Raw genomic sequence first — 142,192 nt, 5'->3', positions numbered from 1 at the left:
GTTCAGAAAGGAGGCACATGATTAAAATAAAGCCTAATTTGTTAAAGATGGACAAATGCCAAGATATAGCAAAAGAAGTAAAACAGGAATTAAAATGACTAAGGTTATGTAAAAAAGACTTTATAAGTCTAACAATAGCTGCAAAACTGTTTCTCATAGGACCCAGTGCACTAATCTTGGAAGACAATTATGGACTAGCAGTAACACTTCGTATTCGCTTTGCTCTTCTGTTCTCACAAAAGGATATGACTAAAGCTATTATGGAAATGTGAGAAGAAGTCAGAAGAACCCCTTATGCTCATTTGTGCATTAAAAACAAACTATTTAAAGATTTAATATGATTTCAAGTCGATAACCTATATTTTCCAACCAGTTTCATCTAAAATTGGCCAGGTGGTCTTGACCATAGAGCATCTAATATCAGTTTCATTCACCAGTATGACAATTTCATTTTTTGAAGTAAGGACTTCAATTTCCTGAAGTTCAAACCAGGATATTACTGATAAAACAACTTTCGTCAATCAGGCTTCTAAGACCTAAGCTGCTGCCAGAATTGTTTTTAAGCAAGCAGTTTGAAGAATACAAGGAAAACTACAACTTCTCCATTTGTTCTTATTCTTGTTTTTATTTTCTCGTTCCTGCATGTAGCTCATCTTTTCAGGCACATCTGTGCAATTGTTTGAGGGGTGTAAATTTTGTTCTCTACTTAAAACAACACAATAAGCTTCAATATGTGAACTATGTACATATTTTTTGAAGGAGGAAGAAGAATAACAAAGGAAGAATACAAGTGTCCACTTTAGGACTTCAGGCACTTTACTTAGCCTTGCCAGAACTCTTCAAAGATAAACATTATCTGTTAAACAACCAGTGCCTGTGAAGACTGCAGTTCAGAAACAAGGCTGCAACTTTTTCATTGCTATCGTGAGGCAAATTGGAAGAACGACATTGAATTTTCCAATTTCAGTTAGCATCATACTTGAACCTGGATAATCTGCAGACCCTTCAAAATATAGGCCAGTTACGTACCATGTTCTGTGCTACATTATTTTGTGCTGCAAAGATATATCAAAGCAGCCACTGGATTAAGAGATTACCAAATTTGAAGAGATAGAATCTAATACCAGCTTCAGGATCCATTGACAAGTTGTCATGCAAGAGACCTTCTCTCAGATTAATAACATGCTCACCTCATTAACAGTTGTGCCTATGTTTTACAAATATGTCTTTAATTATTTTATACAAGAAAAATCTGCATTTATAATGATCCATTAATATAGAAGAACATTCCCAAGATAATTTCCACGGTCACAAATGAAAAAAAAGATATAATTCAATATGGGGGGGCGGGGGGTGAAGAGGGTGTAATCTCAGTAAAAGCATGCATTTTTTTAATGGTCTTAGAAGGAGACGTGACAGAGTTTCGTGAGGGAATGAAGGTATAGTTTTCGATCATACAATTAAAGGTGAATAAAACATTGGTTAGGCCAAGGCTAGAGTACTATAACAGTTCTGGTCACCACACTACAGGAAGGACTGGTGAGGTTGCAGAGGAGATTCACCAGGATATTGCTGGGGATGATGTGTTTCCATTATGGAGAGAGACCTGGACAGACTGGATTTGTTTTTCTTGGAGCAGAAGAGGCTGAGGGGGGCCTGATAGAAGCATACAAAATTATGAGGAGATAGATCAGGAAGACTGTAGGAAATTTTTCCCCCTGGCAGAGGTGTCTAAAACTAGAGGGCACCTCTGTGAAATAATTCCCCCTCAGCTACTCTCTAAACCTCCTCCCTCTCACCTTAAACCTACGCCCTCTTGTCTTTGACACCCTATCATCATAAAAAAATTTTTTTTACCAGCCATTAATGATTTACCTGTCTATCTCCCTAATAATTTCATATTCCTGTCAAGCAACATTAAGACAAATTAACTGCAGCAGACTGTGGAGAAAACATATTCTTTTGTTCATTAACACGGAGCTGGAACTAATACACAATAGAGTTAACGTACCCCAGCCAGAGGAGGTTGTAGTTTTGTTAGTTTTCTGAGTTGGTCTCTAGAGTTGAATATCACTGTCACTCATTCACTCTCTTAGATGTGAAGCTTCAAATGCCCTGATAAATTATACTCCTTCATAACTTTATCTTAAGAATATCTTCAAATCCTACTTTGTTTCCCTATCCTTTGCTTTGGATAAACCTATGATGTGCAAAAAGTGAACGTCCATGGACTGTTACCTCCATGTCAATTCCTCTATGCCACCATCGCACCCTAACTCCTTTACATTAAGTCTGTCTCTATGTTGATTCTGCAGCCATTTCATTCTCAAATTCATCACACTGAGATCCAATGCCAACATCCTCTGTACCTCCATCCTGCACCAGGATGGTCTGAAGATTGTCTGCTTCTTCCTTGAATGGAGGCCCAACCAATTCCCTTCCACCACAACACTCAATCGCCTTGTCATGAACCAGCAACAAAAGAAACACACTGAGCATGATTCAGTGTTAAAAACTATTTTATTAATCACTACTTATGATAATACGTAAAATAAAAGTAAAAATGTTAGTAGGTTAGAATTCAAAAATGTTAACCTTGAACGTTAACCCCTAAAACTAAACTCTTCGTGTGTGTGTGTGTGTGTGGCAAAGTCCAAACTCCCAGTTCAGGAATGGTTCTTGAAGTTCAGTTCCGCAAGCCATAAGGTGAAACATGAGCAAGGGCTTCTTCAACAACCACCGTTGTCTGAAGATAAGACAGTAGACATAGAGAAAACATAGAGAGAGTAAAAACGAAATCCAAATGTTCCACGATGGAACCCCACGACACTTCAGTGTTTACTCGGTAGTGACTTCCTCACCCCGAAAAGCATCGAATCGTGGTTGTCCACACACACAAGTACCTGTTTCCTGCTACAGGTCAGCAACAAAGTGAACTCCACATGGATTACTTCCCATTTCCATACATGGATTTCCTGTGGCAGACACAGTTATAGTTTCTCATCCAGCGATAGAGAAAACTAGCAGGCTGGTGTCTCTCTCCTTCTCTCTCTCTTCTCTTCTTCTTCTGACGTCTCAACAAACATCATTACGTCCTTTATCTTCTATTGACGTAAGTGCACACCTACACAGCTACAAATACACACACACTCTCTATCTTTAAAGGGACTTCACTGAGTCCGTAACAGCCTGGTTGATTTTGTTCTCACAATGAACATCTTCTTCAGCTCCACTAACTTTCTCTAGATTAAAGGTATAGGAACTGGCATTAGCCCAGCCTATTGCCTGCCTCTTCGTGGGATGCATGGAACAGTCCTCTCAACTCTTTTTCCGGTACATCGATCACTTCATTGTTGCTGGATACTGCTCTCATACAAAACTCGAAAATGTCATTACCTTGGTTGGCAGTTTCCACCCTGTTCTCACTTTCACATGGTCCAACTCTGATTCCTTCTCCCTTTTTCTGGATATCTCTGTCTCCATCTCAGGGAAAAGTTAGCAGCCAAAATTTGTTACAAGCCCACGGACTTCCAAAGCTATCTTGGCTAAACTTTCTACCATTCTGTTCCATTCTATTTTCCTAGTTGCTCCATTTCTGTTGTATCTGCTCTGATGATAGGACTTTCCAGATAGGTGCCTCTGTGTTGTCTGTTTTTCCCTTAACAGTGGCTACTCTTCTATCATAATTGACAAAGCCCTTGACTATGTCTCATCTATTTCCCAAAGTCCTGCTCTAACCACCTCTCCTCCCAGCCAGAGCAAGGATAGGATTCCCTTGGTCTTCACCTTCTATCCCAACAGTCTCCACATTCAATGGATCACCCTTTGGAGTGTCTTCCAACTTATAAGCATTTCCACAAATGGACTCATCTTCCCCCCCATAACCCATTCAGCATTCTGAAGAGACCCGCTCTTCCATCTCCACCAACCATTCCATTTTTCATGGCAACTTTCTTCATATAGCGACATCTGCTGTGTGTATTATATTCAGTTTCACAAGGTCGTCTCCTCTACACTGGAGAAATCATCTGCAGGTTGGCTGACTGCTTTGCAGAACCTCTCTGTGCAATACACAAGTGTGACGTTGAGCTTTCAGTTGCTTTTCACTTTAATTTGCCATTCCATTCCCATTTTGTCCTATCTGTCTGACTTCTCCTGCTGTGTTCCCACAAAGCCCAAAGCAAAGCCCAGTGAGGAACAGCACCTGTTATTCTGGCTGGAGGTCCGTGACCAGTGGTGTTCCGCAAGGATCAGTGCTGGGATCTCTGATTGTGATATATATCAATGACTTGGATGAAAATATAGATGGATGGATTAGCAAGTTTGCAGATGACACCATGATTGGTGGAGTTGTGGACAATGTAAAGGGCTATCAAAGAATACAGCGGGATATGGATCAGTTTCAGATATGGGCAGAGAAGTGACAGATGGAGTTTAATCTGGGCAAGTATGAGGTATTGCACTTTGTGAGATCAAATGAAAGCAGAAAGCATACAGTTAATGGTAGGCCCCTTAATAGCATTGAAATACAGAGGGATCTTGGGGTCCAAGTCCATAGTTCACTGAAAGTGGCTACGCAAGTGGATAAGGTGGTAAAGAAGGCGTATGGCAGGCTTGCCTTCCTTGGTAGGGGTGTTGAGTATAAGAGTAAGGAAGTCACGCTGCAGCTGTATAAAACATTTGTTAGACCTCACTTACTGTGTGCAATTCTGGTCACCTCATTATAGGAAGAATGTGGAGACTGTGGAAAGGGTGCAGAAGAGGTTTTCCAGGATGCTTCCTGGATCAGAGAGTGTGAGCTGTAAGGAAAGGTTGGATAAACTTGTGTTGTTCTCCCTAGAGCGTCAGAGGCTGAGAGGAGACCTGATAGAGGTTTTTTAAATTATGAGAGGCATAGATAGGGTAGACAGTCAGAATCCTTTCCCCAGGATAGAAATGTCAAATAAAAGAGGATATGCTTTCAAGGTGAAAGTGGTGAAGTTTAAAAGCAACGTGAGGGGCAGGTTTTTTTATGCAGACAGTGGTAGGTGCCTGGAATGGGTTACCAGGTATCGTAGTGGAAGCAGACAGTTTGGTGGAGTTTAAGAGGCTTTTAGATAGACACATGATTATGAAGGGAATGGAGGGATATGGATGATACACAGGAAGAGGATTAGTATAAATTGGCATCAAGATCAGCACAACATCATGGGTCAAATGGTCTGTCCAGTGCTATACTGTTCTATGTTCAATGTTCTAATTTCAGATAACTTATTTTTCCTGTTTGTATCAGAACTGGCCAGTTATCAAATATAATATTAAGTCAATTTTTTCCTTTGCTACAGATACTGCTTAATCTGTTGAACAGAGCCAACAATCTCCTTTTGGTTTCAGGTTTCAGCAATAACCCTGAAATGTATTTCATAACTTATATTTAATTGTTTATTTTGATCTATAGTTGTAAAATGAATTTAATTGATAGAAATAGTTGTTATATCAAGCTTTAGAAACAGGGTTGTAATGATTGAAGTCCAGAAAGGCTGAAATAATTAAGCAGTCAGCAAGAACCTAAATACTGAGCATGATTGTGATGAAGAGAATTAAAACTGCTGTTTAGTAATCCTGTTAGTTGACAGGAGACCAACTATTTGGTTTATTTCACTCCAAAGACAGCTTTTGTTAATTAAATGACAAATCAGTGCTCTAGAAATATTTAGACATGATTATTACTGTGGGAAGAAAGAGCAAAAGTTCACTTCTGTGCCAAATGGGTATCAAACCTACCACATGGAGCAATCCCTTAGTAAAAAATGCTTCCTTTCCAAAGCCAGTTAAATGTGAAGTTCAAGTACAACTACTTTTGTGCCTGAGCTAAAGTCAGACAAGACCTAGACGCCTAGACATGATCAATCAAAAATGTACTTCAAGAGTGTGGGAAAACAGTCCACAGTTAGGCTTGCCTCCAATTGGATTGAACCAACAACAAAAGAAAAAAATACTTGAAGAGCAGACAATTTCACCCATCTACCTCATTATTCTTTCTGGAAACTGGTAGGAGAAAAACTGGCAGTATACATTGGGAACGAGGAGCAAATACACAGAGATCTGGCAGTAACATTTGGCCATAACTATTGGTTGGAACCCTTTACAAGACCATTTAAAACAATAAAGCTTTTCAAATATCAAATGGCAGGGTTTAAAATTCTAAATTCATGTTAGAACATCTGAAATGCTCAGCATATTTGCAAATAATTTGTACTTGAGAGTTTTTTTTTGGTTTTTCTCAGTGATAATTTTATGATTAATCTTTAATCAAACACAAAGAGCAGCAAACATTAATTTTATTTTTGCAAGGGCTTTACAAATATCGTTTGGAAAGAATACTTGTGCCTTTGAGCAAATATACCATCTAATTGTGCCACAGAACATTTAGGGATTCAATTCCTCAAAATTAGTTGAAGAAGATGATCAGTCAGCGTTTTTCACTTTTGAATTGGCTACTGCTGCTTGTTAGATCATTATTTTACAGATTGGAGAAATTGGATTCACATATAGGCAGTCCCCAGGTTACAACAGGCTTCCATTCCTGAGAATCGATTGTAACCCGAACTGTTCATAAATCGGAAATGAACAAAAACAGTGTGTGGGAGAGGATCACAGAAACAGTTGTGACAGGACAGTGAGCAGGTATGGGAAGAGTGGCTGCCAGCAGGCCTTACTGACTTAGTGAGTGAGTGAGTCTGCTCAGTGCTCCCAGCTCTGCCTGGCTTGACCCAAACCCTGATTGTTCCTGTTGAGGTGGGGAGAGGGGCGAGGGAGAGAAGGCACGCAGAAATGTGCTGTTCCCACCTGACAGAAAATGCCTGCCGTCCCACAGCAGCCAGCAAATCTATCTCCATCCATCCCACTGGTTTCCCAAATGTTCATTCATATGTACAGGGTGTCCATTAGTCAGGCATTCATAATCCAGGGAGGACCTCATGTTTCACAAGGTTATTGGGTCCTGAAGCATTTTACAATTAAATACTTTTTTCAACTGAATAAACTGTAGTGTCCCGATGGTAATTGATGATTTTGAATGGGATTGTACAAAGAATGATCCATCAGTAACTGCCTGTACCTTTTCTTTTGCCCTTCCTAAATATAGGCATCTCAGATCTAATGAGGATAATGGGAAAGTAAAAAATACTCAGCAGGTCGGGCAGCATCTGTGTTAACATTTCAGGTCAATGACCCTTTGTCAAACACATGGAGGTAAAGGGAGATGTCTCTTTAACTCCAGTTAAGCAGCAGTGGATGCTCACAATCTACTTTGGAAGGAGCTGGTGAGGGGATGTTACTGAATTGCCAAACAATAAATAAGACTTGCCAATTTGGAGAAATCGTGCAAAACGGGGTTGCAGAGGAGTTTTTTGAAAGACATATGAATGAGCTTAAGTCTCCATTTACTGCTTGGCATTTCAGTGGCATTTTCTTATCAGCTCCCTTCAAAAAAGACTGTACAGCATCCAAACAGCTGTTTTGGGTGCTGCTGCTAACCCAGACCTGGCACAGTAACACAAACTAATTCACAGCAAAAAGAGACTGAGAAACTTGTCTGTACAACTCCAAAAAAAAGTTGAACATTCACTGAACCCATAGCAGAGCAACTTTGCATTCTTTTTGGGACATCTTAAACTTGTAAAGAAATATGGCCCTTGGCTTTTCAATGGGGTTTTGTGTGGCCAAACACCTACTTTTCCAGTATAAAACTTACACTAACCTCCCCCCCCCCGACCCCAATTACGTTGTGAGTAGTGCAACACGTGAAATTATTCTGCAGTGAGATTTTCAACCCCACCTGTTTGAAAAGTGACTCCAAGATCTGCCAGATTTTACTAACCCTCTTATCCTGAAACTACTATTTTGAAGGGTGAACATACAAATTGCAATGTTCATTCTCCCTGAGTTCTGTGACCATCTGCAGCATCATGCCAGTCTCATGAGAGCCTGGACTGCTCTGCCCATGGAGGTCAAAGTCACAGTAACTCAGCTTCTTAGCTTCAGGATAATTCCAGGCTGCTGCTGATGATCTCTGCCAAATTTCCATTTGTTGCTCACAGTTGCACTTAGGATGTCACTCAAATGCCATACTGAAGGAGAGGAGATTCATCTACTTTCCTGTCAGTTCAAGAGCAGGCACAGGGATTTGTCTGCACTGCAGCCTTCCTCAAAGTACAGGGACTTATAGACTGCGCTCATTCTTACAATGATCTCCCTGCTAACCTCCTGCCAGGGGCACCTTATTGTAGCCCTGGAGTATCTCGATGGTCCTTTTGCTCAAAACTATACATCCTATGGACATTAGCCCATCCCTTGGGATCACTCTTCCAACTCCTCCCACAAGGCGGTTTCCTCAGCCCCCTACTCTACTCCCTATACATTCACGACTGTGTGGCCAGATACTGCTGTAACTCCATCTACAAGTTTGCAGATGATACCACTGTAGTGGGCTGTATCTCAAATAACGATGAGTCAGAGTACAGGAAGGAGATAGACAGCATTTCATGACAACAGCCTTTTCCTCAATATCAGCAAAACAAAAGAGCTGGTCATTGACTTCGGAGGGGGGGGGGCGGGGGGCAATGCACACGCTCCTGTTTACATCAACTGTGCTGAGGTCGAGAAGGTTGAAAGCTTCAAGTTCCTAGGACTGAACATCACCAATAGCCTGTCCTGGTCCAACCTCATAGACACCGCGGCCAAGAAAGCTCACCAGCGCCTTTACTTCCTCAGGAGGCTAAAGAAATTTGGCATGTAATCATTGACCCTCACCAATTTTACTAGATGTGCCATAGAAAGCATCCTATCCGGATGCATCACAGCCTAGCGTGACAACTGCTCTGCCCATGACCATAAGAAACTGCATAGTGCTATGGACACAGCTCAGCACATCATGAAAACCAGCCTCCCCTCCATGGACTCTGTCTACACTACTTGCTGCCTTGGTAAAGCAGCCAATATAATCAAAGACCCCACCCACCCGGGACATTCTCTCTTCTCCCCCTCCCATTGGGGAGAGGATAGTAAAACCTGAAAGCACGTACCATCAGGCTCAAGGACAGCTTCTTTTTCACTGTTAAAAGACTATTGAATGGTCCCATAGTACGATAAGATGGACTCTTGACCTCACAATCTACCTTGTTATAGCCTTGCACCTTATTATCTACCTGATCTGCACTTTCTCTGTAACTGTAACACTTTATTCTGCATTCTGTTATTGTTTTCCCTTGTACTACCTCAATGCACTGTTGTAATGAAATGATCTGTATGGACGACATGCAAAACAAGGTTTTCACTGCACATGTGACAATAATAAACCAATTTACCCACAGTACATTCTGTGCCCTTGCTTCTTTTAATGTTTTTTCAATTGTTGTTGATTACAGAGAAGCACCGATTATTCAGCTGAGGGATGACAGATGATGATAATCAGGAGATTTCCTTGCCCATATTTGATCTGATGCCATGAGACCATGTGTTTTGGAGTAAATGTTGATAACTCCTAAGAGCATTCCCTTCGGCCTGCATACCAGTGTGCTGCCACACTATGGGTCAGGACATATTCAGGGATTGTGATGGAGGAGTCTGGCACATTGTCTGCAAGGTGTGATTCTATGAGTACGACAACGTCAGGCCATTGTTTGACTAGTCTGTGGGACAGCAGGACCAATTTAGACACCAGTCCCCAGTTGTTAGTGAGGTGAACTTTGCAAGTTCAACTAGGTTGTGAGTGACTTTGCCATGTTAGAATTTGGTCACTTGGTTGATGGTAGGTGGTCGAGTAGGTTTTATTCTTTCTATATTTGAATATGGTGGTTATGATACAACTGAATAATTTGCTTAGACCACTTCAGAGGACATTTAAGAATCAACCACACAGTGTGCGTCTGAAGTTGCTTGTAGACCAGAACAGCTAAGGATGGCCCATATGTGATTATTAAATCCCGTGATGTGAACTCAGATCGTTGGGTTGTTAGTCCAGATCTCTGGATTACTACTCTGCGCTAGCACCATACCCATTCTTTTGTTTCCTATGACTGGGATATCTAGAACCAATCTCAAAATCAAAGGTTGGCCATTCAGCAGAGAGATGTGAAAAAGTCTCTTCGCTCAGTGGATGGTAAATCTTTGAAATTCTCTGCATAAGATCACCATGGAGGCTCAGTTGCTGATTATATTTCAGACAGAGATTGATAGGTTTTTAGAAATTAAGGAAATCAAAAGATATGAAGCTAGTGTAGCAAAGTGTTGCTGAAGTAAAAGATCAGCCTTGGTGGACCAGGCAGAAGCCTACTCCTGCTTCTATTTACAGTCATCGATGTCATACAACATGGAAGCAGGCCCTTCAGCCCACCAAATCAATGCTGACAATCAAGCACCCATTTACAATATTCCCATTTTATTCTCCCCACATTCCCAGCAACATGTCCCAGATTCTCACCCACACACAAGGGCAATTTACAGTGGTCAATTAACCCACCATTCTGCATGTCCTTGGAATTTGGGAGGAAACCAGAGCACTGGGGGAAATCCACGCAGTCACATGGAGAACGTGCAAGCTCCACGCGCCAACAGCACTGGAGATGGGGATCGCATCTGGGTCATTCATATCTTCTTAATGTCTAGATCTTTTTTTCTGACTGATCTAGTATGCTGTAAGGAGCGGTGAATGTGTTGGCCAGATGGTAATGGAGCTCTAGAACTATAATCAATGATAATAAGAGAATCAGTGAATGTATTCCCATTCTTGTGCTGCCTGCACTGCCTGCTCCAAATAATGCCAGGAGAGCAGTCTGTCACAATTTAATAGATTTTAATAAAAAACAAAGCAGAGGATACATGAAACTTGAACCAAAATATACTTTAAAGGAAATGGAAAATTATAAATCTGCTTTAAGTGCTGTTATATTATGCTCAGCAAGTTAATTCTTGAGGTGCATTAATTTCTTATATAATTATTACTTTTGGAAGTTTATTTCACATTTGACAAACTTGTACGTTATGGTGTTTCCTGGATACACACCATGCTCATTTACTTCTCTGCTTATGTGTTTGTGGTATGCAATTTAATTAAGATCATTCAGACAGTTTTGGCAGGCCAAGAGTGTCAGCTGATGTGGACTACTCTATGCATTTTATCACAGAAAGATTGTACTCCATTTGTGTGTCTTTGTTAATTAATAGATTGGGTCAATTCTTTAAATCTAGGAATATCATTAAATGGTATTTTTGCAATAGAACACAGAGATTAGTTCAGTTGACAGAATATAAATAACTATTTGATTGAGAATTTTGTTCTAATTTTAGTTTCCAAATATTTTATTTCTGCATTTGAACAATACAGTATCATTAGGACTTGATTTTTTGGTTATTATCTTTACAAAATAATTTTTTTGAGTTTGAAAAAATGTCTACCAAATGGATCAACTTTCAATTTTCTATAATAAATCACAACTAACATGGCCAAGCCAATAAGTGACAATGGCACATTCAAATCATCTATTGCCACTGCATTTTTACAAAACTGGGTTGTCTAGTCATGTCACTAACCAGTATATTTGGTCAATAGCCCATGCCCAATGTCTGCTCCTTGCAAGTCACATTAACCATTGGTAACATTACAAAATATAAAGCATAAAAGCCTTACTTGGTGTGCTAAATGGGCACTGAATTTTTGCTAATGCCCAACAGGAAGATTCCCAAAAATTTATAAAATAGGGAAAATTCATAAAATAGGGAAAAATTTGTTGTTTGGTGACTTTTAGCTCGTTGCTCTTTTAAAACACCATCCTGCATGATTTCCAAAGACAGCAGTCTGCAGAGTAGCATTGTCACTTGGGATCATGATAAGTGGGTCAGAGCTCCATGAGAGCCAGAGTATCCTGGAGAAGAGGCTACCATGGAGATGAGACAAAGAACAGGGAGAGATGGGCATTTTAAATGTCTGTACCTACATTCCCCCATCTGTGTAATGGTTTGCACAGATTGACCCCAATGTTGCAAGGGACCCCAAGCTACTGCAAAGCCTTGGCTCATCACTTTTAAATCCCACAATCATCTGTAGTAACAGAAATGGTTGGAATTCTCTTTCACTGCAGCATTAGCAGTCCAACATCCCATTGACTCTGGATAATTTGAGTAACGGGATTATCTGTGATCCAGGACCATTCTCTGGCACTAGCTTTTCATATCCCTTATTCTGAAGTCTAAATGGTATCCTGCTTAATGGCTGAACTACTGTTGTAACACAGGTGTTAATATCTGGCTTTATTTTGAAGTCTTTAGACTTTCTAGTTTCAGAGAATGTCCCACAGATTTTTACCTATAGTATTTTTGGTGTCCGTATTACTGACTTCTAGAGGTTCATATAGTAATGCACATGGTAATGTCAGCCTGGCTCAGCTGGTAGTGGCTGCGCTTTTGAATTGATAGATTCCATATTCAAGTTCCATTCCAGAGACTTATGTGCAAAAATCTAGATTGAGGTTTGCATGTAGTGTGGTCAGAATGCTGCCCTGTTGGAGGCGACATCTTTCAGATGAGATATTGAACCAAAGGTCCACTTTCATTCTCACATGGATGTCAAAGATCCTTTGGGATGTCTGGAAAGAGTCATGAAAGTCAGAATAAAAATGGAAGTCTTTATCTCTGCTCCATTGATGACGAGGCCGAAAGAGCATGCATTTGCTATCAGTTACGATAGGCTTACCCTCATACTCTGCTTCACAAAAGCACACCATTTTCAATCTGTGGAAAGGAAATTACCTTACTGTTGAATATGGCCTAAACCCATTGTGACATTGTTTAATATCAACAGATATGAGAAAGAGATAGTTTCGTTGTCATGGTTCCTACTGAATGTGCCATAACTGACGTAGGCAGATATTTTTTATGTAACCATCACAGATCAGACCACAAACAAATGTAAAGAATAAATCTTTTACAATTACTATTCTCATGATCATTGTAATAGTTAAAGCAGAAATGTCATCATCACTAATTGTGTAGCCATCTAGTCATTTGCTAAATGAAAAACTAACACCAACAATCTGTTCAATTATGTTTTTGTGAGCAGCATATCTGTCATTATAGATAAACTCTACACTTATGCATGGGTTTCTGACAGAGAACACCAACTACCACCTTGTAAGGACTCCATTCCATTTTCCCAGTTTCTCCATCTCCATCACATCTGCTCTGATGACAAGATATTACACACCTCTAAGGTGTCTTCCTCTATTTACAGTCCTCCAGATATATTACCTCTGATTAACCACTGTTCATGCCTTTCTCTTCAACCTTGATCTCATCCTATCACTGATATTGTGTTCTCTCCACTGCTCACCCCTCTGCAACTTTAATACATTTGTCTTTTCACTTTAGCAATTCTGACGAAGGATCATTGACCTGAAACGTTAAATCTTCTTCTCCCTCCACTGCTTGACCTACTGAGTATTCTCAACCAACACATACAAAATGCTGGAGGAACTCAGCAAGGTCAGGCAGCATCTATGGAGGGAAAGAAACTGTCGCTGTTTCAGGTCGAGACCCTTCATTAGGACTGAAAAGGATGAGGGCAGAAGCCAGAATAAGCAGGTCGGGGGAGGGGGAGGAGCACAGGCTGGCAGGTGATAGGTGAGTTCAGGTGAGAGGGGGAAAGTAGGTGGGTGGGGGAGGGGGATGAAAGGGAGTGACTAAGAAGCTGAGAGCAGATAGGTAGAAGAGGCAAAGGGCTGGAGGAGGAGGAATCTGGTAAGAGAGGGCAGTAGACTATGGAGAAAAGGAAAGGATGTGGGGAATAGATGGGCAGGTCATGAGGGTGGGGGAGGGGAAAGAGAAGGGGTCACAGGAATGAGGGAAGACAAGGGAGGGAGTGGAAAGGGGTGGGGGGGAGTGGGGTGGGGTTACCAGAACTCAGAGACTCGATTATTTCAGATTTCCAGTTTCTGTGGCTTTTTGGTAGTCACATGGTTTTGGAGATTTGTTTGCAAATTCAGCTTGAATATTATTAACATTGAGAATGTGAATTGGAGTTCCATTCTAGCCCTGGCCTATAGAATCTGTTGGAACTTGCTTCACCTGGAGGCCTTAAGTTTCTTGAAAAGTACTGGAAACAATACAGATGAAAAAAATCCATAGACCCATCTAGAAAAGATTTTACTTCAGTGGTGCAGCCCACATATTTCTGTTTCACATTGCTTGCAAAATCTGTAAAACAGTTCAAATGCTTGAAATTAATGCTAATAAAGTGCAATTAAGAGGCATCTACAAACGAGGACATTCCACTTATTACTAGTCAAGTTAAAGCTACTCAAACAGTTTTTGGGAAAATCAAGGGTGCATCATGAATACAGTGTGAACGATTTGCTTAAATATGTCAGCATAGTTTGGATCAGTTCTTCTCAGCGGTAATACCTGATGCTATGAAGATTCTCAAATATGCACATCACACCATAACTGTTTATCCTGCTAGTAGTGAACATGTTGAACTGGGAAAAATATGGGTTCAAAAACTGAGTATGCTACTGAGTGGGACTTACATTATCAAAGACTTTTCCTTTATAAACTCTGCTATTAAGGAAATCAGGTTAGACTGGATCTAAGATGCAGGAGTGGGCAGGGTTAGATGTCTGTGAGGGAACAGGGTCGTGTGGGTGAGAGGGGTGGGGAATTAGTTGGGAGGTGGATGGGGCAATTATCAGGCAATAGTTGCAGCCAAGGGAAGTGGTGAGCCAAAGAGAGAGCCAATGCAGTGAGAAGCTACATAAATAGAACTTATGATAACAGCAATACTCAATTGATTTCTAGTCGAGTTTATTGCCATGTGCACAAGTACCGTGAGATACAGATCAAACAGCATCACAGGAATGTAGGTTCAGACAATACACAGAACATAAATTATACAAGACAGTGAAGGAGAAAAGATTGTGCACACAAGACATTAGTGCAAAAAAAACACAGTAAGAGACAAGTCCATGGTAGTTCAAGAGGTGGTGGGTAGTGTTCCATTGCTGAGATAGGATTAGGGTCGTGGAGGTTGGTTCAAGAACCTGATGGTTGTAGGAAAATAGCTGTTCCTGAACCTGGTGGTGTGGGACTTCATGTTTCTGTACCTCCTGCAAATACATGTAGAAACAGCACAAAATCCAGATTTATCATGAAGTGGTCCAATGTTTGTAAGTTATGTAAGTTACCATTATTTATTAGTAGCATTGAGTGGCCCTTTGTACAGTAGAAGAAAAGAAGTAGATGGTACTATTCTTAATACAATTTGGTATTAATTAAATTTTATACACAGGGTCCTTGTGCCTTGAAGTTACCACAGGACACAGATGAAGCAACTTGCCAGCACCGGACTCTGCAGTTTGCACCTGCTTCCCCTTTAAGTATATTGAAATAAGTTTCACAAGCACAATGAAGGTCTTCTTGTACTTGGTTGACTGTAATGTTCAGAGTCTGTCCTAGCAGGCATGGATGAAACTCCAAGAAGTGGTGTTCTGGCACATCCTTTTGTCTGGGTTCCTCTAGGCAATATCACATCAAATTGTTGCAGACACAAGATAGATTGTTGGACGAGCTGTAAAGAAATCTGTGGACTGAGTAACCTGCATTAAGTCCAAAATGTTCCTTTGCAATTAATTTTTTATTGAAATTGAATTGCTTAATGCACAATGTACAATCCAATTTCTAAACAAACAAAAATACTAAAGTAAGAAAATTGCCACTGTCGATCAAATGATATGGTTGGGTAGACAGTGTGTTTGTGGTTTCAAAGTATCATTTACATTCAAGTTTAAGTATCTTGGGAAGTTTTCCAATTTTAGTGTTTTGAGATATAAAGTCATAAGGCTGAAAGAGCAAGCTAATTTTAAAACTGAGTCAAATTTTTTGATATTTCATTTGTGATTACTACCTGAGTTTTTTCCCTCCTTATTTATGGATGTGATGTGGCAGCATTTGAAAATAGGAAAACTGCCACCAAACTCTGCTGCGCAAAATAAAAGGATATTATCTGTTCTTACAGTACCCAATCTATCACTGTGATCAATCATGGTGATGTCAGAAACAAAACTTGAAGTAGTTTACAAAATAATTCGAGTTCTCCCAGTAGTAACAAGCCAATGATCAACATGTCTATGATCGTCACAGTTCTATAGGTAATTCTACTGGATGGACTTTCAAACATCGTGTGCATCAAATGAATGACCTTGAACATAGTTACCTTGTCCCCTGAATTAGCCCCCTTTTATGATGTGCACAAACATCATAATAGGGGCTTAGAAAGCATTTAGCCCACTCTATTGGCAACTATATCATAGATGTGAACTCATTGCTTATCGGGTATGGGGATAGTTTACCCAGAAGAAGGGAATAAATTGCTTTAGTCAAAAAGGACCTTTCTTCTCAAAATAGTTATGGCAGATAGAGCACATCCTCAAATTTTGAACATGCGAGGACATTATTAATATTAGAGTATTCACTGTGAAATCTGAAGAGGTGGAAAATAGAAAGTACACTTCGTCAGTCCTGTCTTATTAACAATGCATTTGCAGAAGCATTCCACACCTTCCAGAGGGCATCTTTGATGTTTACATTAAGCACATAGGTAGACAAATAACAGCTCCATAATGCTGGTGGATGCTGAAATGAATTCCAGTTTTACAATGGTCACATGTGCATATACTGTAGTGTGAGCACTGTGGACTGCCATAATGAGAGTGACTGATGCTGATTGCTGGTTAGTTGCTGATACTACAATTGCAACTGTTCCAGCTCACTGCACCTTGGCTTTAAGATGTACAGGCTGTCTTTAAGTAGTTCAGTCCCTTGCTGAAGCGAAACAGCATTGAATATACACTTGCTACTGTAATCATTATAATGAATAGACAGCTTGGATTTGGTGTGTTACATTCATTGGGTCAAACGGGCATGAGCTGACTGCATCAAAATCCTTGTTCTTGCTTTTGAAGTTTATGTAATCTAGACCTCTGACAGAGAGGCTAGCAGCTCGAATTTTCTCGATTTTGTTTCATGGATGGAAAGGACCTTTGACTCTTTAATATAAAAATAAGAGAGGAGGATAAATTAGTTTTGCTAATCCTATAGTCATGCAATAAATTGTTCAGTTTGTTTCTGAAGAAGTATTTAAGTTACTGGTTAATTCTGCAGAATGATTTACTTTCCAAATATCTGTGTATACAGTGATTAGGATTCCTGCTGACATATTAGGGGTGATTATGTCAGTCTGCATTGTACTGTGCAAATAATGTGCACAGAGAGCTGATCTCCTTTAATTTGCAAGGTCATTTCATTTAAACACCTTCAATATGCTGCTTGGAAAAACTTACCCAAGCACATGATACATGTACACGTGGAACTGCCAGTGAGAAAGACTCTTAAAGAGCTGGCTGTTCACATTTAAAGGAGAAAAGAACAGAAAATCAATATCATTTGGCACACAAAGGTGGACAGAAGATGCAGAAGCAGAACTAGCCAATATATATTATGCCTGAGCTGCTTCCCTTTTAAACAGAAGGGCACCTTCCAATGTTTTATGTTTCTAAAATGCCAGAAGGATTGTGGCAAAGGTTCTAAATGAACTCTCCTACATCTATGAGGGAAAAAAAGAGCATTTTACGGTTAAGCTATGCAGAATGTGCTTACTATCATGGAACACAAGGTAATAAAGACAAATTTTCCCAGCCCAGACAATCGTGGGCTCTGACTGGCAGCACACCTTTCAATAATGTGGGTAAATGCCATGGGTCGGGCTGGGCTTCCTTGGAAGCCTTTGAAAAGTAGCAAAGTCACATGCTCAGCTTTGCCATTTGTCATTGCTTTTGAATTTTTGACATTCAGGAACAATCAAAAATTATTAAAAATTGTTGTAGGCAATTGAAATATTTTAACATCATCCCAGGTTATTGAAAGAGGCAAAAGAGGAGATTTCTGGGGCCTTGACAAAGATTTTTGTGTCCTCACAAGGAACAGACAAGGTCCCAGAGGAATGGAAAGTAGCCAGTGTTGTTCCTTTGCTCAGGAAGGGAAATAGGGATAATCCACGAAATTATAGGTCAATGAGCCTCACATCAATGGTAGGGAACCTGTTGGAAAGGATTCTTAGGGATAGAATTTATGCGTATTTGGAAAAAACATGGCCTGGTTAGGGACAGTGAGCATGGTTTTGTGCAGGGCAGGTCATATCTTACAAATTTGGTCGGGTTTTTTGAGGAAATAATGAAGGTGGTTGATGAGGGCAGGGCAGTGGATGTTGTCTACATCAATTTTAGTAAGGTACTTGACAAGGTCCCTCGTGGTAGACTGATCCAGAAGGTTAAGATATTGGATCCAAGGTGACTTGATAGTTTGGATTCAGAATTGGTTTGCCCATAGAAGACAGAGGATAGAGGTGGAAGTGTGTTATCCTGGCTGTAGGGCCGTGACCAGTGGTATTCCACAGGGATCAGTGCTGGGGCCTCGGTTGATTGTGATACACATAAATGACTCAGATGAAAATATAGATGGGTGAGTTAGTAAGTTTGCAGATGACACCAAGATTGGTGGAGTTGTGGACAGTGTGGTGGGCTGTCAAAGAATACAACAGAATATAGATATGGGGAGAGAAATGGTAATCCGAGCAAGTGTGTGGTGTTTCACTTTGGGAGGTCTAATGTAAGGGGAAAGTATATAGTTAATGGCAGGACCCTTAACAGCACTGATGTGCAGAGGGATATCTGGGGTCCATCCATAATGCACTGAAAGTGGCCACGCAAGTAGACAGGGTGGTAAAGAAGGTGTATGGCATGCTTGCCTTCATTGGTCAGGACATTGAGTATAGGACTCAGGAAGTCATGTTGCAGCTATATTACAGTAAGGATGTGGAGGTTTTGCAAAAGGTGCAGAAGAGGTTTACCAGGATGCTGCCTGGATTAGAGGGTCTGAGCTATAAGGAGAGGTTGGACAAACTTGGGTTGTTTTCTCTGGAGCGTTGGAAGCTGAGGGGAGACTTGATAGAAGTTTATAAGATTATGAGAGGCATAGATAGGGTAGACAGTCAGAATCATTTTCCCAGGGTAGAAATGTTAAGTACTACAGGACATGCATTTAAGGTGGGGGGGGGGGGGGGAGTGTAAAGGAGATGTGCAGGGCAAGTTTTTTTTACACAGAGAGCAGTAGGTGCCTGGACCAGGCTGCTTGGGGAGTGGTGGAAGCAGATACGATAGTGGTGTTTAAGAGGCTGTCAGATAGACACATGAGTATGCGGGTAATGGAGGGATATGGATCATGTACAGGTAGAAGAGAATTAGTTTAATTCACATCATGTTTGGTGCAGACATTGTGGGCTGAAGGGCCTGTTCCTGTGCTGTACTGTTCTAACATTAAATTAACAGTTCAAACTAATTAAAGGGAATTTATCTTGCCTTTTCCCCATGGCTTTACAAACCTTATTCAAATAACTTTATTCGAATAACCTTATTCAAATTTTGTGTCAGGATCCTAGGGCAGATTTCCCAGCAGTAATACTGGCAAATATCAGCAGGTTTCCATTGATAGACCATGCAGAGTCCAATGGCAGAGCGCTACTGCAAAGTAACCATTGGACAGTAAATATGGGATTTCCACAACCTGAACTGGCTTCACCATGTCCCCTTACTGCACTCAATGTCTCTCGGTCCATTAATGTCAAGAACCAGTTTAGCTCCATTCAATTCAGAGGATTTAGGTACTGAGGAGCAGCACGGGCACCATACTGACTGTCTCCATAACTTTGAATGGCAACAGTAATACTCAACAGGCTACTGTATTGCTTAAAATCTTGAGACAGCTCTACCGTGACTACCCACCTTGCCAGTTTCTGTATTATAGCCTAGAAATCCCAGTGCACCCTAAAAGCTACAATCAAATGGGTAGGTGCAGTGGGACAAAAACCACTTGGGTCATCTCACAACATAAGCATTCAGTCAGAATGATTACTCTGATTACCCTGAGGTCTCAGTTGCAAACAGCCGGAATTCAAAAATGTTTGCGCAATAGTCCCCTCCTAAAGCCAGTTTTAAGAGATTAGTTGCAGGTCCAGTTAACACAATGATTTAGAAGGAAAATTAGGAACAAAAGCAGGCAAGAAGATATGCGGTGTTGGGCCAGGCAGGTCAGTACCAGCAGCAAAATAAAAGGGATTGCGACAATTGGGTGGGCAGCAAATCAGCAGGGTGGGACGGGAGTAGGAGCGGACAAGAGGTCAGAGTCATTGGGCTAGTTAATTGCTGAAGGTGTGCCCTAAGGCGTGGGTAAGTATTTCACTTACCTGCATCCTCCCTGTTCAGCAGCATTGGAGTAAGACCCAATTATGCAGAATGTGCTCAGTGACAGGAATGCCAAAGACAACATGGTCAAAGTTCTCCTACAATGCCCCAAGAAAAGATTTTGCACATGGAATGATATCATCTCATGTAGACATGACACGAAAGGTACTTGGTCAAATTTCCTGATTGGCTTTATTCAAATCACAAATAAGATTTACTCCAGCTTAAAGTGATTATCATTTGCAGAGTGCTGAAAGAAACAGAGTTATGCAGTCTAATTTCCAGCCAATAATGCTTTTATTACAGTACTGTAATCCCACTGGTCGCATGTGCCTTGTATATGTTACCCTTCATCTAATTTATGAAACCTCTCTATTGGAACTAAATTGCTAATCCCCAAGGAGCAATTATCCACTGTGACAATAATGAATGGTTTGTGGCTGACATATCCTTTTGGTATTTCTGAGTTTAAAGATACAGTAAAGTACCACACATTTTCTGGATAGTGAGCATTATTTAAATTAAACTCAATTTACCTGTAGAAACCTTTAAATTTTTCTAAAGGTTCTTCTTTTCCTGTTCCAGTTACAAAATTCATAGTGTCACTTCTTCATTGAAAAATTCCTGTCAACCATCTGCATGGTTGGTTGGAAACATTTTCTCACAAACCAGACCTTTGAAATGTACTGTGACTGCAGCTTTATTTGCCTGTAAAATGTATGTTTTAATGTTCTTTGTTCTGGGAAAAGGGATTAACTGACAGTCCAGACAAAGCAAAAGAAGTGAAATTTTCAGCTTCAGTCCATGCCACGATCGTATTTCAGGAAAATATGCCCATAATTTTCAGGTCATTAAAATCAAAGTTTGGAAAATCAAGGCCAGGGCTGCTGAATTTCTTGCCACACATTCCTGGCAAGTGTCAGAGTCTGCTACAAATAGGAATATGTTCCTTTTTTTTTAAACACCATTTACATTTTAAACCATAGATACAGTACAACATTTTAAAGAGTAGGTGTCCTTTGACTCTGAAACACATAGCCCTCATAAATCAATAAATATACACATGCTTCAAAAACCACTGTTTATTTTCAGGAGTAGCCAATATGTTCAGATTAGATGATATGTATTTCAAATGAAGTAAACTGTGTTTCAAAAGAGGAATGGGGCACTATTATCAAGAGATAATAGAGCCTCTTTCAACATTTATTAAATAAGCAAAAAGAAATAAAAGAATGGTTTTATTTTTCACTGATGAAGTTAATAATTTGCAAAGCTTGAGAAATAGTTCAGGTTGTTTAAATTTATAGCTTCAGATTTCTTTGTTTGGATTTATGAATAGCTTACTGAACATTATAAAGATTTTAAAACAAATCAGCAGTGGAAAACTCAGCATTTATTTACTTTTCGAAGTCTGCCTTTAGTAGTGACTAATAACAGTGTAAAAAGAGTATGGTGCTTGGATATTAATTCTATAATGGCAGGGGACTAGTAGAAGCATTTAGTAGAAGTACTAGTACTAGTAGAAGTACCTCACAAAAGGTACCATATGTCTTCCTGAGGAAAGGAAATAGGGGAAAATAGGATTAGACAGTGTATAGGCCTATCAAAATCTTTTGGTTCATTAGCTAATTTAGGTTGAGGGATCACCATCATGAGAGACAGTAAAGAAACAAACACCTTGTGTCCTCACCTTTAAGATCTTTAATAATCATTCCATTCCATATTTTACTCTCCATATTTGAGAATATCGTTCATTTGTAAGGACTATTGCAATGGATTTTGCTGATCCACTGATGTAAATGAACGGAAGGGATTTGCATAGTGTTGAAAGTTTTGATAGGGTTAATCTCTTGAGAGAATATTCTCATTAGGGGGATATGATCAACAGTGTGGTTTGCCGCTGTAATCAGATTTAAATATTAAAGATGTTCTTATTCAAAGGTAAAATTTGTGTATTGAATGTAAGGTTAACATTTTATGCAACAATAACTTACACTCATATGACAACTTCAATGAAGGATGAATTTCCAAATGGCTTCACAGCTTTTCAACACCAACATAATGCTAAGCCTGTTAGAAAGGATGGACAAAAGCTTGCCAGGGAAGGTTATTTTAAGAGACATAGAAAAGGTTTGGTTGGGAATTCCAATCATGAGTCTTATGAGTAGCTGAAAACTTATCCATCTATGGACATGTAAAAATAATGTAGTAAGGACTAAAGTTAAAGTAGATAGCTTGAGAAGATGTCAAGGTGTTACAGGTCTTGCAGCAGTTACATTAATAAAAGGAATGAAGCTATGAGGTGATTTAAATATGATGATGAGGATTTTTAATTTGAGGTTTTGGTAGCTGGACTAATGTGAGTCAGTGAGGACTGGAGTAAGGGAAAGCAGAATTTGGGTATTGAATGCTATGTAGGCAGCAGAGGTTATATGGGGCTGGTATTTGTATTTAGTAGATGTAAGAGCTGCTGGGTGATCATTGGAAAATTGCATGTGAATTTGATAAAGAGATGGGCTGAGATAGCCACAGAGGTAGGTAATGTTTTACAGGTAGAGCGAAGAATCTGTGTAGTGAACAATATTTCAGATCAAAATCTTTTCTCTGGGTTTCAAATGATCGCATTATCTGAGATTGTTGCCTGTGATGGTGATGGAGTTAATAATAAGAGTTTATTGTGGGAATCAAAGATGGGGGTTTTGATCTTTTTAATCCTTAGCTAGAGAAGATAATCCCTCCAGAAACTTGGATACCAGGCAAGACAGACAACAACCTAAAAAAAAAGATGTAATATGCACTGTGGTTTTATTTAGCAGGTAAATTAAGCTAAACGGATCACTAATTCACATCAAGACTATGTCAGTTGATCTCATCAGGGACTGAAAATTATCTTTAATGCCTGGCTCTCAGAGAACTAGAGGGCATAGGATTAAGGTGAGAGGGGAGAGATTTAATAGGAACCTGAAGGGCAGCTTTTTCACCCAGACAGTGGTCCATATAGAACCATAGAGCAATACAGCACAATACCGGCCCTTCGGCCCACCATGTTGTGCTGACCTTTAAACCACACCTAAGACTATCTAAACCCCTTCCTCCCACATATCCCCCTATTTTAAGTTCCTCCATATGCTTATCTAACAATCTCTTGAATTTGACCAACGTATCTGCCTCCACCACTACTCCAGGCGGCACATTCCATGCACCAACCACTCTCTGGGTAAAAAACCTCTCTCTGATATCTCCCTTGAACTTCCCACCCATTACTTTAAAGCCATACCCTCTCGTTTTGAGCATTGGTGCCCTGGAAAAGAGGCGCTGGCTGTCTACTCTATCTATTCCCCTTAATATTTTGGATACCTCTATAATGTCTCCCCTCATCCTCCTCTCCAATGAGTAAAGCCCTAGCTCCCTTAGTCTCTCCTCATAATCCATACTCTCTAAACCAGGCAGCATCCTGGTAAATCTCCTCTGCACCCTTTCCAACGCTTCCACATCCTTCCTATAATGATGTGATCAGAACTGGACACAGTACTCTAAGTGTGGTCTAACCAGAGTTTTGTACAGCTGCATCATTACCTCGCGGCTCTTAAACTTGATCCCACGACTAATGAAAGCTAACATCCCATAAGCTTTCTTAACTACCCTATCCACCTGTGAGGCAACTTTCAGTGATCTGTGGCTATGAACCCCCAGATCCCTCTGCTCCTCCACACTACCCAGGATCCTGCCATTAACCTTGTACTCCGCCTTGGAGTTTGTCCTTCCAAAGTGTACCACCTCACACTTCTCCGGATTGAACTCCATCTGCCACTTCTCAGCCCAGCTCTGCATCCTATCAATATCCCTCTGCAATCTTCGACAGTCCTCCACACTATCCACAACACCACCGACCTTTGTGTCGTCTGCAAACTTGCTAACCCACCCTTCTACCCCCTCACCCAAGTCATTAATAAATATCACAAAAAGTAGAGGTCCCAGAACAGATACTTGTGGGACACCACTAGTCATAGCCCTCCAATCTAAGTGCACTCCCTCTACCACAACCCTCTGCTTTCTACAGGCAAGCCAATTCTGAATCCACACAGCCAAGCCTCCTTGGATCCCTTGGCCTCTGACCTTCTGAAGAAGCCTACCATGTGGAACTGTCAAATGCCTTACTAAAATCCATGTAGACCACATCTACTGCACTACCCTCATCAATCTGCCTGGTCACCTCCTCAGAGAACCCTATCAGGCTTTTGAGACATGATCTTCCCTTCACAAAGCCACGCTGGCTGTCCCTTATCAGTCCATGATTCTCTAAATGCTCATAGATCCTATCTCTAAGAATCCTTTCTAACAGCTTGCCCACCACAGACGTAAGGGTCACTGGTCTGTAATTCCCTGGACTATCCCTACTACCCTTTTTGAATAAGGGGACAACATTTGCCACCCTCCAATCCTCTGGTACCATTCCTGTGGACAATGAGGACTCAAAGATCCTAGCCAATGGTTCAGCAATCTCCTCCCTTGCCTCGCGGAGCAGCCTGAGGAATATTCCATCAGGCCCCGGGGACTAATATGTCCTAATATTGTCTAACAGCTCCAACACATCCTCTCTCTTGATATCTATATGGTCCAGAACATTAACCTTACCAACACCGTCCTCAGTGTCATCAAGGCCCCTCTCTTTGGTGAATACTGAAGAGAAGTATTCATTGAGAACCTCACCCACTTCCACAGCTTCCAGGCACATCTTCCCATCTTTGTCTCTAATCGGTCCTACCTTTACTCTCGTCATCCTTCGGTTCTTCACGTACGTGAAAAAAGCCTGGGGATTCTCCTTAACTCTACTCACCAAAGCCTTTTCATGTCCCCTTCTTGCTCTCCTCAGCCCCTTCTTAAGTTCCTTCCTTGCTACCCTATATTCCTCATGAGCCCTGTCTGATCCTTGCTGCCTACACCCTATGTATGCTGCCTTCTTCCTCCTAACTAGTTGTTCCACCTCTCTCATCACCCACAGTTCCTTCACCCTGCCATTCCTTCTCTGCCTCACTGGGACAATTTTATCCCCAACATCCTGCAAGAGATCCCTGAACAACGACCACATTTCCATAGTACATTTCCCTTCAAAAATGTCATCCCAATTTACACTCTCAAGTTCTAGCCTGATAGCCTCATAATTTACCCTTTCTCAATTAAATATCTTCCTGTCCTCTTTGCTTCTATCCTTGTCCATGACAATGCTAAAGGTTAGGGAGCGGTGGTCACTGTCCCCCAAATGCTCACCAACCGAGAGATCTATCACCTGACCCGGTTCATTACCTAATACTAGATCTAATATGGCATTCCCTCTAGTCGGCCTGTCAACATACTGTGACAGGAATCCGTCCTGGACACACTTAACAAACTCTGCCCCGTCTAAACCTTTGGCACTAAGCAGGTGCCAATCAATATTTGGGAAGTTGAAGTCTCCCATGATAACAACCCTGTTATTCTTGCACCTTTCCAAAATCTGCCTCCCAATCTGCTCCTCAGTATCCCTGCTGCTACTGGGGGACCTATAGAATACTCCCAGTAGAGTAACTGCTCCTTTCTTGTTCCTAACTTCACCCATACTGACTCTAGAGAGGATCTTCTACATTATCCACCCTTTCTGCAGCTGTAATAGTATCCCTGACCAGTAACACCACCCCTCCTCCTCTTCTCCCTCCCTCCCTATCCCTTATAAAACACTGAAATCCAGGAATATTCAATATCCATTCCTGCCCTGGTGACAGCCAAGTCTCTGCAAGAGCCACAATATCACAGTTCCATGTACTTAACCAAGCTCTCAGTTCATCACCCTTATTCCTGATGCTTCTTGCATTTAAGTAAATGCACTTTAGCCCATCAACCTTTCTACTTTTATACCCTGTACTCTGCTTCTCCTTCCTCAAAGCCTCTCTACATGTTAGATCTGACTTTTCCACATCCCCTTCTTCCTCTGACCTACCCCTCTGGTTCCCATCCCCCTTGCAAACTAGTTTAAACCCTCCCAAACCACCCTAGCAAACCTGACTGCAAGGATATTGGCCCCCCTCGGGTTCGGGTGTAACTCGTCATCTCTGTACAGGTCCCACCTTCCCCAGAAGAGATCCCAATGATCCAAAAATCTAAAACCTTCCCTCCTGCACCAACTCCTCAGCCACGCATATATGGAATGAGCTGCCAGAGGAAGTGGTTGAGGTGGGTACATTAACAACATTTAAAAGATGCTTGGACAGGTACATGGACAGGAAAGATTCAGAGGGATGTGGGCCAAATGCAGGCAAATGGGACTAGCTTAGATGGGCATCTTGGTTGGCATGGATCAGTTTGGCCGAAGGGCCTGTTTCCATGCTGTATGACTCCATGACTGCCCTGACTTTGAGAAAAGAAAATTTGTGCTGATGCTCACAGCTGATTGCTATCTGGTAATTGCTCTACACTGTATGGTGATGAGCTACAAACAGGATCAGAGTTGGCTGGGCTATATGCTCCACCTCCCCCAGCCCAAACACTGAAATAATGAACCAGCCAGAACTCACCGACAATGCTGATGTATACATAATAGCTACTTGTGTAAAACACTAAAGGATGCCTAGTCCTCATGGAACTGTATCCCAGCAAAGAGTTGGTATAATCAGGGAGAGTGACACTATTCACTGAAATAAATCCATAATGCATATCGTGCATTCAAAGGAAAGTTTTTTTTGCGCTGATTTGTAAGATTTTATAAAAGCTCCATTCATTGTGTTGTTTGTGGGCAGCATAGAAGTGTGACAAGATTCTGAGAAAAAAACTTTTCTCCTTGAAAACAGCAGATTTGAACAGTTCATTTTCATTGATTTCAACAAGTTTGTGATACAACTTATCCTTTAGATAGCAAAGGGAAAAGTGACATTTGGCTTGTAAACAAATGAAGGCTAGCAAGATAAAGTAAAAAGGAAAGTCAGCAAATGATCCAAGTATGCAATAAAAAACAAGAAATGCTAAAGGTACACACCAGGTCAATAAACATCAAAAAAGAGAAAAGATGTGACATGTAATTTTGGTTGCATGGCTCTTGGGAGAATGGCAGACATTGGGTTGAATTGAGTTAAGTGTCCAGGACCAAGATCCAATGGGGAAATGCGCTACTGCATTTGGAAGGATGCAATTTAATTTGTTGTGAGTATCAGAACCATAGAACCATACAGCACAAAACAGGCCCTTCGGCCCACCATGTTGTGCCGTCCATCAAACCACCCTCACACTACCTAACCCCTTCCTCCCGCATATCCCCCCATCCCACACTCCTCCATATGCCTATCCAACAAGCTCTTGAACCTGTTCAATGTATCTGCCTCCACCACCACCCCAGGCAGTGCATTCCATGCACCAACCACTCTCTGGGTGAAAAACCTCCCCCTGACATCTCCCCTGAACCTCCCACCCATAACCTTAAAGCCATGCCCTCTCGTCTTGAGCATTGGTGCCCTGGGAAGGAGGCGCTGACTGTGAGAGACAAAATTGAAGGGGAAATTTGGGAAACAGGGAGTAGGAAGGCAGAGAAAACGAAGGATGGAAGAAAGAAAGGAAAGATCTTTAACAGTAAGATCTTTTTACTGGTACATTAACACAAGGAGTCTAGGAAATAAAGCAGATCAGCTAAGGAAACAGATAGGTAAGAGTATGATATAGTGGCCACTAATGAAACATGGTTTGAGAAAGGCAGAAGGAAATGGCAGAAGGATAGGAATGGCAATTCAATGTTTGTGGTTACAGGATTTTCAGACACAATGGAGAAATGGAGGTGGGATCTGAAATAGAATGTGTACCAATATTAGTTAAGGAAATAATTATCTTTCATGGGAATTGAGACATTTAAAACCAAGCAAAGTCTAACATTTAGAGGGAGATAAAAAAGCAAATATGTGAGCAAGTTTCTGGGTAGTGAAATCATACTAGTGGAGCAATCTTAACGGATTTCAGCTATCTAACTGAGGCAGAAATTGTGCTAACAGTATGGAGAAATGCAGAATTCTTAAAATGCATTCAAAACTATTTATAATTAGTATATCACAAGCCCAAAGGAAAAGGTTTTGATCTTTATTAATTTTGGGGAATTAATGTGGTTGTGTGAAAGGGGTAGCAAAAGATAAGCATTTTAGATTAAAAGATCATAATTAAGTTAATTTTGCATTATCATAGAAAAGGATAAGTAGAGGAGGAAATATTATAAATATGGGAATGCAAAATTTACTAGACTGAGGTATGAGAAAAAGTAAACTGGAAACTGGTATTTATAACACAGGAGCCATTCAGCCCATCGGATATATGCTGTCTTCCAGGGGAGCAGTCCCTTTAAATCCATTCTCCCTCTCTGTATTTCCCTGTACCTATGTAATTTGTTCTCTCTCACATGCCCATCAACTCTCCTTTGATTTTTTTTTCTGACACTCTGCTATACTAGGGGGTAATTTACAGGAGCCACTTAACCTACCATCAGATTTTTGGAAAGTTAACTAAGTGTCAGAGAGTTTGGAGGGGCAAGTGATGGAGAAACATTCAAGGAGGTGATAGTGGCCTCCAACCAAATATGTTCTTAATAAGAAAATGAGGGTATTTCCAAATCTGGACATACAGGATAGGATACAGTATAAAGAGTGACAGAAACAGAGAGGTCAGCATTACAGATGGCCAAGAAAAGTATAAGTGCGGGGAATGAAATGAAAGAGAAAATTAATCTGGCAAAAAGAGGGTACATGAAAATATATTGGCAAGTAAAATCTAGGATGTTTATATGAAAGATAGTGGATTACAAAGGTGAGGGGAAGGCCCACTAGAAAATAAGAAGTGTTGGGGTTGAAGACATGGGTGAGGTTCTGGATGAATACTTTACCTCTGCCTTGACAAAATAGGGGTAAAATATTGGCATTGACACACAACACAGAAATACTGGATATAATAAATATTGAGAAGGAGGAAACATTAAGAGGTCTACCATTTTTAACAAGGATAAGTCAGCAGACATTTTATGTATAAAATGTATCCCAGGTTCTTTTAAAAAAAGGCAAAAATGGAGGCTATAGCCACAGTTTTCCAAACCATGTTGCCTATGGTCTTGTGCTAGAGTATTAGAAAACCACTATTATGACATTGTTGAAAGGGAGAAGGGGACAGATCACATCTGAAATCAATGATGGGCAAATTATTTAAAAAAATTATAAATCATGAAAGATTAATAAGGGGCAGTTAACATGGATCTGTTAAGAGAAGATGGTGTCTTACTAACTTGATTTTTTGTTTTGAAGAGATAGCAAGGAGGGTTAATGAGAGCAGAATAATTGATGTTGTCATGGATTTTAGTAGGCTGATCAGAAAAGTAGGAGCCCATGAGATCCAAGAGACAGTGGCAGATTGAATCCAAAATTGGGTCAGGGACAGAAAGCAAATGGTAATAGTTGAAATATGTTGGGTTTCCATAGGGCACAGAGCATTTTGTGGCACATATCCATGAGATGGACTTAAATATGGGGGCTGTGATTAAGAAATTTGCAGATAAAATGAAAACATAGTGTGATTCATAGTTAACTGGAAAGTTGTAGACTGCAAGACTGCAATGGCCTAGTCAAGTTGGCAGAATAGAGGCAAATGGAATGCAGTTCAAAGGCAATGCTTTAGGGAAAAGCAAACATAACAATACAGAATACATTGTAGGATACTGAACAGAATTGAGGAACAGAGAGAACTTGGAGCACCTATCTGTAGATTCATGAAAATAGCAGAATGGGTAAAATAATTAAGAAGGTATGTAATGGTCAAGGCACAAGATATAATAATGTGGAGATTATGCTGGAACTCTATAAAATATTAGATGTGCTACAGCTGAGTACTGGCTGTAGTTCTGGTCACCACACCAGTACAAGTATGTAACAGTAACAGAAGATGTACAAAGGCTTTTCAGGAGTACGTTACAAGTGCTAGAGAATGTTAGCTATGTGGAAGGATTGACTTGGGTTGTTTTCTTTGGAACAATAATGGGTAAGAGGAGCTTTCCTGAGGTTGTGTTACATTTTGTGAGACTTAGTTGGATGAAAAGCAGGGATTTATTTCTCCTCACAAAGAAGTCAAAAACAAGGGTACAAAGGAGAAGAATTAGAGAGAAGTTGAGAAAAATTTCTTTCACCCTAAGAAAAATAATCGCCAGAAATATTGCGTGGGAAGAAACACTCCACACACTTTAAAGTACCTGGATGACATCTGAAAAGTGCTGCAGTCTTCTAGGGTATGGATGGAGAGCTGGGATTCTGAATAGAATAATTGTTTTTTTTCAGCCTGGAATATGGTGACCTAAATGGCCTCGATGTGTGTCATAAATTTCTATGCTTTTAAGTAAATTTGATTCAAGGCATCTGGATGACAGAATACTTCAAGCTGAATACTCGAAGGATGCAGTTGCAACATTCAATGTCCAGAATTGTCAGTTTACTCATTTTTACTGTCATTGTTGAAATACAGATTTAAGGAAGAATATTGCCTGGGCTCACTAGATTGATTGCTGGGATGAAGGGGTTGACTGCGAGAAAAGATTATCCAGTTTAGAAGAATGAGAAGCAACATGGGTTGTCCACAAAATGTTGGAATCCCTTGTTAAGGATATGGTAAAGATCAGATAGTCAACATGATTTTGTGAAGAGGAAATCGTGTTTGGCAAATTTAGTAGTTTTGTGGCTGTAGCTAGCAGGACGGATAAGGGCAAAACTGAGTGTAGTATATCTCAACTTTAAAAAGGCATTTAATGAGGTACCACATGAAAAGTTGTGGCCTAAAGTAATCATGCATTGGGGGGCATACTTGCATAGATAGAGATTAATGACTTAGATGAAAAGACAGTGCAAGATATCCAGGTGGGAGAAAAAAGGAGTCTCGTTGCGATTGTCTAAGGATTTGGTGAGACCTCATTTTGAGCACGAAGAACATAGGAAGAAATAAGATTGGGAGTAGGCCCTCTAGCATTTCAGGCCTGCTCTGCTATTCAACAAGACCATCTCATAATGGCATAGATGAAAGGTGTCCACATGGCCCATTGAATCCATGTTGGCTCCAAGATCATTCCCATAGGTCACATTCCTCCACTTACTTTCCTGCATCCTACTGTCTCTCACATACTCATTAATTCTCCTGCCCCCCAACTTTATGGAGATAATTTAAAGGAGCCAATTAACCCAACAACCAGCATGTTTCTGGGCTGCAGGAAGAAACATGGAAAACATGCAAACTCTATACAGATGTCACCTAATGCTGAAACCATTTCTTTAGTTATCATTTTACCAGGTTATCAGTGGTGTGCTATTGAGTTGCCTGAATTGTCTGGAATTACACAAAGGTGACCAGCAAAGGTGAAACATCCTGAACAAATGCTTAATTGAAGAAATTATCTGGCTTCAACTTGAAAAGGGTGCAGTGGTGTGCCTGATTACGTTTATCCAACATGCAAAGCTGTGGCTATCTCCTTCACAAATGAAAAATGGAGATAATCCTATTTCTACTGATTTCACACATGGTGAAGTACAATCAGTTTCATATATAACTAATTCCTGTCCACTATCTGCATACACAGGATGTTCTAATGCTAGTCCTGATAGCATTTTCTGACATTTCTCAGGTACATTTCAAAAGCTATATGAATAAAAACATAAGGACAGATTTTCTGCCTGTAATTTTTCAACTTAGGCTGGGCGAGAGCAAGAATGCAGCAAATCCAGCCAGTGGTAGTTTCTTTATTTAATGAAGATAATTAACTGAAAATTGTTTCATATTAGACATATTTATATAACAATTCTCTGAGCCAGCATGGTAATCATTGGCATGTGTAAAACATGTGTTTTTTGCTGAAATGGATGAGCAATATTGGTTAAGCAGCAGACCCAGAAATAGTTATCAATGAACAATAAATGGCAGCTGTTTTGGAACTGGCACTGATCTTTAAGTGAAAAGCAGCCAGGGACTGGTATAGATGACATGGTGGTTTGTGCCGAATCCCTTGCCTTGTCACTTCCAGAATCTGATAGATGTCACTAGGTCAGTATTTTGCTAATCAGCGTGGCACACAGCTCCAGGGTTCAGTGGAATGGCATAAATAAAGTTCCCATCTGTTGGGGCAGCAGAACATACTAGAAATGCACAGGCAAAATAGATGCACACTATCATTTTTTTCCTTTAACTTGAAGATACAGTAGAATTGGGATAAAACAAACATAAATGATTCTCCCCCCTTACTTCTGACCAAGAACTTGCATTGTCACCAGCACTCACAATTGTTAGTGGACGACTCAGTTGCCTCCTTTGTGACAATGTGAGCTCCACCAGCCCATTACCCATCAAAGGAAACGTACAAGAGGTAAGAGGATATATTTTGTTCAACTTTTACTATAAAATCAAGCCAAGTTTAAACAAATAATATTATGTTAAAAAGGTATAAAGTGAAAATGAGTAACTTTATTCAATGAATGATAATCTGTTGTTTCTATATTAAATATACAAGTGGGCATGGAGGATCAAGATCTAAACTAATTTTGTGCAATATGCGTGAAGCAGAGCTGGCAGAATCTACATGGGATGCAGCAGTTACACCTCGGTATAAGTTACCAAGAGTGTGTTAGAGCTGCAGGATCCTGCAGTGTGATGGAACATTACTTTTGACAAGTAGAATTGAGATCAATTGGAATCTGTGGGCATCACCCAAAAGAAGTGCATTGATAGTGCAAATCGGGTAGAATGATTTTTCACCCAACTTTTTCTCTCAAGAACGTTTTACTGCAACATTGAGATTTCACCAAAGCACAAAACCAACAAAATTTGCTCATCCACTACCAGTAATTACCATTTTAAGAATTTCCTGATTTATTCAAAACTGGATAGCTGTTGATCTGAACCTATCCTAAATCCTTGTTATGTTCAAATCTAATCACGTTGAATCCAATATTTAGTGATTAATCACAAAATTCTAATCTCTACATCACCTTTTCAGTCTTGGCTGTTTTCTCATATGTCCTTATTGTCTTAGTTTCATTTGCCATTTAAGTTGGTGATTGAAAACAAATTCAATCACATGATCTTGGTCGGTTGGGAATTATGGGATGGTTGAAGTTTGCTTTTGTTCAATAGAACAATAGTGTTTATATTCATATTTAAATTTTCAAGTTACAATGAAACAACCATTACTGGCAGCAGTAACCTGACCCGCCAGTCTGAGTTCTGATTGTTCTGTGTCTACACAAAAATGTCAACTTGCCTGATTGATATAATTCGTAAGAATACTACCAAAGATCTACTTCATCCAGTTCAGGAGGATATAAAAGATTCCCTGCTATTATTAAAAGAAATGCAAAGAATTTTTTCCAGCTGCACTGACTAATATTTATTGAAATGCAGCAGGAGAGATTATTTTGTTACTTCCTCTGCTTCTGTTTATGAAACCTTAGTCCATGTAAAATGGTCGTATGTTAGTCAATGTACCAATATTAAGTACACTCTTAAAAAGTCACTATTTGGCTTTTTTTGGGACATCCCCTATTATTTAATTTATTAGCAAAGATGTTTTAAAGATATCATTCTGATTTAATAAAAGCAATAAACTAAATATGAATTTGTTTTTGAACACAATCTAAGCAACATCAATGAAAATCACAAACTAAAGATGCCAAAAATCTGGAATTAAAACAGAAAATGCTGGAAACATTCAACAGGTCAGGCAACATCTGTGGAAAGAGAAACTGAGTTAATGCTTCAGGTTGAAGGCCCTTCATCAGAACTGCAAAAAAAAGAAAAAAGGGTAGTTTTAAATTGCAGAGAGTGGGAGAGGAATAGTTAGGTGAAAGGGCCTATCTCTGATAGAGTAGGGCCAGGATTGACATGGTGATTAACTTATCCAAAAAATGGCTTTATATAGTTTATGAGGGCAGTTAGAGACATTGAAAAGCTCTTATATGCAAATGAGAACTCTCAGAAATGTTCAACAGATCGGGCAGCGACTGCACCGTGACTCCTGCCCCATCCAATCAAAAGTTTGGACTTTGACTCTGCCTTCACCCAGAAGTTTAGACCTTGACATGCTAGACACAAAGGTATACAGAAACATGCTGTTTATTTTCCAGGGGAGGCTACAACAATGAATTGTACATTTTCTAAACAAGTTTATTTGGATATGTTTTTAACATCTGCAGTGCTGTGTTGATCTGAAACAAAGGTTGAGAATACATGTGGTATAATTAATTCCCAGATACCTCTGCCTTTTACTGGGAGTTAGCATTTTCTTTGTTTAATACTCTAATAGTAAAGATCAGCAGAGAGAAAAAAAACGAGGAGATTATGGTCAGAAAAAAGCCCACAGTATTTGTACCAATGTTGAGAAATTCTTCAAATCCAACAGAACAAAAATAGGAACAGGATTATCTCCCTCATTTCCTTGAGCCTCCTCTGCCATTCAGCAAGATCACAGTTGATTTTCTACCTCAATCACCATATGTCCTCATATCCTTTGCTTCCTTTAGAATCCAGAAATCTATCCATCTATCTTTTGAACATAATCAGTGACAGAGTCTCCACAGCTTACATAAGGTTGTTTTGATATTTTTACTTTTTAAATGGAAATTGGGAATGAAATGGTTACTCAACTCCAGTCATTTCTTGATAGAGGAAAAGACAAATCTAAAAGACATAACTTGAACAATTTTGCGTACATTTCAAGCATTGAAGTCACACATAAATGAATATTAAACAGTGTTTTATCTTGACAGACACCCAAAACACACATGGAGTGACGCACAGAAATATTTTCGCTTCACACTGTCTCAATGGGCCAAATTTTCTCACATGTTCAAAACTGATGCACTTTCACTTCTGTACAAAGCGTTATTCTTTTGCACTTTTCCCTTCCTGCAAAACGATCAGTGACATTGTGATGGGGAGCTGCCAGAATTGTTTCAGTGTTAATCCACAGAAAACAAGAATTTATATTCGTTTGAACACAATGTCTCAAAGTCAGGAGATGATGAGTATATCTCTATGCAGATTGAAAAGCAATGTCATTTTGCAGGTACATTTCCCCCCACCTGCCCCCATACTCGGTAAAATCTGTCTTTCCTTTGAAATCACTCCCTTCCCGTGGTGTTTGGACACTTTAAGTAGCATTTGAAAAAAATAAATTATCTCCATGAACTAAAACATACAGTGGTTAAATTAAATTTGTATGTCAATAATAAAAATCTTTTTTGCCCCCAGATGTACTACAATATAAATGGAGACTTCTACTAACTGAAATGTAGAAGACTCAACTTCATTAACGACAAACTAAATCGACAATTTCTTAAATTCTCAACCATCTTTAAATATTGTGCATTTACATGTGTGTTTACATATTACTTTCAATACAGGAAACATCATTTCTATTTATTATAAGAGAACAAAAACAATTTAACCATTCAAAGATCGTTTTGTGTACCTCACAAGTTGACAAAGAGATCTAACATAGGAAAGTGAGCGATTCACTCAAGTAACGAGCAAAATCTGATTCTGGATTTTTGTGAATCTAGTGAATGGTTGTTTTCTTAAATTGTACCCATTTATAATTTACTATGCCAAATGAATAGCTCATTCAAGCATCATCTTGTAGGCAAAGAGGCCTTGCAGTTTTCCACACAACAGCAATAAGAAACACAAACAAATTTTAGATTGCTACGTTACAATAGAGCATGAAATACAAGAAATAATCACAAGATTCTTCTCAGGTCAAGTTGCAGCACTTCTCCCCAATAGAGTTGGGTCATCTAAATAATATCCATAACACATTTTCTTTACCATATTGAGAAAGCTCTAGACTTAAGACCAACATCACCAATCAAAACTAGTCTTAAGTGCAGGAATTAGATTTGCAGCCAGAATAACTTATTAAGCATTATAGTTAACTAGATGCATGCAGTTTTCATTGTAGTATTTCCTTATACTTGTTTAACAGATCTGCATGGTTAAATTCCTCATCACACAGAAACCCAATGCAAAACAAAATAAGCAATTACTGTAGGAACCAAATCTGCAATTTGACCTGATTATTGTTCCATAGACATTTACATACTAAAAACTGTGGAAGATGGTGATGAATTGTATGTGAACGAAAGTAACTCTGGTTTACTGCTATGATATTTAACTTGTTTATGTCTGAAACATTTCACATAAGTTAGAAATAAGAAGAAAATCTAACTCTAATGAAAAATATTCTCACTCGACACTGCTGAAAAATTCATAAAGACTTTGTCATCTTATCTTCAAAAATATTGTTGAGGATGTTCAAATAACAGTAACAACAATGATTTAAGGACAAAGGCTGTCATGGGGGAGAATTCCTCTTTAAGAATTATGTCATTTAACAAATCAATGATGCAATTCTTATAAATAATAGGTGCTTGTTTATATACAGCTCTTTCAGCAGGTATTGAAGATATGCAAAAGTTAATTTTATTAAATAAGTTAAATACTAAACAGTTCCTTTAAAACTGATGGATCCTAACTCATTGCATTTAGATTTATTTTTCTTCTAGGGTTAAAATCAGACAAAGATTCTGATGGAGTCATTTGTATGGAGTAGAGGAAAAAAATACTGGACATAAAACGTGACCTTGCTTTCCCCACCAAAAAACCCAAAACGCGGCTCAAAACTCCCACCCATTCCCCCCAAAATCTCAATCCATGCTACTCCAGAACACTATTGTCTGGCTGCCATAGGCCTAGGCTGGTGGGCAATGCCCACTCTACTTATCTCTCTCCCTTGTGTTACAGACTAGGTTACTTATGGTGAATGTCCCTTTAAGATAGAGCATTGTGTGTGCGTGTGGCGTGGTTACGACAACAGAAGATAAAGGACGTAATGACATTTTTGAAGCAGTCAGTCAGAATCAGTCAGAGGAGAGGGAGACAGAGAGAGACCAGCCTGCTAGTCTCTATCGATGGATGAAAAACAGTAACTGTGTCTGTCACTACAGTCCACGTATGGATTTTTGGAGTAATCCGGTGGAGTCCACTTTGTCATTAACCTGTAGAGGGAAACAGGTATTTGTGTGGACGGCCACATCTCAGATGCCTTTCGGTGTGGCAGATACTTCGGAACAAAGCAGTGGAGTTCACTTTGTTGTTGACCTGTAGAAGGAAACAGGTATTTGTGTGGACGGCCACAATTTGAGAGCCTTTTGGGGTGAGGCAGATGCGGTGGAGTGGTCACTGCTGAGTAAACACTGAGGTGTCATTTGGGTTCCAAAGTGCAACATTTGGATTTCGTAATTACTCTCTATTTTCTCTCTACATCTACATTTCGTCTTCAGTCAACGGTGGTTGTTGAAGAAGCCTTTGCTCACGTTTCACCTTACGGCTTACTGAACTGAACTTTGAGAACTATTCCTGGACTTGGGAGTTTGGGAATTTGCCACACACACACTACGAGTTTAGTTTTTGGGGTTAATGTTTAAGATCTAACATTTTTACTTCTAACATTCTAACATTTTTACTTTTATTTTTCTTATTATCAGAAGTAGTTATTAATGAAGTAGTTTTAAACATTGATACATGATACGGTGTGTTTCTTTTGTTGCTGGTTCGTAACAAAACTGGGGGCTCATCTGGGATAAATTTTTCACACAGAGAAGTCGGTATCTGGAATAAGCTGCCAGAGGAGGTGGTGCAAGCAAGAACAGTAAGAGGCATCTTAAAAAGGTATTCCCAAACTCAAGTCCAGGAATAGTTCTCAAAGTTCAGTTCAGTAAGTTGTAAGGTGAAACGTGAGCAAAGGCTTCTTCAACAACTACTGTTGACTGAAGACAAAATGTAGATGTAGAGAGAAAATAGAGAGTAATTACAAAATCCAAAAGTTCCACTTTGGAACCCAAACGACACCTCAGTGTTTACTCAGCAGTGACCACTCCACCGCATCTTCCTCACCCCAAAAGGCTCTCAAATCGAGGCCGTCCACACAAAAACCAGCTTCCTTCTACAGGTCAACAACAAAGTGAACTCCACTGCTTTGTTCCGAAGTATCTGCCACCCCGAAAGGCATCCGAGATGTGACCGTCTACACAAATACCTGTTTCCCTCTACAGGTTAACGACAAAGTGGACTCCACCGGATTACTCCAAAAATCCATACGTGGACTGTAGTGACAGACACAGTTACTGTTTCTCATCCATCGATAGAGACTAGCAGGCTGGTCTCTCTCTGTCTCCCTCCCCTCTGACTGACTGCTTCAAAAATGTCATTACGTCCTTTATCTTCTGTTGTCTTAACCACGCCACACACAATGCTCTATCTTAAAGGGACATTCACCAATAGTAATCTAGTCCATAACACTTGCCCCAAAAAACAAAATGAACCTATTTTACCAGAAGTATATTTTCTAAACATTGCAAAGATTGTCTTATATAGGGTAGAACATGCAACCACTCCTCAGAGATAAATAACACCCAGGTAGCAGTTAGAGATAGATTCCATAAGTTTAGGTCCTGGTTTCCATACTTCATTTACAGAGGCTCCATTTATTAAAAAGAAATGGGAACTTGTGTCTGTTTTCTCATTGCCATTAAAATGGTCTCCACTATTTTTTGTGGGATAATATTAAGTATTTCAGAGGTGAGTACATAATACAGGACATTCTTTCATACTGGGATGTGGATCCACAAACTATGGATACCCTCCAGTATTGATGAATGAGTCATGATTGAAAGTGGCAGCAAGCTATTTAATTGTGGAAGAGTCAAAGCCAAGCACTAAACAGCAAGCAGCTAAAATTTAGTCCCACCCCAACTTCAGTAGAAAGTGAAAAAGCATCTTAACCAATCTTTCCTTCCAAAGCTTGGGATGTTGAGGGAAACTGTATCACTGTTCCATACTGACAACAGCTGACAGTGTGGATAAAATGCCCCTGTAATACAGCATTCAATCAGTTATTGGATAAACCAGCTGCTTGTTGTTGACCAGAGTATATGCACATTTACTCATTAAACATGTTCAACCAAAATGAATTACAAAAGACAGGAACCCACAAGGAGTTCAAAATGCAGTTTTGACTTTAAAGAACCAAACATGTAAGGTTATAAAATGTTTCTTCTCTGAAGCACTCCATGTAGAAGAATGCTTGGAGGCCCAATTTAAAAGTCAATCTTTCCCATACAATTTTAAGAATTTCGTCCTATTTACATCCAGGACTGTATAGCAGGCACAAGGGTTTCAGAAGTGTGTTCAATAACAAATTTAAGAAAAAGTAACAGAGCAACAAGAACTATCATTGACCTAACATGAATACATATAAACATTAAAAGCACATTACATGATCTTCACCCAGGTGTGGTATTAGACATCCGAGTCCTCTTCTAATAAAAGGATCGCACAATAATTTCTCAACAGATTTTGAGATGAGTGAAAAATCTTCACTTTGAAGACAAACAGAAATAATTCCAAGAAACAAAAAGTTGACTTTGGAGCATTTAACATTGCCTCTTTTCCTTGACTATTTGTGCGTTTTTCTTAAGGAGCTTAATTTTCTTATTGTGAAGTTTGAGGTACCACCACCAAAACCTTTTGACTGAAAACAGTAACAGAATCTGCAAGAAAGATGAAAATCCTGTTATTGATAAATTAACAATATGCTAGTGATAAGCATGCTTTCAGCCATTAAAGTTAATCAGATAGTAACACCCTCAAAGGGGTATTGAAGGACAAGGGTCCAACAGTCACCAACCCTCTGGTTCCTGCCATTTTTATAGGAGCTGATTGCAAGCTTGCTGAAGGACCTGCCCGTTTCACTCTTTTAATGTAGAAGCTGGTAAATGAAATGATGACTGCCATTTTAGGAGAGATTGGTTCATCTGGTGATATACATTTGCTGACTAGTTTTATTGCCAATACAGCTGAAGAGGCATCAAAAAGGAAACAAAGTAATTTTTCATGGGCCGAGAGTAGATGGAGAGTTTCTTCTGCTGCATTCTTGTAAATTCTTAAACACAGCTGCCCTGGACTTTACCCTTCATTCTAAACACTATCCCAATTTCCATCTAACCCCACCCCCACTCCCGATCATTCTCCTTGGCAGGAGTTACTGCTGACCAGATCGCTGACGTTACTCCAAGCTAAATTAGGTAAACTGTCTCAGAAATCTCCTTTTGCTGCAGCAGCCCCCAGTCTGAAAATGGCTACGAACTCTTCATTGCCGAAATATACTGGTCACTGCCCAAAGATCAAAATGATCTCCAAGAGGATGTCTTAGATGGGACAATCTTCACTCATCAAAACACACTCTGACCAATAAAATTTAGAAAGCGAGAACAGTTATCGCTATTGACAATATAATCTTAAAAATACTATGAAGGGCATTTATTTTTCCCCACTGGATGCAGTATCGATAACACAATTGGGTAGCACATTGTCTCAGGATTGGCCAGTCTGCCAGTCATAACTTTGACTTTTTTTTGTACTGTCTGACCTGCTGGACATGTCCCATAGCCTTACTGTTAGCAACACAATACACAGGCAAAAAGGCTTAATTTAGTCTTAACTACTATTTAATTGTCACATTAAGTCACCTGGACTAACCCCACCAGATATATTCCCTTTGTTCTACTCATTCCTCTCTTTCCCGGTTCTGATGAAGGGTTCCAGACCTGAAACATTAACTGCCTTTTTCTACAGATCTTGCCTGATGTGCTGAGCATTTCCATCATTTTTCTTTTTTATTTTAGAACCTAGTATTCTGTATGCAAGATTAAAATACAACATGCTAACATTACAAAAATATATGCTTAGCAGTACTATTAGCGAAAAAGGTCTAGGTGATGGTGTATAAACCATAGAACCATACAGCACAAAACAGGCCCTTCGGCCCACCATGTTGTGCCGATAAAGGATCAGCTTAGTTGACACACATGAACCCAAAAACTAAAATGTACAATTAATCGTACTAATTACAAATTTTTTTTTATCATAAATATGCATACCGATTGCATTCAAAAGCCACTTGGGTTTGTTTTTCCAGTGAACTCCTATAAAATAGACTGGAATTCCGGAGAGGATTATGACAAAACCAATGACGCATTCCACGGGTGTCATCCATATGGATACAACAATCAAAAAAACACAGGCGAGCACAAAAATGATCGGGAGGAGGATATTAAACTGTAAGAGATAAGAAAGAAAAAACAAATTGCTTTTAAACTTCATTACTATTAAACTTTTATTTGTACTGAATTGCTGCTTCATGCTCATTTATCTTCTAGGATACTCAAATCTGGGAGAAGGCCAACTCTTTCTGTCAGTGAATCACTGAATTTACCCCATTCTTGGCATAAATCTAATTTTGCAGCTTTAACACAAAAGAGTTGGTGAAGGATTGTTAAATCCAACTTATGCAAGGAAGTTGATATTCAAAAACATAGCTATATAGTTTCCACTAGGTTTCCATCAAACTTGATAATCTTGTTCCATGGAATAAACAAAGTAAGTTACAACATTTCTTAAAAAATGTCACTGAGCCAAATAACTAGCCTCAGGACTGAACAGAGATGGCCTGGATTCTCAGGTGTGCTGTTGCTTACTTCACCATTGCATTGCATTGGTCCCTGGCTGGTGACTAAATGATCTACTCCCAAGTCTCTTTCAAAGCAGCTCAAGAACTAATTATCAAGGGCAGGGCCAAGATTGTGACACAGAAATTAGCTGATTTAAGACTTTGTTCCTTTTCCTGTTATATGAAATACTTTGCTTTTATACAGTACATCTGCCGAAACAGCTGAATAAATTTAACTGTTGTAGTAACAATTGCCAAGCACAGGTAATTGGGAAGCTAATGTTTTGATAATTATTTTAAAAAGTAGTCATTCAAATTGATGAATTACCCTCACAGGATAAAAGACATTGCTGTATTTGTACTTGGGCAAAGTGAATCAGGATTACAGCTGGCCATTTACCTTTATTGGCCGTTCTATTTCTGGTTTCTTGTAACGCAGCCACATCATTCCAACAATAGCTAATGCAATGCACAGCCAGTTGAAAAAACTGAAGAAGTTAATGACAGAGTATATGTCGACAGAAAATGCATACATCAAAGTCATCCAACACTGTAAAAACAGAAATAAAGAGCATTATCAGCAAAGAAGGATGTATTTTTAAAGGTTTACATATTTAATCAAATGCTTCTGTTAACAATTTAAAGTAAGTAGTAATGGTAAAATGGGCAGCCTACCTGAAAATGAGGTTATGAAATATAAATAAAAACAGAGAATGTTGGAAATACTCAGCAAATCAGGCAGCTTGTGTGGAGGGAGAAATAGAACTAACATTTTAGATCAATGATCTTTCAACTATATTGAGGAAAGTTCGAAACCAAACAGGTTTTTCGTTGCAGGGAAAAGAACAAAAGGAATGTCTGTGATAGAAGTGACTGAACAATGTTACAGACATTCCCTTCATTCTTTCTGCCCTTTCCCCTTGTTTACAATTTAAAATTTGTTTGACCTATATCTTTTCTCATTCTGATGAAAGGTCATTAACCTGAAATGTTGAATCTGTTTCTCTTTCTGCAGATGCTTCCTGACCTGCTGATTAATTCCAACATTCTCTGCTTTCGTTTCAGATTTCTGGCATCTTCTGTGTTTTGCTGAATGAAATGTCATATTTCACTGCAGCAGCAAATCTAAATTGAATGAGACATTTTTCTTGAGCATTCTCTGGAAGAGCACCAGTAAAATTAGACAATACTGTGCAAATAAGAAATATTGATCAAGTTAGATAGTGCAGACCAGGGCTAAGTTACTCATACACTGGAATTACATGAGTGGCCTGCCATATTTTGTTCAATGTGGCATGACACTGCCAAACGTCTGAACACCTGAGGGCTTAGAAATAACTTGGCATTCTGAGACCAATGTGGTAATTACACAGTCACATTCAGCTTTTGAATCTTGGATTAAATTGTATAGCACAATGTAATGAAATGTTTTGCTATACAAAAGAATTTTTAGGCCATTATGTAAATCTATATAACTCTTTGGTTGTTATGTACATTATTGACTGCAGCCGCAATTCTGCACCTCTATAGTGCTAGAGTTTGTGAAAATAAAATGGAAAGGACAAGCCCTGGGTTTTATGGCAAGACAATGTCCATTTAAACATATATTTAATCATCAGATTCAAACGTGTGTATATTCAGAAGATTCTTTTGATATTTTTCACAATTTGGCGCAAGAACGTGAATTGGAAACATCACAGCACTTAACCCACAACTCTGCTCTATACAGTGGACAAAAATGATACCAGACACCATTTGGGAGAAGAGCTGGAGAGCTTTCCCCTCTGATGTGGCCAAAACTTATCCCTCATTCATCATTACCAAAATGAAGTATCTGGTCAATATTATATTACTGGCTGTGGAAGCTTGCTGTGCACAAATTGCCTGGCATATTTACTGTATTACTGCACTTCAAGGAAGTATTCCTCTGGTTGTAAAGCACTGTGGGGCATTTTGCAGAAGACTCAAAGACACTGTAGAAATGCAAGGCTTTTTCTTTCTTAAATTCACCTTCTTGCATAATCTCAAGTTTTTCTCTACATGCATGTCATAATGTAATTAATCAATAAATGCTCCTATTTCTATGAAGTGAAATCTGCAAGTAGGATTCTGACAGGCACAAGTGTAACCTTACTGCAGATTGAATCAAGAATAGAAGACACAGTAATAAAATCACAAACCGATGCTCCGGCATTTGTATATACTGTTATTTTGTATTTGTAACTTTTATTTACAGGCATACAAACTAATGCACAGCTTTTTGAATAACCACCTAAACCTCATTAAAGTACTTTGAAAGCATATTAAAAACGGTACTTCGGCAGTGATTTGCCTTCCTGCCTGTATTGTAAAATATCAACTTCAAGATACTCACAGTAAATATTAATGATGGTAAAGGAGTGAAGTGTTTTGGATGGATCATTGATAGGAGGTTGGGCAAGTGACCCTCTCGTGCTCCCACAAAGAATAACCTGTAACAAAAGGAGCTATTGAAGATTTAAAAAGTAAAAATATAGTGGGAAGGCAAGCACTTACTATTACCAACAGTTGAGTTCAGGTTCCTGCATCATATCAATGAATCTTCAGGATGTTAGTTATGGTGGTGGTACAGCTGTTAAATTACAAGACTAGCAATCCAGCAGATCCAAGTTCAAATCCTACTAAAGCTGTGAAATTTAAATTCAATTAATAATCTGGAATTTGGGGTGAATAAACAACTAGTAATGATGATCATAAAACTACATCTTTATAAGAAAAATCCACCTGCTTCACTCGTGCCCTTCAGGAAGGAAATCTGTCATCCACACCAGATTTGGCCCAAATGTGATCTACGACGTCAGCCCCAACCATGATGCCAATTGAAGAAGGAATCTCCGCAAATTATAAGATTGGGAACGTTTGTAATATAGTCAACTTAAGTGTCTTCAAATTAGAAAGGGATGATGGGAAAATAGGCCAATAGAGGGGATGGCTTAAAGGTCACTTAGAAGAAACATGATAGTGGCAACCCCTGCAGAGGTAAAACAAAGACCAAATACAACAAAAAAAAGTGGGTTACTGATGAAATTGTGAAATCCGTATATAACTATTGTAATGCGAATAGTATAAATTGCTGGAAGTTTTTTGGGTCAGTGAAGTATCTCACTCGAAGTGCTTCCCAGTGGACACTGGAACAGGGCCTGAATAAACCAGCTTGTTCGAGAAACTCACCACCACTGTATGAGAGATTTTTTCATGTGCTATCCTGATCTGAGCTGTAATTAAGAGGGTGACTGGGCCACAAGTGAAAGCCAGATTCAGTGTGCAGACAAATTCCTCCAACATCAATCTGTACTAATCCTATCTGCCCACACAAGGTACACATCCCTCTCTTCCCTGCCTGTGCATGTACCTGTTTAAATGCTTCTTTAACGTTGCTATCGTATCTGCTTCCACCACTTCCCCTGGCAGCAGTTCCCCTCTACTGACACCCTCCTCCACCTGGCTATACTTGTTCTCACCCTGAACAACTCCCCCTTTGATTCCTCTTACTTTGCACAAATCAAAAGTATTGCCATGGTCACCCACATGGGCCCTAGCTATACCTGCCTTTTTCTTGGCTACATGGAGCAGTTCTTGTTCCAAACCTTCTCTGGCACCACTCCACAACTCTTTCTCTACTTCATTGATGACTGCACCTCTGTGGAACTCATCAATTTTATCAACTGCGCTACGAACTTCCACCCCGCAATCAAATTCCCTCACGCAGCCCCCTGTTACCCAGCAAATCCCCTCCCTCTCCTGGTTCCACTGTTTATCACCACACACTCTCCTCATTCGATCTCCTCCCCTCCCCACAAGGTCTCCATCTGACCAGCATTCCCCCCCATCTGGTTTCACCATCACTTTTTGCGCTTATCAGATTCCATATCTGCAGCCCTTTGTTGTCTCCAATAGTTATCTCCCAGCCTCTGTCACTATCTCCACCTCTCCCTCTGCCACCTGGCTCCATCTGTCCATCAATCTCTCCTCACCTAGATCCACCCATCACCTGCCAGCTCCTGCCTCAGCCCTCCCTCTCACCTCCATATACTGGCCATCTCCCCTTCACACTCTCAGTCCTGATGCAGTGACTATCCCTTTGCATCCACAAATGCTGCGTGATCTGCTGAGTTCCTCCAGCAGCTTGCCTTTTGCTCAGTGATGGTTCTCTTTGGCCAATATTTCTGTATTTACAGTTTGGTATCATAATATTAAAACTCCAGTGTACAAGACATTACAAGTTGATATTAAATTAGACTTTGAAAAACCACAGTGAGGTAGAAATTCATTTTTGGTCACAACACCAAAAGGGAAAACACACCTTAAGCTACGTAATGCAGCAGTGGTGTACAAAGTGCCCTAGATAATATATAGCATGAATTGGTCTGGAGACTTGATAATTTTCTATATATTTTCTTTAAAACAGCTGCAACAGTGAAGCATTGGTTTTGTGATCTACATGCAACAATTTTACGAGAAGTTTATCAGAAAAGATGTTTAATAATATTAAATATAAAATTATAACATTTTTATCAATTTACCTAGATGAAGTGAAGAGCGATCCATTGACAGAACCAAAACAAGAAAGCCCTACAAACACAGGGACAATCCAGGACATTACACCCAAGTGGATATTCCCAAAGTCCTAAAGAAACACAGATAAAGAGAAATTAATTATTACAACCTAAAACACAAATTTTATAAAAATTGCTTCTATTCAACTGGTTACTTCAAAGATGGTCTTACTTGATCCAAAAAATTTTAAACCATCCTTTAAATTTTAAAATCACTTTATTATATTAACAGACCTCTATGTTTAGTGTGGAAAATCAAAAAAGCTTGTTACTAAGGATGTTCTATGTTGGATCATTTCCATGGCTGACAAGAGAAATCAAAGGATGAGATTTATAGAGTTGCCAGAAATAGCAGTAGACTTAAGGATTGGGAATATATTAAAACTCAGCAAAGGAGGACCAAGAAATTGATAAAGAAAAGAAAGACATAATATGAAAGTAAACTACTAAGCACAAAACTGAATTGTATGAACTTCTGTAGATACATTAAAAGGAAGAGACCAGTGAGGTAAAATGGCAAATTCATAATGGGGAATAAGGAAAAGGCAGAGAGATTATACAAATATTTTTTTTTACAGAAGAAACAAAAAAAACTGCTAGAAATACAAAAGAACCAAGTCTACCAAGTCTTAATATTGGGGAAAAAAAAAGTACCACATGAGTTGGTGAGAATGAAAGCTGATAAATCCCAAGAACCCAATGATCTACATCCCAGAAATTTGAGGGAGGTGGCTATGGAGATGGTGGATGTTCTGGTTATCATCTTCCAAAATTTTAAACAATCTGGAATGGTTCCTGCAAATTGGAGGTAGCAAATATGACCGCACTATTTAAGAAAGCAGCGACAGAGAGAGAGGGAGAGAGAGGGAGAGAGAGGGAGAGAGAGGGAGAGAGAGGGAGAGAGAGGGAGAGAGAGGGAGAGAGAGGGAGAGAGAGGGAGAGAGAGGGAGAGAGAGGGAGAGAGAGGGAGAGAGAGGGAGAGAGAGGGAGAGAGAGGGAGAGAGAGGGAGAGAGAGGGAGAGAGAGGGAGAGAGAGGGAGAGAGAGGGAGAGAGAGGGAGAGAGAGGGAGAGAGAGGGAGAGAGAGGGAGAGAGAGGGAGAGAGAGGGAGAGAGAGGGAGAGAGAGGGAGAGAGAGGGAGAGAGAGGGAGAGAGAGGGAGAGAGAGGGAGAGAAAAAAAAACAGGGAACTACAGACTTGTTAGCCTAACATCAGTAGTAGGGAAATGCTGGAACCTGTAATGAAGGAATAATAACACAATACCTAGAACTAAAGACGATTTAGCACGGTCAACATTGATTTATGAAAGAGAAATCATGCTTGTCTAATCTACTGAAATTTCTTGAGGATATCATTATTAAAATAGATAAAGCAGAACCAAAGGGGCGCCACAGTGACACAGCTGTAGAGCTGCTGCCTCTCAGCTCCAGAGACCTAGGTTCAACCCAAACCTCAAGCGCTGTCTGTGTGGAGTTTGCATGTTCTTCCCGTGATCACATGGGTTTCTTCTGGGTTCTCCAAGTTCCTCCCACATCCCAAAGATGTGCGGGTTTATTGGTTAATTGGCCACTGTAATTTATCTCTAGGTCGCAGGTGAGTGGTAGAATCTGGGGGGGGGGGGGGGGGGGGGGGGTTGTGATGGGAATGTGGGAAGAATAGAAAGTGGGATTAGTGTAAGTGAATGGTTTGTGGTTTGTGCAGACTTGGTGGGCTGAAGGGCCAACTCTATGCTGCATGTCTCTGTGATTATTGGATATGGGTTATTTAGATTTTCAGAAGGCTTTCAATAAAGTCTCATACAGGAGATTGGTCAACAAGATTAGAGCAAATACAATAGGGGCCAATCTACTCACACGAACTGAGAACGGATTAACATACTGAAATAAATAGGAACAAACGGTTCTTCCTCAGGCTGGCAGGCTGTGACTGGTAGGCTACCACAGGGATGCTTGGGGCCTAACCATTCACAATCTGTTTCAATCTGAGGCAATCAAACGTCATATTTCCAAATTTGCAAATTAATGTAGGTAGGGAGGAGGATGTAAACAGGTTGAAGAGGATATAAACGGGCCTGGTGAGTGGGCAAGATCCTAGTAAGGTCATCTACTTTTGCAGAAAACAGGAAGTAGAGTATTTTTTCAATGGCGACAGACTGGGAAACATTGATATTCAAAGTACACAAGTTTCTGAAACTAACATGCATGTGCAGCAAGCAGTCGAGAAAGCAAATGGTGCATTGGCCTTTATTATGGAAGAATTTGAATATGTTGTTGCTAAATTAGAAGGTCAGCCATGATTCTGATGAATTGCACAATGTTTGAAGGGCCAGACAAACTACACTTTCTTCAAGTTTTGCTGCTCTTATCACACTTCATGATGGAACAACATTGATAAATGTAGCTGACAATAGATATATTTCCCAGCCAATTAACAGAAACCGGACTATTCACTGATTTTGTTTGTAAACAGTATCATCATGCAAAGTATATATGCCAGTAAAATTATGTTTAAGAAGTAATGGAATGATTTTTGACCACTAACCACAGCCACAGCTTCTGATTGCAGCATTAACTCAGGAGACAGGGTTGTAAAATATGCCAGGTTGGTCAACACATACACTACTGTCACAATTGGCATGGAGATGATAATAGCACGAGGCAGATTCCTGGAAAGCAATTAAAGGCTGTTGAAGGTAAAAGTCCTCATACAAATTACTCCACAGTTTCATGAACATTGTATTGTATTTAAGAACCACAGTTAAAATTCACTAGTTACAGTTTTCAGATTAGCAGTAGCGATTCCAAAACTTTAAATATCAGGAATTAACATTACAAACAGTGGGCCTACATTCAATGCTTTGTTGATTTCTTTAAAAGAAACAAGAATGTTGAGCCAATGATGTTATTTCATTTGAGATTCCAAGTATAGCAAAGTTGGCCACTTTTACTCAATGGATTTACAGCCATTTTTGGAAGCTATCCTTTTGTTTTCCAGTTTTGTAAAACTGAAAAGGCAGCAGTCGAACATGAATTAGGAAGGGAACCAGAGGAATTTATTAGATCATCTGGAAACATCACTGACTTAAGTACAATTATACCAAAGCTTTGTATATAAAGCCATCTAACAGGCTAAACCTTTACAAATCTCAGGGGAAGCCTCAGTTGGACTACTGTATATCTTCCTGGGAACAACATTTTCAGAACGTGTAGATGAAGTTTGCCAGGATGATATCAAGAGTGATGGGCTGAAATTTTCTGGAGAGAATGATAAAGCTGGGATTATTTGTTTTAGAGCAGATGAGCAGAGATGTAATACAGCTACTCAAAATTATTTGAGGTTTTGATACAGCAAGTCAGCAATCATTGATTTAAATCAGCTATTTTTTTTCCCATAGAGCTGTTGTTAAGATCTGGAACACATTATCTGATGGCATTAGAATCTAGAGAAACTACAAAAAAAGGCAACAGAGCACCAGAAAAGGACATATTTGCAATTATAGGCAAAAGGCTGGGATATGGGAATTGTCCAGCTTTCAATGAGCTAGAATGGGCAAAATGACTCCTTGCTAATAATAACTGTAACAAGATGTGTTCCCTTGTTTATGCAAGGAAATGTGTCAATATGCCTTGAATTAAGAAGATGGGAGACAATATTAGATTTAGCACAGAGCAGTAAGCCAGAATGCATCAACAGCCTCACACTGCATGAACATGATTATTGTATAACTCAATTCAATTTTATATTGAGGCAAGGCTGTTTTCTATATCAAGGAGGCTATCCAAGATAACCTGTGCTAATCTGTTAATGAATAAAAAATGACATAAATTAGTTTTTGAATACTTTTACTTAATATGAAAAGTATGGGCAAGAGCTCAACTTGCCAAAAAAGCTGTTGATATCCAAAAATGCATGGGACAACATAAAATCAGTGGAAAATGCATATACAAATAGTGCTCCACAAACCAGACAAATGATCTACCCATTTTACTTCTAAGGCAGAACCAGCAGAGGAAAGGCCTTTGAGCTCGCCCCTCAAAACTAAAAACAGTGGTGTTTCAAGTAAAGAGGAGGAAATGATTGCCATTTTAAATAATTACTTTATATTAGCGCATATACCAGAAGAAAAAATAGCTCATAAGAAAACTAATACCAACTCCTGCATATGGACTCACCAAAATTAACATAAAGGTACGATGCATGTACATTGAAACCCACAGTGAAATGCATCATTTGCATAGAGTGTTCTGGGGGCAGCCTGTGAGTGTCGCCACGCTTCCGGCGCCAACATAGCATGCCCACAACTTCCTAACCTGTACATCTTTGGAATGTGAGAGGAAACCAGAGCACCCGGACGAAACCCATGCGGACACGGGAAGAACGTACAAACTCCTTACAGACAGTGGCCGGAATTGAACCCGGGTCGCTGTAATAGTGTTACACTAACTGCTACACTACCGCGCCCGCTTAAAAGAAATTTTAAAAATACCACAAACAAATTGACACATCCCAAGCACCAGAAAGCTTTCAATGAAAGTAGGTGAGAATATCACAGATGGCTTAATGATGACCTTCTAAAATTCCCTTGATTCCTGAATCATTCTTCTAGATTGGAAAACTGTGTTTGTAGTTCCACAAGTTAGGAAAGGTGATAGAAGATAACCATACAATGATATAACAGCTAGTCTTACACTTGTTTCCAGAATTATTGATAAAACTATCCATGATAATGTTAATTGTGAACACACTTAAAATTTTCAGCTGGTTAGAAAGCCAGCAGGATTTGTCAAGGCAAATACACACCTTCCTTAATTTTTGAAGAGTTAAAGAATTATGGACTGGTGAGTGCCCATAGATGGCATTGTACATTGACATCCAGACAACATTTAATAAAGTTCTTCACAATAAACATCTGGCTAAAGTTTGAGGGCTTAGAAATTCTTTGGTTCCTGGAGAGCTGTCTGAACATGCACTGACAGACAGCCCAATGAATATTTGTAGTCAAGGATTAGCTGTTGCAAAATATGATTATGTGCAAGATTCAAGATACCATGCAGGTTCAAAGACCTTTCCTTTGCTGTTTTCGCTACCATAGAGTGAGTCGTGGAAAATAGGTAGTCACACATCTGGTCTGTGAGCCTGGGGAAGGTGGCAAATCACAGGACATCAATCAGAGATGGGGCTGGGACTGGTAGAATTGGGAGCTCTGTGCACTGTGGGTGATGGAGTGGGCTGAGATTGGCTGCTGGAGGGGAGAGGGTTCAGAGGTAGGTGGAGGTTATGATCAGGCCAAAGACATGGGTTTGAGGGGCTACTGTGGTGGCGAGTTCTCTGCATGAACCAGGTTCCCAACATTGGACTGCCTGGGCCTACTCAGGCAGGCCTCCTTTAAGTAAGGACAAAGTAGGTCTCACATGTCTTTTGAAGGCCAATGTTAAGCATGAATCACCCATACCATTTGCAGGTCACACTTGTGCTGAAATTTATGGAAGTAGAAATGTGGAAAAATAGAAGCTGGACTAGGCTATTTGATTCTTTGATCCTGCTCTGTCAGTTGATACAATCATGGCTAATATTCCATCTCAATAACATATACCTGCTCTCTTCCTGTATCTCTTGATGCTTTTTGTATCTAGAAATGCATCTATCTCCTTAAATATATTCAGTGACTTGATTGCCACTGCACTCTGTGGTAAAGAATTCCACCAGTTCACCAATTCTGGGTGAAGAAATTTCTCATCTCATTTCTAAATGTCTTATCCAATATCCTGAGACTGTGGACTCTGGCTCCAAAACCCCTAGCCAGGGGAAACATCCTGTCAAGCCCTGTCAGATGTTTGTATGTTTCAACCTTTCTACACTCTACAAGTCTGGCTGATCCAATCACTCCCCATACGATAGTTCTGCCATCCCAGGAATCTGTTTGGTGAACCTTCTTTGCTCTACCTCCATGGTAAGTACATCTTCTATTGGATAAGGAACCCAAAACTACACATCTATTCCAGGTGTGATCTCATGAAGGTCCTATATAATCATGGTGAGACATCCTGATTCCTGTACTCGAAACCTCTTGCAACAAAGGTCTTCTTAACTGTTTGCTGCACCATTATGTTTGCTTATAGTGACTGGTGTAGAAGAACACACAGATCCCTTTGGACATCACAATTTCCCAATTTATCAGTATTTAGATGTGTGCTGCATGCCACTGGTCACCCATGTGCATATCTGGGTGCCTCTATGAATGACTGCATCATGTATTCGGGGTATTTGGAGAGAAAATCACAAATGACAATGGCAGAGTAAACAGATGACCTGATTCTGCAGACATTCTGTCATACTGTACACACAAATATTTCTATATGTGCTTAAAAGGAACATGGTTAGTCAAGTCTGACCAGAATCAGTGCCAATGTTGGAGTTACTCCTCGTAGTTATATTCATGATGTGACGGAGAAGCAGATATTCAAAACTAAAATACAAAATGCAGCTCAGATAATATGTGGTCAGAAGAAAGAAATTATCATTCCATGTTGATGATCTTTAATGCACCATTTTGCCACCTTGGCAATGGATCAAAAATAGGCAACGTCATATTCAGTGTGGCTCGAAGGATTCACTTCTTAAAACAAAACGATGGGTAAAACCATGGCAAATGGATTTAATGTAACATAAAGCTATATTTATGTCAAACCTTTAAATTAGATTTAAAAAAAGATCCAAATGACTTCACACGAGCATTAAAAGATAATATTTGATAGTTAACTACATTAAGGAATATTAGGGCAGATGACAAAAAGATTGATTACAGAAGTAGATTTTAGAAGAATGTTGTTAAGCAGGAAAGAGAAGTGCAGATGCAAAGAGGTTTAGGAAAGGAATTTCAGAATTTGGGCATTAGAAATTGAAGGCAATGTTGTGGACATTCAAGAGCAAGAATTAAAGGAGCAAAGATATCTGAGAGGGTTAAATAATGGAAAAAGGATTTTAAAATTCAGATGCTGATTAACTGGGAATCAAAAGACACAAACTGGGAGATTTAGAGCTAGTTGGAGTTGGTACAAGTTATCACATGAGTACTAGTGTTTTGCATGACCTCATGCATATGGAAACCAGAAAGAATGCACTGGAAAAGTCAAATCTAGGTTGTAACAAAGGTAAGGACAAGCATTGTATTTACTGATAAAATGAGGGAAGTGTGGCGTTGACTGATGTTTTGGAAGAAAAATATGATCATAAAAAAGGAGCAAATATGGAGTTCAGATATTATCTCATGTGAACAAAACCTGTCTGTTTTAGAAATGGCCCAGTTATTAGCAGATATGAGGTCATCTATTCTGGAACTAAGTAAATAGAATGGATTTTCATCAGTACAAAAATAAACACAGATCACATCCAAAAGATGCTGATATCCTCCAAATCCTCTTCCTATATTAATTAATTACTTCATATTTCCTTGCAACATAAATGGTTGATTAGACTGTTATTCTGGTGCTGACTTTCAGAGCATTCCCATCAGTTTCATTCTCTGTAATGGTATGAACTTAATTTCCAATAACCTATTCTCTGTGACATGCACATCAATTCCCCACGGATTCTCTGGCCACCCATCTGAATTAGGGTTAAATTAAGCTGCCAATAAGCCTACCAGCATGTCTTTGGGATATGACAGGAAACCCACACAGTCACAAAGAAAGACAGCACCCGAGGTCAGGATCGAACCTGGTTGCTTGAGATATGCAGAAGTAGCACTAACTGCTGCACCACCATGCCGAACACTTTAAAAACTGAAGATATTGGGGTTTAAATATGATTTTCCAATCCAGTAACTAAAAGTTGCATTATACCACCACAAGAATTGTTTTACAGCTTCAAAATGCTTTACATTACCAATATGAACCACAGTGTAAAGCTAAGATCAGTTGTGTAACTTCAGGACAGGACTAATTATCTTGTCTCCCAACTGAAGATTTTACTCTGCCCTTCTGCTTTTAATTGGACTGAAAAGCAAGGCTCAGACACAGATAAGACCATAGAGAGAGGAACAGATTTAGGCCATTCGGCCCATCGAGTCTGCTCTGTCATTCGATCATGGCTGATTTATTTTTCCCTCTCAACCCCATTCTCCTGCCTTCTCCCAGTAACCTTTGATGCCCTTGCTAATAGAGTCTATCAACCTTCACTTCGAATATACCCATGACTTGACCTCCACAGCCGTATGTGGCAATGAATTCCACAGATTCACCACCCTCTGGCTAAAGAAATTCCTCCTCATCTCTGTTCTAAAGGGACTTCCTTCTATTCTGAGGCTGTGCCCTCTGGTCCTAGACTATCTCACTACTGGAAGCATCCTCTCCTTGTCCACTCGATCCAGGCCTTCCAATATTCGGTAGGTTTCAATGAGAATCCCCCCTCATCCTTCTAAACTTCAGTGAGTACAGGCCCAGAGCCATCAAACGCACCTCATACATTAACCCTTTCATTCCCGGGATCATTCTTGTAAACCTCCTCAGGACCCTCTCCCATGCCAGCACATCCTTCCTTAGATACGAGGCCCAAAGCTGTTCACAATACTCCAAGTGTGGTCTCATCAACACCTTATAAAGCCTCAGCATTACATCCTTGCTTTTATATTCTAGTCCTCTCGAAATGAGTGCCAACATTGCATTTGCCTTCCTTACTACTGACTCAACCTGCAAGTTAACCTTTAGGGAATCCTGCACTAGGACTCCCAAGTCCCTTTGCATCTCTGATTTCTGAATTTTCTCCCTGTTTAGAAAATAGTTTATGCCTTTATTCCTTCTACCAAAGTGCATGACCATACACTTCCCTCCGCTGTATTCCATCTGCCACTTCTTTGCCCATTCTCCCAACCTGTCCAAGTCCTTCTGCAGACTCCCTGCTTCCTCAACACTACCTGCCCCTTCACCTATCTTTGTATCATCTGCAAAATTGGCCACCAAGTCATCAATTCCGTCATCCAGATCATTAACATATAATGTGAAAAGTAGCGGACCCAACTAGTCACTGGCAGCCAACCAGAAAAGGCCCCCTTTATTCCCATTCTTTGCCTTCTGCCAGTCAGCCAATCTTCTATCCATGCTAGTACATTTCCTGTAATACCACGGGCTCCTATCTTGTTTAGCAGTCTCATGTACGGCACCTTGTCAAAGGCATCATTCCACTTTGGCTGTCTAATATATTGTACACTTAGCATGGGATGGTGATCAAAAGCATAGCCGACGGCTTAATCCAACTGAAGTAAGCATGATTTTTAGAACAAACATATGTCTGTACTCACTTGAATGGCTCAATCATTTCTTCTGTAACAAAATTCAAGTAATTCCTACAATCAATAGAGAAGTTTCATTAAAATATATCAAATAATATTTGTAAAAATAAGAACAAAATTAAGACCACAATGGGGTAGACCTAATAAATTTGTACTTCCAAGGTTTCTTCAATACCTCACTGTGACATCTATAAGGGTAGCAATGTTGTGAGAAACACCTTCACTCCAAAAATTAAAATAGAGAATACTCAATATGTCAGGCAGCGTCTGGAGAGTGAATTGGACTTAATGAGCAAAATTTTATCCTGGCCTAAAGCATGTGCTTGATGACTTGGCGGGAGTGAGGTAAAGGAGAGTTTAAATTCAGCAAAAATAAGGGTGCATTGTGAAGTCAGCAGCAACATTATGATTTCCAAGTTTAACTTAAGCCCATTGTGAGGTTGTGAACAAGCCTTGAGAAGAGGCGTTGTTTTTACCATGAACTATACTTAGAAACATTTATCAATTTTATCTAGATAGCATATTCAAAACTGCTCAGAAAGTTAGTGGGCATGGCATTTTTGTAGGTCTGCCATGATGATTTCTACCTGCAGCATAGGGATTGCAACGGAGGAAATACAGCAACAGGTGTTCACACTGCTACCCACCCATACCCTTCATAATGCAAAGTGCACAGTAGATTACACCAATGGGCCACTGTCAGAACCTCATGGAACATGTCCACTTTCCTTAACCATTCCCCCACCCCAAAACCATTACCTGTGTACCACAGGAATCAGTGCTGGGACCCTTGCTGTTTGTTACATACATTAAAATTTTAAATATTAATGTAGGAGGTATCATTAATAAGTTTGCAAATGATATGAAAGTTTATAGTGTTGCTGATAGTAAGAAGGATAGCTGTAGGCTACAGGATGATATTGATCAATTGGTAAATGGGCAGAGTAATGGCAGATAGAACGTAATACTGACTCATGCAAAGTAATGCACTTTGGGAAGACTAGTAAGGGTAGGACATAACAATAAATGGCAGGGCCTTAGGAACTGTTGAGGAACAGAGGGACCTTGGTGTACAAGTCTAAGAATCCCTGAAAGTGGCAGCACAGGTAGATATGGCAGTGAAGGCGGCAAATGGGTACTTGCCTTCATTAGCCAAGACAGAAGAGCTGTGAGGTTATTGTACAACTTTATAAAACAATGGTTAGATCACAGCTGGTGTATTATGTAACCAGATGATAGGAAGGACATGTTTGCATTGGAGAGGTTGCAGAGGAGATTCTTCAGGATATTGACTGGGGTGGAGTGTCTCAGTTATAAGGAGAGACTAGATAGGCTGGGTTTGCTTTCTTTGGAGCAGGAATGCAAATTTATGAGAGGCAGACAGGGTAGATAGATAGTAGGAAGTTTTTCTCTCGTATCAGAAGTATCTAAAACTAGAGGGCACAGATTTAAGGCAGGGGGCAGAAGGCTTAGGGGGGACCCAAGGAAGAATTTTTTCACACAGATAGTGGCTACAATCTGGAAAACACTGCCCGTGTGGATGCTGGAGGCAGATAAGCTTACAACGTTTAGGAAGCATTTAGACGAGTACTTGAATCACTGACACATAGAAGGCTATGGACTAAGTGCTGGTAAATGGGATTAGTATAGATAGGTACTTGATGATTGTTGTATTTGATCTAACTTTAAGAATGCATAGTGAATCTAATAAAAGAATTTTTACCCAGGCAGAGATCAAGAGACCAAAACATCTTAATCTTTTTGCCTTCACTCTCGAGAAACTCGCTAACTTTCTTTCAAATGCATTTATACTAACTGTTTCAATTAACTTCCAACTTATTTTATTATATGATATAATAGGTGGAATTGGTTAAATTCTCTAGCTCCCAGATTTCTGACTGATTTGATGCTTTGCTGCAACTTTTCTAAATGATTTTTTTCAATAATTTTTGTCAGTATGAACCATATTTCCATCTTAAAAATCAATCTAAAAGACGAGCAATTTAAAATCATTTTCAACACATCATCCTTTTACAAAGAGAGCAATAAGCCATAAAAGTTCATTTTTCTGTACTTTGATGAAAGATGCATTGAATATTTTTGAGACTGGAAATTCACATGCATTTATTAAACCGGCTTACGAGACAAAATGATTAGCAGAATATTTTGAAATTTTACATGTAATCTCAGTGCAGCAAATTTACTATTGACAAAATTAGCTTGCCATAGAATCAAAATGGCATTGTGTTTAACCGTTACGTTAATTAACAATGGGTAATTTTTATAAATGATACAAAACAGTGGTTCGCCTCACCAGCCACCAAAGGCAAAGAGGCCACTGTACACTGCCAGTACTGCTTTTCCCACATCCGTTGTTGTCCCCTCAAAGGCTCGTTTAGGTTCCAAATAAGGAGTATCACCTGTACAGAAAAAACAAACCCAAATTTACTTTTGAACAGTAAATAAAACTACTTAAGAAATAATGGTCAAATTCATATAAAATTCCTTTAATTTGGGAATTCATGAGAGAAATTATCTCTACTAAAATAGCAGAGAGGATGCTGAAATATCATATTAAGAATTTATCCACCACTGTGCCACAGACATTATTCACAGACTGTATGACAATATTTAAAACATGCAAAAAAGACTTGAACAATATTTCTTCATCAAAGATAATTGCCACAATTCTGCAAATGTTAACTGCTAACTGTTGTACTGTTCACTTCACTTTGCCATTATAGCTGCACCCACAATTGCTCTCCTTATGTCACCTGTTACTTATCAGTGTGCATTCCAATGCAGCAGTGCAAAAATTGCACAACAATGCAGTCAGCCTGTTATCCTTATATCTTAGATTTATACTTACACCTCCCAGTACATTTACGACTCAGTGAGTAAGGAAAACAACAAGAGGGTATGCTCTTCTCAACCTGGCATTGCAAGTTGTCCATATAATGTACAGAAAATGGATGTCATGGTTTGACAGTCCCCATAGAATAATGGTGTTACAACTGATGAATCTTTCCTCTTGCTGCTAAGCTATACATCCTCCCTCCTGATGGTGTGCATTATCATACTACTGACACTTTGCATCTGTTAAATGATTATGCTGGGGCAACCAAACCAATCTCCAGGCTTAGAAGCAGGTATACCTGAAGTATGGTTGAGGTAAGTCCATGCCCCAGGCTGTTCCCAAGCAACACCCCTGACCCATAAAATTGGATTTTAAATTCTTACTTTCTGGGCTCCTCTAAACCTCCTCAGGTAAAAATGCAAAGTGTGCATAAATGGTAGATCAATTCACTGATGGCTTAAATAGATAACAGGAGTCCTATAAACTCCATCTGAAATGAGCCTGCAATCTGACATCCTTGGATATTGGTCATGTTACTTCTACATCATTTCCTTTCATCCATTTTCTGCTCAGCTGGTGCTTCAACTCATTTTTTCATGAAATGTGAAGGTAATCGACCTCATACTGCTAAAGAGTATGCCAGCTGCCATGCTGAGAAAGTTCAGTAATTCTACCATCAAGGTCCAAGCACAACATTGACAAATTCCAAGTATCCCCAATCTTTTGCAACCCCTTGAATGGTGCCATCAGCTTCCACCTCCATATGGCCCTGAACTTCAGAAACTAATCTTTGACCTGTACCATTTTGGCATCTATGTCATTAAGGATTTTGTATTTTTAAATAGAGTGATAAGAATTAAATGTATAAATAACAGAATCAACACAATGTCCAATTCACCATCAGAGATGGCTCAGGCAGCAAACAAGATAATTCATTTGACATTTTGTAATGTGGACATCTGGTACACTGATAAGCTCCTGGGGAAATTTCAGGAGTAACTGGATCATTTCAAATGACATTCAACAAATAATAAAAACACTGTTTAACATAAGCTAATCAATTTAAAATACTGTTTAACAAATGGAAAAGTTTCCATTTCCATTTACTTGTGTAAGTAACAAGATGGTCTTGATACAGCACTACTTTTGATAAAGTTATAGGCCAGATCATGGTGGCCTTGGCCTGCTGCCAGGACTCACTACCCGCAGTGCTTGCCTGTTTGAACTAACCTTTACCAGATGGAGACTACTGGATGAGCTGATCCCCCTACCCAAGAGGTATGGTATGTAGATCTCAGGCTATGTATTCTGAGGCCTCATCCCCAAATGCCCTGATGGCCTTTGATCCATTTAAAGTTATCTGATAGAGACATGCTAAAGACTCTTCAGATTTATACAATGAAAATAAAAATTATTTCAAAACATTTAAAGAAAGGAAATATATTTGATTGATAATACCTCAACATACTAACAAATAACTGAAACATTAAAATAACTAAAATACTTGCTTGCAATTTTTCCATCCTGGAAAATGGATAATCTCAGTGAAGGTAACTTGCCTTTTTTCCCCTCTTTATTTTAATTAATATTGTTATTTTAATTAATTCTTGTCATCCAGCCAAGTAGAAATCATTCTTTTGCTACCTAACTCGTGGCATAGAAGTGGTGGAAATTCTTTTCAGAAATAAGGAGTTGGGTCTGTTATTGCACAATCAGCAGCCTCCATGTTGTCTCTGTGGCCACGTTAACTAAGTGTCTGGTAACAGTCAGTTTCAGAGGGTGATCCACAAGATATAGATGGCGGGGGATTCAACAAGAGCAATGCAGTTGAATCACAATGGAAAAATGGTTAAACTTCCTCTCAGGAATTGTCAACGCTTGCTACTGAAATGCTGCACATCCACCTTGCCACTTATCAGCCAATGCTAGCACGTTGTCCAGGCTTTATTGTATGCAAGTAGTGTCTTGGTCTTTGAGCTGTGATCCTCAATTGAAATTAGGCAATCACAGAGAATTTCCTATCACTGTTTCCTACCTTCCTTTCCCTCTCAGTAATACTCCCCCCTCCTTCCTGCTGTGTTACTATAGTCAAAGGCAGAGTCAGCATAATGTCCTGATTATGCAGGCTACAGCAAGTGATGATGAAGCAAGAGACCCTCCCTGGAATGTACATGCCCCCAGACATGTGAACTTTTATTTAAGGACACTGAGTACTGCCTCCACAATGTCCCTGTTTTCTCGTGGCTCTCATTAAAGGAGTGCCCAGCTTTGTTGGCTGCAGCCAAGACTGGTGTGAAGACCAGGGCTTCAAAGAGTAGCCTTCCCCAAGAGCCCAAAGTGGTAGCTGAATTATGGCAGGCACTATGAACTCACTATGAATAAACAACCCATGCAGGCCCCCGGACAATGCAGTCACCATTAGTATGTTGTGCTGGAATATCTGACCATTTGTTACCACTGGATTAGTTGCATATTCAGAGAGTGAAAGCCCTTTCAATTATTAAAAAGGTCAGGAGACATGAGAGGCCTTGAAACCCTTTTTTGTGTATTCTATCATTCCCTGTCATCATAGGTTCTGTTGTGTTACCGTAGGCAAAGGCAGAGTTGGCATAATGATCTGATTATGCAGGATACAGCAAGCGATGAAGCCAGAGACCCTCCCTGGAGCCTACTGTGCAGGCCCATTGTAACCAGATTGAGGCTTACTGTAACCAGCACCAGCTGACCAGTCCAGGCATTATTTATCACTGGAGCTCTGCCTGGAGCTCCAGTTACTACTGTGGGCAATCTTAACCTCCAGACAAATTGGAGGACATCTGATCAATGTTCCCTATAGACTTCTGGCACTCCTAGCTCTTCTCCTTCAGCTTCTTTCTGCCAGGAGGCATGGATTCCTCCTTCCCGGTTAATGTTGGAAGCCCAGAAAGCATTACAACAAAAGCTCCCAGAATTCCCATGCTGTATGACTCTATGACTGTAGTTAGGACCAAAAAGAGAAACTTCACTGCATATTTCCTACCTTTTACAGCATAAATCATGCAGGTGGGCCTGGGGTTTGGCTTCCTACTGTTAAGAACAGGTTTCCTATGAGTGGTTCACACTGTGTGTTGGCTAAGTGGATACAGGTCATCGGGCTGGACAAGTATCAAATCAGTAACACACAAGAATAGTTACCACGATCTGCCTGCACTACACACTTCCAAATGCATATTGAAATTCAGAATTCAATTTGACAAGTAGGGCATGGTAAACTACAATTATCAACAAATGCTATCAAAATGGCACAATGCTATCCAACTTTTAGCCACAATTTCTGATTATTTGTTCATAATCCGCTAATAGGAACTAAATGAAAATGTATGAGGGAGAAACCAGGTGCCAATTGATAATGCCAATTCCTTTATACAATGAGATGGACTATGACCTCATGATCTACCTTGTTGGGACCTTGCACCTTATTACACTGCACTTTCTCTGTAGCTGTGACACTTTACTCTATACTATTATTGTTTTTACCTGTACTACATCAATGCACTTTGTACTAACTCAATGTAACTGCACTGTGTAATGAATTGACCTGTACGATGGGTTTGTAAGACAAGCTTTTCACTGTACCTCGGTACAAGTGACAATAATAAACCAATACCAATAATGTATTCTCTGACTGTATTCAGTTGACATTTCTTTAATTAATAATGCTGCATTTCTTCCACAGCCAATACACTGTTTTTTTTCTTAATTTTAAAACAATAATTTGAATATGTGATATTTGGGCCTACACCATAAAAACTATTTTATATTGTTCTCCAGATCAGAAACCAAAACTGGATAGTACATTAGAGCACGGAGTTAAGCACTCTGAGACTGGAATTTTAGAATTCATACTGCCCCTCAGATTTATTATCCATCAGTAGAGCTGGCATTTAGACCAATGCTGATAGCACACCCAACCACCTGCCCATCACTTCATTTGACCCATGTCTCCATACTGCTAGTGGTTTGTGTATCATTGTCAGTTTACAAATTTCCATCAACATAACACTGAAGCCTCTTTTATAAACTTTACACTCTTGTCAGTGCCTCATCTTCACACCTGATTACTTTCCATGAAGAATGAAATTTGTACTTTGATTGACCTCAGAAAGGGTTTATTTCACACATCCTATTTAGAATCAAGATTGCTTACTTTCAAAGCTGAAATATTTTCCATCTCTTCCTCGCTCTCGGTCTGTTCTTTGCCAGTGAACTTCTGAATTGCATCTGTCACTTCTTGATTCAACTGCATTAATCTTTGTTCAACAGTCTCCCTTTACTTCATGAGCTCTAGCTTATCGAATTTGTCCCATTCTACGCTAAATCTCACTTATCTCTCATCTAAAGATGCACTAAGCTGTTCCTCAACAAATCAGACTAGAACCTTAATCTTTGTCCATATATCACTGAATGGCCTTGCCTTACCCCAGCCACCTAACTCTGCAAGTTCCTCCAGCCCTTTGGTTCCTCCTGACCTTTAAACTTTTCTGCCTCAGTCTTGAATTTATCTGCCACCCCTCACTCCACTGGCAGTAGAGCCTTTTGTCATTGGTTCCACTCTACTCAGTTCTTTCTCTCAACCTCTCCTTCCTTTAAAAATCATCAGGCAATCTTTCTATTGACACAGCTTTCTCTACCATTTCCACACCTTTCAGCACAGTATAGATTTGCAATTGTAATCACTGATGCACCTTGAGATGTGTTTTACATTATTGTTTAATGTAAAGATGTCATCTGAGGTCTTACACGTAGGAAAAAATGAATCAATTGATTCCTCAAGTTTCAAATACAGTTGTTATTTGACATTTACTAACTCAGATACTGTATATGCCAAACAGCCTATCAAACTAAATTAAGGAATTTACTGTAGATCAAGCCGAATGAATGGATCGATCCTAACTTCTCTGTTCAAGTACAATCATCCATTATTACTTTGTTGCTGCCGAAAGTTTCCACTGTAAAAAGTGGGTCATTTAACACTGGGTCCTTCAGCGTTGCACTTCTTGCAGTTACACAGGCATAATTGCAGTAAACACATTTAAAAGAATTCATTAAAGCCTAGTTTGTATTTTCTTTTAAAAGCACAAGCTATTTGCAAGTACAACACAACAAACAGAAGATTTTGCCCGCCGCCCCCCCCCCCAACAATAAAGTTCATGATAGAGGTTATGAGAAAACTTTGCTAGAACAATACCTGTACTGTATTTTAATGGAGGCAGCACTTCTCACTTTTCTTTTGCATTACAAACACTTTGTGATGGTTTTATAATTAAAGAATGAAATGAACAGCTGGCAACCTGCTTCACTGGGACACTACTACTCTGAGATCCATACAGTGTCTATTAAACAACTAGAAATTGACTATAAATCTCGCCCTTCAGATTCTGACATTATTTTTACCTTTTCTGATTTCAAAGAATCATAGAACCATACAGCACAGTAACAGGCCCTTCAGTCCAACCCATCCATGCCAACCTAGTTGCCTACTTGAGCTATTCCTATTTGCCTGTGTGTGGCCCATATTCCTCTAAATCTTTCAACTAAAAGAAAGATTTTTTTTAAAACAGAACCTCTCAGTAAATTTAACAGTTTAGGCCAAATAGGACAAGAGAACAAGCTTGCTGTTCTTAAGGGAAATTAAGTGCAATAAAATTGCAGTTGAACGTCCGTCAAGTAAAATGATTGAGGTGACTACTCCAATGAGAATTGGACCTTTTTGAACAAAAATGCAAAGAAACAAATGATCATGGAAGAAGCAATAAAAAAACATCTTTGGTATAGAAAGGGCATCAAGAAACATTAGAACGTGCTTGGTAGTCCTTATACTTCAATAATTCCACTACAGGTTTTAATGTTGAACAATTAAAAGAATAATCATGAGACTAGCAGGTGACAAAAGTGCTCAGCCAACTAGAGGTAAACTTTAATTCGTCCATACAAGGGTGTTCATCACCTACTCCTGAAACTTGTCTGAATTGACTCCTGAATGATTAAGATACCAATATCAGTGAACTTGAAGGGCAACAGTAAAGGAAGACATAAAGATATCAACATCTCAGGCATCGTGAACACAGCCCAGTCCATCAGGCAAACTGGCCTCCCCTCCACTGTATCTGTCTACACTTCCTGCTGTGTTGGGAAAGCAGTCAACATAATCATGGACCCCTCCTACTGGAAAAAACAGTGTAATCTTATTCCAACATAATTAAGGACAACTTCTATCCCATTGTTATCAGATTCCTGAACTGACCTCTCATATGCTAATGATGAACTCTTGATCTCCCCATCTACCATGTCATGGCCCTTGCATTATATTTACTTACTTGCATTGCACTTTCTCTGTAGCTATAACGTTATAGAAACATAGAAAAACTACAGCACAATTCAGGCTCTTCAGCCCACAAAGCTGTGCTGAACATGTCCCTACCCTAGAAATTACTAGGCTTACCCATAGCCCTCTATTTTTCTCAGCTCCATGTACCTATCCAACAGTCTCTTAAAAGACCCAATCATATCCACCTCCACCACCATCGCCGGCAGCCCATTCCACGCACTCACCACTCTCTGAGTAAAAAACTTACCCCTGACATCTCCTCTATACCTACACCCCAGCACCTTAAACCTATGTCCTCTTGTGGCCAATATTTCAGCCCTGGGGAAAAGCCTCCGACTATCTACCCGATCAATACCTCTCATCATCTTATATACCTCTATCAGGTCCCCCCCCATCTTCTGTCACTCCAAGGAGAAAAGGCCGAGTTCCCTCAACCTGCTTTCATAAGGCATGCTCCGCATTCCAGGCAGCATCCTTGTAAATCTCCTCTGCACCCTTTCTATGGCTTCCACATCCTTCCTGTAGTGAGGTGACCAGAACTGAGCACAGTACTCCAAGTGGGGTCTGACCAGGGACCTATATAGCTGCAACAATACCTCTCGGCTCTTAAATTCAATTCCCCGATTGATGAAGGACAATACACCATATGCCTTCTTACCCACAGAGTCAACCTGCGCAGCCGCTTTGAGCGTCCTATGGACTCGGACCCCAAGATCCCTCTGATCCTCCACACTGCCAAGAATCCTACCATTAATACTATATTCTGCCATCATATTTTACCTACCAAAATTATATTCTGCATTCCTTCTCTTTTTAACTACCTCAATGTACTTATTTATGGCATGATCTGACTGGATGGCACGCAGACAAAAGCTTTTCACTGTATCTTGGTACATATGACAATAGTAAATCAATACTAATACCTGTTAGGTGAAATCATCTGAGGATAATATATTTCAAAATCTGCCACAAAGATATAAGGAACTCAGATTGGAAAAAGAAGTGTAATCTTATTCCAATGCAAGAGTGGCTCAAACTTTATAAAGTAAAGCACTGTCTGAAGTACACATGGGCTGGCTGATGTGAATAGCAAGTGGCTTGGAAGCACAATTTTAGGTAAGCAGCAGGAGGGTTGTTGCTCATCAATGAAATGGAGTGATCAACTGCTGCAAAACCATGATGCTGCAGTAATAGTTTTTTGCTTTAAAGGTATATTATTGGTAATGAAAATATGTCCAATATGGACAGCGGATAAGTCTTGTTCCTCTTCAAATTGTTCTAACATGAATAATGAATGAAGGAGGGTGTTGTCTTTGAAATTGAAGACAGCCCTCCTGTTAAACCACAATTCAAATCTGCACGGCGAAAATGCAGAGGAAATTAATGCAGTTTGCAAATGCAGGAGTTGTTCAGTCAAATGTAAGTGTGTTCAGTGTTGCATTTATCATTATTTGTTAACAGAATGCCAAGAACAAATTTAATACGCGACTGCAAAGCATGATTATAATATTTGTCCTTTTCTCAAAACTGTTGCTATGCATGAAAACTGTGGAGCTATTTTAGTGAGACATTTAATTGCAATCCAATTACGACCATAATTATCAGCATACATGCTATTTGCAATATCTCCACACATGGGGTGCTTCCTATAAATCTGTTACATAATTATGGAGAGAACCAAATTAGAAAGAGGGGATCTTTGCCCTTTTTTAGCCATAGTGCAAAAGTAAAGGGAAGTTTAGAAATGTATTATCATTAATCAACAAAAGCTCTCCTTCTCTGTCAGGTATAGTTCCACTGGTAGAACCTTAGCCTCTTAGTCAGATGACTGTGTGTACAATTACACTACAATGATTTATGCAAAAAATTCTTGGCTGATGCCCTACTGTAGTGCTAAGAGAGTACTACATTCTCAGAGGAGCACTGTTTCTGCTGAGATCTTAAACTGAGGGCCCATCTGCTCCATTTCAGATAACAGTGGCACTATTTCCAAACACGAGCAGAGGTGTTAGCCCAATTTTGGCCAATATTTATCCCTTCATCAACATTACCAAACAGACTTCACAGTTATTACAATGCTGTTTGAGTATGATGTGCACAAGTTGTTTGCCATGTTTCCTATGTTATAACTATGGCTGGACTTCCAAAATGCTTCATTAGCGGAAAGTGCTTTGAAATACTCTAACAGGAACATAAAAGTCAAGTCTTCTCTTTCTTTACCTGTTCTTTTTCCTTTGAAATCTTGAGTTCTGATGAAAGATCATTGACCTGAAATTTTAACTGTTTCTCTCTTCACCCATGCTGCCTGACTTACTGTATAATTTAGCATTTTCTGTTTTCATTTAGCACTGTTATCTTGTTGGTTGACATTAGTGCCACATTATATGGTGTAATTACCTACTTGTACTGAGTTTCCATGAGAACAGTAACTATGGCTTTGATTGACATCAGTTTCTGCAATAGATTCATTTCCATGCTCAATGAAAATTTGTGACACATTTGTAAATTGAACATTACCTTCACCATCACAGATGGTATAGATGTTCAGGAACAGCAGGAAGAACAAAATCTAATCTTGTTTGGTACCATTGTCCAAGGGGGAATCATTTCAATTCTCCCTCACTTTTATCTTTGCATAAATTCTTGCAAAGATGACAATGGCACACACAGGTACTGGCACATCACAGCAGCTTGCTGCAAACATACCACCTGTCTTAATCTTCAGTGTACAGTAGATGCTGGTAAGTCAGGAATTGTGGGTTGTTGCTTGCTGGAAAGAATGGGTAACTCATTGTTCACTTTAAGCACACTAAATAGAAGGGCAACACACACAAAATGCTGAAGGAACTCAGCAGGTCAGGAAGCATCTATGGAGGGAAATAAACATTCAACGTTTCGGGTTGAGACTCTTGATGAAGGGTCCTGACCCGAAACATCAACTGTTTATTTCCCTCCATAGATGCTGCTTAACCTGCTGAGTTCCTCCAGCATTTTGTGTGTGTTGCTCCAGATTCCAGCATCTTCAGAATCTCTTGTGTCTCCTAAATAGAAGGGCATTTCTGCCAAGGAGCTGATCAGGCTGGGAAAGGCAAGCACCCTATGTAAGCCTACCTTCTGATAGCAGCACTTAATGCGAGGATAAAACATGGCAAATCCTTGGATGCTGTGCCCTGACAAAAGCAGCTGATGGATAATGTGCAATAATACATGGAGATAATGGTATTGTTTAACTACTCTTTGGTAGAACCCCAAAACAGACAAACATCCTGACTGTCACACTTAAAATCTTGAGCATACACTCAAGATTTTTTTTTGCTCCTGAAGCTAGATAACCCAGTGAAGGTCTGGAAAGAACTTTTGCAATGACAGGTTTGGCCACCATATGGACTTCTCCCATTCAGATCCTTAGTTATTTAGCTGAACTGTCAAGCATCTGACAGACAAGAAAAAGGTGGTAGTTTCTCCCAAGTATTCTCAGATGATAATGCAACAACCAGGCTCCTCAAATGATTAATGAAGTGACAGCATTGAAGAGAAGCACTGACAACCACTGTATTGTTAACAGTGGTTCCAGATATCTCAAGACCACAGATGACAAGTTCAATACCACTCACCATCCCTTGAATACCACAGCACCTAGGAGCAGCCAAACAGTAGTAGCTCTTTCCACCCAGGAGCCAACCTCAGCATGTACTTGAATAAGAAACTATAATAAGGATCACCACAATGACTGGAATTTCAGCACTTGCCAGATTAATAAATACCCATATCTTTATTACTGTTTAGTGCAGATTGTGCCTATTGAGGAAAGACAAAGTTACCAAGTGTTGGGTTGGGGCTTCAGTGCAAAACATATTTCTTGAGGACCCAGCTTCTTCAACGGCATCCTGCAAAAACAACTGTACTTTTGAATCACTGGAATCTCACACTGGATCCAGCCTGCACATTAGTTGTAATCCCCTTCCCTTTCTGAAGACGTGTAATCCCACAAGCCTCATTGCCCTCCTGCAGCATGATTTCTTGCAGGATGACAGACTGTTATACTACAGATCACATTTGCTAATGCCGAGTATTGCTCAGTTGACCAGCTATTTCAGCAAAACTATTATCACTTTTGTTTTCTTAAAATTGTGTTTATTTGATTAAAGTATTCAATTCAATATCAACATAAAATGTTCTAATAGCATTATGTAGCAATGAAGAGATCTAAACACAAATAAATACACAGCAAGGAAGTCAAGCAAAAAAGGAATGTTTTCTCAGTGACTCATTAAGATTAGATAAATATGCTCCAAAACATGATGGACAATTGTGCAATGCTGGAAGAGGAAAAAATGATTTAATTCCATGTCTGTTTTGAGTAAGTTAACTGACTAGCCTGGGAGTGTGTTTATATTATTTGATTAAAATGTTGAAAACAATGTGCTCCAGTTGCAATATGTGGCAATGAAATGTTCAATTTACAAATGTGTCACAAATTTTCATTGAGCATGGAAATGAATCTACTGCAGAAACTGATGTCAGTCAAAGCCATAGATACTGTTGTCGTGGAAACTCAATACAAGTAGGTAATTACACCATATAATCTGGCACTAAAGTAAACCAACAAGATAACAGTGCTAAATGAAAACAGAAAATTCTAAAGTATTCAGTAAGTCAGGCAGCATGTGTGAAGAGAGAGACAGAGTTAATATTTCAAGTCAATGATCTTTCATCAGAACTCAAGATTTCAAACACATGTAGTATTTTGTTTAAGGAAGTTGTCATGTTTGAGCTGAGTTAGTTGACTTGAACCAGGTCAGCAGTAAAAACATCATGCTGCTTCTCAAAGATCCTGAAGTGCGGAAGAAAAAATCCATTGTTGCTGTTCATTATAATTATCTGGTAACCCCTGTTAAAAAATGGATATGTTTACAAACTAAAGTATTTGAAGGATGCTGAAGATCACCATACAATTTTCTAAATTAGAAGTCTCACTCCAAAACTTGTGTACAGGAAATGCTGGAAGCACTTGGCAGATCAAACAGCATCTGTGGGTAAACAGAAGTGATACTTCAAGTCAAGGATCCTTCAAGAGAACTGAAAAAGTGAGAAAACAAGCAAAAGGGAGATGGGGAGAGAACAGAGGGTGTAGACCATCATCACTGGTTTGTTTATTGTTTGTTCTAATACAACTAACAATTCCATTCACCTTAACTTACTGGATTTTCCATGTTTACTGGGTTTATCATATATAACACAATCCGATTCTTCATGATAACATCTACTTTGCACTAAACTATAATGAATTTACATAAACCTCTCTTCCATTTCTTCAAAATGGCTCTTTACTCCCTTCTCAGACATCAAACCTCTCTACACCATGCAACCCAACTAGTACCTTGCTGTTTCATACCATGAACTAGAATGACATCCAACCAATACTGTCACTAACAACAAGCAAAATTTGTTATTGCTATTGTAGACTGTATGGCAAGGCAGGCCATACATCAAATTAAATAGCATAACATCTCTTGCTTAAAGGCAAAAGATACATGATGTTGTAAAACAAAGCACTGAACAGAGGCTTTTGTTTAACCTGGTATTTTCAAAACTTTTGTGGTTACTGTGTTAAGAACATTAACTGCCAGATTAATGTACATGCTATTTGTATAAACCTACTGATGTTAACTGACAACCACAAGCATAATACGAAACCACTTTCTTTTACAGTCTTTCAAAATAGTATCTTGAGTGCTTAAAAGATTACAATCACTTTTTTATATTTTATTGTGCTGTACAATGTTGTTTTATAGCGGAATGGATTGAATAAGACGCATTGAAATTCCAAAAATGCACGTATGAAGTGTATTCCAAAAATCCATCGTGAAGTCCCATTTTCAAAATGTCTGAGTAGTCAAGGTTCTCAGTGGGATGGAGTGGAAGTTATAAGTTCATTTTTTCTTAATATAGACAGTAGTTAGTTTTCAAAATTTATGAGTGCTGCTGCAACCAGAAACAATGAAATTCAGCTGCTTGAATTGTTATTGCTCTGGAGGATATTAAAGTAAATATATAGGCAAATAATTCAGGAAACATTTAAGGCTGGACACCCTCTTTACCATGGGAGAACCAACAGATGATTTTATGTTTATCCCAGGTGTTAAGTTTAACAGGCAAAATATACCTATCAAATATTTTGAGTCAGGATAAATGTAATCCAATTTTATTTCAGATGAATGACTCGATAGGTGTTTATCATCCACTTTGGACACCACATTTACTGCCCATCCCTAACTGCCCTTCAGAAGGTCATGGTGAATTACCTTCCTAAACCACAGCAGTACACTCCTGTCTTTCCAGAAAACTGAGCAGGAACAGACTGATTACACAATTAAAATTTGTCTCACACTTACCTTTAAAAATCTGCACAAAGCCCAAAATAATGATGATACATAATGCCAGTAATTTTGCTCCAGCAAAGATATCTTGCACTCTCGTAGCTGCTTTTACACTGTAACAGTTCACTGCTGTCAGAAACACTGAAAGAAGAAAGAAATTAATGTGTTTAAATTTGATGCTTTTGTAATTTTTTTAATTTAAATATCCTAAATAATTGACTTTCTCAAATGCAACAGGATAAATATTTGTCATCACAACTGACTTTCATATTTGAAAGCTGAGATAGGCTCAGATAGGCTACTTCTTCAAGCAGGCCCTAAAATATCGGCGCTTAATAATGCTTGTTCAACTGACTGCTCACAGCTGGTGTTGGGGAACTGATCTGTACGGCTCAGGAACTTGTTAGATAAATTTACTGTTCAGGAAGTGCATTTTGGTAGTGCATTCCAGATCCTAACCACTTGCTGCATAAGATGTTTTTCCTCAAGTTCACAGCATAAAAAGCTGAAATTTTGATTTCTAGTCTAAGTAAATAGTACCTCATTAAAGAAGAAGTGACTCCTAAGTAACCATAAGCAGTAAAAAAAATTAAGGTACTTCAAAGGGCCAACAGCTCTTTCTGAATGAATTGTTTCAACTCAAGTAACCTGAATCAAACTGGGATAAAATTACACTTCAGTTAGATATCCTGGTTTCAAGCACGCAGCACCTTCAATCAAGAAGGGAGATCTAAAAACGAAAACTGATGGGCACATTCAGCAAGTCAGGCAGCATCTGTGGATAGAGAAACAAAGTTAATGTTTCAGATTTACCCTTTGTCTTTGACCCAAAATGTTAACTCTGTTTCTCTTTCCATAAATGAAGCCACAACTGTTCGGTTCTTTTTTAATTCAGATTTCCAGTACCTAAAGTTTTTTGATTTTCAAGACAAACCTAAACATTGAAAACAAATCTGTTCCATTTTTTCTTTCAGTACCATTTAAGCAAAAAGCAACCAACTGGCATAGAACAATCTGTGATCAGTAAATAAAACAATTGAACAATTAATCTGTTTTTGTTGACATTATGGAGAAAAGATTATCAATCAAGAGCTTTCTGCTCTTCTTCAGATAGTCAAATTGATCAGCAGACCTGGCCTCAGTAACTCCAAAATGCATTAATTCTTATGCGCATTTGGAAAGGCATGGGCTGCTTAGGGACAGTTGGTGTGGCTTTGTACAGGGCAGGTCATGCCTTACAAATTTTTCAGGAGGTGACAAAGGTACTTGATGAGGGTATGGACTTTAGTAAGGTATTTGATAAGGTACCTCGTGGTAGGTTGATTCAAAAGATAATGATGCATGGGGGATCCAGGGTGAATTGCAAGTTTTGATTCAGAACTGGCTTGAAGGCTGTTATTCTGGCTGGAGGGCTGTGACCAGTGGTGTTCTGCAAGGATCTGACCTCTGTTGTTTGTGATATATATCAATGATTTGGATGAAAATGTAGATGAGTGGATTAGCAAGTTTGCAGATGACACCATGATTGGTGAAACTGTGGTCAGTGTAAAGGACTATCAACGAATACAGTGGAATATACAGATATGGGCAGAGAAGTGGCAGATGGAGTTTAATCCGGGCAAGTGTGATGTGTTGCACTTTGGGAGGTCAAATGAAAGGAGAAAGTATATAGTTAATGATAGGCCCTTTAATAGCATTGAAGTACAGAGGGATCAAGGGGTCCAAGTCCATAGTTCACTGAAAGTGTGTAGGCAAGTGGAAAAGGTGGTATAGAAGGTGTAAGGCATGCTTGCCTTCCTTGGTAGGGTCATTGAGTATAACAGTAAGGAAGTCATGCTGCAGCTATATAAAACTTTAGTCATACCACATGCAGTATTGCGTGCAGTTTTGGACACTCCATTATAGGAAGGATGTGGATACTGTGGAAAGGTTGCATAGGAGGTTTACCAGATGCTGCCTGGATTAGAGGGTATGAGCTACAAGGAGAGTTTGGACAAACTTGGGTTGTTCCCCTTGGAGTGTTGGAGGCTGAGGGAGACCTGATGGGGGTTTATAAAATTATGAGGCATAGATTGGATAGACAGTCAGAATCTTTTCCCTAGGGTAGAGATGTCAAGCACCAGAGGACATGCTTTTAAAGTTGGAGGGGGGGGGGGGGGTAGTTTAAAGTGACAAGAGGGGCAAGTTCTTTTTTTTAAAAACGCAGCAAGTGGTAGTTGCCTGGAATGGGTTACTGGGGTAGTGGTGGAAGCAGTTTGGTGGTGCTTAAGAGGCTTTTAGATAGATACATAAATATGAAAGGAATGGAGGGATATGGATGATACACAGGAACAGGATATTTAGTATAAATTGGCATCAAGATCAGCACAACATTGTGGGCCGAATGGCCTATCCAGTGCTGTACTATTCCACGTTCTAAATTCAACACTGATTTGGAGGATCAAGCCTCAAAGACAAAACTGCTGTCATTAAGCTAAGCTTTCATTCATTGAAGAGGAATGCAGTCTCTTTAAGATGAAAGAATTGAACTTAATGTAACAGTAGCCTGCACCTTTGCTGTCTTTGTAAAATCAAGTGAGATGATGATAAATAATTCGACCATAGTGTCTGAATGTACTTAAGTTCCTGTGCTCCTATTTTAAATTCCCAGCTTATGTCAGACTTTTTCAAATGCCTATAACCACATTTAAAATTTATCATACTGCCACTGTTAGTGTTGCAATGCCTCCACTAGAGGAAGACCAAGTTATGAGCAGGTTCTCTTATAAATATAGATATAAGACGCTGTAAAACAAAATTTTGATAGAATGAATATAATTATCTGAATAAACTCAATAAAACTCTAAATAGACATATTTAAAAAAAAACAGGGTTTGCATTACATTTGTTCCCCCAGTAAGGTCCTTTCTTGCCCTCTTTAATCAAAAGACTGCACGTGGGCATGCTTCACCATTGTACAATGACATCTTATTTATGTGCACATTGTTAATTTCCATGAAATGATAACAGGCAGCAGCAGATAAAAATAACTGTATAAAATGTAAATGCCAATTAACCAGTTAAGCAGCTTAGCTGGAAATTGAAATTTAACACCGAGTAGATGGGTTGTCAGATGAAATGCTGTAGGAAAGTGGCAAAGAATGTAATATGTGGGAAGTAAAAGCAATGTATAAGAATATGGCCATGAAAATGTCCAAGTTAAAATTGCCCCATTAATGTGTTGCCTCCAAAATTTGAGACATTAGCCACAATACGTTATACAAAAGAAGACAACCTACAGTACACAACACAATACCAAGTTAAATTCTCAAAACTTTATATTATTGTGGTTCAAATTTATGTTTTTAATTAAAGTTATAGCAGAAAGTACAGCAACAAAACTTTAATGCATTGCATCTAAAAAGTTGATCATTAGCACCAAAAGAGTTTGAAGTAGAATGGCAAAAACACTTGATACTTATCTGCAAGTAAAAGCTGCATGGAAGTAATGTGATGGGGGAAAAAATTACTTAGAGAAGGGCCCTACTGTCCTACCTTACAAACACAATTCAAAAGGCCGCCAAGTGAAAAAGTTCACTGAAGCAAATGGATGGGGTGGATTTCATACTTCTAAGGCTGCTTGTAAATTATTCTTGTGAACTTCAGCTCCACCCACTTCTACTTCAGAATGAACATTGAAAGCAAATCTGCTGGTGTGTAATACAGGATGTTGCTTGCATCAGACAAGTCTGTTTCAATCATGTGACTGATACCTAATTTTGCAAACTTTTAAAAAATCTGCACAATACTTAAAAAAAAACAAATTATGTGCACAGCAACTCTATTTTGGTTTGGATTACGCAAATATTTAGTTCATTATTAAAAAGTGCTTTATACAAGAAATAATAACTACATAATTTTCTGTTCCTTTTTGGTTTAAACAAACATTGCATACTTAAGTTCACTCTTAATTTATCAAAGTGAGACCAATACACTTGTCACTGGCAAGGGAAATATCCATGCATCTTCTTAATCAATTTATCAACTTATCCTGCCACCTTTCCCCTCTGTTCATCCACAATTCTCAATATTTTCCTATTAATTGCAATTCCTTTGCCTTGTTTTATCTCCCCAATGCATCACCACAAACACATTGCTTTAATTCCATTTGCCACTCTTCTGCTCAACTAACCAGACCATCTATATCCTCCTGAAGTCTAAAGCTATCCTCTTTCCAGTCAACCATACGGCCAATTTTTATAGCACATGCACACTTCTTTACATTCATCCTACATTTAAGTTTAAATTGACAACAAAAAGCAAGGAATGGTGTACTGAATCCTGTGTAACCCCAATGATAACAGCCTTCCAGTTAGAAAATCACCCCTCAAACACTACCCTCCACTTCCTGCCACAGAACCAATTTTGGATCCAATTTGCCACTCACCCTTGGATCCCATCCACCATTATGTTTCTGTTCGGCCTGGGATATATAAGAATTCACTTTTACTATCACATGATAGAATAGTTTCAGTTAAAGGCAAGTTGTACTTTGGCATTATTTTCACAGCAATTAAATGTTTTTTTATGAAATATCATTGCATGTAGGCAAGGGTGACTTATGGCACTTCAACTGCAATACTTATGCATTTAAAATAACAATGACATTTTAAACAAAAACTGCGTTCACCTTTATATCTTATTTAAAGCTGAAAAAAATAGTCAGAGTTGAAATGGGATTTATTTTAATATCTAAAGCATGTGCATATTGTTTTGCTGTGGTGTCTTCATCAGATCATGTGAACCAACTTCAAATGACTCTAATCCAATGTCCACACGTTCAAAATAATTATTCAAATATTATTCAAAGTATTCATCAATTGTTCAAATTCTGCTCATTTAAGCTTCTGACCTGCACAATACACTTCTGTTTGTTTCTTATCATTAGATATCTTTATTAGGCAGAAGTACAGCGAAACACACAGTGAAATGCATCTTTTGTGTAGTGTGTTCTGGGGGCAGCCCGCAAGACCTGCAATTCAGTGAGATAAGAAAGGTCTCCTGTATCTCCATTTTAGGAGCAAGAAAAATAAATGCAATTTCAGGGGAAAATTGCAAAGATTTTTTTCCCTGAATAAATTAGTTTGATAACATTGTACTGTGTTATTATTAAGTTAATCATGTAAAGCTAGAACATTTCTTATTTTTACCAACTTTATTTAATAAGAAATGCACTTTCATGACATTATATTGATTAGTACTATTTTTGTCATCAATTTTTGGTGCACAAGATCCAATCTTCATTAGAGTATCTGTGGTATGATGCCCATTTTTGGTCCCTGAACTTCATCCATAACAATATAATTTCCACTTCCAGTGTACGGTGTGTAGAACCTCCAGCTCAAACATAATCTGCATGCAAGTATTGCAGTAATATACAAAATACAAAGATACATTTTCAAATTGCCTTCAAAGAGCTTGAAACTTTTATTAAATTACCTAGACAGCCCCAATTCTTGCAATGAAGACATTGTGAAACTATTAAGACCTGCAAACAAGACAAATTAACATGAACATTAATGTTACCTTCCCCTCCCTCCAAAGTACTCAGAAATAATGTAATAATTCACCATATAAACCATTCAAATCATTGGACAGCAATAATCAAATGGTACTTTTTCATAATATATGTTTTATATGTTGGTCTCAAGTACACATGCTCTACCTTATAGAAATAATACTTTAAAAACTTATATACAGTGCTTTCCTCAGCAATATTGAATTAAAATTTTGCATTCCATATTGTTGGCAAACTGCTTCGGTTGAAAGATCTATAATAAAAGCTGAATCAAAGAAGCCCCCCTAGTTAGGGAGGGAAAGAATATATCATCCTTGACCAAACTACAGTAATTTGTCTGCTGATAACCACATGTGCATGAATGAGCAGCAAGGAAAACAAGGGCACTGGTTGTTTTTCATCCACGGTTAATAGCCTCTTAATACACTTAGCTCAGCTCAAACATGACAAGTGTGCATTTAGCCACGTGAGAAGACTACTGGTATCCATGAACTGTCTTCTATTTCTTTTAAGGTCATCCCTTCGGGCTAAGGATGACTTGGAACATGAATTCAGTGGCTAGCCAGGCCACGTCAGAGACCATCATGAGACATTGGGCTTGCACGTCACCTGATGGACAAGTGAATTAAACCCACTTCCGTAGGATAAATCTTCAGTTGCAAAAATCACACAGGACCCACCAACCAGCCAACAGAGCACCTGGATATCACAATCCATTGACCTCAGGTAGTGCACGGAAGTGTGGAAGGTGCAGAAGGATTTCTGTAAAAAGTTTGTTGAGGGGGCTGGGATGTCTGGGCTAGGCTTCGTGTGGCACAACCGCTGGGACTGATTCTGTTTACAAACATGCCATGGCCAAAGTTGTATTATTGGGCACTCTTCACAAATAATATGCTAAGCATGTGAAATACTAACTTCATCAACTCTAATTTTATGGCAAACTATCTTCTGAAACCTCTGAATACATGGTGTGTTAGTAAGTAGCACAAACAGAATGCATTTATCATAATTTGAAAGACGTGCTAAGCTGAAGTACTTTATGACCTGGTAAGTTTTCAGTAACTATCAGCCTCCAAAGAACAGGGAAACAGATCCAGCATATTCAACAATTAAATAGATGTCAGATCATATCGCATAAAATAAAGGACGTAAGTTGGATTGAAGAGTTCTTGTGAGGGAGATACCAAGGTATTGAAATGAAACAATGTAACAGTTACTCTATACCAAGCTCAAGGACAGGACAGAACCCTCCTTAACTTGGAGGCTTCTTTGATTAAGCTTTTGTAATAATTCTTTCACCCAAAACAGTTTGCCAACAATATGGAATGCAAAGCTTTAATTCCGTATTCCTGAAGAAAGCACCGTATATAAGTTTTTGAAGTATTATTTCTATAAGGCAGAGCATGTGTATTTGAGACCAACATATAAAGTGTATTATGAAATGCAGGAAAATTGCTTAGCACTCCCATGGACTTCAGGAGCTGTTTGCATAGCAACTTCGGTGTTGAATTTTAATAGTGCATTTTTGGACACTATCTGAAAATGGCCTGAACACACATGTAGCATTTACAGCTTCAACCAAAGAATATTTCTGAACCCACTGTATGTTCCTATGGTGCTAGCTTTCCTCAAACTGAGTCAAGGATCAAAGTACCGCAAAACATTTCAGGAAAAGGGACCTTTGTGGGGAAGATGGGATTGTCTGTGTTTTCTCTACCTAACTCAGCTCAACAGTGGAGCAGAGAATTTCTGCTAGAACTCATATTGACATTTGGGCAAGCCTCCAATACCTTCCCTATGACTGTGGAACTGTAAGAACATTATTTTCCAGGTCAAGTGCAAAGGCACAACTCAAAGATTTTGACTATCTCACCTCCTCTTTCAACCAAATACCTGTTATGACCAAGCCCATTTTAATGTCTCAATTTGAATAAAATTTCCTTGAATGTAATCTGATGTGGATCCAAGCCACACATTTATGTGATCATAACTTTAGCAATGTTTTTGGATATTATCAAAATCAATTACCCATTATATACTGTGTAGTGCCCACCTGTGTCAGAGGACATTGACTGGACAGACAATCCCACAGGGTCACTCTTTAAAACTACCAGGGGAAGGCAGCGTGTGATAAAATAAATTCCTTATTTTTAAACTGGATTTTATTGAGAAATAATACAAAGAAAGATGGTGAGGGCGGTAGGGGAACATGTTTCGGCTCTTACTGCTCACTCAACAAGCTATTACATCAGCTCAACGAACATCGGCACGGAAGACAAACGGCAGCGCACGTTTCATGGCCGCCCCCTTCTAATAGGATAAGAAACATGAGAACATGAAGGAAGCCGGTTGAAAGTTGGAAGGGAAACAGGAAAGGGCTCAATCGCACGTGGATCTGATGCAGCAGCGCGAACCGCCGCGGAACACCGTCACGAAGTAAAGGAGGCTAGAAAATCAAAATGGATTCAGTTTAGAAGAAGGAAAGTTTTTAAATGCTGTTCGACAGCAATACATCTCAAATAAGCTTATTAATTATAGCTTATTGCCTCGCTAATTCATCACTCAGGAACAATCTGCTAAGAGAAAGAGCCCCAACGTGTTCAAGCGCAGAACGCTATATATATTTTTTTTAAATCATCCAATTTCCAAATAATAACTAATGGTTAGAAGAGGCGATTGAGTGAAGGTTTGAGTCAAATGGTTCAGTGCAGCACTGGCTCGCCGTGAAGCTGCCGATCCATACTTACAGATGCAAAGACAAGCCACCAATTTGGCTCCATCTTCGGGCACAGAGCAGGAGGGGAAGACGGGTTTGATGATATAGGTGGCGAAGACCAGCGCCACGATGTACTGCGAGCTGGGCCGGATGATGAGCAACTCGATCCAGAGTTTGAGGAAAGCCATGAGAGAGCCGTACACCTCCAAGATATACGCGTAGTCCCCTCCTGACTTCATGATGGTGGTGCCCAGCTCGGCGTAGCAGAGCGCTCCGATGGTGGAGAAGACGCCACACACGGACCAGATGATGAGCGAGAAGCCCACCGAGCCCGCCTCTCGCACCACCCCGGTGGGGGTGATGAAGATACCCGAGCCGATGATGGTTCCCACGATAATGGCGATCCCGTTCGTCAGGGTAATGGTTCGCTTTAGGGTGACGTCCGAGGGCTGCTCGGCGGGGGCTGTCGGCGAGGCCAGTGTTTGCGGACTGTCCTGGTCTCGGCCGGGGCACACACCCGGTTCCCCGTTCGCACTTGCTGCTAACATTCGCTCTTTCACCTGACCATCATCTTCCCCTGGCTCCCGGACTGAACCCGAGCCTCTCTTCTTTAAATTAGACATGAGGTCTTGAATTCAGTCTCTGTTTAACCTGCGTTGGTGGCGATGGTTTTGTCTGAAAGGCGCCGCGACTACTGTCGCCCGTTCGGACCCTCTGCAAATGGGCGCGACCTGCTTGCTTCTCGCTTTTAAACGCTAAATTCGCCGAAGTTGAATCACTGAATCATTCTTCTCAGCGTTGTTCCCTCAGTCATTCAGACCCTCATGCCTCCGGATTCCGGAATGATGCAACACTTGGGCGGATCAATTGGTGTCTCGCTGGGAGTGGCCGTTATTTGCTTTTACCTTTCATCTGAAGTTCCAGCAAATATAACTTAAGCCAATCGCCAGAGTAAAACACTGAGAGAACAGACGATATTTCAAACTTCCATTTAATTCAGTTATTTTTAAATATCTGGTAGCTAACGATACACAGAAGAATTACACCCGTAATACGATGAGTTGATATAAAAACAATACAAAAACTGTCAAGTGAATAGTAGACAAAAAAGTATGATTATATGTTCAGATGGAATATGTCGTGCAACATCCCACCAAGGAGAAGAGAAAATGGGGGCACTGCGATACTTTAGAACTAAATATATATTCATTGTTACTAATCATCCTCTGTTTTCATACCTCGGATAACCAACCAAATTCCTCCGAATAAATCAAAAGAATGGCTGACATTCCCAATTTTTCTATACCTTTTGCCTTTGAAAAACGTGTGACAGAGATAGCATGATACTATTGGAAAGTTAATTTCCCCCAAGCGATAAAAGACTCAAGCTCAAATTCACAGAGGAGCTGCAGAATTACTAATCCAAAAAACAAATGCCATGGATGCTGCCAGAGGTATAAGCAGGAATTTAAATTTGACCCGACTGGTATCATTCTGCCAGGTCTGAAGATCAGAAGAAATGGGGAATTAGCAGTGGGCCTCAGCATTGTGACACCACAAAGAATTGACACAGAAAGCACTGAGTAAGAAAGAAATAAAGCTTGCATTAATGCAGCTGTTTTCAGGATCTAAGGATGTCCTTAAAACATTAAAAATCACGAACATTATTAATATATGGTTATTTCCTGAAATAAATACATTTGTGATACCATTTCAAGAAAATACATAATTAGATTTATTACCCCTCTCTGACACTGGACTCTATGTGTAATCCAATACTGGGGCCAATTGTGCTATCATTTACCCATTTCCCAACATTATGCTGACAAATCTGCTTCTGTGATCCTTTGCCAGTCAGTTTGGCAGAGGATTTGAGGCATTTAAATGGAGTTTCCTGATCTGGAGATTGGGAAAAATAAGTTCTGTTATTTATTTTCCTTATTTTTTAAAAATGTACTTTGGGATATCAAATTATTTTTTAATATTTTAATGTTTTCAATTACTATTATTTTTATTTAAACAAAATTAATATATTTAAATTATTTAAAACAAGTTTAATTGTTACTAAATCAGAACATCAGAGACATATAGAAACTGTTACAGAGCTTCAACAACTTTGACAGGTGTTCACCTACTTTGTTTCTATACTTATTGACTCAGCATCCACTTATTTTTGGGTCTTTATTTTTTAAGTCATAGAAATAAAACATCTCCAATGTTAGTTTCTAACCAGTCTCTATTCCTCGCTATCTCTTAAGCAGTCCCTCAGGATCAAGAATGACTTGCAACAACTTCAGTCCTGTGGATTCCTAAGTAGTTCTTGAGGCCAATGTGGGTATGACCCAAAGGGAGGAGGTGCTTGGTATGATGAGTGAGTTTGGGGAGGGGAGTGGGGCTGCAGAGCAGTCCTTCCACCATTTATATTGGGATTCTGAGTGCTCCCAACAAGTGAACTCATGGTTCTCAGTGCTATTCTGAATGTTCCTTTCCCATTGTGAATGGTCATGCGCCAGGAACATCTATCTATAAGTCAGTGCCGATGTTACCATTTTTCCAAGGAGACTTTGTGAACATCCTTGCATCATTTCCTCTGTCCACTGCACAACCTCCGAGTGTCTGTTTTGGGAATCTGGTGTTGAGCCTGCCCATCAGAGTTGACTAAAGTGTAATTAGGGCTTCAATGGATGAGGGGCTGGGAGAAGACAACTGATGTTGGTTTGCTTATCCAGTCAGTGGATTTGGGGGATTGTATGTGGTAACTCTCTAGTAGTTTGAGGTGCACTGAGGCATATAGTCGGGCAGGGATCGCCAGTGCCTGGTAGATCATGAGCTTTGTGCTAGGTTTATCTTGATGTTCAAATACTCTTCAGCCAGTCAAAAACTGCTGGCACACTGAAGGTGATGGTGAATTTCATTATCAATATTGTTACGGACTCAGTAAAAGTCCCTTTAAGATAGAGAGTGTGTGTGTATGTGTGTGTGGGGCGTGCTTACGTCAATAGAAGATAAAGGACGTAATGACGTTGTTGAAGTCAGAAGAAGAAGAAAGAGAGAGAGAGAAGGGAGAGAGACACCAGCCTGCTTGTTTTCTCTATCAATGGATGAGAAACAATAACTGTGTTTGCCACTGAAATCCATGTATGGAAGTTGGAAGTAATCCGGTGGAGTTCACTTTGTTGCTGACCTGTAGAAGGAAACAGGTATTTGTGTGTGGACGACCACGGTTAGGATGCTTTTCGGGGTGAGGGAAGTCACTACCGAGTAAACACTGAAGTGTCTTTTGGGTTCATCGTGGAACATTTGGATTTCGTATGTACTCTCTCTATGTTTTTCTACATCTACATCTTATCTTCAGCACAACGGTGGTTTGTTGAAGAAGCCCTTGCTCATGTTTCACCTTATGGCTTGCGGAACTGAACTTTAAGAACCATTCCGGAACTGGGAGTTTTGGACTTTGTCACACACACACACACGAAGAGTTTAGTTTTGGGGTTAACGTTCGAGGTTTAACATTCTTGAATTCTAACATACTAACATTTTTTTTAACTTTTATTTTACGTATTATCATAAGTAGTGATTAATAAAATAGTTTTAAACACTGAATCATGCTCAGTGTGTTTCTTTTGTTGCTGGTTTGTGACAAAATTGGGGGCTCGTCCGGGATAGTTCCCAAGGTTAACGAGTGTCATCTGGGATTGTACCCCAGATTGACGAGATTTGTTCGAGATTCAATCCAAAGATTTTTGAGGGAGCTCTGATAAATTCTTTTTTAATTGGCTTGTGGTGTGTGAAACCAGCAGCAATGGATATTAAGGCATTTTTGGAGTCACCAACCCAAAAGGGATTGGAGGTGGCGAAAAAGGATGATTTGATAAAGATTGCTACAAGGCTAAACCTTACAGAAGTAAAGCAGTCTATGAGAAAGGCAGATATTCAGAGATTGATAGCTGGCCATTATGTGGAAAAGAAGGTGTTTGAGAAGGAAGTGTTAAACAGTTTCCTGGCAGTGAAATAGCAATTTCTGAGGCACAGGTGCAGCTGGCAAAGATAGAAGCTGAACGAGAACAAACCCAGTTAAAGATAGAGGCTGAACGAGAGCAAAAGAGATTAGAGGCCGAACGAGAACAAACCCAGTTAAAGATAGAGGCTGAACGAGAGCAAAATAAATTAGAGGCCGAACGAGAGATAACTCGGATGAAGTTAGAGGCGGAACGGGAACTAATTCGGTTAAAGTTTGAGGCAGAGGAGAAGGAAAAACAGAGGCAGCATGAGTTACAAATGAAGCGTAGGAGTTCGGAATCTGATTCTGATGATGGTTTTTCAGCCAGCAGGGAGGTTCGATTAGTCCCTCCGTTTGAAGAAGATCAGGTTGATCAGTATTTCCAACATTTTGAAAAGGTTGCTGTGAGTTCAAACTGGCCAAGGAAAGGATGGGCTTTTATGGTACAGAGTGTGATTAAAGGTAAAGCTCAAAAAGCTTATTCTGCTTTGTCTGTTGAGGATGCAGCTGATTATACCAAGGTAAAACAAGCTATTTTGAAGGCCTATGAATTGGTCCCTGAGGCTTATAGACAAAAATTCAGAGACTTGAGGAAATCTGCAGATCAGACTTATATGGAATTTGCCAATGGAAAGAGAATATGTTTTGAACGATGGTGCCTGACTAAAAATGTAGATGGGGATTATGATAAATTGACAGAATTGATACTAGTGGAAGACTTTAAAAGATGTGTTCCAGCTGAATTAACAACATATTTAAATGAAAAGGCAGTGGAAACTTTACAAGAAACTGCTAGGTTGGCAGATGATTATGCTTTAACCCATAAATCCAAATGGGGACAACCTAAAACCTTTCAAAAGAGTTACAAAGACAATCCAGGTAAACCAGAGAGTAAATTGGGAGGTAATCAAAAAGGAAAAGATGAAAAGAAGCCAGGGCTGGAGAAACCTGTTGAGCGTACTTGTTATTACTGTAGGAAACCTGGCCACGTGATATCTAATTGTGCCCTTTTGAAGAAAAAGAAGGAAGCTGGGCCCAATGCTTGTTTTCAGGCAATTAAAAATCAAAAAGGTTTAGGAGATACTGTTAAAGACCAGTCCTTGCAAGAGGGAAAAGCGGAAAAGTTGGAGGAGGTGAGAAAAGAATTCCGTTCGTATGTATCAGAGGGTTTTGTTTCACTGAATGATGAGTCACCCCAGGTGCCAGTGAAAATTCTTAGAGATACTGGGGCTAGTCAATCTCTCTTGCTGGACAGTGTTTTAAATTTTGGTGAAGAAAGTGACACTGGTGAAGTAAATCTAGTACGAGGCGTTACAGGTGAGACCATGTCTGTACCTTTTCACAGGGTGATTTTAAAGTCAAAGTTCGTAGAAGGACCAGTCGAGATAGGGATAAGACCTAGTTTGCCAGTGGAAGGAGTTTCTTTGTTATTGGGAAATGACCTTGCAAATGGAGAAAGTGATCCTGTGGTACGGTTAACAACCAAACCAAGGATTGATGAGTCTGAGGATGATTCAGATGTTTACCCATCATGTGCGGTGACTCGAGCTAGAGCTAAAGAATTAGCCAAGACAGACAGTCCGGTGCAGTCTGATGTAGTTCCTTGTGACAGTCCTAAACAGGAAGAAAATTTTGATGCCTTATCTGAGACTTTTCTGTCTTCACTGGAGGATCAACATCCTTACAGTGAGCCTGAATTTAAAGATTTGTCTTTGTCGAGGAAGGATTTTATGGTGGAACAGACAAAGGACCCTGAGTTGACAGAATTGAAAGAAAAAGCACTCTCATGTGAGGAGATTGAAAAGGTGCCAACTGGATACTATGTCAAAAATGGAGTGTTAATGAGGAAATGGAGACCTCCTCATGTTCCTGTTAATGAGGAATGGGAAGTTATTCATCAGGTTGTTGTTCCAAAAGTTTATAGGGATGAGATTTTAAACCTGGCCCATAGTATGCCTTTGGGTGGTCATTTTGGTGTGAATAAAACTGTAGGGAAGATCTTGAAACAATTCTATTGGCCTGGTTTGAGAAAAGATGTGGTGATGTTTTGTCGAACCTGCCACACATGTCAGATGGTAGGTAAACCAAATCAAAAACCCCCTGTGGCTCCTTTGAAACCAATTCCTGCTTTTGGTGAACCCTTTCGAAGGTGATTGTGGACTGTGTTGGCCCCTTACCAAAGTCTAAGACTGGAAATCAGTATTTGTTAACCATCATGTGTGCCACTTCTAGATTTCCAGAGGCAATACCCCTTAGAAATATTAAGGCCAAGACGGTGTCAAAGGCTCTTGTAAAATTTTTTACCTTGTTTGGTTTGCCAAAAGAAATCCAATCTGATCAAGGTAGTAATTTTATGTCAAAAATTTTTCAACAAATAGTCTATGAGCTGGGAGCAAAGCAGATTGTATCATCTGCATATCACCCAGAATCTCAAGGAGCTCTGGAGAGATTTCATTCTACTCTCAAAAATATGCTGAAGACTTATTGCTTTGAAAACACCAAGGATTGGGACGAAGGTATCCATTTACTTTTGTTTGCCGTTAGAGAATCGATCCAGGAGTCAATCGGATTTAGTCCGTTTGAGCTTGTGTTTGGACATAGGGTGAGAGGACCTTTGGAGTTGTTAAGAGAGCAATGGGTTAATGAGGAAGTTCACTTGAGTCTGTTGGACTATGTCCAAAAATTTAAAACTCGGTTGGAGAGAGTCTGCCAGCTAGCGAGAGAGAATCTGGAAAACAAGCCAGATAAGAATGAAGACATATTTTGATAGACGTGCTCGGCCTAGGACATTCGCAGTGGGGCAAAAGGTGTTGGTATTTTTCCCTAGCCAAAATAATCCCTTGCAAGCTCGTTTTTCTGGACCCTATGTTATTGAATCTCGAGTGACTGATCTAACATATATAATCAAAACACCAGATAGACGCAAGAAAACACAACTCTGTCATGTAAACATGCTAAAACCTTATTATGAGAGGGATTCAGTGGTGGCCTTGGTGGATGGTGTAAAGGTTGTTTCTAGAATGCCTGATGTTGATGTTGAGGAAGGCCAATTTAGACCAAATATTGTTCCATCGAAACTGAAAAACCAAAATATCATGGAGAACCTTGAAACGAAGTTGGACCATTTACAAGTTTCACAAAAACAACAGATGAGAGAATTTTAAAATTTAAAAATCTGTTCCCAGATGTTCCAAACAGAACATCGATAATTACCCATGATGTTGATGTTGGGGATGCAAAACCAATCAAACAACACCCATATCGAATGAATGTGGAAAAAAGTAAACTTGTTGATCAGGAAATCAAATACATGTTGGAAAATGATATTATTAGACATTCTACTTCAAATTGGAGTTCGCCCTGTGTTATTGTACCTAAACCTGATGGAACTGTTAGATTTTGCACAGATTACAGGAAAGTGAATGCTGTAACAAAGTCAGATGCTTACCCTATTCCTAGGGTGGATGATTGCATAGACAGAGTGGGAAAGGCAAAATTTCTTACAAAGATTGACCTATTAAAAGGGTACTGGTGTGTTCCATTAACAGATAGAGGAAGGGAGATTTCAGCCTTTGTAACCCCTTCTGGATTGTATGAATACAATGTTTTGCCATTTGGAATGAAAAATGCTCCGGCAACATTTCAAAGAATGATTAATTCAGTGATTCATGGGTTAAAACATACAGATGCCTACATTGACGACTTAGTGACTGGGAATGATACTTGGGAAGATCACATCTCTGCGTTAGAAAGGTTGTTTGAAAGACTTTCCAAGGCTAACCTTACAGTTAACTTGGCTAAAAGTGAATTTGGCCATGCCACTGTGACGTATCTTGGTTATGTTGTAGGTCAAGGCAAGCAAGCTCCTGTTCAGGCAAAAGTTCAAGCAATATCTGAGTTCCCTATTCCCACAGGTACGAGGACTGTTAGAAGATTTTTGGGAATGGTTGGATATTATCGAAAATTTTGTAAAAATTTTGCTGATACTGCTCTTCCCCTAACTAATCTTCAGAAGAAGGGAGTAAAGTTTGTTTGGACAGATTCTTGTCAAGAAGCATTTGAGAAGCTGAAAGCCATTTTATGCTACCATCCTGTGCTCAGAACACCTGACTTTGAAAAGCCATTTTCATTAGCAGTAGATGCCAGTGATGAAGCTGCAGGAGCTGTGTTGTTGCAGAAGGGTGACCTTGATGATATTGACCATCCTGTAGCTTACTTTTCAAAGAAATTTAATGAGCATCAAAAGAATTATTCCACCATAGAGAAAGAATTACTGTCGCTTGTTTTAGCCTTGCAACATTTCAGTGTATATGTTTGCACCGCTCAGAAACCATTGACTGTGTATACAGATCATAACCCATTGGTGTTTCTGAGCCGAGTCAAAAACAAGAACAGAAGGCTGTTAAACTGGAGTTTAATTTTGCAAGAGTTTGATCTCATGATAACTCACATTAAAGGCAAAGATAATGTGATTGCTGATTGTCTTTCCCGATGTTAAATGGGAAACATGTATCTGTACTAATCTGATAGTCTGTAGTTGTGTAGCATGATAATTATTAACATTATTAACTATGCGCGGTTAAAATTTTCTTGGGAAAATTTTTTTTTTAGGTGGGAGGTGTTACGGACTCAGTAAAAGTCCCTTTAAGATAGAGAGTGTGTGTGTATGTGTGTGTGGGGCGTGCTTACGTCAATAGAAGATAAAGGACGTAATGACGTTGTTGAAGTCAGAAGAAGAAGAGAGAGAGAGAGAGAAGGGAGAGAGACACCAGCCTGCTTGTTTTCTCTATCGATGGATGAGAAACAATAACTGTGTTTGCCACTGAAATCCATGTATGGAAGTTGGAAGTAATCCGGTGGAGTTCACTTTGTTGCTGACCTGTAGAAGGAAACAGGTATTTGTGTGTGGACGACCACGGTTCGGATGCTTTTCGGGGTGAGGAAGTCACTACCGAGTAAACACTGAAGTGTCTTTTGGGTTCCATCGTGGAACATTTGGATTTCGTATGTACTCTCTCTATGTTTTTCTACATCTACATCTTATCTTCAGACAACGGTGGTTGTTGAAGAAGCCCTTGCTCATGTTTCACCTTATGGCTTGCGGAACTGAACTTTAAGAACCATTCCGGAACTGGGAGTTTTGGACTTTGTCACACACACACACACGAAGAGTTTAGTTTTGGGGTTAACGTTCGAGGTTTAACATTCTTGAATTCTAACATACTAACATTTTTTTTTTAACTTTTATTTTACGTATTATCATAAGTAGTGATTAATAAAATAGTTTTAAACACTGAATCATGCTCAGTGTGTTTCTTTTGTTGCTGGTTTGTGACAGCTGGTCCCGGGTTCAAATCCCGGACGAGCCCCCAATTTTGTCACAAACCAGCAACAAAAGAAACACACTGAGCATGATTCAGTGTTTAAAACTATTTTATTAATCACTACTTATGATAATACGTAAAATAAAAGTTAAAAAAAATGTTAGTATGTTAGAATTCAAGAATGTTAAACCTCGAACGTTAACCCCAAAACTAAACTCTTCGTGTGTGTGTGTGTGACAAAGTCCAAAACTCCCAGTTCCGGAATGGTTCTTAAAGTTCAGTTCCGCAAGCCATAAGGTGAAACATGAGCAAGGGCTTCTTCAACAACCACCGTTGTCTGAAGATAAGATGTAGATGTAGAAAAACATAGAGAGAGTACATACGAAATCCAAATGTTCCACGATGGAACCCAAAGACACTTCAGTGTTTACTCGGTAGTGACTTCCTCACCCCGAAAAGCATCCGAACCGTGGTCGTCCACACACAAATACCTGTTTCCTTCTACAGGTCAGCAACAAAGTGAACTCCACCGGATTACTTCCAACTTCCATACATGGATTTCAGTGGCAAACACAGTTATTGTTTCTCATCCATCGATAGAGAAAACAAGCAGGCTGGTGTCTCTCTCCCTTCTCTCTCTCTCTTTCTTCTTCTTCTGACTTCAACAACGTCATTACGTCCTTTATCTTCTATTGACGTAAGCACGCCCCACACACACATACACACACACTCTCTATCTTAAAGGGACTTTTACTGAGTCCGTAACAATATTCACCTTCATTGACAAGTATTTCCTGAAATTTGACCCAACAGTCCACATTTTCTTCGTGGGCATTGTTGCCAGATACCAGTGTTGTACAGTGGAGCAGGTTGATAGAGGACCTATTTTTCTGTGGGTGTTAAAAGTAAGGCTCGGCGTCTCAATTGCTTCAGTGAACAAATTGAAAAGACTTGGCGTGCACATGCAGGGTTGTCTGTATGTATCAGTTCAATGACTGAAGTCAGGATGATCTGGGTTCTGGAGTGGAGGTTGAACAGTTTCCCATTGGTCCCATAAATTAGCACTACTATGGTGGGAAGCTTCTTGGTAAGGTGCAGTATTACAGGGAAAAAGATTGTTGGAGTGATGAAGCAGACGTGTTTGACACCAGTCTGCACTGAGATTCAGGTAATGGCTTGCATGCCAAGCAGACACAAGATGGAGATGTCATAATGTGTGTGCTGCATATTGGTTTGATACTGGTTTAAAGTTGTGAGATGCAGGAAGATATCAATGAACTTGCAGGGAGGTGCTGTGATGTCTAGAGCTGGGGCCCGGGTTCAGAGTTCGCTATTCACATTTGGAGTGGAATCTTTCACTGCTGTCCGCTGTACTTCTGAATTAGAAGAATGAAAGTGGAATGCTGCCATCCAGTGGTCCATGCTGAAAAATGCAGGGATTTGTTGAAGGCAGTTAAAAGTACAAAAGTAATTTGAGTTTGTGTAGCCACCATGACTGAGCTCTAAACCATCATTGATTTCTTCACTGAGGTGTGTGCAAGATTGGGCCTTAGACTAAACAGCTGGAAGACAAAGTTTCTTCATTAATCTGCCTCTGCAATAAAACACTGCCCCTTGGCTGCTGAGGAAAGAAATGTTTGAAAACCAAACCCCACCAGCTCATGGTCTACTTGTAGCAGCAATTCCTTCTTTCCTGTATGTGTCAAAGGTGCAGAAAACCTACACCAGGCACCTTAAAGCACTGGAGTAGTACCACCAATACTGCCTCTACAAAGATCCTCTAAAGCCACAGGCAGGATATGGCTATCAATATCAGCATCTCTCATGCCAATATCCCAAGACTGAGGCCTTGACTATGCTCAACTAATTCTGATGGGTGGACCATATTGTCCATTTGTATGACATCAGACTCCTGCTCTGATCTTACCTTTTCTGCTCCTAATTTCTTATCCTTCCTTTAAAGCAAGTACTGAAAAACAATAGTTCCACCACACCAGCATATTAGAATATGTTATTTAAGAGATAGCAGAAGTGTGGCATGAGATAGCAGCCACGTATCACCCCTACTCTCGTCCTTCATTCATTTTTGGCCTAGATTTTGCTGGTAAATGCTATTGATTCCAAATGGAACTGAAGATATTTTTACCTGTTTAAGTGAAAGCAAGTCCAGGACTTCATCTTGTGCAATCAAATATAGGAGTCGAAACTTACTGACAGATTCCCCAATTTACTCTGGTGTCAGGCTCCAGATGAAGTACAGTGGCATATCTGAAGTCTGCTATTCCCATCATATATCGAAACTTTCACTCCTTCAAATGAGTATTACAGATAAGGCAGGTGAAGTTAGTACACAGAAGGGTGGTGGCAAATTCACTGGGGGCTTTTAAGAGGGGCTTGGATAGGCACATGAATAAGAGGAAAATGGAGGAATTTGGGCATTCTGTAGGAAGAAGGGATTAGCTATGTTGGCACAACATTGTGGGCCGAAGGGCTTGTTCTGTGCTGTACTGTTCTATGTTCTATGCTCTAGAACTACCATGTTGTAGCTGTTAGAGCTGTAAAAGAGATGGGAGAGTTGCACTACTGATAAGGGAGAATGTTACGGAGGCACTTCAGGAGGACATCCTGGAGGGCTCATCCAGTGAGGCAACATGGGTAGAGCTCAGGAATTTAAAAAAAAGATGCAATCACTTTTGGGGCATCTATATACTGTAGACCCATCAATAGCAATCAGGAGATAGAGGAACAGATATGCAAGCAGATCATAGAAAGATGTAAAAGCAACACGGTAGTTGTAGTGGGTGGCTTTAATTTCCCAAATATTGACTGGGACCTCCTTAGTGCCAGAGGCTTAAATGGGACAGAATTTATTAGATGCACTCAGCATGATTTCTTGACAGTATGTAGATGGTCCAACCAGGAAAGGTGCCTTGTATTGGGAAGTGAGCATGGCCAGGTGATTGGTATTTCAATGGAAGAGCATTTTGGGAACAGTGATTATAACTCGGCAAGTCTTCAGATGTTATGGATAAAGATAAGTCTGGACCCGGGGGAAAGTACTAAATTGGAGAAAGGCTAATTACAACTGTATTAGGCAGGAGCTGGGGAGAGTAGATTGGGAATGGCTGTTATTGGGCAAATCCACATCTGTCAAGTGAGAGTCATTTAAAGGCCAGCTGGTCAGAATTCAGGACCAATGTCTTCCTGTGAGGAAGAAAGATGAGGATGACAAAGTAAGGGAACTTTGGATGATGAGAGATATTGCAAATTTAGTTAAAAAGGAAGCATATATAAGTTTTAGAAAGCTGAAATAAGACAGGGCCTTTGAGTATAAAGGAAACAGGAGAGAACTTAAACAGGGAACCCAGGGGCCTAAAGGGGGCTGTGAAATGTCTTTGGTGAGTAAGATTAAAGAGAATTCCAAAGCATTTTATACATACATTAAAAACAAAAGAGTAACTAGGGAGATGGTAGGAGGGAATTTATGCCTGGAGCTAGAGGAAGTGGGCAAGGCACTAAACAAGTACTTTGCATCAGCATTCACCAAGGAGAAGGTCATGGAGGATAGTGAGATCAGGGAGGTGTATACTGAAATTCTGGGTCATGTTGATATCAAGAAGGATGAGGTCTTCCAGCTCTTGCAGAACATTATGGTAGATAAGTCCCCAGAGCCTGATGGGATCTATCCCAGGTTTTTGAGAGAGACATGAGAGGAGATTTCTGTGGCCTGATCACGAGTCATTTGTCACATGTGAGGTCCAAGAGAACTGGAGAAAAGCCAATGCTGTTCCTCTGTTTAAGAAGGGCAATAGAGACAAACTAGGAAATTATAGGCCAGTGAACCTGACATCAGTAGTAAGCAAAATATTGGAGAAGATTCTTTGGGATAGGATCTACTCGCATCTGGAAAAGCATAGACTGATTAGATACAGTCAGTATGGCTTTGTGTGGGGGAGTCACAACTTACAAATTTGATACTTTTTTGAGGTGATGAAGATGATTGATGAGGGCAGGGCAGTGGATGTCGTATACGTGGACTTTAGTAGCATTTTGACAAAGTCCCTCATGGTAGGCTGATCCACAAGATTAAGGCACATGGGATCCATGGAGACTTGGTAGATTCAAAATTGGCTTGGCCAGAGAAGGTGGAAGGTAATGGTGCAAGAGTATTATTCTGTGAGGTCTGTGACCAGTGGCATTCTGCAAGGATCAATGCTGGGAAGTCTGTTGTGATATTTGTAGGTGGGCTGATTAGTAAGTTGCTGGGGTTGTGGACCTTGGGGCTCCCTGAAAGTGCATGGTAAAGAATGCATAAGGCATACTTGCCTTCGTTGGTTGGGATGTTGAGTATAAAAGTCAGGAGGTCGCATTGCAGTTTGGTTAGGCCACATTTCGAGTATTGTGTGCATTTCTGGTCGAAGCGCTAAAGGATGTGGAAGCTTTGGAGAGGGTGCAGAAGATATTCATCAGGATGTTGCCTGGATCAAAGAACATTAGCTATAAGGAGAGTTTGGACAAACTTGGATTATTTTCCCTGTCGTGTCAGAGACTGAAGGATGACCTGATAAAAGATATATAAAATTAGGAGGCATAGATAGGGGAGATAGTCAGGATCATTATCCCAGGATGGAAATAGCTTTTAGGTGAGGTGCGGGGTGGGGGAGTTTCATGGAGATTTATAAGGCAAGTTTTGTTTCTTAGAGTGGTAGGTGCCTGGAACATACTGCCAGAGACATTTAGACAGGCACATGAACAGGCAGGGAGTTGAGGGATATAGACCATGTGCAGGCAGATGGAATTAGTTTGGATTAGCATCATGGTCAGCACAGACTTTGTGGGCCAAAGGGCCTGTTCTTGTGCTGTACTGTTCTTGAGGAACACCCAAAACAGACCTGGTACAAAATCTAACAATAAGTTTAGTCCTTAATTGTTTTGGGGGCATTTTTAGATTTTTTTTAATATAGTTTGTTTTTCATGGTTTTTTATCATCTTAAAAATACCTAAATAGTCCTGAGCTACATGACTATAGACCTTGGGCAGAAAGGTGGGTTTAGGCTCGGTGGTACTTATTCAACCAGCACTGACATAATGGCCTACATGGCCTCATCCTACGTCATAAATCTTTTATGATTCTAGTAGTTTAAGTTCTTTCCGAATGTTGAGGTTTTTTTTTAAAAAGTAATCCTCAGACATTATCCAGACTGCAAATCTGGAGATGGGGCTTTGCAGCTGTCATAGCATTCTGGGTATTTTGAGGGCAAGAGTTCTTCAGCATATTGTATAATAACCACCATCCTAAAAAAATCTGACTAACCACTTAGCATCAACCTAGGTCTCAAGCTTGGACGCTGCAGTTGCAGTCTTGCAACATTTATTTGTGAATGGTGGATGGCAATTCAACAACTAACCAAGGAAGAAACTCCAAGAATTTTCCAATCTCCAAAGGTTGTAGGGCCTAACTTGTCAGTGCCAAATGTAAAGACGGAGCATTTCCAATCACGTTTAATCAGAAATGCCAAATGGATGATCAATCTCTGCTTCCTCCTGAGATTCGCATTGTTATAGAAGCCAATCTTCAATGAATTTGATTTGCTCTACATGATAGAAATGGCATTGAGTACAGAAGGGACCATTCCAATTCTAGTACTGAACACTATTTCAATTATAGTTTATAACAATGGGATCTGCATGACACAAGTATCTTGTCCATAAAATTTAAGGCAAATACAATTTGGCTAATTGTCACCCTATCTACTCTCAAGTTATAGTCTTGACAAAGCTTTCAAGTCACACCTGCTTGCCTACAACTTGTCCCTGATGTCCAATTTGTTTTAGGATCTATGGAATTTTGCAAGATAAAAACTAACTGCATAGCTGGCATTTTCAAAACTTTTGAGACCCTTGTGGCTCCAGACTTCAAGGACATAAAAGCAGAATTCCTGAGAGGAGGTAAGAGTGACCACCCTCAAAATCAAGGCAGCATTTGAATGAGTGTGGCAGAGGAGCACTGGTAAAATTAAGGTCAGTTGAATTCAAAGGGGAAAACATCTCAATGGTCAGAGTCAAGTTTATTGTCATACATGTATGCACAGGTGCAATGAAAAACTTACTTGCAGCAGCATCACAGGCACATAGCATCATAAGCAGCATTCAAAAGATGAAAAAATTATACATAATTTGTTTAAGAAAGAACAATTAGAACAAAAAAAATGTCCACTTTAGTGCAAAGTGATAAGGGTTGTGCCAGTTGGTTCAAGAACCAACTGGTTGCAGAGAAGTTGCTGTTCTTGAACCTGGTGTGGGACTTCAGGCTTCTGTACCTTCTGCCCGATGGTAGCTATGAGAAGATGGCATGGCCTAGATGGTGGGGATTTTTTGATGATGGATGTTGCCTTCTTGAGGCAGTGCCTCCTGTAGATACTACTGATGGTGGGGGAGGGATGTGCCCATGATGTATTGGGCAGAGTCCACTACTCTCTGCAGCTACTTATGTTCCTGCACATTCAAATTGCTGTACCAGACCATGATGCAGCCAGTCAGGCTACTCTCAAATACATTTGTAGAAGTTTATTAGACTGTCCAGTGACAAGCCAAACCACCCAAGAAAGTAAATTTGCTAGTGCACCTTCCTTGGTTCTGGTTCATCATCGCACCCAACCACATCACTGCAAGAGTTCCTCAGTACCAGTTCTTAACAAAGGAAGAGGCTTATAATGCTGCCAAACAAAAAAAAGTCAGCCTGTGGATTGGAAAAATTTCAGAATTCAACAAAGGACAACAGAAGTATTGATAAGGAAAAGCAAGATTAGTCTAATGAGAAACAAACTGTTAAAGCTTCTACATATGTAAAAAGGAAAAGATTAGCAAAAGTTTGACAAATAAAATCACTGATTAATAAAATCATTGAAGTTAATGGGACTGAAAGCCAATAAATACTCAGGACTTAATAACTTGGAATCTATAGTTTTGTAAGTGGTAGCTTTGGAGTTAGTAAATGCATTGGTTTTCATCTTGCAAAATTCCATAAATTCTAAAACAATTCCCAGAAATTGGCAGCAAATGTAACCCTGCTATGGGGGGAGAGAGCGAGAGGAAACAAGAAATAGGAACCATTCACGCTGGCATCAGAAGTGAAAAATGCAGGAATTCATTAAGGAAGTGGTAACAGGATACAGAAAGTCCCATTCCTGAGAACTGTCTGTAAGCAGATTTCTCCAAGTCAGAAATGTCCATTTTCTTTAGTAACCCATATCATATTGCTCTGCATACACTTGCTATAATTCATTTCATTGAATAATCACCTTAATACTACCCATAATTAAACTAATATATATTGTATCTAGTCATTAACGAACACCAACCATATTATTATTACCAGCTTGAAAAATCCTTTAAAAATGTATAGAAGAATTTGTGTAAAGTCAGATTTCTGCAAGTCAAGTCATCCGTAACCCAGGGAGTCCCTGTACTTAGAAAATGACTATAGAATTGGGCAGACCCAACTAGATTATAAATGAACAAATCAGAAGAGGACTTTCAGAAGGGGCTTTGATAAGATGTCACAGAAGGGATATTAATGGCATTAAAGGAAACAGAAGGAACACAAAAGGTCATTTTTGGGTTTGGAGTCCGAGAGTAATGGGGTGCTGCAGGTATCTGTATTTGTCCCCACCTGTCCACAATCAATGATTTCAATAAAGGAATCAAGTGTCTATCCACATTTGCTAATGATACAAAGCTGGGTGGCATTGTAGTTACAAGGACCATGAAGAGAGGCTGCAGATAAATAGTGATAGGTTAACTGAATTGGTGAGAATATTGTAGGTGGCATAAAATGTGGAAAATATGACATTACCCACTTTGTTTAAAAAAAATATTTTTTCCTAAATGGTGAGTGATTGAGAGGTGCTGGCATTCACAAAGACCTGGATGCCTTTGTACACAAATCACAAAGTTAACATGTAGATTCAGCAAGCATTTAGGAAGACAAATTTATGTTGACCTTTATTGCAAGAACATTAGAGGAATGCAAGATTGTATTTGGAATATTATATACAGTTCTGATCTCCCTATCTAGAGGTAAAACTGTGATGGAGGGATTGCAGCAAAAATTCATCATATTGATTCCTGCAATGACAGATTTGACATATGAAAAGTGAGTAAGCAGACCAGGCCTACACTCTGAAGTTTAGAAGAATGAGTGATCTCATTAAAGTGTACAAAAGCTTAATGGGGCTTGAAAGGATAGGTGTGGAGTTAACATTTCCCCTGGCTCAATAAGGATTTGGCCTTTCAGGGCAGAGATAAGAAATTTCACTGAAATTCTCTACCCAAGGGGGCTGTGGAAGTTCAGTTGCTGAATATATTCAAGACAGATCAATAGATTGTCAGATATTGAGAATCAAGGCATATGGGGTTAATGAAAGGGAAGAAGTACAGAGGCAAAAGATAGGCTGTGATCTTATTGCATAGCAGAAGAGACACAATGGGCCAAATGGCCTTTTCTAGCTACTATAGAACAGAAGCCACAAGCTTTCATCCAACTGCCAATAGTGATTGCCACTGCACCATTCCAGAATGCACCCAATGGTGTATTAACATTTTTAGTCAACATTTTCCTCAACTATCACTATCATGTTGAAATAGTTCCTAATATTATAGAAGTATAGATTGTGAACAATGTTCCACTGATAAATATAAGACTAAGTTTGAGAGGTTTTATTTAGTATTCCTTGTAAAACATTGACAATTTTTCTATGTCATTCTAAATGATACAAGCACCTAATAGATATAATTTCCAACTGCAAATAATAGTTATAAATTTTAACCATACCAAATTATAAAAAGCACCCAAATATATAAATATGTTCTGAACTCTGTCTAGCTTTTGATATATTTAGAAGATTTTATATGTAAACGTTGAAGTTCAAGCAATTTTTTTTTCCCCAGTTCACCCAACCATAGAAGTTATTTAATGTGCTTAAAATATAAGGCAGGCGCTCAGGTACATTCATTTGAAAAGTTTTCCCACATTCAGGTATGCGTTTTCTGTTGAGAACCATTTTCAGGGGAAGATGGGATTGTTGTATACACAGTCCGTTTCAATAAAGGCTGCAATTGTCTGTAGTTGTCCACCATATGTTTTTGCTTTTCCCCAGGAGCTGTGCTAAACAAACTACGAAACACAGCCAGCTGTTAAAGAGAAAAAGAACAAATAAAAAATAAATCGCAAGGTACTATGACCTCCTCTTACAGGGATAATCTCAAAAAAAAGTTTGTAGTTTCCAAGGAAAAAATGGACAGAATACCCCAGAGGTATGGTATAAATATCAAAATAAAAGGAATTTCAATTTTCAATCATAAATATGCAGCTGCAAATATGTAACAAAGTGCTTTAGTAACCAAGCTATTAGCTGCAAATCATCAGACTGCACTGATCCAGAGCAAAATCAAAGGGTTTAAGAGGGGAAAAAAGCCTTGTTCAAATGTTCATAAATTTTATACAGAGGGTATTTATTTCCGCAGATAGCACAATACTATGTACTCTTATGAAATCTTGCTTTGGTGTTTTGTGATTAATTTCCTGGTAGCTAATTAGCTGTTATAAAAATGTTACTTTATAATTTGTTGCAGCTTTAGAATGGCCCAGAATTTGTGGTCAGTAGCAAATGAGTGATGCTGACATAAAAAAAATTGTCAAATACTTAAAAATTAAAGCAAAGACATTTCAAACCCACAAACCTTACATAAAGAGATCTGAAAATACATATAAATGAAAAATAGTACTGATACCAGGAATCCAACAGAAAAGTCTGGAAATACCCAGCAGCGTCAGGCAGTTACCATGGAGAAACAACTAACCATGAAGTTAACTGGTGAGCTCTGATGAGGGGTCATCGACCTGAAACATTACATTTCTTTCTCTCTCCACAGATACTGTCTAATCTGCTGAGAATTTCCATCCTTACACAATTTTTATTCTAAAATTACTCATGTTTTAGTTCTTCAAAGCAGCTCTTTTACATTTGAGATTCAACACTACAAGTTGTGGAGAATTTCTGCAACTTTGTGTTCCCTCCCTGGTCCTTGTAAGTACAACGTTCAAGTGTAGTCATGAAAAATATTGCCAACAGCTAAAAGTAGTTTTGAGACTTATGCATTCATGCAAAAATCCTAAAGTTTGTCAGCTGGGTGGGGAACTGTAGGCAGTATACCTAACCAATAATTCATCACAAAATCTGGACCAAAATATATTTCCATCATACATTTAGTGTTATAGTTAGTGAGGATGGCTGGTTCTGCTTCTCCTTGGTCTCTCAACCATTGTCAGTCTGAGTGGGAATCCCTCAACTTTGGTCAGTAGAATCACATAGCCAGAGAACCTCTGATGATGGTTTATCCTTTTCTCCCCTAGCACAGGCATCAGTAAAAAAAAAAGGGGGGGGGGGTGTGGTGGTACAAATTTAAGTTAATTGGTAGAAGATTAAAGCTGAAGAATACTTTTCCCACCACCCAAAGTGTGGGGAAGGATCAGGAACTTTTTTTAAGGTTAGTGGAAATAGAAGGTCTCACTACATTTAAAAGATACCCTGGATTAGTACTTCAAGAGCTGGTGTTCACAAGGCTACAGACCAACTAGTTTTTGGGCTATCATTAGCATGACAACCCAATGGTCTCTTTTCTGAGCTGTAAATTTCAATGATTCTAGAAAAAAATGCAAATGCTATGGCAACAAAGTGTCTTGAGACAGTGATTTTGCTGGATAATTTGTGCAGTTATGTATAAATAAACAAAAATGAACAGCAATAGAAGACCAGCTGGTCTACCAAGTCTAATACCATCTTGGTGTAACTTTTGATCACAATGGACCTCATCCACTCCCGCCCAGTGGTCACCCAATAGCTCCAAGCATAAAGAAAGAGCCAATTTAATAGTCTTTTCATACATCCAAAAGGCAATCAAACAAATTTCAGGAGAGAAGAGCTGGAGTCCATGATCAATGGAAAATATATACTCCAATGACACCTGTTATTTTTCTTATAGTTATGCCAACCACTGAGGAATTTTTGCAGATCTCTTCTGATTACTAGCAATGAATTTGCAATCACTGCTTGTATCAATGATCTGTTTCAATGGTTGATGCCCTTCCACAAGAAATAGTAACCTCATGTCTAAACAGCTTCTAGCTTTTGATGCAATATAATTGTTTCCTAGTTCTCCCTAATCTATCTAGTTAGAATAATGTATCAAACTAACCAAATCCAGTCCTTTTCTTATTTCGATCAAATTGCCTTTTTTTTATATACACACTTTTCTTGAATTACAAGCTCCTACTCTCTATATCTAACAGTAACCAAAGGTCTTTAAACATTTAGTGTTTATACTGCTCTGTGAATCCTTACAATGGCTTCAGGAATTGACTCTCGTGCAGACCACAAACCATGTTAGGTTATGAGATGACATAATTGTTCAGGATGCTCTCTGCTTTGCATTTACACATTTATTAGAAGAATCACCATCAGCATATTTGAATTTGCTGATGCCAATTTTTCTTCCTACCAAAAGTCACCAACCTTGTAGCTATTTAGTAGGTATAAAGCCAAAAAGCATGTCAAATGCCACCAATTTTCACCAAAGTACTGACATGCAACAAAAAGGTGCCGAATGGAAACTTTAGTTAATCAGGTATCTTGAGAAAACTGATTGCCTGGAGAACACCAGGTATTTCACCTGAAACAAACAGGTGATTATGTTTTGTGACCTTGACAAAAAGATATTTTGCATTTGTTTTGGCAGATCCAAATGAAATCACGTTATAAAGAGTGGAACAAATGTGTGCATTTAAGTAGAGCATTAAAACAAACTGCATAATCTTATTTGGCAAAAATGTCACCTTTGAAAACACAGCTATGCTATTGTAAATGTCAATCCATTTTGCTTGGTACTTTATTTTAAAATTTGTTCCTTGCCCATGGTTATTTCTCATCCCATTGATACTACTTCATGTATTCATTAGAGTAAGAAATACATTAAAGAGTTTGAGGTGGAATGCAGCCTGATAATGCAGCATGAAATGGTTAAATTTGAATTGCATTAAAATTATTTACAGCTTGGAAGGGAGCCCATTCTCTCCAACAGGTTCAAGTTAATGCTCATGTCCCTTCTCTTTCATCTAACCCTCTTAATACTTATATTTCTTTGCCCTTTGTGATGATTTAGCTTTTCTTTGCATGCATCATTGCTATTTGTATCAACAATTCCTTATGGTTTTGTCTGACATTTTAAATCTCAATTTCAGAATAAGTTTAAGAAGTCCACTATAAATTTATTGACTGCTCTGAGAGTTATGGACCATGGTTTGGGATCCATGAATGTAGAAACAGAAACAATTTCTCTGCCTATCAAACTTTTTCACAATCCTGAAATTTTGTCACACTTGTCTTTATTCCAGAGTGGAACCCAATCTGATAAACAATTCCTGACAGGTAGGAACGCTGTCCTGATATCATTCCAGCACATTTCTCACACTTTCTCTTGTACTTCTATATTCTTTTTCTTATTAAAGAGATTCAAATTGCCTATAAGGTACAATATTAATCGAACAATTTCCTTCCAGAATAATTTCAAGGTGATAGAATCAGAGTGGTGGAATGCACTGGCAGGTGAAACTTAATGCTGAGAAATGCCAACTGTTACATTTTGGTAGGAAGAATGAGAACAGGTCTTCCACAGGGCACAACTTTAAAAGGGTAAAGGAACAAAGATCAAGGGCTGTTGTGTGCAGAGTTTGTTAAAGTGGCAGGCAGGTTGAAAAAGTGGTTAAAAACATGGGATACTGGGCTTTACATATAGAGGCAGACAGTGCAAGAACAAGAATGTCATGATGAACCATCATAAAACACTACTTCAGCCACAAATGGGCACCATTCTTTAGTAAAGATATAAAGGCATGAAAGATTTTAGTTATGTGGATTGTCTGGGAAAACTGGTGTTGTTCTTGAAACAAAGGAAGTTGTGAGAAGATCTGACAGAAGTGTACAAAATCATGCAGGATTTAGACATGGCAAGTAGAGAGAAACTATTCCCGTGAGAGAGAGTGGCAGAAGAATAAGCTAGAGGGGTTGCAGAAAAGATTCAGAAGGCTGTTGCTTGAACTGAAGGGCTTGAGTTACAAGGAGAGATTGGATAGGCTAGGACTGTTTTCTCTGCAGTGAAGGAGGCAGAAGGGTTACCTAAAAGAGGTTTATAAAATTATGAGGGGCATAGATAAGGTAGAGAGTCACAGTTTTTCCCCCCAGGATAGGGGAGTCTAAAACTCAAGGGCATAGGTTTAAAATGGGGGGGGGGGGGGGGGGAAGATTTCAAAGGGATCTGAGGGGCAAGGTTTTCCCCACACATAGGGTGGTGGGTATATGGAACAAGCTGCCAAAGGAAGTGGTAGAGCCAGGTATAATTGCAACATTTAAGAAACATTAGGACGTACATGGATAAGGAACGTTTAGAGGGATACGAGCCAAATGCAAGCAAATGGGATTAAGATAGATAAGCACCTTGGTCACCATGGATGAGTTGGGCCAAAGGGCCTGTTTCCATGCTGTACAACTATGAATCCTTAAGAACCAAACAATGTAGTAAATGCAGATTCAATTATAGGTTCAAAAGAGAGCAAGAATTTGAAAGGAATGAATCTGCACAACTGTGGGTCAAGGCAGGAGAAAGGGAGTAATTTGATTCTTAAGCAAATTCAGTTTGGGCTCCATGAGTAACCTTCTTCTGTGCTACAACTATTCTGTGGCAGCATTTCTGTTTGCAACCTAGTGGTAGAGGGGTTTAACTCTTACATGAGTAATGAATTCAAGTGGATAAGCCAAGGAAAATGCAAAATGACAGAATTCTCAGAATACGTTATAGATCATTTCACAGCCTGAACTATAACATTTACAATTCTACGACTTTAAAGTCCTTTGTAGATGTACAGCCGCACACTGCTCTAACTGTAGAGGCTTAGCATATTTTCTGTTAATATAAAGTCTTAGAATTAGATGTAGTTAAGAGACAGCTAAAAACATTACCTGTTCAAGACCAACTTCAATAGGATCCTTCATAATGACCCAGGTAACAGATTCAGTCATTGGTGGTGTAGTCAAAGAACCAGGATATGTCCAGTAATCAGAACAAGATGGAATCATACATCCAGGGTCAAAATTGAAGAAATCAACTGCTGAGTCCTGCAGTTACACATAATTATTGGATAAAGAAAAAAATATCATTTCTCATTATGATTTCTTGACTTCAAGACATTTGATAATTAGGTCAATTCTGTTCTCCTGAAAAATATTTATCAAATGATTGGTAATTTTAAGGAAGGTATAAATTTTGAAGTTTCTTCTTCCTACATTTAATCAACAAGGCAGGTTGGACAAAGGTCTTTCAATCTCTTTGCATACAATGCACTCCCAACAACATTATAAACTGATATCATCAAATGAAGGCATCACCTATATGCAAAGCAGGATAGTTTCCACTGGAAGCTTTCCTCCAAAATAACCTAGTACATAGAACTTTGTAACACGGGATCAGAGCTGAAGCATAAAATACAAGCACAGACTAGTTATGGTAGAACTGTACAAAAAGTAGTTAAATTGAGCAATATGTAGAATTCTAGTCACATTACAGGAAGCCTGTGACTTTGAGACACGAGATTTGCAAGGAAGTTGGTAGGTCTGATTAACAGCCCTGAGGAAAGATCAACTAAGCCATGAATATTTTTTTAAAAATAGAGGGAGATTTAATTGGAATGCATAATTTATTAGACCCCTGGAGTAACTAGAAAATATCTTCATTTTAGCTGAGGTTCTAGAGCCTAGATTTAGAGTAAAATGGTAGAGGGATCCAAAACTCATCCTCTGAAAGAGTGATTGTAGGCAAACCCCTTCATTTTATTGATAAAGCTCTTGGATGTGTATTGTTCTGTAACATGCAGGGACATTGATCATGGTTTGAAAAAAAGTGAGACATGACCAGGGAGCTCATTTTCATCTGGTAAGGCCACAATGGGCAAATGGTCTCTTTCCATGCCATTCTAGGATTCCTTTATTCAACTATTATCAAGTTCCATGTCAAATTCCAATCATATATTTTCTTAAATAATACAATGCAGTGTTCATTGCAGAAAGTTAACAGATTAAGTCAATTTCTGTGTCTTTGTCTTCTACTACAGATGAAATACTACCATATCATAGGATGAATCTTCAGATTGTACCATACTAACCTCTATCCTAGAATGGGACAGAAAGTCAGAAGGAATTTGGGAACATGAGAGTTAGGGTGATTGTTAAAGGAGTGACTAAGTGCATACGGCACAACGTCTGAGTCCCAAATCCTTAATGTGCTGCTGAAGATTACTTCTCCAGAAATGGCAGCACCTCTAGTCAAATAGGTACAATACAGCTACAACACTGATAATTACATGACAAGGTGGAAAACTGCCCAAGGACGACACATTCACAAAAAGCAGGGCAAATCCAATCCGGCAAATTATTTGTCTTATCCTCCTGCACAAACAGCAAAGTGAGGGAAGCAGTCTCAACAGTGCTGTCAAGCACTAACAACTCACCAATAACCCTTTTATTGAAACTCAATTTGGATTCCAACTTCATTACAGCTTTGGTCTAAGTACAGAAGAGCTGAATTCTGGAGGGAAGATGAGAATAATTGCCATCGACTTCAAGGCAGCATTCAAATATGGCACAAAGGAGTAATGGTAAAACTGAGGTGAATGGAGGGCAAGAAAAACAATTGGACTGGGATTGCTGATAGCAAAAATGTAAAGTTATCCCATGTTAATGCTCACACTTAATGAATTAATAAAACAGTATTAAGAATTTTTGATAACCAAAAAACAAAATGCTAGTGTTAAGATTTGCATTGTAGAAACAAGAAACATTAACCTCTGATTCTCAAATAAAAAACATGCAATTGAACTGAATTGCTCAAGTGTAGCCTTTGCCATTCTCCAGAGTCTGACTCATCCACGTTTATTCACTTAAGAATAATATTAATTTAATGAGGTAAATGAAGCAGTGGAAAATATTAAACAAGTCACTTTACTTGCCTTATATTTAATAGCCGGTAGTGCATCCACAAGTTTCTGCAGACTATCATGCCTTCTTCCAAGCTTTTAATAAAAAATATTAATAAAATTCATGCAAATCAAAATGTACATACTATCCAAATATGTGGAATGTTGATACACTTAGAACAAATTTCTTCCCGCCTACATGTGGGAAATTATATCCTTTGCTCAGGAAAGCAGGAAAAGGGATGGAAGCAGTTTGCATTTAGAGCCTGCTGCATTCATTGCACTAAGATTTCATGGGACTTCTACACAATGTGAAAATCTAGTATAACTGATTATTCTTCCTCCAATAATAATCCACAGGAACTCCAGTAGAAGGGTAGTTCCATGCAGAAGTGCTTGCTGCAACTGGAAGATCTGGGAGTGGGGTTCTTGAACCTAGGCTGAAAGCAATTGAGCGTGATGATCAAATCTTCCTTTCTTCTTTCCAGATATTAGCAGCTCTTGGGAGCCTTGGCTGCTGCCTTCCACAGGCCAAGAATTTGACAGTCAAAACCACAAGCCCCAGATTTGTGGCTGTACTTAGATTTCCCTTCTAATTTCTCAGCACTCAGGCTACACAGAGGGCAGGCCTGTAACTGGAGCATAAATGGGCTGTGCAATTGATTACAGTAGGCAAATCAGGGATACCTTACAACCAAAGTGTTGGTTGGTCAACAGACCATTGGGACCAGTTAATAAAAAAAAGTATCATAGTTACTTAGAGACAAATAAAACACAGTACATTTCTGATGAAAGGTCATTGAACTGTTAACTCTTTCGCTGGTCTGCTGAGTTTCCAGCATTTTGTATTTTTCTTCCAAATATCCAGCATCTACAGTATTCAGTTTTGTTTTTAAAACCAGCTACTGTTCAGTTGATTTACCTTTAAAAACACTCCTATAACTGCAAGGCCATTTTCAGACAGAACAGCTTCATCGCTGTTCTTGTATTTCACTGGATTCCAGTGAACCAGATGAAGCTAAAAAAAACAAGAACAAAAAATGTGGTGGTACATAATGATAGAATTTTACATTTTAATACATTAACACCTTAAAGGAAGGGTAATCTGTTTAAAAAAAAATCAGGAGAGAAACCACCCTTTTAATGTATAAAAATGAATTTTTTCCTCAATTTAAAGCCACAAAACCAGTTAACTGAATATATACCTTCAGTACTGAATCAAATTAGGCAACATCTAAGGTTATTTGACGATGTCTAATATTCACAGCAGTGTCAATTGTACATCAGAAACATTTTATTGGCAGCATTATACTTCAAAAAAATTCAGTAAATATAGCAACAACTTACATATAATAGTAAGTAGAAAAAAAAATCAAGGCTTTTCAATCGAAATTCAACATGAAGCCACATAAGGAGATTTTAGAACAGGTGACCAAAACCAAAAGATAGGTTTCATGAAGTTCCTTAAAAGGGAAGAAGGAGGTGGAGACAAAGATTAAAAGAGAAAATTTACAGTGCATGGGACTTGTGCAGCTGAAGGTGTGATGACAGGATTGGAAAATAAGTGTGGCTGGAATCAGATAAACATAATAAACTTAGTAGGTTGAAGGAGATTACAGTGAAAGGGAAGGTGGCTATGGAGAGATTTTTTTTTAAACCAGTGAAAGAAAAACAATGCACTGGGGATAAGGACCCAATCTACAAAATCTTTGCACTATTTACCATTATGGCAGAATTTGCCCAAGTGAGTAGGACTCCAGTAATATTCAAGAAGATCATTGCAATCAAGGACAAAGCCACTGAATTGAAATCCAATCCATCACCCCAATCATTCCCTCACCAATGGCACACCACAGCTGCAATGTATCCCACTGACAAAACACAGCATAGTAACTTACCGAAGTTTCTTTGACAGCATTTCCCAAATCCACAATGCCCATCATCTAGGCACATAACAGCATGTGGTGCATGAGAATCCCACCACTTCAGGAGCAGTTATACAACAGAAAAACTTCCCAAGTTGCTTCACTACATTAAGTTTGGGTCTTGCCAATAAATCCCAGGCATGAATACAAAATTAAAAGCTGGGTCAGCAAGCACATAGATAAATGGGTAAGCAGAATGACGAGAATTATGATGTCAGCAGTTCCAAGTTTTGGATGAGCTCTGGTTTACAGACAGTAGTAAATGGGAGGTTGGCCAGGTGAGCACAGCCAAGGATAAGAGAATCAAAAGCACAGATGAGAATTTCAGCAACAACATTTGTTCTATTATTAATTCACAGGATGTGAACATCACTGGCAAGATTGCTAACTGCTGCTTAACCTTAGTGGCTCACAAAGCCATTTCAGACAGCAGTTAAGAGGCAACCACACTGTTAGGTCTGGTTGCATTTGGTAAGGCTGTGCAAGGAATGGCATGACATTGATGAATCAGGTGGCCTTTACAACAATCCAACAGTTTTATAGTTACCCTTAGTGATGCTAGTGTTCAATTCCAAATTTATTCAACAACTTAAATTCAAGTTTCCCTGTTGCCATGGTGGAATCTGAATACAAGTCAAACTTACTGGCCAGGCATCTGGATACCTGTCCAATAACAAAACATAAATCCTACAACCCATGAGCTGAGCAACTGATACCTGCCACCTTATAAATGTGAATTAATACCAAGTACCTGTTTGCATTGCAGGGTCCATTAAGGTTGACACGGTATGCTCTGAAAGACACAGGAATCCTCCTAAAGTCCTTGCCAATAATTATCCCTTAATGAATTGTTCAAAAAACTAGAGGTGTGGTCATTTATCCCACTGTTGTTTATGGGGCTGCGCACACAATTTGGTTTCTATGCTGTGCTACGTTACAGGCAATTCACTTCTGAAACTGCTAATTGGCCGTGAAGTTCTTTTGATGTGATAATGTAGTGCAACATTTTAAAATACTGTAAATGCCAGTTCTAACAAAAGGTCTTTGACCTGAAATGTTAACTGTATTTCACTTTCCGTAGATGCTGCCTAATCTGCCGAGTGCTTTCAGCATTTTCTATTTTTATTTAAAATAAGTGCCATCCTTATTTCACTTCAAAATCAGACCAGTGTTCAAGATGTATGTTTACAAAAGAAAATCTCAGCCATCTCTATTACATTCTACAAACAACTTAAAGCAAAGGACAAGAGCACATTCCAAAAACCTAATGTGGAAGTGTTTTTATTGATTTTGGATCTCAGTATTCAATCTCATTTTATGACATTGGCCTTTCTTGATTACCTTTTATGTAGTAACAGTGGCAGTATCTGCACCCATGCTTGCCCTGTTGTTTGGATCTTGGACAGCATAAAGGAGGAGAAAACAAATTCAAAATGATATTTTTCAAGCACATTCTCTTCAACTTTTCTGAACTAAGTTTTTGAAATAAAATTTTAGGGAACAGCTGTAGAAGTGAAAAAAAAATCATACCTCAGCAGGATAGACCTGATTATTAACTGTGTGCTCTGATCCCCGATCATTTTCTGCACCCCAGTGAAAATGGAATTGCTTCAATCTGTAATGGTTTTGCAGTGGTCCATTGATAATAACTAGAAAACAAAAATGAAAAAAATCCAAAGCACATTTAAATACATGCTGTTGTAATCATTTCTTTGAAGATCATTCAATCAAGTGCAAATTAAATGCAAAATGAAGTTAAATAATACTTTTGGACTACTGTCATGATGTCGCTGATGGATTATCTGGACCTGGAGCATAGACAGCTGAAAAGGAAAATATACTCAAAATTGATATAGATCATCTTCCCAATAACTGCTTGTGCCTTACAGGAATAAACATGCTAATATTGTCACTACTTGCACTGTTTCCTCCAACATTATTCTGCCAAGTTTGAAATGAAACACCAGTGAATGAGTCAATCCATTCAATTTGTTTAAATTTTGCACAATATTACAAACCAATGTCAGAAAGTTAGTTTTTAAAATAGATATTGAAAAACAATGCATTCCAAGTTAACTATGGAGAATTACTTCTGGATTTTCCCTTAATTTTGTAAGGTGATGAATCCTTAAAGACCAGATTACCAAACCAACCATCAAAAAGTTCCTAAATTATCTTCCCAAAAGCTTCAAAACTTACTTGAAGGACCAGTATATGCCCATTACTCAATACATAAATGGAGCTAAGGAACATGACTAAACCTGTTCTTTTGTTTAAAACTAGCATTACCACCATTTTGGTATCAGTGCCAGTAAGAACTGCTGCAAGGTATCCTTGAGATAATTACCATGCTAAGAAATATTACAAGGTACGTCTAAGGTAATTACTATACCTAGGAAGCCATTTTGTGCAGGGAGGTGGGAGTGTATCTTGATGACTACACAATGTTCAATTATATTCACAACTCCTAGGAATAAGGAGTAGTTCATTCTTACATGCAAAGAACCCCAGATAACATTCAAGTATTGACTGATAAGTAGCAAGCAATATTCATGCTCTCCAAGTGCCAAGCAACTATCATCTTGAACGACAGTACATCCAAGCACCTAAAATTGTCATTCAATAGCATTATCATTTTCCCCAATCAAAATGTTGGCTGTCACCACCGACCAGAAATTCAACTGGACTAGCCATACAAGTACAAGAGCAGGGTCGAGTCTGAGTCTCTGACGCACCTACTGATTCCCCAAAGCATTTCCACCACCTATAAGGCATGTCAGGATTTTGATGGAATAATCTCTACTTGTCTAAATGTGTGCAGTTTTAATAACTCTCAAGTAGTTCAGTGCCATCCAGAATTAGACTTCTCCTTCTGACCAGTACTCAGATCTCCAGTCCAAACATACAATCCCACAAAAACCAGTGCAGCATGGCTGCAATGTCATATCTGCAAAATGGAAATGCAGTTGATCACCAACTTCAGTACCACCTCACAAACTCATAACCACTACCATGAAGGTCAAGGTAAGTAAATGGGAACACTACCACCTGCAAGGTCCCAAGTTCAGCATTCATTCATAATCACTGGATCTGAATTTTGCAGATCCCTCCCAAACAACAACGGAAATTCTTCTAACCAGTAGTAGTGCAACGATTCATTGCCACTTTTGGAAGCACATTTAGACATGGACTTGCATGCAACATATTCCCCTATATTAATCATCTTTTTGGGTTATACAGCAAGGATTATCTAGTATAAAATGACAGAAAGCAGAATCATGGTAAATAGTTGTTTATTAAAGTGGCAGTGGGTAGCCAATGGCCCAGGGATCACTGCTTTTTTTCTAAAACCAACTTGGATTTGGGTGTACAGAGTAAAATTTCAAAATTTATGGATGACACCGAACTTGGAGATATGATAAACAGTGAGGTTAACTATTGACTGCAGATGAAGTTTAAAAAGACAAGAGCAGTGATATATTTTTACCCAGAAAGAATTTAACAGGATAGTATAGACTAAATGTCACAATTCTGGAATGAAATTCTGAAATAATACAAGAACAGAGTACTAAAGTAGAAAGGTTATATTGACAAAACACTACTTAGGCCTCAACTGGCGTACTGAATTCAATGCTGGATAGCACAATTGAGAATGCAAAAGGCCTAAAGAGGATTAACAAGAACTTTATTAGAATATTCCAACGATAAGGGACTGCTGTTACAAGGTTAGAGCGAATAAACTGGGATTGTTTTTCTGGGAGAAACAGAGTTTGAAAGGAGATTTAATGGAGGTGTCCAATATCATGAACGTTTATAACAGGTAGAGAGAGAAGTACTGTTCCCAGTAGCAGACAATTCAGGGACCAGTAGGCACCTATTTAAAATGGAGGCATAATACATAAAAGAGGGGAAAAATGTACATGGAGCTTGGTATTGATTGGGCATTCTGTCTTTACATAGATATATGATATAGGAGTATAGTACAAGGTTAAATGCAAAATAAGTTTATTTTTTATTGAGAAAAGGCTTCCCTGAGCATAGTAATGGATTAGAGGTTGATGGTTTTGAAATACAGGGGATCCCATTAACATATACTTTGATTTCATAGTTTAATTAAAGAAACTGACCATACTTGATGTTCAAGAAAAGGGTAGCTTTCTCCTCTTTGTAAAAATTAGGTGTTGCAAACAGCTCATTTGGCCTGCAGTGCTTCAGTCACCAAGAGGGAATAAACTTCCAATCAACCAGCATGGAGGTCACCGGCAGAGTGCAAGGTTTGGCTTTCTACCAGTCTAACAAGGCAAGACATCAATTTTGTCTTTGTCTGAGTAACCAATACTTTGATTGCTAATCAGCTTTGTGCCCTTGCTGTATCCATAACCATTGGTGAGATGCATTTTTCATGATGTTACTTTTCTTTTTGTAGGTTCCCTCAAGGCCAGGTAGTCAGAACTACAGAGGAAGAGCAAGAAACATCCTTTCAACATGTGCTAGCATCAATATAAATACAGCTACTTTGTGGAAATTGTATAAATGGATCAAGAAGGAACATGGAATGAAGCAGTCAACATCAGCACAATGTAGTAAGCAGAGGTGACAGGAGTCAAGCAACAAAGTGAGAAAAGGAGGTTTGCTTTGGAATCCACACAGTTACATCCTACAGTAGCTCAATTCCAACTTAAAGTTACTAATCAGCTTAATTTCTATACATACTTCTTTGGGAATCTTCAGAGTTTACTGCATGGATGATGCAAATACACACAAATATGCTGAGTTTTGAGAATCAGTTCTAATACCACGGTGCTTGTCATTTGGAAGATATCCCCAAAATTGCAAAATTATGTTACAACCTCAACAATGAAGATCCAGTTCTGCTGACCACATCAATATCTGCTGGAGGATTTATTATTATTTACATTTATGCAAAAAGTGGTAAAGTTGCTTGCTTTGGTAGTGAACTGCGGCACCTTGAAATTCCCCAACTGCCTCTGTACCAAACCACCTCTTCACACTTACCATCTAACCCCTACCTAACCTCAAGCAAGGCTAGTTGAAATTATGTAGTGGTGTTTGAGAGATTTGGAGGGAAGGAAGATTAGTTCAGAGCTCGCTGAGAAGGGATCGGAACAGTTCATAAACTAAGCTGCGAACAATAGGAACTGTTAATTTAAAATGGCGGTGAAAATACTTTGGCATGGGAATAAAGGAAGATATGATCTACGATTAAGTAGAAACTAATGGGCGTTTAATGGGCTAAGAACTTGAGAACGTATTTTTCCTCTCCTCCCAAAAAAAATGAGAGCACAAAAGCAGCAATAATGGTAGAAAATCCACAAACAAAAGAACAGATCAAAGACCAATGTTTTTGCAGTGTAGAAAAAAGGTTAACTAGTATATCTGGGGGGGAAAAAAAAGGTGCAAAGGAATCTTTTGTATCTATCTGAACAGGCAGACACCACCTTGATTAATGTCCTCCATAAATATGTAATTTCTAGGAAACCAACAGTTCCTCAAAGCTTTGGTTTTGATTGATTCATGGAATAAGGTTCAAAATCACAATCTTCTAATACAGTGAAGACAACACTTCCACAGAACCAAATGAACACGTCAGTCCTTTGGGGAATGAAAGTCACTGTGCATACCAGGTCAAGGTGATACACAAGGCCAGACCTACTATTATGTGGTTCATTCTTAACTGTCTTTTGAAGTGGCTAAACGACTCCTTTGGTTCAAGAGTAATTAGGGACATGCAATAAATGCCAACCTTGCCAATGTCTGCATCTTGTAACTAAACAAAAAAAACACAACATCATGTACATCAAAGCACAATGGTCCACTGAGAAATGTGGTTTCTTATCAATAACTGCATACATGGTCTGGAGTTCTTAAGAAAACAACCACAATTTAAACCAGTTAATCATTACATGAAATCAGTTTCTCTAATCCTCAGGTTCAAAAATGGGATCTAGTTGTGTTGAAAGCTTATGTGAATTTCAGCTTATTCGATGAAGTCTTCATTTGCAATGAATGGTGAAACTTAAGTTTATGGGGTTTGAAAAGTCATGACATTTGTCCTTTGAAGAGAGAAAATGATGTTCAACCTCCAAACTCTATAACTCTTACAGAATAGAAATTTAGTGTCTTATATACCACAATGAAAACCAAAATGCTGGAAACATTCAGGAGGTCAGGCATCAACTGCGGAAAGAGAAACAGAATTAATGTTTTAGGGTGAAAATCCAGTCATCACTTAGCCTATGTATATCCAATCTGCCAAACTGTGTTTGACCTAAAATGTTGACTCTGCTCATCTTTCCACAGATGCTGCCTGACCTGCATTTTCTGTTTTTACTTCAGATTTCCAGCATTTGCAGTTTTTGATTGTCAAATATACTAATTTGCATCAAAGTGAAACTGGAGACATTATGCTGATGAGACCAATACAATTGGCCACAATTACCTCCAGCTAATCTTTGCCAGGTTCTCAGATGGATTCAGGAGACAAAAATCACAATGGGGTTAAATTAAACTTTGTAAAGTTTATTTCTCATCACATGTGCTGGTCACTTGTTCAAGGACACAATGTTAAAGCTGCAATCTCACATGGTCTGATAACATCTGTTTTTTCAACCAAGTATACAAAAAAAGTTAATTATTCATATCTCAAAGGGTTTACATAGTCGTGCCATCTTAAATTAATCATTAAAACTAGTGGGGCACAAATATTTTGAGGGCCAGATCCATAATTCAAATTACATTCAAAATTCAAAAAAAACACACGTGAACACAAGTCCTGAACTTTGACAGATCCATGTCGTAGGTATTTTGACTACACTTTGACATAAATATTAAACTCCACGAAGAGAACAGGCTGCCAACTTATATAATCATAGAACTATGTAGCATGGAAACAGGCCATTTAGCCTAACTCAGTCATTTTCTGAAGATCTTAAAAAATGGCATTTCTAGCATTAGAATATTTTCCTAAGTCAGGCAGCATCAGTGGAGAGGGAAAAACTGAGTTACAATTACTGGCCTGTTCTGATACACATTGGAAAAGCTAGTAATCTGAAATTGCTCAATGTTGAGTCCTGAAAGCTGTGGCATGTCCAGCCAGAATACGAGACACTGTTCCTCAAGCTTACATTGGATTTTGTTGCAACAGTGCAAGAGGACAAAGATGGAGGGATTAGAGTAGGAAAGGAATGGTGAATTAAAGTCACAGACAACCTGTATCAAAATAGCTTGCTTTATTACAACAAAAGAGAATATATAAAAAGTTGGGAATTTAACTTGTAATTATTTGGAAGAATGATGATTCTACCAATTCTTGAGGTGTCAAACCGATTTGTCATTGGCAAACTGCCATTGTAAAAGGCAAAGCCAAATATGAATGGCTATTATGAAACAATAGTCAAGTATATGATTAAGAACAAAGTATGGGCACAGTATTAAACTATCGACAGAAGCCTGCCTTAACGTGGTGAGATCAGTGGTTTAAAAAAAATGAACTTCAATAAACAGCAAATACTTGAAAAACATTGAGCCATTTTGCTTTTTCAAATTACACTTCAGAATCTGCCTTGTACTCACTTCTTTCCCAGGTTTAAAGTTAACTACTAAACATGTGTCATTTAAGAACATTAAAGCCATTCCATATTTTTGGCCACACCTTCTGCTTTGTGCAGCTTTATTGCTTTCAGGACTAAAACGTAATAGTCTTCCAAAAAGGAGGATTAAACACGCATAAGGAACTCTGAATTTGGCTTGCAGTATTTAAAAATGAAAAATCTAAGTCTTGTTGACTATATTCACAATATATTTGGTGAAAGGCTCCAAAAGTTATACACAAATATTTTCTTGTATATTAATTGGTCCTTAAATTATACATACATATTGGGTGATCCTTACGGCAAAACAGGTGTTTTTGCTATCATTACACCATTAAACTGATTGCAACTTTTGATTCTGCATGTGTACCCTATTGCAGCAATGCCCAAGTTTCTCTCAGTGATCTAGTACACCTTCACTAGATGTACTGTTAATGGCTTACTACAAAAATAATCTAAAGTACTTATAAATTGCCTTATGAGAAAACATTTTAAAAATTTATGCTAAATTACACAAAATTTGAATGAAGTTTTTTGGGGTGTTAAGCAATAATTAGTGCTTAAACAATGTGTTTTCCCCCCCTCCCCCCAAATCTAATCCTTGAAATGCAACTTTCTTACAACATTGCAAATCATGTGATTAAAACAATTTTCAAATTTAAACATGTTTACATACAACATATTTAACAGATTAATTATAAAAGTAGTTCCTGGTTGTCTGCCAGAGTTCTCTAATGCAAATGGCTGCTCTGCCAGCTTTGTGACATCACAGCTGCTTGGAATGAGGGATTCTTTTTGATCCTGTGTCCATCACAAGCTGGAGAAAAGGGGGATGTCCGAGACTGGGAAGGCACACATCATTAAAGAAATAAGGAATTCTTCTCTAACCAAATCCAAAAAAATATTGAAAATAAAAATTACTTTTCATCTCAGCTGGTTCTCTTCTCCCAATAAGCAGACTCTTGATTTCTCCCCTAAATTTCAAAGGAATTTTATCCACTAGACTCATGTTCCCCACCCCTTTCAGAATTTCAAAAGAAACATTACCTCCATGACTCCTTGGTCCACTCTTCTGTCTTCAGCAACTACTCTCCTTCCCACCAAGTTTCCCAGGGAACCATGGGAGTTAAAACATCTGTGTTTTTAATGTCTTCCCTTCTCACCTTCCAGGGACCCAGACCGTCCTCCCAGGTGAAGCAACAATTTATTTACCATTCTTGGAATATACTATATTGCATTTGACGCTCATGATTAATGTCCTCTACATCAGAGAAGCCAATGCAGATTGGATGACCCCTTTGCAAAACAACTCAATTCAGTCCAGAGTTTCCAATCACCTGTTGCTTTAATTCTCTGAATCACTCCCACTCTAGTCTGTCTTTGAGCTCCTGTATTACTCCCACAAGGAATAACATCTCTTCTTCCAACTTGGCATTTTACAACACCCTTGACTTAATACTCAGTAACAATTTCAGGCAAACTCAACTCAGAATCATACAGCATTGAAACAGGTTCTGTGGCCCTCCGTGACCATACCATTCATCGATTACCCATCTAGATTAATGCCATTTACCGTCATTTAGTCTGCAGCTTTCTGTATCCAGGTGATTCAAGTGCACGTCTAGATAAATATTGCAAGGGTATCTGCCTCCACCACCCACTCAAGCAGTGATTTCCAGATTCCAACCACTGACTCCAACGCACACCTCACTCCAGCAGTGGCATAACCAATGTTTTATGAGATTGCTTTATAACCTTCTCACATGTATATTCTGTGCCCCAACTAATGAAGCCAAGTATCCCGAATAGCTTCTTTACCACCTTATCTGTGATGCCACCTTCAGGGATCCTTGGACTTGTACAGAGGTTTATGTCCTACCCTTATTAATACCCCTAAAGCTCATCACCTCACACAAGGATCAAAATCCATTTGCCCTTCTCTGCCCAGCCTACTGATTGATCAATATCATCCTGCAACTTCACATTCAACAACATCAATTTTCCTGTCATCAGCAAAAACCCCTCCCCACTTTCTTCCACAGATATGGCTCTAACCTCCTGTTTAAATTTAAGTTACAAATCCTTTGGTTCCAACCACTGTTTTTAAAGTAATTGTTATTTTGACAATTTTGGACTGCACCCTATCACAGACATTCCTTAGAGACTTCCCCTATCTGCAACTTAAAATACACTATTTTTTCATTGTTCCAGTTTTGATAAGGGTTCTTGACCTCACTGATACTGCTTGGCCTGCTCTGCGCTTCCAGAATTCTCACTTTATGTTTTGGCCTTCCATCATCTGCAGTTTTCTGTTTACTGGGAGGGAAGTGACAGCACTTCACAAGGAGATGGTTCATTAACATTTCCATTGCTTCTCATGCTCAAAGTTTCGATTCCTGAATCCCACAGTATCACATATTGAGTACTGAAAAGTGTTCCAATGAACTTGCTTTTCAAACAACCTGAAATGCTGCACCTGAAACACATTCTCAATATGGAACTTAGGCAATTCGGCTTTCTTGATGAGCATGAAATAACCAAAAATTTTCTTTCAGTTAGGTCCCATTTCTGGGAAATTTTATACTCTTCTGAGGGAATACTTGACCCTGAAGTCAATGCTGAATACTACATTGATCTGCAGCTGTTCACTAATAAAAAAGTTTTTTTTTTAAAAAGGTAGATTGCCAATAGAGTTGCTGAAACTGCAAGTTTTGTGTGAAAATTTCAATTAGTTCAGTGTCTTTTATTTAACACAATATCTTAACTCTCCCAAAAAATGTAGAAGTGCCAGTTGTCCCAACCTCATATTGCTCGGTTGGATAAAAAATACACTTCAGGCACACCATGCAGGTTACAGGAAAGGCCATCTCCACAGCTGATGTGATAAAATTATGCAATCAATGCACTGATTAGCAGTTATGCAGGGAATTTGTGCATTTGCAAATATGATCTCATTAGAAATTAGGGCACTCCACAAACTGATCCACTTTAAGAAATGACTGGTTAAACTTGCAAAAAAAAAATTTAAGCACCCTTCTGCATTCAAAGGTGTTGTGAATAAATAAAGTGAGAGTCTGGACTTGAAGTTGCCAAACTGAATGGAGCTAACGACATCTAATCCACTTGGGTAGCTTGTAATCCAATGGCATGAATATTGAATTTTCTACTTTCTGGTAACCCACACTCCTGGTGCTCTCCTCCCAAACACACATGCACCTGTGTACCTAGTTTTCTTCTCCTTGTGTTTACCCCTCTGGCACCTGGTTCCATCTGCCCATCATCTCCTCCCCATTTGTCTCTTATCACTGACCAACCTCTGCCCCAACCCCCTCCTGATTCTATTTACCTATCATCCCCCCCCCCCCCTTCTAGTTCCACCTACCACCTGCCAGCTTTTATCCCTCCCTCCAACATATAGCAAAAATGTTCTTCCCTTTGAGGGGACTCTTCCCTCAGTCTTAAAGCATAGTCTCAACCTGAAACAACAACTCACACCTTTTGCCTCCACAGAAGCTGCTTGACTCCAAAGTCTTCCAGTGTTCTGTTTTTGTTCTAGATTCCAGCATCTGCAGTCTCTTTTGTCTTCTAACAATTTTTTTTCATCTTTTAGCAAATGAGTTTAGGTTGTAAAAGCCACACACCTTAAAAAGGGAAGCTTGTGGTGAAAACACATTTCAGCACAAATGTAACTCAAAATTAGAGCTTGAATTTTAGTTTTATCAGAAGGAGGAAAATTCAAAATTAACTTGTGGAAACATTTCATAAAGCAATAGTGAATTTATATCAATCTGGAGCCATATTCAAACTATTAACAATAATTATAATATATTTTGTAATGCTTACTTGAAGGAGCGCAGCGCAATATCATGGTGCTCACTGCCTTCTATTTGAAAGTGGCAAGATTAATTCAGCCAAACCCTACATCCGACACCCAATTACTTGAGTGGACTGCTTATTAGCATATCTGACAAATGTATTATGCTGTTGCTTGAAAAAAATCTTGTTACACAACAGCTGCAAATAGTCATTCTTGCAATGGAACTTGCAATCCAACTAAGGAAAATGCTATTATCCAGATACGTGAGCTACATACAGTCTGTCCCTGGGTAATGAACTGGTTTTGTTTTTAACAAACATCCACAAGTCGATCTTGCGAATGTCAGAAAATACATGAAAATCACTTGATATGGTAACCATACCTTCACGGTATTGTAATGGCACCAAAAGACAAGAACAATTACTAACAATGGAGAGAGGGAAGAAACTAGTCCTGCCATTCGAAGGAATAAATGTATGTACATCAGACTTTTGATGTTAATAATATTATGGGAGCTTGTTTGTATGTAGGAGTGTCCATAAGTCAAGTGTTTGTAACCAAGGGACAACCAGTATAGTAAAGAGGCAATTAGAGTCATATGTTTGAGTGATTGACTTTGGTCTGTATCATGATCAGTATAGTTAAACTACTCTAAATTTGTGAAAAAGTTTTCATCCCTCCTCTAATCATGGTGTTTCTCCTTCAAAACAACAAAATAGGAAGATGTAGCCAGGAAGCTATTAGAACGGTGTCATTGTTGGCAGTTACAACTACTCTTGCAGTTAGTTGAATGCAAAATAAGGACACTCCCTCATGTAAGCTGCAAAAGCACAAACCTGAAACCTACCAGAACTATGCAACTAAAAGCACACAAGGAATCCAATTACAAAACATTTTCTGCAGGCAAACTAAGTTGATTCCCCTTAACTATCAGTCTTGACAAATTATGTAATAAAATTTGGGAAAAGAATCTCAGCAGTCCAGATAAAGATACATGACCCTGAAAGAGGATTCTTGAAACATTTTGCACTTCCTGCAAAAATCTGACAATTCTTCAAAATTGGAAGGAATTTCAATTAAACTTCAATATGAAAATAATCTGCCAACTCCAAATGAGACAGCATCTTCCGTTTGCTGAAACTGCCTGAAATGTCTCAAATGGCAAACTCTGGCAATTAATTGTTAATGTAATTTCTCCTGATACTTTATAACTCCATTAAGACATATATAACACACTTTGTATCCAGAACCTGCCTGGAAATGACATTCAAAACAAATTTTGCTGGAAACACTCAGAAGGTACGGCAAAAAATGGAGGATACGCTTAAAATTTCAATTCGATGACCTTTTATCAGAATGATAAATTATATTACTTGCAACTTTGCCCTAAAAAAGTTGTGACCCTTGCTCTCAATGCAACTTTTTACACGTTAACAATTCAAGACCACCAATACAGTTCCCCATACCCGAGTTGTCTTTGGAGTCTTCAAATTCCACCTGGAAAAAGTAGCCGTTGTTTGTGAGTCGAAGGCAACTACTTGGGTCATACGAGATATGTAAAGGTTTCAGTTTCGGATCGTACACACTCTTGGCAGTGCTTAGGTCAATTGGAGACTGTCGGGCCCCGTTTGAAGCAGATGTGCAGTTCTGCCATTCTTGTTCTGGGAAGAAAGATGAATAAAAATATTTAAGGTGACGGTAGCAGCCAACAGATCACAGAAGGTTGGTAAACATATCAAAAGAAAAACGCTGGCGGTACGCGCGTAGGTTACGACAAAGACAAACGTGATGCACTTAAATAGATTTTTAAAATCCAGGCTTTGGGCTAGTTCAAATGATTAAAAAAATCATTTCAGAATCAGAAATTACTAGGATAACGAATTACCTTGAAAACAATATTTACCTACTGTAATTTGTAGACAACTGACAGCAAACTGAAAATTGTTGGAATGCTAAGGTGATTACTTACTTCTTGTCTTAGTGTTCTGGGAGCAAGAGGCAAGATTGCAATTCCTAACCGGGATCCAGATATGTCTTATTGGGAAACGTTTTGCAAAAGCGAAAATTGACTTGAAAGAAAACACCATTTTGGTTTAACGCTGCTACTACGACTCAGTGCAAACCGGATAGAAATCTGATTCGAAATAGTCAAGGCAGAAGTGTAACCGATACAACCAGGTTATGCAGGAATACATCTATTGCAAAATATTTTGCGCTTCTATTTGTTTTTTTTCCCCACCTCCCAGCTGAATTGCTTGTCACATGAACCCACCCATTCATGTTATCGAGATGCCATGGCGCATGCGCTCCGAACTCAGCGAATCGAATTATGAAGCACTTCAATTTCAACAGAAAGGGCTTTCGTCTCAGGGAAAAAGAGGGTAACGTTTGACGTCAATGGCTTCAGGTCGCCTGAAAGCAATTAACAGCTAATAGGAACTTCATTACAGTAAACAAGAGCAATTAAAGCGAACAAATTATGTTGTAGCTGTTGGTTGACGATACTTGTTGACCAGTCCACAGTGAATACTTATCGAATCAGCGCTGGATTGTGCCAAAGAAGCTTGAGGGATGACTCCAATCTTAACGAATCACCTGCTAGAGGACACCTACCTCATGCTACTCGAGTGCCAGCATAAATTATAAACTAAACATCTGGATTGGGTCATGAATTTACAACTATCAAAGGTGAGAGTGTAAACGGTCAACTCAAGCCGTTTTCTCAGCCTTGCAGTTTGGAAAAAAATTATGGACCAGAATTGACAGCTTGCTGCTAACGATCCACACAACCGAATTAATTGGTTATGAAATACAAACAATTCTGCCTCAGCCAATTAAATAAATCATTTATAATTTTTTATGCAAAAGTCTCTGACCCAAAACGGTAACTGGTTTCTCTCTCCACAGATGTCACAGGACCACCCGAGTTCTTCCAACGTTTTCTGGTTTTATTTCAGATTCCAACATCTTCAGTTTTATTTCTTTTCAGTGAAGGCTACCTCATTAAATATATTTAAGGCACAGTTAGATTTTTGCATGGTGGGGGAATTAAAGGTTATGGGGAAGAACCAGGTAGGTGGATCCGAGCCATGGTCTTATTGAATGGCGGAACAGGCTCGACAGGCCAGATGGCTTACTCCTGCTCCTATTTCCTGTTCCATTCCTGTTGATTAACATAATTTGATTGACCCCTCTTCAGTGTTACAGCTAGATATTATACAATTCAGATGTGCTCTAGGCTGTAATATTTTGTATAATACGTTTCATTTGAGTAGTGGGCAGTAATTATTTTTTAGCAGACAATGGGTACATAAAATATTCTGGACTTTATTTGTGCATTTGGCATGTAAATAACAGAGTACATATCAAAAGGTAGAAGAAAGATTAATATAATTTGACAATAAATCAACTTGGAAATAAAGCTCAAGTTCTAAAGTACTGAAAAGGATAAACTTGTGATTGCTCCAAGTAACATAATTGCAAATGAAATGATGAAAATGTCTGCTCTTTGGTCCTTCAAACATAGACTGGTACATTAAAAACAAAATTTGAACTGTCCAATATATATTTAAATAAAGATTAATTTGCTTAAATATTAGATTACTAAACCTCCCACAAATGATCAATTTGATTCAGACATTTTTGCAAATTTACCCTAAAAGATGTTCACTTACTTTCCACAACTGAAATAATTATTTTTAGATGGTCAATAGTTATGTCAGTTGTACCCAGAAGAGCTCTGAATGAAGAAGTGCAATAATATGTTACAGCCTTAACCAATGTAGGACCAGTGTGAACACTACACCCTAAGCGAAATAGGAAAAGGGAACCACTGGTGTTCGGCTGCTGACACACAAGTCCTGGACTTGTGTGGATGCACTGATTAAATGACATATGCTGTTGTAACAATGGACATTCATTTCAATGGGGACAGTCAGTCTGCAGAACAAGGGCAAATCCTTTTTTCCCCCCAGAAAATGATTTTACTTTCAGTCATTGCTTTTACTGACATTTTTAGGTTTTAATGTATCTTTATAATCTATTTTTAAATTTCTCATTTTATTTAAACACCTTTTAAAGGGATGCAAATACCTTAATTTCTTAACATTCAGCCCCATTTGTCCTTTCTCAGTAAACCTTAAGCACTTCCTTACTTGAAGTCAGTATTCATTAGAAAAATACAAAAAGACTTGCAAACATGTCAGAATACATTCACAGGATATTGATACCATTTCCAAGTCCAGCAATTCTCATCCCCAATTGCTTTTAAGAATCATTGATGAGCTACTTTCTTGAAGATGTGGTGAAATAAACAGTGCTGTTAAAAACAAAGTTCCACAAGTTTGATCCAGCAAAATAGTGGTAAATGTCCAAGTCATAAATGTATGTACCTCACAATGAATAAAACCTTTCAGTAACAGTGAAACATATTACGATGTTTGGCTGCAGCTAATTTTGAGTGGATTCATCCTCATAGTAAAATTACAATTCAAGTTTGTTCTTGCAGGGAAACATTTGAGATGTGCCAGATTTTGGATATGGTACTTAAGAAGTTAAGAACTTCACCCAACTGCATCTTGCCTGCCCAGTTCAGTTACAATTCAGGATCATCCAAGTCTGACACTGTAGATCAAATGCTAGCATTTTTTTGGATCTTGGGTAATGTGTCAGTATGCATCAAGAAGTCTTTCCAAAGAGTTACTGGTGATTGATGAGGTTTCCTAACAATGGACTAGGAAGCACAGTACAACTATCTTTATGGGATTTGGTTGCCACTTCAGGAAATAGACTTCAAAGTAACAAGCTTGAGGTCTTGTGCTATACTTTGTAAAAGTCAGATAACTTTAATTCCTCAAACAATCTCAAAAATAGCTTGACCTCTCCCCTCAGTAGCACTGGCTTGCTCTTTCTCAAAGCTCTTCATGTCCACAGTGTTAATCCTTTGCCACGTACTTTCTCTTCCTTTGCAGAATACCTCTGCAAGCATGGCACTGTTCTCCAACCCAATTCCACTTTGATCTTTGTCATTTGCCTCCTACAATGTTCCTTCAAAGCCCACTGCAAGCTTGAGGAATAACACCACTTCATCTTTTGGGATATTACAGTCTTCAGAACTTAATGAGTTCAACAATTTTAGACAATCACCAATTCCAGCCCTTATCTCACATTTTCAGCATTCATAGATTACTTTTCCTTATTCTCCCCCTTCTCATTCCTGTTTATAATTTCATATTTATTCTTCCTTTACTGATCTTCAAACTTACTGTTCAGTATTCACTAAATACTGTACCTTCATCACCCTTTCACCTGCCCCCATCAACTATTTTATTATTTAATCTCGGCCATCCTTCATATTTCTTAGACCCGGAATTTCATTTCCTCCTCCTTTGAATCGTAAAACATGTTTTAGTTATGGATAGAGACTCACCAAGTGATATAGCCTACCTGCTCTGCACCATCAAAAACCCATTTACACTAATCTTATACTAATCCTATTTTATTCTCTCCACATTCCATCACTCACCTACACACTATGGCAATTTACAGTACCCAATTAACCTCCTAATCTCTTTGGGATATTGGAGGAAACTGGGGCATCCAGAGGAAACCCAGGCAGTCACAGAGAGAATGTGCCAATCCATGCAAGTAGCATCAGAGGTCAGGATTGAACTAGGTCATTGGTACAGTGAAGCAGCAGTTCCACCAGCTGTGCCACTGTATCTCTAACTTTTCACATTTCTGATGAAGCTACTGATCTAACATGTCAATTCTCTCTCCACAGATGCTCCCTGATTTGGAGTGTTTCCAGCATTGTCTGTTTCATTCCAGATTTTCAGCATCTTCAGTATTTTGCCCTTGGACACATCTTGAGTCTGTGGGATCTTGCAAAATAAAGATAATTTGTGTGCATTCTTAAAAGTAATGCATGAGCTGTGAACGACTCAAGAATGTCCTGAAGGTTTGCAAAATTGTTCTCTAACCATTCAGAGCTTTGGGAGGTAGGCCAGGAAGCAGGCAACAGAGGGGTTGGTGTTGGTGGAGAGGTGTGCGGGATAAGTTGGATTGCTCTAGTGCAGAGGCAGAATACCCTAATCTTTGTAATTCTGTCAATTAATACTCTTTCTCAACACCTAACCACCATCTCCCCACTCCTGATTCCCCATTCCCCTAACTTCCTAGCACTCCCCCCACCCCTGTCAAAGCCAATATTTTCAATCCTAACTGTAAATTCTGTCCCTAGCAACCAACTCTCATCACTTTTGCAGGCAAGTGTCGAAAACTTAACAAGACTTATGTTTGACATTTTGAGAGGCTTTGGATTACACACACACATAATTACCAAGTCTGTCTTTATCTACCTCCAAAACAATACCAGACTCCTCTCCTGCCACACTTCACTGCCACTATAATTGTATTTGATTTCATTATTCCTGGTCATTGTTATTGAGTCTATCCTTCAATAATCAATCCTCCTGCCTGTATTCTGACTTTACAAAGTCCCATTCACCCATCATCCGTCCTTGTTGCCCAACAATGAAATGCATTGTCTCATTTTCAAACAGGTCCTTGGCCTTTTCCATGTCCCCAGCCACCTTTCCTACCATCCTCCCCCTCACCACCACCCACACCTCTCTAATCTCTTAAACCCCACAACAGAACCAGAGAACACTGTAGCACTGAAAAACAGGGCATTCGGCCCTTCTAGTCTGTGCCGAAACTTTATTCCGTTAGTCCCACTGACCTGCACCCAGTCCATAACCCTCCAGACCTCTCCCATCCATGTATCTATCCAATTTATTCTTAAAACTTAAGAGTGAGCCCGCATTTACAACATCAGATGGCAGCTCGTTCCACAATCCCACCACCCTCTGAGTGAAGAAGTTCCCCCTAATGTTCCCCCTAAACCTTTCCCCTTTCACTCTAAAGCCATGTCCTCTCGTACTTATCTCTCCTAATCTAGGTGGAAAGAGCCTACTTGCATTTACTCTGTCTATACCCCTCATAATTTTGTAAACCTCTATCAAATCTCCCCTCATTCTCTACGCCCCAAGGAATAAAGTCCCAACCCGTTCAATCTTTCCCTGTAACTCAACTCCTGAAGACCCGGCAATATACCAGTAATCTTCTCTGCACTCTTTCAATCTTACTTATATCCTTCCTATAGTTAGGTGACCAGAACTGCACACAATACTCCAAATTTGGCCTCACCAATGTCTTATACAACCTCACCATAACATCCCAACTCCTATACTCAATATTTTTTAAAAAATTTTATTTACAGCATGGTAACAGGCCCTTCTGGCCCAACGAGTCCGCGCTGCCCATTTTAAACCCAAATTAACCTACCCGTACGTCTTTGCAATGTGGGAGGAAACTGGAGCACCCAGAGGAAAACCACGCAGACACGGGAGAACGTACAAACTCCTTACAGACAGCGACGGGAATCGAACCCCGATCACTGGTGCTGTAATAGCGTCGCACTAACCGCTACACTACCGTGAAAAACTTTGATCTATAAATGCCAGGATGCCAAAAGCCTTCTTTACAACCCTGTCTACCTGTGATGCCACTTTCAGGGAATTATGTATGTGAACTCCCAGATCCCTTTGTTCCTCCGCACTCCTCAGTGCCCTACCATTTACTGTGTATGTCCTACCTTGATTTGTCCTTCCAAAATGCAACACCTCACACTTGTCTGCATTAAATGCCATCTGCCATTTTCTGGCCCATTTTTCCAGTTGGTCCAGATCCCTCTGCAATCTTTGAAAGCCTTCCTCGCTGTCCACAACGCCTCCAATCTTAGTGTCATCAGCAAACTTGCTGATCCTATTTACCACATTATCATCTAGATCATTGATATAGACAACAACCAACAATTGTCCCAGCACAGATCCCTGAGGCACACCACTAGTCACAGGCCTCCAGTCTGAGAAACAATCATCCACCACCACTCTGTCTTCTCCCACACAGCCAACTTCGAATCCAATTTACAACCTCTCCATGGATACCTAGTGTCTGAACCTTCTGAACTAACTTCCCATGTGGGACCTTGTCAAAGGGTCCTGAGAAAAAACATGTCTTTCTCCACAGATACTGCCTGATCTGTATTTTCAGCATTTTCCGTTTTTATTTCATACTGTGATCTATTGATCATTCTCAAATTTAACTGCTCAAACACTGACTGCTGATCCTTCAGGTGCCAGGCCGTTAAACTAGGGAATTCTGTTCCAAAGCTCTCCACCTCTTTCCTCCTTTGAGATGCTCTTTAAAACTTGTTTTTGATCAAGCTTTTGATCAGTCCAAATTGCTTAGCGTCAGATATTGTTAGTTCTCACTTTTGAATGTTTTTTTGCTACATTAAGGTACAAAATAACTACAAATTGAGAGTTTGAACTATGCTTTTAAATACAAGCTCTTACTTCATTATGTTTGTCTTTTTCCTTGTGGTGCACTCCTTGCAGATCCTAATTATCCAGATCATTTGCCTGGCAGTTACGATGGAAATTCATGAACTACATTGAACGAAATAGGCCACCCTTACCATCATTGTTACCTTTCCTGAACAAGCTAGTTTCCCAGAAAACCATGCCAATTTGTCACAAAACTGAATCACCAAACATCAGACCATCTGGTTAATTAACAATATTTCCAGGGCTGTGCATTCAAATTGGCTGCAATATAAGAAAGGAAAAAGATAAATGGAATTAGTGAGTCCACTGAGTCTGAAACCAGTCACATTGAAACAACATAATATGATCCTTTACGCTCCCCAGCGAGCAGCACTTACAGGGCAAGATTCTGATCTCAAAACAGAGATGATAGGATGAAGCCTATAGTTAACTATATTCAATGGGTGTAGAGATTTCAGGAAAAAAAAAATCCGTGAACACGGATATCCAAAATTGTTCTCAGACTTGCACCATTCTGCCATTAGTTCTGTAAAAATGTTATCCCACTGTTTGCCTCTCAACTGAAAAGCATTGAATGACACCTGGTTGTTGCATTTATACAGAAGGTCAGAATTAAACTTAGTAAAGAACATTAAGCCACATAGTTTCAAGTCTAAGTATCTCATAAAAGATGTAATAATTACTGCTACTTAAATTCGCTGGCACTGAAAATTAACTATTAAAAGTGTGGAGTCTAATTACTTTGGGTTTTAATTATTAACTTTAAGATAAATTTCTTCGAAATTTTTCTGTCTTATTTTACTTCCCATTTGAAACAAATCTTTCTCTCTATTTTTCTGATAGCTGATTTGACATATAATTCCCCTATTCTAATTTGTACCATCTTTTTCCTTCCATTCTTTATTTCGTAATTATTCAACCTAAATAAAATGTTTCAGATCCCAGGGCCTCCATTTTCCCTTATCAATTTGCACTTCCAACAATTTGACACAAATTATTTCGAAGTCTGAAGATTCAATGGCAAGTCTTGCTAAAGGGAGATGTGCCATTTGTGCATGCACCAAGAAGCACGAGTTGAAAATGTTTTTATTTATTTATTTTACAACATAAATTCCATGAGAGCAAATTTTATTCCATACCTCAAATTTTTGGGTAGTGATTTGTGAATTCTATAAGGTGAATTTCCGTAACCTGAATGCTGCAAGGTGGGGGTTGCCTGTATTACAATAGTGATAATGGTTGGCTTAAAGTATTTAATACTTGTGGAATACACAGTATAAATGCAATCTTTTTTTTAGTATTTGAGATGCAAAGGCTCTGTGATGTTCTTTGTGTTATACTGCATTGTCCTGGCTATGCACAATCAGTCCCTTCCATAACTCCTCAAATCAAGACCTGGATGCCTTTAACATCCTTTGTGAAGTGTGGTGCCCAGAATTAAATAGAAATGGCCAGATTATGGCACTTACCAGTACCCAACTGAATTTCCTTGAAACAAAGGGCTGATTTTACTGTCCTAAAGCACTCCCAAATATGAGCAGGAGGATAGATTAGTAGCAAGGTCTTGAATGATGTTGTGGAAAAACATTGTTTCCAATCTCTTTAAATTTCTTCCGTCCCACTTAAACCTATACCCTCTAGTTTTAGATTCGCCTACCCAGGGAAAAAGACTCTGTCTATAATCTTATAAACGGTCACTCCTAGACCTCCTACACTCCAATGAGAACAACCCCAGTATCTCCTTGTAACTGAAGCCCTCCATTCCAGGCAACATCCTGGTGAATCTCATTTGCATTCTTTCTAATGTTACCACATCTGCCTTGTAAGTGCAGTGACCAGAACTATACACAATACTCCAATTACAGCTTAAGCAACATTTTGTACAGCTGCAACATGATGTCCCAAATCTTATACTCAATGCCTCAGCCAGTGAGAGCAAACATGATGAATGCTTTCTACACTACCCTGATCACCAGCATTGCCATTTTCAGGGAACTATGGACTTGCTATATACAATAAATGGCATTGATCTTAGGATTGTATTTCAACACTCCTAATGTCCCTGCCATTTACAGTACACGTCCTGCCAGCAATTGATGTCTCAAAATGCATTACCTCACACTTATCTCGATTAAATTCTATCTGCACCTTCTCCACCTAACTTTCCAGTTAATCGATGTTTCTTTGTATTAGGCAACCTTCTTTGCTATCTATGATTCCACCAATTTTCCTGTTATCAGCAAACTTACTAATCAGACCATAAAAAAGCATATATATGTAAAATATATAACAAACAACAAATGTCCTAACTCCGATCCCTGTAGTACACCACTGGTTTTAGACTTTAAGTTGGAAAACCAACCCACCATCACTACTCTCTACCTCCCATCACCAAACCAATTTTGGATCCATTTTGCCACCACATCCCATATGCTTCAACCTTTTGGACCAGCATACCATGCAGAACATTTTAGCAAACTTTTTGACAGTCCATGTATACCATGTCTACTGCCCCGCCTCCAATTTTCCAAGTTACCTCTTTAAAAAATTCAAATCTGATTTGAGACAAGATTTCTCTTGCAAAAACCATGTCAACTCTCCCTAATCAGTCCCTTCTTTTCAGAGTCAATGTAAATCCTGTCCATTAGAATATTTTCCAATAATTTTCCTACTACTGATGAGAGGTTCACTGGCCTGTAGTTTCCAGGCTTATCCTTTCTGTCCTTTTTGAATTAAGGAACATTTGCTATCCTTCAGTCTTCTAGTACATCACCCAAGGCTAACAAAGATGCAAAAATCTCTGTTAGAGCCCCAGCAATCTCATCCCTTGCTTCCTATCGCATCCTGTGTTGGATCCCATCAGGCCCCAGGGATTTAGCCACCTTAATGTGTGCCAATATCTATAATATTTCCTGCTTTCTAACTCTATATCCTCCACAGCCTTCTCCATGGTGAATACTGATGAGATGTACATACCAGAACCTGCAGATTCAGCTCAAAATCAGTGCCATTCTTTTGTTACCACTGGATTTAAATTGTCGAAGCCCCTATCAAACAACACTGGGTGCACCATAACCAAAAAGACTGCAGTAATGGCTTATCATCACATTTTCAAGGGCAATTAGGGATGAACACTAAGTGCTGCCCTTGCCATCAATTCTCATTCCAGTCGACATGTGGATGCTTGGTTTCTCTTTCTTCCCATTTTATAAGCAGTTGTGTACCATTAATAATCCTCCAATACCTCTGCTACTATCCCCATATTACAGGGCAATTGGAAGATTATGGTTTAGGCTTCTGGTATTTCCAGTCTACTTAATTCAGTAATCTAATGTGCATTACAACATTTTCAGATGATTCCATTTTGAGGACTTTCAACATTTAAATACCTCTGTCTATTTTTATCCTATCCAATACTGCTACTGCTTTTTCCTTTACTGTTGCAACAGCAGCATCCTCTTCTAGTGAAGGCAGATGCAAAATACCAAAGTGAAATATTGTGGATGCTGGAAATCTGAAAATTAAAACAGAAACATTGTAAATATTCAGGTCAGGTAATATCCACAGAGAGGAAAAGAGACTTATCGTTTGAAGTTATCAGAATAGATGCAAATTAAACCTTTGACAATCCTTTTATTATTTGTATACATAAAATACCTATGGGTTTTCTTGTATTTTAGCTACCAATCTATTCTTGTTTTCATTTTTTAAAGTCTCCTCTGTACTTTCTAAATTCAACATGGCTCTCTATAGTATTATGACACATATTTGTTATCACACTACTTCTTGTTTCCTAGTTTAACCTTTATATTCATCCATATGGTTCTAGGCTTGGATGCCATTTTCTTCTCTAATGGGAATATTTTTGTTCTATCTCAGAACCATCTCCTCTCTACAGAATTGCCAATTACTGTTTTGCTTTTCAATTTTTGTTTCTCATCCACCTGGGTCAGATTTTTTTTCAACTCACTGAAGTTAGCCCTCCTTTATATTTGCACTTGTTTCACCCACTGACCTTTTAGTGGGAGAACAGTTAAGGAACAGTTAAGAAACGTATTGAAGATTGATTTACAACCTCACCCTATCACTGCAATTTTTGGATTACCAAAGATAGACTCTGGCCATTTATCTCCTTCCGCTAACTGTATGATTGCTTTTGTTACATTAATGGCCAAACGATCCATTTTGCTTAAATGGAAGGATCCAATACCCCCTACTACTCTTCAATGGTTTTCTCAAACTATATCATGTTTAAACTTGGAAAAAATTAGGAGTGGTACTGTTGATCCTTCGCTTAAATTTGAAGATATTTGGAGTCCATTTATTCAATATTTTCACATGATGTAGATCCCCTTTCAGTAACTTTCCAATTTGGAGGAACGGACTTGATGGCATAATATTGCTCTGTTTCTACTGAGAAATTTTAGCCCAGTTTTTTTTTCTTTTTTTTTGTTGTTTGTTTTTTTTAAAAGTTTTTTTTGTTTAGATTATATTGTTTATAACTTTTTTTTATTGATTTGGGCTTTTTAAAAAATTTATATAATAAATCTTTTTCTTTCCTTTCTTTTATATTATATTCATTTACTAAGAGATCGTTGGATCTACAGATTTAAAAAAAATATTTTATTGTTCTTTACGATTATACATGCTATGATTGTTATCCTGATCTTTGTATTACATGTATAAATATTGATGCTATATATTAATCTGTATTAATTTGAATACTAATAAAAAGATTGAAAAAGAAAGAAGGAACAGTGATCACAACTCCTTAAGTTCTGAGATAGCTATAGATAACGATAAGTATGGATCTTGCGGGAGAGTATTAAATTGGAGCAGGGCAAATTACGACAGCATTAGGCAGGAGCTAGGGAGAGTTAATTGGGAGCAGCTGTTTTGGGCAAGTCCCCATCTGACATGTAGAGGGTATTTAAAGACCAGCTGCACAGAGTGCAGGACAGGTATGTTCCAGTAAGAAGGAGAAGGATGGCAAGGTAAGGGAACCTTGGATGTCAAGAGAGGTGGTGAATTTAGTCAAGAAGGAAAAGTATGTAAAGCTTAGGAAGCTAGGATCAAACAGAGCACTTGAGGATTATAAAGCAAGAACTCAAGAATAGAATTAGGAAAGCCAGGAGGGGCCATGAAAGGTCCTTGGCAAGTAGGATTAAAGAGAATCCCAAGGCATTCTATACATATGTCAAGAGGAAAACTAGGGAGAGGGTAGGACCACTCAAGGATAAAAGGGGGAACATGCGCTTGGAAGCGGAGGACATGGGTGAGGTCCTTCATGAGTACTTTGCATCAGTATTTACCAAGGAGAAGGACGTGGATAGGGAGATCAGTGCCAAGCGTACTAATACGCTAGGGCATTTTTGAGATAGAGGAGGAGGAGGTGGTGGTGTTGGGTCTCTTAAAGAGCATTAGGTGGGCAAGTCCCCAGGGCCTGATGTTACCCCAGGTTATTGAGAGAGGCAAAAGATGAGATTGCTGGGGCCTTGACCAATATCTTCATTTCCTCTCTAGCCACAGGCGAGGACTGACAAGTAGCTAATGTTGTTCCATTATTCAAGAAGGGAAATGGGGATAATCCTGGAAACTATAGGCCAGTGAGTCTCACGTCAGTGGTAGGGAAGTTACCAGAGAGGATTCTTAGGGATGGGATTTATGAGCATTTGAAAAACCATAGCCTAATTAGGGACAGTCAGCATGGATTTGTGTGGGGCAAGTTGTGCCTTACTAACTTGATTGAGTTTTTTGATGAAGGTAGAGCTGTGGATGTTGTTGACATGGATTTGAGTAAGGTGCTTGATAAGGTCCCTCATGGGAGGCCCATCCAGTAGATGAAGGTGCATGGGATCCATGGTGAACTGGCCATTTGGATTCAGAACTGGTTTGCCCATGGAAGACAGGGTAGTGGTCAATGGAACTTATTCTTGCTGGAGGTCTGTGACTGTGACAGCGGTCTGGGACCTCTGCTGTTTGTATATAAATGACCTGGATGAAAAAGTACATGGATGTGTTGGTAAGTTTGCAGATGATATGAAGATTGGTGGTGTTGTGGATAGCGTAGAAGATTGGCAAAGGATACAGCGGGATATAGATCAGTTGCAGATATGGGTGGAGAAATGGCAGACTGAGTTCAACCTGGACAAATGTGAAGTGTTGCACCTTGGGAGGTCAAATGTAAAGAGACAGTACACTGTTAATGGCAAGACCCTTAACAGTGATGGTGAGCAGAGGGATCTTGGGGTCCAAGTTCATAGCTCCCTGAAAGTGGCCACACAGCTTGATAGGGGGGTAAAGGCAGCATATGGCATGCTTGCCTTCATTAGTCGAGGCATTGAGTTCAAGAGTCAGGAAGTTATGCTGCACCTTTATGAAACTTCAGTTAGGCCACATCTGGAGCATCAAGAGATATCTTTATTGGTCATATGTACATTGAAACACACAGTGAAATGCATCTTTTGCTTATAATGTTCTGGGAGCAGCCCGCAAGTGTCACCATGCTTCTGGTGCCAATGTAGCATACCCACAACTCCCAATCTGTACGTCTTTGGAATGTGGGGGGAAACCCAGGCAGACGCAGGGAGAACGTACAAACTCCTTACAGACAGCAGCGGGAATTGAACTCGAGTAGTGTAGCGGTTTGCGTAACGCTATTACAACACCAGCAACCCGGGTTCAATTCCTGTCGCTGTCTGTAAGGAGTTTGTATTCAGTTCTGGTCACCCCATTATAGGAAGGATATCGAGGCTTTGGAGAGGGTGCATAGGATGCTGCCTGGATTAGAGGGCATGTGCTAAGAGGAGAGGTTGGACAAACTCTAGTTTTCTCTGGAGCAGCAGAGGCTGATGGGGGATCTGAGATAAGTTTATAAGATTGAGAGGCATAGATAGGGTGGACCGCCAGTATCTTTTTCCCAGGGTTGAAACGTCTAATATCAGAGGGCATGCATTCAAGGTGATAGGGGATAAGTTCAAAGGAGATGTGCAGGGCAAGTATTTTACAGAATGTGGTGGGTGCCTGAAATGCGCTGCCTGAGATGATGCAGGCAAATACAATAGGAGTTCAAGAAGCTCTTAGATAAGCACATGAATGTAAGGGATATGGACAGTGTGTAGGTGGAAGGGATTAGTTTAGTTGGGCATTTGATCACTAATTTAATTGGTTTGACACAACATAATGGGCTGAAGGGCCTGTTCCTGCGCTATGTTCTATAATTCATCTGAATCTGACGACACTGTAACCTAAACCCTCTCATTGAAAGATGCTCTATTTGCCCAACTGCATGCCTTCCTTTCTCTTTGGGAGACAACCAATAAAGTTTACTTTCACCTATTTCAAGAAGTCACTGCCATCTTTGCTCATTATACTGTACTAAGTCTATTTAAGAATAATCAAAATTATCCATTTTCACACTCATGTTCTTGATTTTTGTTGTAATTGGCTCCTCTTTCTGCTTCTCACTGTGGAATCTTATCATAGTTCCTCAGTCATTTCTCAACTATGAATGTTCTTTTTAAATCCCTCCTCTACATAATTCCTTTTCTACTGAACACTTCAATCAATACTTTCACCCCAATTGCTCTGCCTCTAATTCTACTATCAAAGCTTAACAAAATCTATAATTGCATAAAATCTGATTTAGTTGAATCTCTACTTCGATAGTTAGGAAAATATTCCGCGTATTCAGAAGACATACCAGAATACATTTTTTGACAGATGTTTAAAAGCAGGAAAGTACCAGTTCAACTGATAACACCAACGGATTCATCAGTTACGGGACTGAAACAATAAAAACAACTTTTACCCAACTAAACTTGTGAGAAAATAGTCCTCAAAAATGAAACTCTAAACCTGACATTTCAGAACCTGACGGAACCACATTAAAGGAACACCAGTACGAATAAAAATATTCAGCTGCATTCTTCCATTCCGTTTATTCAAGTTTGTCGCAACAAATGCACACCGGAAATAAAACATAATTGTGAACGTCAATCTAACAAAAAAATTCTTATTTCAGTAGATTCAATGACAACTGAACAAGATAAATCCAAATTTCTTTTTGTTGATTGGTGATCTTCCCTTATATTCCTATACAAAATTTTTTAAAAACCTTGATAGGGATGAAGTGATAAAATAAGTCTTACCATGAAGTTACCGGTAAAAGTTCAGCTCAATATTAAGCGCAAAATACCGTCGAAGTAGCAGCAGTGGAGTTTTTCTCCAGCTGGCTGCTGGAGCTCTGCTGCTTGCGCCGAGTGCGGGCAGCCTCGCTCTCCCCCTGCTGATCGCCGGACAGTTGGGCAAAACGCAGGGAGCGAGCGCGCCACCAACAATCAGCGGCCCGCCCGCCTGCCAGCCGCCATCTTAGCTCCGTGCCGCCAGGCTGGCGCGGCCGTTGCTGTGTCGGAGCGATTCTCTCGCGAGGAAGGGCGCCATTATCGGATTTTAACAAGCAAGAAACGAGAACTGAACGGTAATAACCACCGCGATAGTGCGGCTCTCGTTTGTAAACTGCTCCCCTCGCCTGTTTTGCCCAGGGAAATGACTGGAATATGCCGATTTTTTAATATAAATATGCATATCCGAGAGTCGCATCTTGAGGTGGAGAGGCCTACAGGAGATCCGCCCGACTTTAATAATTCTCGTTGTAGTCGTATTTTATGTTTTCTGTAACAAACAAGGTGATAATAATTGAAGGTGGTAATTATGGCCAGGGAGAGCTTGCGGATTGCGTATTCGTTTGTTTTCTATGATAGTTCACTCACCGGTAGTGAAAGCCTGTTATTGTACAACAGTATTCCAATTTGTGTTTAGCATTTTACATCGCTGGAGCTAGGAATAATGCTTCATGAAGTGTAAAACCATATCGTTGGCTGGTGTTAAACATAATTTTACTTCTGAATGATATTCGTGACTTTAGATCACGTACCGTAGTGCAGATCCCAAATAAATTCGGTAAATATATTTTTGTATACAGCTAAAATGGTTTGATCATGTGTTGACATTAGATTTTAAAAACGCAAAGATTCGTCAAGGATTTGAATGCAACACTTTTTTAAACGAAGCACTAAAAAGTTGTATTAATATCGGAGTTTTTCATTTTATTTTGAATTAACAAGAAGAACCTGCCAATTTTCACATCAGAATGATATGCTAATGCAGTCCATGCAAACAAAAAAAAGAGGCATGTCCGCCTGATGCCTTTATGTTTATGCAATTATGAGTCTTATTGTAACTGCATAGTTTGGTACTCACAGTACCCGGCTGATATCGTTATAACAATTTCAATATCAATGGGATACCAGAGTCTAGCAGAACGTGCGCTGGTTTTGCACTGCCATGACAGCAAAGGCTTATTGCTTGGGCCTTGAAAGTAAAGGTTGTTCTTCGTGCTAGCATTTGCAATATTGTATCTGAAGCGGGTCGTGCGACGCTTCTCTTTTGTTAATGTAAAGAATAGCTTAAAAGATGGGATTAATTACTATTAGAAAGTCATGAAAAACGGAGGTAAATTTTTAAAAAATCCAAGATTGTGTCTTCATTTAGAAAAACCAGCAAGGTGAACAATCCTCTTCCATCCTAGCATTGCAGGTGTTGGAGTTTGTGAAGGATGGGTTTATGTTTTACCTGGATGATTGTACTGTTTCAAGCACTTTAAAATTTTTCAAAGTCGATATTTCTGGGATTAGTCTTTCCAGTGATGAGAACTGTTTTATTCCCAATATATAATGAATAAACATTTTGTTTCTTAAATTCTGTTGAGAATATTGATAAATAGGTAGTTGCTGTGAGAAATGCCACTTTTATTTAGTCTTAATATCCAAATGATGTTTCAGATATTTGAATGCAGGTATTAAATTGCAGCTTTGACTCTGGTAATTTTTTATTCTATTATTCGCATTTTAGAAGAGACATTCAAGAAAAAACAACAAATGAATATCTGATTTGGATAGCTTGATTGAAATTAAAGACAAGCAAACTTTTGTTTACATTGTGATATTGTAATGTGCAATACAATATCCTGCAATTGAACCAGGGATTTATTTTCATTGGTGGTGGAAGAGGATGGTGAAGAAAAAGATTTAATTAGAAGTATTTGCAATTGAAATCTAAGAGTTTTTCATTACAGTGTTGAGGACTCTATCTCAAATCCATCTACAACTTTAAAAAGAATCATCTGAGCTTTAGTTACCTATAGATTTGCTTCTTCAAATGTCATACTGGTCAGTTTCCCTTGTTCTACTTCATTCCCAAAATTGTTGGTCCTCAGTCAGTGACTATTCCTTGATCTACCAAAGCCCTAAACTCTGGAATTCTCACTCTTACCTCACCTCTGGAATTCCTGTTTTTTTTCCTGGTTTGGGCAAAGTCAGGAATTAAATCTGGGGCTGGATGGTGCAGACAGAACCTAAACTGAAGACCTGTTCAGTAAATAAATGCCATTTGTTGGCATTGTCAACAACATCTTCTATCTCTTCGCTGACAAATGAAAGTAGACTGATGGTTAATTGTCTGGATTGGGTTTGCTCTACTTTTTGGTTCATTGACATCCTTCAAGAAAGGAAATGTGCATTTCTAAATTGCTTTCACCTATGTGTTATTGCAGAGATTGGCAGAGTGCCCTACTTAATTTATCCAACACAGTTTCTTTATTAATAGGAGCAGACCTGATGGGGTAAATCTGAAAAGTGAGAGCTGCATTGTTTACCTTAGTAGTAGTGCAAAACTGATCCTGAAATGGGGGAGAGAAAGTTGGAGTACAATCCAGGCAATTTGTTGGGAAAATGCTTGAATCTGTTGGTAAGAAAATTTATATCAGGGCACTTAGAACATTATAATATGTTTGTTCAGTTAAATTGTTAAAATATAGCTTTGTGAGTTTGGGTTTAGTATATTAGAATGGATAGCCTAATCGACAAAAACAGGAGGAATAAATAAGTCAGTTTTAGGTTGATAAGTAGTTACTAGTGAATGCGATAAGGATCAGTTATAAATGATTATAATGTTGTATAGATTTTGAGGACAATTGATAGGGTCGATGCTGGGAGGTTCTTTCCTCTGGAGATTTTTGAACTAAGACATTCTAGATTCTGAGTCTAGAATTTAGGAACAGAACAAGGGATTTCTGCTTGAATGAAAACGAATTTTGATGGACTGAAGGGAATTGAAGGAAGTGGGAACAAGAAAGGATGTGGAGATAAAGAATAACAGTTGATACTGAATTATAGAGGATTTGTAGGGTCTTTCAGCCTACTCCTGTATTTTTGTTTGAAGACAGACACAAGTATTGAATTAATTTGTGTTCATTTTAATAAATGAAAATATTTAATAAATTTTAATTTGACTAACAAATGAAGAACTTTCCCCTTCAGTCAATTTAAATTGGATTGGAAATTAAAAATAGATGCTGGAAATCTAAAATAAAAACGAAGAATGCTGGAAATACTCAGCAGGTCAGGTGGCATCTGTGGAAAGAAAACTGGTTAACATTTTGTTCTTTCATCAGAAAAGATCATAGACCTGAAATGTTAGCTGTATTTCACTCCACAGATGCTGCCTTATCTGAGTTCTTACTCCATTTTTCTAAATTTCAATTAGATCTTTTGCTTGGGGATAAATTGGTTAGAGTCTAATGAAACATGCAACACTTGGTCTTCTGTAATGATTCATGTTCTTTGTAAGTTCTTTGAGTAGGAGTTTCTAAATGGGCAATTCACCTGAAGTTGTCTAAACTAGTGCAAAACTAGCCAATCAATTATCAAGAGTATTTTGCCCTAGTTTGAGAAACATTGCTTTGGAAACCAGTACAAAAAGAATCATACTCTCACACAAAATTATGTACATTTGATGACTTGCTGCTAATTTGCTTAATTTGTAGGAAGTCGAGGAGACCCCTGGATTTTGCACGAGTGGGAGCAGGTTTTAGGGGCTTAGGTTCAAGACCACTGATAGGTTTTAAAAGCTTCTGGAGGCTCTTTATAATTATCTGAAAAGATGAAGAACCCCTTTGTTTAACTAGTTTTTTAATTTAGTGACTGTTAATGCAATCATTTGTTGTTTGTCATTTAATAAGTTTTCAATGATCGGCCAGACCAAGACTGCATGGTTATTAAGTTAGTAGAGTTGAGGATATATGAGTAATTATTCAGTAGATGGAGGATTACAGGAAATGTGTAGCATTGGGAAAATAGAAACAATCGAGCAAAGACTGGGATGGTAATTTTTTATGTAGTAATATGTTAATGTAATCAACAAGTTGTCTTTTATTGTATCGAAAGCTCAGTATTTACCAGAACATGATGATCTGGGTGATGATGGTGCCAATTTAAACTGCACACTTGCCTGCATGTGGTTTATATCCCTCAATTCCGTGCCTGTTCATGTGCCTTTCTAAATGCCTCTTAAAGGTTGTTGTCATAGGATTGAAGGCTAAAGCTAAGCACATGGAAGATATTTACTCCAGCTTAAAGAATAGTATTTGCACAGCTACATAGCCAGTCTTTTTCCCAGGGTATGGGAGTCTAAAACTCGAGGGCATAGGTTTAAGGTGAGAGGGGAGAAATTTAAAGGAGACCTGAAGGGCAAGTTTTTCCACACAGGATGGTGGTTATATGGAACAAGCTGGCAGAGGAAGTGGTAGAGGCAGATACAATTACAGTGTTTTTAAAAGGCATATGGACAGGTACTTGGATAGGAAAGGAGTAGAGGGACACAGCCTAATGCAATCAAATGGGAATAGCTTGGGCATCACAGTCAGCATGGACAATTTGGGCTGCTGGGCTCATATCTGTACTGTACAATTCTGACTCTCTATAGATGGGGGTGTCCAGACTTGGACAACCATTTCTGGTTGCAGTAGAAGGCCATGACCATATATATTTTTGATCAGTCTTGGTGCACGTTTCAGAAGTGCACAGAAGCTGGGCACGTGTAATGTTTGTTTATTGCCACTTTCACAAAATTCTGCTGTGCAAATGAGGCCTTGAGATCATGGAAGTCAGCCATAACTGGGGTGCTGAGACTTGCTTGGGTATTATTTAGGGACTTCACAATAATCGGACAATTGTGTGAGTCCAAGGTGTCCATTATCCATCAGGTGTGCTCTTTTTCAGCTTTACATCATTATTAATTTGTTCCCATCCCCGCTTGCTGCTGATTCCCTCGGCTTCCCCGTTCTGCCTACTTTGATCTCTCCAGTCGTCTGGCAGGTGCTAAGACCTTAAGCCTTTGGCAAATTTTTAAATTGACTGTTGTAGAAAATCAACTAAAATTGGAAAGTAATTCTCTAAGTATTCAAATTTTAGAAACTTTTGGTGGTAACTGTCCTGCTTTAAATCATTTGTAAGTATTATTTGTGCAGTTTTATTTTAATATCTGTTTCAAAATGTCCTGTAAATTATTATTGTTGGACAAGAATAATGTCAATAAAATTTAAATTGATTTGTGACTTGTTTGTAATCGTACCACTATTTCAGTTTATTATCCCTTTTTATTATTTGTTCTTTTTGGTTCTGTGGTTGGGGAAGGCTTCCTTGTCTACTCTTCCTCATAGTAGTTTCAGCTTTTCAGTTCAAGAGGTACTATGTAAAGCCCCAGTAATCTGGCATCTGATTGTTTGGAAATCTGATGGTTCAGCATCTGACTCAATTTAGAGTCTTGAATGTGAGCAAGGTGTGAGATCGTAGCTGGGGTTGTGGTTTGAAACACAAGGAGTCACAAGGAGTAGGTAGGTCAGCAGCCAGAGTTGCCTCCTTTAAACCCACCGGCTTCACGAAAAAACAGATCCAACTGTGTATAATGTGTTTTGTTTTAAAAAGTGAAAAGTATGTTTGGATTTTAATACTAACATCCAATAGTATGGAGAGTGTACTGGTGTGCACTATCAAAGTACCAAGGGTGCCGGATTATCAGAGTCTACTGTATATTTCATTATGAATCTGTAAATTAAGATGTTTTGCCTCTTAATTGTCAGTTTATTAATATGATTAAAAGGATGAAAATGATAAATGAATACACCAGCTATTGCAAACTGTGATGTACTTTTTTTTTCATATCGACTTAATGCATTCTGCTTCAGTAGCACATTAAGGTCTTTTCCACAAGCAAACAAGGATTTTAGTTCCAAGACCAACAAGTAATTAATCTGAGCATTTATCTTATGAATACGTTTTGATATATACGTCCACCCTATGAAGGGACTGTTACCTTGCTTAACATGCAAAGTGTTTGGTTATGAAGTAGTCTTCCTGTCCCCTTTAAACATCCTTTTTTTGTATTTGTGGTTTGTTACTACGCACCATTGGCCAAGAATCCAGATATCACACTTCTGTTAAAGTTGCTGAATAATTTTCAGATATTGTGAGGTACTAGTTTGTAATCTGAAATTGAATATATTCTTTCCTCTTCAGTTTTTGTGAACAAATACTTTGAATGTAATTATTAAAGGTGTTCTTAACAATGCATTACAGCCAATTAGTTACATTTTAAGTTATTGATTTTTAAAAATATTATTTTATTCATAAATTTTTCATGAACAATGCAGTATATTCACATTGCTATTCTACATATAAGCCATGTCCTTCCATTAGTATTACAGCAACATGCCATCAATTTTACTTGCTTACTGATCTTCCTTCCTGGGATAATAGAGTTATTCTGTCAAGATAAGCTGGATAGTTTGGATCTGTATTCCTTGCAGTTCAGGTGAATGAGGGGTGACATTCAAATATACAAGATCATAAATGGGCTTAACAGGGCAGATGTTGGGATGTTTTCATTAGTGGGAGAGTTATGAACAAGGAGTAATAGTAACAAAATAAAGGTCTGTCATTTAAATGTGTAGAAATTTCTTTCTCAGTGGGTAATGAATACCTGGAATTCTCTGCTCCTCAGCAGAGAACACTGAAGGCAGAACAGTATATTGTAGCAAGTGCAAGTGAATCACTGCTTCTCTGGTAAGAATGTTTTTGGCCCTGGAAGGTGGGAAGAGAAGAGGTTAAAGGACAGGTGCTGCACCTCCTGCAGTTGCATGGGAAAGTGCCTTTCAATAGGCAGTGGTAACAAGGGACAGAAGAGTGAACGTGGGAGTTGTGAAGGAAGCAATGCCTACAAAATGCTGAAAAGGAAGGGGAGATGAACTTGTTTCATGGTAGAATTTTGTTGCAGGTGTATGTGTAGTTTTATTGATTTTCATTCAGTGAAAGGACTTCATCTGAGGGAAGTGCCTAAGCTTGGATATTAAGGTGGACGTAAGTATTTGAAAGCTTGAGGAATTGAAGGTTTTTGAGAACTGGCACAGAAGAGGATTTGAGACCAGCATAGATCAGCTATAATCATGTTGAATGGCAAGGTAGG

General features: G+C 39.0%; 3 protein-coding genes across 6 annotated transcripts in view; 1 reads left to right on the top strand and 2 right to left on the bottom strand.

Annotated features, from left to right (window-relative positions):
* Window positions 1–38,631: 38,631 nt before the first annotated feature.
* On the bottom strand, window positions 38,632–82,821 carry slc7a5 (solute carrier family 7 member 5). Its single transcript, XM_052028242.1, has 10 exons — window positions 79,696–82,821; window positions 71,407–71,532; window positions 58,102–58,207; window positions 55,797–55,841; window positions 49,043–49,166; window positions 46,470–46,573; window positions 44,282–44,378; window positions 42,308–42,457; window positions 41,339–41,516; window positions 38,632–39,949 (listed from the first exon to the last, which is right to left on the bottom strand). The coding sequence occupies exons 1-10, from the start codon at window positions 80,285–80,287 to the stop codon at window positions 39,891–39,893; spliced, it is 1,581 nt and encodes a 526-aa protein (XP_051884202.1). The 5' UTR covers window positions 80,288–82,821; the 3' UTR covers window positions 38,632–39,890.
* A 12,216-nt stretch (window positions 82,822–95,037) lies between these two features.
* Window positions 95,038–135,182, bottom strand: ca5a (carbonic anhydrase Va). Of its 4 annotated transcripts, XM_052028246.1 has the most exons (10): window positions 134,983–135,182; window positions 134,535–134,617; window positions 130,222–130,346; window positions 126,964–127,093; window positions 119,888–120,082; window positions 108,525–108,643; window positions 105,992–106,087; window positions 105,103–105,165; window positions 103,061–103,216; window positions 95,038–98,180 (listed from the first exon to the last, which is right to left on the bottom strand). In XM_052028246.1, the coding sequence occupies exons 4-10, from the start codon at window positions 127,007–127,009 to the stop codon at window positions 98,022–98,024; spliced, it is 834 nt and encodes a 277-aa protein (XP_051884206.1). In that variant the 5' UTR covers window positions 127,010–127,093; window positions 130,222–130,346; window positions 134,535–134,617; window positions 134,983–135,182; the 3' UTR covers window positions 95,038–98,021. The 4 variants fall into 4 exon arrangements, with proteins under 4 accessions (XP_051884206.1, XP_051884204.1, XP_051884207.1 ...); XM_052028244.1 differs by lacking the exon at window positions 134,535–134,617; XM_052028247.1 differs by lacking the exons at window positions 126,964–127,093; window positions 130,222–130,346; window positions 134,535–134,617; window positions 134,983–135,182 and adding an exon at window positions 120,694–120,928.
* Window positions 135,181–142,192, top strand: part of banp (BTG3 associated nuclear protein) — a 148,544-nt gene continuing 141,532 nt past the window's right edge. The window contains 1 exon segment of the mRNA XM_052028241.1: window positions 135,181–135,311. The gene's annotated coding sequence lies outside the window, so the exon portion shown is untranslated.

Source organism: Pristis pectinata, chromosome 13, assembly GCF_009764475.1.
Source record: "Pristis pectinata isolate sPriPec2 chromosome 13, sPriPec2.1.pri, whole genome shotgun sequence".
Classification (NCBI taxonomy): Eukaryota; Metazoa; Chordata; class Chondrichthyes; order Rhinopristiformes; family Pristidae; genus Pristis; species Pristis pectinata.
Note: the sequence above shows the minus strand (reverse complement) of the source record. Positions and strands in the feature narration are given on the sequence as shown.

What these genes read in the sequence shown, in the direction of transcription:
- slc7a5 (XM_052028242.1), bottom strand. Translation starts at nt 80,287, where the DNA reads ATGTCTAATTTAAAGAAGAGAGGCTCGGGTTCAGTCCGGGAGCCAGGG. An exon ending in GAAATGATTGAGCCATTCAA is followed by an intron (nt 49,167 to 55,796) that starts GTGAGTACAGAC and finishes ATTGCTTTCCAG; the next exon opens with GAATCTGCCTCGTGCTATTA. An exon ending in GTGGCTTTTGAATGCAATCG is followed by an intron (nt 39,950 to 41,338) that starts GTATGCATATTT and finishes TCTTTCTTGCAG; the next exon opens with ATTCTGTTACTGTTTTCAGT.
- ca5a (XM_052028243.1), bottom strand. Translation starts at nt 120,508, where the DNA reads ATGGTGTTTTCTTTCAAGTCAATTTTCGCTTTTGCAAAACGTTTCCCA. An exon ending in AGACTCCAAAGACAACTCGG is followed by an intron (nt 108,644 to 119,887) that starts GTATGGGGAACT and finishes TTTGTTTTCTAG; the next exon opens with TTATTATCAATGGACCACTG. An exon ending in ATCAGGTCTATCCTGCTGAG is followed by an intron (nt 106,088 to 108,524) that starts GTATGATTTTTT and finishes TGTTTTTTTTAG; the next exon opens with CTTCATCTGGTTCACTGGAA.